At 40.5% G+C, this 121,896-nt stretch overlaps 1 protein-coding gene across 3 annotated transcripts; it reads left to right on the forward strand.

Annotated features, from left to right (window-relative positions):
• The first annotated feature begins 28,306 nt into the window (after positions 1-28,306).
• LOC148024859 (helicase-like transcription factor CHR28) lies at positions 28,307-121,535 on the forward strand. 3 transcript variants are annotated; one of them, XM_087694528.1, is made up of 10 exons: positions 28,307-29,248; positions 29,373-29,450; positions 29,734-29,808; positions 30,870-31,204; positions 31,298-31,701; positions 69,624-69,754; positions 105,573-105,791; positions 107,904-108,425; positions 120,783-120,992; positions 121,112-121,535. In XM_087694528.1, the coding sequence occupies exons 1-10, from the start codon at positions 28,376-28,378 to the stop codon at positions 121,214-121,216; spliced, it is 2,952 nt and encodes a 983-aa protein (XP_087550654.1). In that variant the 5' UTR covers positions 28,307-28,375; the 3' UTR covers positions 121,217-121,535. The 3 variants fall into 3 exon arrangements, with proteins under 3 accessions (XP_087550654.1, XP_087550653.1, XP_087550655.1); XM_087694527.1 differs by having other exon boundaries at positions 30,870-31,701; positions 121,112-121,534; XM_087694529.1 differs by lacking the exons at positions 120,783-120,992; positions 121,112-121,535 and adding an exon at positions 108,622-109,390 and having other exon boundaries at positions 30,870-31,701.
• The last annotated feature ends 361 nt before the right edge of the window (positions 121,536-121,896 follow it).

A 121,896-nucleotide genomic window follows, 5' to 3' on the forward strand; every position in this document is an offset into this window, starting at 1 on the left:
GTATGGATGGGTCCTACAATCTCCACTTCATTCACAAGATGTACTACAAGGTGAGTTTTTTATCGTGAGTATGCTCATGGACAAGTATATCTCAAAGAGACAAACTGTCTCCACTACTCCCTGCCTTGAAAATTCAATAGAGGATGTCTTAATCTTCTTCTGTTAGATTCATTGTACTAAATTTGGCAACTTATAAGTTGCCAAACATATCTCTAGAGTGAGTTACCTCTCGCAATTGTGATTAGTAGTATGAACGGCCAAAAATTTAAAGCATTAAAAATATCAAATCGACACAAAATAGTAAAATACTAATTGTACTTACTATCAAGGCTAGGACAAACCTGGCATATCTTGTGCCAATCATGGGATTTTAGTCCTATTAATCACCCGCCTTTAGAAAAACCAGACTTGAGAGAACACATCATACCCATTGGGATCTTGATAGACGTGATAATTTTCTTCACCATGTGCACTTCTTTAGTGGATAGGACCCAAGGAGCATGAGGAAGTTGCATATGACCACCATCAGAGCTCGAAGCACCTCCATCTTGACTACCTTCTTCAAATCCATCCATGCCCCTACAATATCTCTCTTTCTTGTGATACGATCCCATAACAAGTCCACATTCTTGAAAATTTGCATGGGATCCAATAAATGGTTGATCTTAAGTGGGTCCAATATGGAAACTCGTAGAAAACTGAAAACCATCACATTCTTCCTGGAAGCAACTCCTCATGGACCATTTTTTGCTCATAGTAGCTTTGGGCATTCATTCATGCTAGAGGTTGTCCAAGAAAACTTGTCCTCAATTAATGGCCCTCCAACACAAAAAAGTGGCATGCCCCTACTATACCATCTTCTTCATGGTATGTGATCTTCGGGAGTCGAATCGTGGTCCACACAATGGACATGCAAGATAACCTAAGGTAACTAGACCTATCACAATATCCCTATCTAGTCAACACAAACATAAATGAGCCATGTTAGATATCAACAATGAGAACCAAAGCTCATTTACTTGAGCACTCCTTGAATCCCAAAAAGTCATACATGGTCTACATAAGAATGGCTCTAACGGACTTCCTACCAGTATGCTTGCTCATGTCTTCCATAGCAATCCCCTCTTCCCACAAAATCTTGAGCTGACGAAGATAGGCGTCTATGTTCTTGACTTTATACCACCCAAGAATGAGCAAGCTAAGGATTAGGTGTCCCTTCTTTGTAGAAAGTCATGGTGAGATATTGCAATTTACTAGAACCACTAGCCACACACTATAAAAAATTGAGCGCAGACCAATGGATTCATGCCATCCATAACAAGACTGAGCCAAATATTCCTTGGCTCTTGTGAAAATCCTAGAAAGGTAGAGTCAATGTGACTCCATGTTCATGAATCTGCTAGTGTTCATTAGACTCCATCTGTGGATCCATTTTGCGCATGCCAGGTTGTCAAGCTTGCCATGCTTGATGTGAGAAACATGTGGCATATACGTAATATAAGGGGACTCCATGCTAGTATTCATTGGACTCCATCTATGGATCCATTTTGCGAATGTCAGGTTGTCAAGCTTGCCATGCTTGATGTGAGAAACATGTGACATATACGTAATATAAGGGGAAAAAAGTGTCTGAGAACATTTTGACGAACAGTTTGTCCTTGCAAGTCATGTCGATACCTGTGAGTACCACACTTCGAGCATGTCTCCATAGTCTTATAGTCTCCTCACAATAGCACACAATCATTGACACATGCATGAATGTTGTTGTGGTCTCCATGCCAAGCTTCCATAACACCAATCGTGCATCATCACAAGACTTGGGTATTGTGTTTTACGTGGTAGTACGTGATATTTGAGCAATCTAAAAAAAAAACAAGCACCTTTGAAGAAAGAAAAAAACATTCTTATAATGGAGTGAAAGACAAAGGAGTGTAGTATGTATCTGAACAACTCAATCACACTCATATTGCTCCATCCATACTTTGCCTGTACACTTAGGAGTTCAAGTAGATTTTATATCATGAACTGCAATGATAAACTCTTATGTTGGACTATATATCAGTCTGAATGTGTATGCCACATGGATTTACCTGTTTTTATCCAATGCTTGAAAAAAGCATGTACCACAATAGGATATCTTGAAACATATTGATAAATTCATGTTCACATTGCAAAACACCACTACACAAACAACATGTGCTTATAGATATATATATATGGAAAATGTCATTGTATGAAAAACAAATGCAAATTTTTCAATAAACTCCCACTTATATTGGACTACAATGATAAACTATTATGTTGGACTACAATGATAAACTGTCATATTGGGTTGTATATGGAACATGTTAATTGTATGAATAATGGATATGAAATTTTCAATAAACTCTTGTTTCAAGATGTTATATCTTGAACTACAATGATAAACTTTTATGTTGTGCGATATATCATCATGAATGCTTATGCCACATGGATTTACTCGTTTTTATCCGATGCTTGAAAGCATGTGCCACAATAGAACGTCTATAAACATGTTAACAAATTCATGTTTACATTGCAAAAACAAAGCTAGATAAGCAACATGTTGCAAGGAATGTGCTTATAAGCATACATGTTGTTGGGTTAAAAGGCCCTTAGGCATGCCCATGTATAGTGACCACCCATATTCTTTATTCATATATATATGAAAGTGCAATAAGGCTGTCATAACATTGTTGACATCACCTACATTGTGTGTGGTCTTCTCTCCCGCGTCTCCTGCATCCCTTTCAACTAGTATCAGAGCCACTCCTTTGCGAGCTCTTCCCGGCATCTACACAAGGTATGAGAGCTTGCTTCTCACTCAGTTCTCAGCCATTCTTTGACATGAACAGCAGGGTTTCATGAAGAGGCAGCCATAGCTTCCATCATTGAAACTTGTTCTCTTCACCTCTTGCTTGGACTTGTCCTAGGCTTGTGTAGGCCTATTGTAGGTCTTCATTGGGCTCTTTCTTATCCCCTACCCACCCTGATTTGGTCCCTTAAGTACAGGAGCATGCTCACGTTTTATTTGCACCTGTTTGTAAAAATGGCTCAAAAATCACTCTTTTTGTTATATCTCGAGCATTCGGAACCCGATTCAGGCAAGGTAAGAGTCTAAGTTGGGGTTTTGGCACGCTTCGGATGCGATGGTGATGTCGAATTTGCCAAATTCTAATGATAGAATATTCTACAACAGATTTCAGGTCTGAGACAGTATGTATTTGTATGCATATGGCTTATGTGATGCTTCTACTGATGTCTATTGATACCGGATCACTTGTGGATGTTATGCCTCTTATGTGAGATGCATTTGGAGCTGATTTAGCTCAAACATTGACTGTTTTGAATAGTCCCAGATCTGTCCAAAATAGGGCAGCCACCTGTTACTTCAATTTTATGCTTACAAGTCTTGGCATTTGATGCCTGATTATTCTCGGTTGGTGCCTATACATACAGGAATGTATGCCTATTGTTTGCCTATGGATGTGAGCTTGGATTGAGCACTGATTTGCTCAATTTACAAAGGTTATATGCTGCTGGAAACTTCAAGGCTGAAGCTATTTAATGATTTGCCAAGTTATGCCTATTGCGTACGAGGTGCTCCCGGCTACTTGGTTGATGTATTCATGCATTTGGATGATGCCACATGGTTCTTCTATGCTCCGAAATTGTTTTGAGCTGAGATTAGAGCTCGATTTTATGGTTCACTGTCACTTCCTTGCAGTAGGCATTTCACTGTTATGACATGGTTTATGCCTAGGCTACCCAATACGGGTTATGATGTCTTGGTGAATGCTTTATGCTTTGGCTATGGATGGCAATTGTTTGAGCTCATCTCGACATTCATTTGAGTATTCCCTTGAGCAATTGGACATTGACTTTTTCCGTTACGACTTGGCTTTTTCTATTACGACTTGGCTTTTTCCATTATGACCTTGGATGCTATATGGGATTTGATGCTCTGATTATGGATCTTGGCTATTACTTGGATGCACTTACAGGTATTGAGAAGTGAACTGCTCCCTTGTTTTGGCAGTTGCCTATTGAGCTGTGATTGCTCATTTGCATTTGATATGCGTGATATTTACTGATCAGTGGACTTGGATAGTGCTTGGGATTTACAATTATGGCTGTCTTGCTTCTCTGTTGTATGGCATCTATGCTATTTGGGCTGCTATTGCCCGTGTATGTCAAGGAGCAATTGATCTTTATGGCCACCACTGTATGCACATGGTCTACTATTGTATACCTTATAGAGCCACTTATTTGGATGTTTTTGTATAGATGTTTGGGCTTCACTTGGAGCTTGACTCTTGTAGGATGCTTTGCCACTTGTCGGTCTTTACTTGACTTGGATGTTCCTTGGTGGCATGATGTACTGCAGAGCTATGCATATGCATACAGTTATGGGCTGATTTCATGGCTGAATATCATATGCTCTTATGATAGATGTCTTAATGCTTTATTGTATTGTGGTTGGTTATGTCATGCAGTTGGCTGCGACTCTTCTTCATGTGGGAGCTTTTGCATCCTTAATTGATGCCTTTATGTCCTCCCATCCATTGAGGTTTCATGAGCATTTGTAGCATGCTTCTACCACTGATGTACTAGCAGATGATCGTCTTTATGAGTAGGTTCCCTATTTTGGGACAACCCTCGACTGCTTGAGCTCCGTGGATGCTATGGATAGCACTATTCATGATGACTTGGATTCCTTGTCGTCTTCTACAAGTTCTTCTACTTCAAATGTTGTTCGCTTCCATTGTGGGAAGCTTGGGCATGTTCAAAGAAAATGATTTAGATGTATTAGAGAGCAGCAGAGACAAAGACGGACTCGACATGAGCAGAGAGTCAGAGATACAGCAAATGTAGCAGGTGTTACCACTCTTACTAGTGGTGAGGTACATGTTGTTACCCATGAGGATGCAGTTGAGCATGTACTCCTGTCATCTAGTTTCCCTACAGCTTTCATGCTGAGTGATACGGCCTACCCCTCTGATTGGCTATTGGATTCTATGGCATCTTGTCATGTTACTCCACATAGAGCATGGTTCTCTAATTACAGAGAGTTTAATGGATGCAATTCTCTAATTACAGGGAGTTTGATGGATGATATTCTTGGTATAGGGGACATACACCTAGCTTTTCCTAATGGGACTTCTCTTATGCTTAGGGATGTTTTACATGTTCCCATGCTCAATGAGTGCTTGATTTCTATCTGTTAGTTGCATAATGCAGGATATACTATTTCTCTTGAGGAAAGGTCATGGAAGATCTATCGTGGTTGCTTGGTTTTGGCCAGAGGTTTTAGAGTTGGTTCTCATTACCCAGTGCATGTCTCTCATGTGGGAGATTCTATGGTTGCCGTTATCCGGATACCATATGCATTGTTATGGCATTATCATCTAGGACATATGCACTACAAACAGATGGACATCTTGTCTCGTTCCGACTCATTGCTGCCTCCTATGTCACGTACAGATCTTGATGCTTGCCATGATTGTACTCTTGGTTCTTGCAAAGCCCCTTTGGCTTATGGCGATCATGTGAGGCATGCTCCTCTAGATCTAGTCCATGTTGCAGTATATGGACCTATGCCTTCCCAGACACTTGGTGGAGCGTCATATTTTGTGACCTTCATGGATCATGCTACCCACTGTGTTTTATGGATTGAGGATGTTGTTACTATGCTTGACAGGTTTATGGATTCTGCTGGTAGCAGGCCTAGATGCTTGTAGATGGATTATGAGAGTCATGCTATCTCTCCTAGCTTACGGATCTCTTGTTAGCAACATGGCATTGATTTCTTATGCCCACGGTATTATGGGATTGCTCATGGCATGTGCCTAACTTTACAGGCAAAGATTGCTTCTATGCTTACCATAGTTAGGTTGTCTTATGGCTTTTGGGTTGAGGCCCTTATGATGGCAGTCTACTTGGTTAATCGGGCATCATGTTTCTCTTTGGATGTTATTACTCCGCATGAGGCATGGAGTGGCATGAGACCCTCCTATGATCACTTGAGGATGTTTGGTTGCCAAGCATCTGTCAGTATGCCACATGAGCCTATGTCACGCAGATGCATACTCCTTGGTTATGGAGATGGTGACTTTATGGCTTACAAGTTTTGGGATTTAGATGTCCAACAAGTTCTACGCAGCCGTCATGCTGTCTTTTATGAGACTCAAACACCTCTCAGGCCTCTTGATGAGCGTTTAGTGTGCTTTATGACTGATTCTACAGCTGTATGTTAGTCTTTCACTTTGCTGAGGCCGCATACTATCTTGAGACCCCATCTCGGGATGCTAGCCCTCTTTTAGTGATTGACTCTGGAGATTTTGGATGCTCTCCATTGTCTTGTATGTGCCATGTTACTACTATGTGCTACTCTGATGATGATGATGATGATGATGATGATGATGTACAGCCTTGCACTCGTGAGGTCTACTGGATTGCTCCGTTGTATGGAACTGCGGGATCACTTGCCTCCTAGATGTCTTGGACTCAGAGATTCCCGACACTTATTGCACAACTCGCTTTCCGATTGGGCATTGGGTGAGATGTCATGATTCCTCACCTTATCTCTTTTCTTTTGTTTTGTTTTTTCACTCCCTGGCCCATTGGCCTTTTAGTGGGAGGTTGTTAGGGTAAAAGGCCCTTGGGCTTGCCCATGTATAGTGACCGCCCATATTCTTTATATATATATATATATATGTATATATATGAAAGTTCAATAAGGCTGTCATAACATTGTTGACTATATATATATATATATATATATATGAAAGTTCAATAAGGCTATATGAAAAGTGGATGCAAAATTTTCAATAAACTCCTATTTTAAAAAGTTATATCATAGATTGAAATGATAAAATTTTATGTTGGGTTGTATATCAATCTAAATGTGCATGCCAAATATAGCATCAAGTTTGATTATAACATCTAGAAGTGGCAACAAGTCAGTGTGCAAAACAATTTTAACTAGGCATGTGCAAATCCTGTAAGGTATGAGTAGCCAGTAGACAGAACTGAAATTGAGCTTATCAACTGTAGTGATAAAATATTATGCTAGACTATATATCATTCTGAATACATATGCCAAATATGGCATCAAGTTTGACTACAACATTCAAAAGTGGGAATAAATCACTATACAAAACAACTTTGACTATGCAGTTGCATGTGTTGTAAGGTCTGAGCATCAATGGACAGAACTAAAGCTAAGCTTGCAAAAATAAAAATTTACAGATCAAACATCAAGGTTCTCATTTCCATTAATGGATACATCTATAAGGATTACGTGCAAATGCTATCACATATCTTTGTTGCTTGAAACCTTGTCCAATTCCAATGAACTTACTAGACTTTGGTGGTTGACTTCATATGAGAATCTTTGGGATCCTTATGATGATGACGTTCATGATATTCAATCTGGTACCACACTGATACAACCCAAATCCTACTAAATGAGTGCCAATTTATGCCATCGTATATCTAGATTGAATCAGTAGTAGTATTGCCCATGGAACCCCTTTCAAGCATTGAAGCACCTTGTGTGGGAGTACTAATTTGTGCTACAATACATCCTTATTGCTTACTCTCCTCTCCTGTAGTTATTATCACTATTTTGTTGATAAGTAATGCTATTTCACTAGGATGAACAGTAGGTCCATCAGCCTTTGTTGACACTGGACCTCTTGAGCAATCTAAAGATGACACCTCGATGGCACATGGTTGAAAACTCTAGTTGCTTCACATTGGATGTGCTCTACATAATAGGTAGGGTTCTTTTGTTGTAGTATGTTGCATTCCAAATCTACTTGACCTTGCCTAGTGACCCCTTACTCTATTTTTGGTCCTTGCATCACTTCCTGATTTAAATATAATAATCATCATTCTATAGCATAGGCACTATGTGACATGAACACGCATCTCTCACTAGAACCATTCACACAGTTTATAGACACTTAGACCTGCTACAACGACATTCATAGCCTCCTCTTTGAATAATTTATAGAGGTTTGGAGCTATTACAACTTCAACCAACTTAGAAACTTGATTAGAAAGCTTTGTGATCAACCTGTCAAGTTAGTAGCTCCATTTGAGGTGCTTGAGTTTGTTTTTGTCTTCTAATAAGAGCTAGGTTGGAATTTTGATTAATAGCTAATCATGTAACATGGTTTTCTATACCTTTTGATTGATGGTTGTCAAACCTTCAATATCTAGATCATTGCACTATGCTTATCCATGGGCTATCATAGATATGTTGGTTTGAACTCTCTATTTCTCCGATTGTGTCTACATAATCATGAACAATAGGTCCATTAGCCTTTGTTGAGACAGTGCCTACTCAGGGATCTGACAATGGTGCATGCTTGTAGACTCTAACTGCTTCACATAAAATGTGTCTCCATAATAGACAATGTCATTTTTTGTGGTATGCTTGTTTCTAGATCCACTTCGCTTTGCTTGGAGGGTTCTTTCTCTATTTCTAGACCTTGCATCAATTCCTAATTTGAATATGATAGTATTCTTTATATGGCATAGGCAGCACTAGATAGCATGGACATGCATGTCTCACCAGGATCATTCATAATGTCTTTTATCGAGAGTCTATAGACATTTGTAGTTGCTACAACTCGATTCACGGCCTCTTGTTTAGAGGGTCTATAGAGATTTGAAACTACTGCAACTTAAGCCAACTAGAAAGATTGATACAAACCTGATTGGAAAGCTTTGTGATCAGCCTATGAAGCTAGCAACTCCATTTGAGGTGGTTGAGTTTGCTTGACTTTGTTTTCTCCTAATAGTTGTATTGGAATTGTAATTAATAGCTATTCCTATTAAACAGTTTGTCATACCTTCTGATTGATCAGTGTCAGATGATATGTAGATCACTGCACTCTGCTTATCCATGGGTTGTCATAGATATGTTGGTTTGAACTCTCTGTTTCTGCAATTGTGCCTACATAACGAGTTAATCTATTGTGGTGCCTACTTGTAGTTGGATATATCATAGAACTACTTACTTGTCCAATTCTTGAGCTAATGTTGTGCATGCGATAAGGGATGAGATTAAGGAAGATAATATTGCAACTCAACTCACATTAGTTCATTATTTAAAATGTTAATGTGGTTGTTATTAAGCTTAATCTCCTCCTCATTCTCACCAATTAGACAAATATTGCAAGCAGTTGTAGCAACTAGCAAGCCCATGATTTGACCTAAGTCACCAAGAATGAATTTAGAATGGGAGGAGCAAGTGAGGCTAGTTTCTTTTTGTACAGATGATCATGATTATAGTATTCCAATGATCTAATGCTATCCCATTATAAATAGAACTGTTGAAGCTCACTCTCTAGTTCTATTATGCCAACCTTTCAGTTTCCAAGCACAAGTTGCAGAATCAAGAGCTTCAATGTTGCATCCTTCCCATTGAGCATGAACCTTACATAGTGATCCACTAAATAGTTGTTGATGCTTGCTACATTATTCTTTGAGCATGCTCTATATCACATCACCTTGACTAGCAATGATAAGGACAAATGAGATGAAACTGATTTTCTTGCCACTGACTACAATCATAGTTGTGGCAGTAATAAGTAAATATTATTCAACAACAAGTCAACGGCATCTGTCTAAGTTTTCATTTCTATGTAAATATTGTTTAGCAACAACTTAATGCTATTTGTTTGAGTTTTTTCATCATTATTTGTTTTATTTTTTATATTTAATAGATTAATGCATAGTATTGAAAAATAATAGAATAGCATGCAATCTGCTTTTAAAAAAAATATCCACTTTTACTTATCTTAGAAAATAGATATCCACTTTTTACTTAACTTATAATATAATATTCACTTTTAATCAATCATTCGCCTATTTTAAACATGGTATTCGATTAATAAACTGTGATTTAAAAGTAATATGTTTATCTACATCGTTAAATTTGTATGGATATCATTTCAAAGCAAGTTGTATTTTAATAATATCATATAGCCAAGTGTTTTGATTTTTATTCTATTATTTATTTATCTTAAATACATTAATCAATCCCATTAAGCAAGATATAGTTACATATGCTCTTTCAGTGTAATTGATGTAAATGTTGTTGTGGATTCAACACAAGCAAATCCTTTTCTAGATGTATATTTGTTCTCTATCATAGATTCTAATTGTGCTTGAAACAAGGCAATAGTTGTTGACCAATATCAATAACAATATTGTCGTGCGCTTTGAACATGGTTTTGACACTCGATCCAATTCAAGAGAACATGTGTTAACAAAAGTCAATGCAAAAGTGATATTTGACTCCACAACATGAAAATTTTTTCATTTTTGGCCACACTTCTTTATACTTTATAGAAGTTCAAAACAAAAGAATGTTATTTTTAGCTATGTCTATTTGTTTGTTATCTAAAATATACGTGTTTAAAATTTCAAACTTAACGTAAAAATCAAAATTATTGCTCATTAGCAAAAGTAACAATTGATCATTTGTATTAGAAATTTTTTTAACTCAATCTAGTGTTTTTTAATGCATTATTCTTTAAATATATGCATTTTTGTATACACTACTCTATTAGATGCAAACACCTAACAAATAGTATTTGATAAATATCAAAAATAAGAATTGTTGTCGTTCTATCTTGCATGTTATAGATTTTTAAACTTAATCTAGCATTTGTTATTTGTGCATGGTAAAAATCAAAATTAAATTTGCATTGGAATTTTTTTTGAAATATTCTAGTGTTTGTTTAATGCATTGTTTTTTAAATGTATGTATTGTTGTATACACTAGTTTACTAGATGCAAACACCTAACAAATAGTATTTGATAAATATCAAAAAATAAAAATTGTTATTTTTTATCCATTATTCCATCCATATAAACTTTTTTTCAAGTTTATATAACTAAATTTGGTTCAAGTTTATGTTAAAGTAAAAATGGTATCGCTTTCTTAAACATATTAAATCATATAATTTTGTTCATAATTCATATTTTGTTACAAAACTTGACAAGCAAATTGAGCTTGTCAATATCTCAACTAATGAGAATCCTATAAATATGCTCATAAAAGTCTCCTAATGGAACATTATACCTTAGGAAAACAATAGGTGTAGGATGAGATAATGTATATTACTCATCCAATTGTACTTATATATACTCATTGTACTTTAACACTTTTTTCTTATTTTCTCCACACTTAGGTACATTCACCTTTAGGTGGGAGGTTCTTTAGGATTAAAGGTTCCATGTGCCTAGTCACCCACATGTACTTGTACCTACTATCTACACACTTGTGCACTACATGTGACGGTCACCCATCGCTCACTTTATTCTTTATTATTTCTATGACAATAGAATAAGGGAAGGCAGGTCACACATTGTGATTGTTAGAGTTTCCACATACCATCTTGCTTTCTCTAATTGCTTGAACATCCATGGCTTTTATTTCTCTCTTGCTCCACGTTTCAATGATATTGTTGCTCTATACTCAAAATATGTTGAGATCATATATACTCACTATCTTATTGCTTTTACTAGGTATATGATGCATGAACTTTCTTTTAATATACAACAAAAAATTGAGACTCTTGACCCTTCAATCTCCCATTAGAGATTGATGCAAACAGATTTGAACATTGGTTCAATGTAATTGATTTTGATACTTTAGAGCTAATTTTAATTCCATATCATGAAAAGTAAATAAATTGATATTTTTTCTAACTCTAAGAGAGTTTATTATACTAAATTATTGGTTTATGATTGTTTCTAGTTCTCATCGGAGATTCATTGCTATAGATTGTATTAAGAAGTGCGAAGATGTAAGTTAAATAATCCAAGGCTCCTTGTTTATTTGAACTTTTACTTATTGTTTGTAAGTACTCTAAATTTTATTATTCTTTGAAATAGAGGTGCAAAAAGATTGATTGAAGTGCTACAAAAAAGTCTCCTATGCCTTCTAGTCTACTTATATAAATGAATTACAGACAAGTTGTAAGTTTTTTATCACAATATATCAAGATAGTTAATTTCATAAACTATTATAAATAAGTTGCATAATTTTACTTTATGTTGTTGGTTGTAGATCCCTCATTAAGATGATAACGTTTCTTGTGGTTAGAGGGTAATTACAAATGTTAGAAGATCAGTTAAGTTTACATATATTGATGATAATAACTTATAAAAGCAATGTGAAAGATGTTTAACTTTAAGATAGAGTTTCACTCAAAAGATAGTTTATTACAAAATAACAGTGAACTTCACTCTTTTCTTTCAAATATGTGACAGTTTTTCAAGGATTATTACAATAGGAAGCATATTTGATATATAGAGCAAAGCTTTTCAAGTATATAATTGTCAATTGCATACGAGAAAAATAAGGAAACAAGGAGGGCATATAGTTAGTATAAACTATCATTTGAAATATTAATTACCAAATTTTTATTGAGTTATGTTAAATTGATTTCACATTTTCTTATCGAGCAAATTAGTTTGAATTGATATATTTGACTACAATGGTTGCTAATCAGAAATCTATAATTTGTTGCTAGATTATTTCATAAATTATTTGCTCAAATTTAAATCTACAAAGTATAACTACCTAGATGATATTAACAACTTCAAATCTCATCATTGATTATTTTTGAAAATTTACATATACTAATTTTGGATTACTTTGCAATTGCTTACTTTTTGCTCTTCAACCTTGTTAAAAAACTACTTACCACTCTGATAATCTATAATCAAATAAAACTTTATCAATCATTGTTTTTATATATAGACACTATGTAATATAGTTCAAAAATGATTTAACAGGTTTTGTAACCAATGGAATAGATAAAAGCTTTGTTAAACAAAATGTTACATGAAGGTTTTGCAATTTACTTAGATATAAAGGCTTCTACAACTGCATTATCCAATGATTTTATGCAATGGGGTTATGCCTACATGGTTGAACAAGCAATCCCCTATATCTTAGGCAACATACAAATCATGATTCCATACCAAACAATTAGTACAGTATAAATGACTACAAAATTCATTCAATATTTAGGAGAAAGATCAATTATATTAGTAAAGCAAATGAAATTTGCAACTACAAAGGAATTAGTCAAAATGTGGTCGATGGAACATTGTACAACAAAAAAGCTCTTAAAGTAGTCTTCTAATAAGAGAAAACTTGACAACATACAAAAAGTTACTAAACAAGCCAAATTCCCATATAATAATACTAATATTGTAACTTGTCTCTAAAACTTACAAATAATAAAACATTATGTTCAACAATCTATAGCCTAACAATTTACTATATCAAGAAAATTGACCAAAAACCTATATATGTCATGAAGATCTATTACATGCCAAATATTGATCCTAATGTTCCATATATGTTGATGGTGTATAAAAATACAAGAAAAAGATTCCAAAAAATGTGCCAAAACATATATTCCCAATTAAGACATTTTGGTTTTGTACCACTTCAACCGTTTTGGACCATTTCCAACTTGTGGAATGGTGAAACATTGCAAGGAATTCTTACACTAGAAAATTAGGGTGTGAAAATCACATTAGAATAAAGAGCATGTTTGGGAATAGTTTCAAAAAACATATAACATATTATTGGAGAAATTATGTTGTTGGCTTCATTTTAAGGCACCTTTCTTACACAATTAATAACATCTACACAAGACATTGACCGAATAAAGTATCGGATCACAAACTTAATAGCTAAAATTGCAAATGATAGATATACTATTGCACAAGTATATCTCTATGCTAGTCAAATGGATCAAAACAAACCAACTTGTTGTATATGCCCACTAGCAAAACATGGATGGATCCAATAAAATGACAATGTTGATTATCCATTAATTTGTTAGACAATGGTTACTTCAACAAAAACATCATCATTGATTACCTAATTTTGTTCTCATGAAATCTTGCATCTTGCATTTTCAACAATTATTATGTTGTAGAGCTATCTTACATTTTCAACAATTATTGTGTTGTAGAGCTCAAATTAATCAATAAATGAACTATTTGTCATGTTTTCTATAGCTTTAGTCATAGAAGTAAACTTGATCTTGTTGAATTTTATACTTATTAGTTTATTAGAGATTGTTACAAATATTTCAAAATACTTACATAAATAGCAAAACTAGATAATTTAACCAAAAGTCGTTTCTTAGATCTGTTTTGATTATAGTTATGAAATTTTGTATCTTGAATTTTGCACCAATTTTTTGTGTTTTGGAACTTGGTTAAATTAGTTGAAGAAATAATTGTTATCCATTTTATATTTTGAGTTATAAAACTAGCATTCATTTTGTACAATATATTAATTAGTATTTCTAATTCTAGTTACATTCTAGAATACTTGACTAAAAAGAGTACAATACTCAATAGTTTTTATTTTAGCTCTAGTTAAAATGCAGATATTGATATGAATTTTAAAATGCTTGGATAAATGGTGATTGTCCACAATATATGAATATGAGAGAATTAACAAAACATCATTGTAATAACTAATGCTTTACTTTGTATGTGCCTTAGTTCTAAGAACAAAATTTCTTGTAAAAGCATAAATATATAATTTATAATGTAATGTGCAATAGTATTACTTGTGCATTTTCTAAAACTAATGAAAGTAAAATGTTCATGACAATGCTCATTACACAAACCTTGTTACCAGAACAAAACATCATAACTTATGGCAAACTCCTTACAAACAAGCTCTAACAAGTAAGAATAATCTCAAACACGAAAATTGCAAATAGTTACAGTATTTGAGATACAACTATACATGAAAGGGATAGCTTTTCATGGGCTCGTCTTGAATTGATATGGAACATTTATATCAATGCCAAGAAGAAACTATCAAGTACTAAGATCTGAATAAATTGATTCAAAAGGACTCATTACTATAACCATGGAAGCTAGCAAATGAACTAGCAAAAAAACATGAAATATTCTTCACACCAAGAAAATTTGTACACATAGGAGGATTCACAATTACCAACAAAACATTGATTCAAGAGAAAGATAATGACAAGAAAGGAAGTCTTAAAAAGATGTACTATGAAAAAGGAGATGCATCTACATAATTGAAACTTATATTAGGCACTACTATTAAATTCATACCAACTTTCAATGTAGAATTGAAATTATTCCTTGATCAAACAATTTAAGAATTGATATTCTCAAAACAACAAGAAATGATGAAGGAACAATTGTTGCAACAATCATAGCGGATGGTGGATATACTAATGGTAAAAAACAACCATTCACACTTTGGATACTATTGATGGCTATATGGACTAAGATTACATTCCAGTATGCATACAAAACAAAACATGACTTCGATAATATTTTGCAAATTGCTAATACTTCAAACCTAACAAAAAATTATGTATGATGTAGCTACTGTTTTTTCAAGTGAAGGGAGAAGCCCAAGTGGAAGCATGAGCAAGCGGAAGCAAGAGAGGTGTGAGCTATGGCAAATGGAGCAAGAGAGCAAGAGAGAGAGACTCAAGACATGGGAACTCCAACAGTCACAATGTGTGACTGACCTTCCTTTTATTCAAATGTCACTGAAATGATAGTGATGGGCGCCCGTTGTTTGCAATGTGCAGGTGTGGGTACTGTCAGTGTAGTAATACATGGGCAACTAGGCATAGTACCTTTACCCCCCATAACCTCCCACTTAAAGGTGAATGTGCCTCGAGTGAAGAGGGAATAAGAAAAAAAAGTGACAAATTACAATGTGTACATAGAGGATGATAGGATGAGGAATAGAGGTCATCAACTTCCTAAGGAAGGCAAAACGCTCTACTAAGAGACTTTTCATGAGCAAATCTGCAAGATTTTGGTCAGTTGAGATCTTGACAAGGTCAATAGACTTGTCATCGATGACCTCTCTAATAAAGTGGTACCACACCTCAATGTTCTTTGTCTTCGCATGGAAGATCGAATTCTTGGCTAATTGGATAACACTCATAGAATCCGAATGTAGTATAGGAACCATGTCAGTCATACCAAGGTCTACCCACCACCAAACGGCCTCTAACCAAAGAGCCCCCTTGAAAGCCTCAATAGTGGCTACAACATACTTGGCCTCTATATAGAGAGTGCCATGCATTTCTGCACCCTCCTAGACATCTAAGAAACAACACCCCCCAAAAAAGGTAAACACGTAGCTAGAGGTGGATTTTCTATTGTCTGCATGTCCTACATAATCAAAGTCAATGCACCCCATGACTCCTATATCTTGGCCACCATAACATATGCACATATCTATTGTGCCCTTTAGGTACCTCATGATACCCTTGACGACATCCCAATGTCACCTACCAAGTGTAGCCATATAGCATGCCACAACTCCCACTGCAAAAGCTATGTCAGGAGACGAGTGGCTATCATGGCATACATCAAACTTCCCACCATGTATAAGGGATCTTGCCCATCTCAGTCTTCTGCTCATCAAACTATGGACAATTCGACTAGCTCACCTTCACATGAGAAGGCAAAGGACAACCAATAGGCTTAACATCATGCATATGAAACTGCACAAGAACCTTCTAGATATACTCCTTTTGTGACAAGTAAAGAAGCCCCTGAGAGCGGTCATGCGTAATGCGCATCCCAAGAATATGTGAGGCTTGTCCCATGTCTTTCATCTCAAAGCTCTCCTTGAGTTGACTTTTCAAAGCATCGAGCTCATTAGAAGCTCTCCTAGCAATCAACATGTCATCCACATAGAGTGCCCAAATCAAAAGGCTGCCATCACGAGTCTTCTTTGTGTATAAACACAGATCCATATCATTGCGTGTATAGCCCTGTGAATGCATAAAAGCATCAAACTTATGGTACCATTCCCTATGTCCCTGGTTAAGTCCATAAAGACTCTTTCTCAATCACTATGTGTATAGCCCTGTGAATGCATAAAAGCATCAAACTTATGGTACCATTCCCTAGGTGCTTGCTTAAGGCCATAAAGGCTCTTTCTCAATCTACACACTAGGTGTTTCCTACCTTTTTCCTCAAAACCCTTAGGCTATTGCATATAAATCTCTTCATGTAAGTCCCCATGTAAAAAAGCTATCTTAACATCCATTTGATAAAGGTTCAGATCTAATTGAGCAACCAATGCTAGTGCCAAGCGTAGGATAGTCGTCTTGACTACAGGAGAAAAGACTTCCTTGAAGTCAATACTATGCTTTTGTTTAAAACCCTTAGCAACCAATCTAGCTTCACACGCAGGCTTGGGGCGTCTAGGTATGCTTTTCAACTTGTACACCCACTTGCATAGCAATGCATGCTTTCCACCACGCAAAGGAACCAACTCCCACATATGATTTTTCTTTAAAGAGTCAAACTCTGACTACATGGCCCTCTCCCAAGAGTGACTATCACCACGGTGCATGGCATCATCATAAGTGAGAGGCTCGCCTTCATCTATCACCATCACATAATCAACGGAGGGCTCAAACAACTCAAGAGGATGTTTGTTGGGTGGCTCTAGTAGAGTGTCTCAAGGCACGCTGAGGAGCCTACACATTCTGTCTAACATCATGGTTATGGGCTATGGAGCATCAACTACTATTGCAAGCTGTCTAGCTGGCTATATGGGAGCAGGAGGCTCCTCCTAAAAGATAACCCTATGTATCTCGACTATCTGCTTAGGCTACTTATGCATCTTTTCCTCATGGAAAACTACATCATGGCTGTGGATGACTTTCCGAGCCTATGGATCCCATAGGTGATAGCCCATCTCACATGCATCCCCATAACCAAGAAAGATGCATTTCACAGACTTAGGATCCAATTTTGTGTGCTTGTCCTTGGGTACATGGTAGAAAGCCTCACAACCAAAGACACGCAAATGATTATATGAGGGAGGTTTTCTAGACCACACCTCCTCTAAACCTAAAAGTTAATAGAACTGCAAGGAGATCGATTAATCAAGTGTACAGTAGTATACTCACTGCCTTAGCCCAAAACTATTGTGGTAAGCCTACCTGGCTAAGCATATTGTGGACCCTTTCCTCTTTATCCTATTTATGTGCTGAGCCATAACATTCTGGGGTGGGATGTATAAAAGGAAGTCGACTTACACTTATTAAGACCCCTCTCATTGCAAAATTACTCAAAGGCTTTAGAGACATACTCACCCCCATTATCTGACCGTAGGCATTTCAGCTATACCCAAAATGGTTCTCAGCCAATGCAAGCCAACCTTGAAAGGTGGCCAAAACAACATATTTCAACTTTATGGGATATGCCGAAACCTTACGTGAGTAACCATCAATGAATGTGAGAAAGTACTTCTCACCTCCTAACAACTAACAGGGCATAGGTCCACAAACATCAAAATGAACAAGAGCCAAAGGCTCACCCATACATAGAGTCCTAGACTTTTTATGTGTACTACATGTCTACTTGGCATACAAACAATGATCACATGACTCAAAACACTTCTAGTCAAGGGGCGAAAGATATTGAAAACAAGTACGTATTTACATTCCCTTTAAGGACATGTGTCCAAGGTGATGATGCCAAAGAGATACATGTGGAACTATAGCCACAAACAAAACATGATCTACGGATCCAAATACAACCAAGGGATATAAAGTGCCAAAACAATGTTTCCACATGTGATCTACCAAGAAGAATCCACAAAGGAAACAAAGTAACCCTCACCATTCAGTGTGCCAGTAGAGATAAGACTCTTCGTGAAAGCATTATGCAAAGTAAATATACTACCGAAAGAAATTGCACCCGAATATCACCAATACCAACTATTTGTAATGCCAAGTCATTCCCCAAAGGGACGGATCCAGTCATACTACAATAGGAGTGGAACCACTCTCTATGAGGGATCACATGAAAGGAAGCCCCTAAATCCATCAACCAACACTAAGTAAAACCAACTGTGACTCATCCAAAGAAGAAGCTGCAAATATGTAATCATCATTAGAATCAGGTTTTTGCACTACATTGATCTCTTTGATCTTAAAACTAGACTTATCAAGGACAATGTTGCGATCATCAGACTTGTCCTACGCTTTTCCATTGCCATTTTCCTTGTGCTTGTCATTGTGCATTTTATGGCATTGCGGCCTGATATGTCCTCCTTTTCCACAATAATGGCATGTCAAATTAGACTTACGTCCCCATGGTACTTACTCTGAGACTGTCCATGGGACTTAGAATGAGACTTCTGGGAGCCTCTACCATGGTGGTCACTCTTGCTCTTGCCATCATGGCAACCCTGAATTGTCAAAGCATAAGAAGGACAAGAAGCATCCACAATCTTCCTATTGATCTCCTCTGTTAGGAGGGCACCCTCTACATAATATAATTTTAGCCTATTCTCAAGCATATTTGCACACATTGCAATATGGAATGTTTCCCAAGACTTAGGCAGTGTGCCCAACAAGAACAAAGGTGGAAGATTATCCTTAAAGTCAATACCATGCGATGATACCATGAAACTCGCTCAAATGCTAAGAAACACTAGTACCTTTCTTCATATGAAGGTCCATAAGCTAATTTAGCCAATACATATGAGAAGTAGGGCTCTACTTATCATAGAGATTATGGATTTTCTCCCAAAGATCCCGTGCAAACTGCCCATCTGTGATAGAAGAGAGTGAAGGAGGAGAAGAGGGAAGAAGGAGCAAATAGAGGTGGAGAAGAGAAGAATACAGAGAAGAAGAGGAGGAGATAGTGGGAGGAGAAGGAAGAGAAGAGGTAGAGGAAGAGAGAAAGGATGAGAGAGAGAGAGAGAGAGAGAGAGAGAGAGAGAGAGAGAGAGAGAGAGAGAGAGAGAGAGAGAGAGAGAGAGAGAGGAGTAGATTTAGGGGGAGAAGTAGAGTGAGAAAAATAGAAGAGAGAGATAGAGAGAAGAGGATGAGATAGATAGATAGATAGAGACAGAGAGAGAGAGAGAGAAGAGAGGAAGGGAGAAAGAGGAATCAAATAAGGATGCAAGAAGATTGGAAGTTGTGAAGACAACCTAAGAGCTATCCAAGGACTATCACAAGGAGTACTCAAGGAAGTGAAGGAGCCAAGAGTTGGAATCACACCCAAGAGGAGCATCTCGAATACAAAGCACTTGATTGTGTGACTACAATGTCTATTCCACCCACATTGCAAACTTTCTAGGTGCTATCTAACTCAGTAAAATATGTTGCCACATAAACAAGATAGTTGGATCATAAATATCATTAAATTCATGCTGGATTGGGGTTCATTACACTTAGATTGGAATGGGGGGTTAGAATTGGTAGGCCTACTAGTTTGACTTTATTTACCTAAGCTAGTTTGCTTTTGCATCATAATGATGGAATAATCATGCATTTAAATAAATATTATTCATGGAACTGGAACATAGAGAGTTATGTGTGGATTGTGCATGATAAAGCATGTATCATTTAGGGGAAAGGCTTGTGATGTAAAAAAAAATGCTAGAGATGTGTATCTTTTACATATAACTAGCATGTATCGTTTTGGGGATTACACTGAAAAAAGAACAAGTTGTTGTGGATTGCATCTTCTTTTGTGATATATTTAAAGGATTTTATTTTGGTCTAATGACTTGTCTTTTAAGATAAGGTTTGTTGAATTGAAAAGTGGTGGTTTCCTCACCTTGAAAAGTGGTCAATTTGTAAGGAATATTCAAAATGGTTGTTTAGATTGATGCTATGAAAAATGAATGTTTTCATGGCTAGTGATGATAGGCTGATTGCTTGATTATGTGTTTGCACAAAAGTTCTTGTGCCCTCATGAGTGGATTTATAGTTACACACTAAACCTCCCCCAAGGTTAGTAGAGCAAAAGCCCTTTATCAAGGGGTTGTTTGATCATGTTGGAGGTTAGAACCAACCCCAAATATGAGAGGCCTATCTATAGGAAGGGACGTTAGGCTAGGAGGCGACAAGGGTGCTAGGGGGACTCTAGCCATAAATCCCTTGGGTTTGCCTAATGCCTACTAACCCAATATGGGCTTCGTGGAAGGCCCTGATGCTAGATAAGGGTGGATTGGTGGATTGTATGTCTAAGATTGGATACAAGTCTCAGATTAAGGGATGGAATGTCGAGTTGGCATTGTACCTTAGAGAAGGTGTGGAATTTAAAAAATGCATTGTTTTATAAGTGCAAAGGGCTATTTGACATTATATTTGTGTTTGTGGCAATAAATTGTGCGAAAGAACTAGTGTTTAATGGTTAATTAATGAAGCTATCTTTGGGCTGTCTATGGATAGGTGGTCTCGGTAAGCCGAGAGCTTAAATATAGGCTGGAATAGGCATAGGTGCCTTTATCCCCAATAAGAACTAACCTTTCACTATAAGCAAAGTCATCGCCTTATCAAACTTGCAATTAAGTCCCATGCTGGACTGAGATTATACTTCAAGTAACTTGTTCAACTTGGAATCAAGATCAGGAAACTTGTCCATTTTGGAATCAAGGTTCATGGTATGGTAAAGAATGCTATTCTTTTTACCCTTGATATCAATAGACTTTGTTGATAATTGGTAGAGTTGAACGAAGCATGATTAGCATGTATCCCATCAACTTGATTCACATCTTGTGCCATTTGAACATTAACCTCCTATAATCTTTGACCATAATGGAATTATGAAAGAGCTAAATTTGTGGCTACCTATTATGTTGGAGAGGCAGGAGAGAGAGAGAGAGAGAGAGAGAGAGAGAGAGAGAGAGAGAGAGAGAGAGAGAGAGAGAGAGAGAGAGAGAGAGAGAGAGAGAGAGAGAGAGTAGAAGGAAATAAGAGTAAAAGAGAGAGGAGGAGAAGAAGAGAGAGAGAGAGAATATAAGAGGAGGAGAATAAGAAAGGAAGAAGAGAAGAAGAGGGAAGAAGGAAGAAGGAGGAAATAGAGGAGGGGAAAAGAATACATAGAAGAAGAAGAGGAGATAGTGGGGAGAAAAAGGAAGAGAAGAGGACATAAAAGAAGATAGGGGAGGAGAAGAAAAGAAGGGAAGAGAAGAAGGAGAAGATAATGGAGGAAGAAGAGGAGTAGATAGTAAAGATAGGGAGAGAAAGAATAGAGGAGGAGGAGAAAAGAGGGAAGAAGAGGAGGAGGAGAAGGGAAGGGAGAAGAGGAGATAAGGAAGGGAAGAAGAGAGAGAGAGAGAGAGAGAGAGAGAGAGAGAGAGAGAGAGAGAGAGAGAGAGAGGGGGGGGGGACAGGGAGAAAGAGGAGAAGAAGATTGGAAGTTATGAGGACAACCTAAGAGTTATCCAGGGGGGGGGGACAGGGAGAAAGAGGAGAAGAAGATTGGAAGTTATGAGGACAACCTAAGAGTTATCCAAGGACTATCACAAGGAGTAGTCAAGGAAGTGAAGGAGCTAGGAGTCAGAATCACAACCAAGAGGAGCATCTTGATCATGAAGCACTTGATCGTGACTAGATGTCTATTCCACCCGCATCACAAACTTTCCAAGTGCCATGTAACTCAGTAAATATGTTGCCACATAAACAAGATAGTTGGATCATAAATATCATTAGATTTAGGTTGGATTGGGGTTCATTACACTTGGATTGGATTGGGGGTTAGAATCAGCAAGCCTAGGTGCTAGTTTGACTTTCTTTACCTAAGCTAGTTTACTTTCACATAGCAATGATGGAACAATCACATGTTTGAATAAAGATTATTCATGTAACTGGAACATAGAGAGTTATGCATAGATTGCACATGATAAAGCGTGTATTATTTAGAGTAAAGGCTTGCAATGTATAAAAAATGGTAGAGATGTATATCTTTTACATATGACCAACATGTATCGTTTTGGGGATTGTACTGAAAAAATAAGTTATACTGGATTACATCTTCTTTTGTGATACATCCAGATGTCATTATTTTGGTTTGATGACTTGTTTTTTAATAAAAGGTATGTTGAATTGGAAAGAGGTGGTTTTCTTACCCAAGATAAGTTGAATCATTTGTAAGGAATATTCAAAATGGTTGTTTGGATTGATGCTATGAAAAAGGAATGTTTTCCTAGCTATCATGATAGGCTCATTGCTTGATTGTGTGTTTGCACAAAAGTTCTTGTGCCCACATGGGAAAATTTATAGTTACACACTAAATCTCCCCTAAGGTTAGTGGTGGGATCCCTTCAGCAAGGAGTTGTTTGACCACACTAGAGGTTAGGATCAACCCTAGATGTGAGAGGTCTCTCCATAGAGAGGACATTAGGCTTGGAGGCGACAAGGGTGCGAGGGAGGCTTTGGCCTCATAAATTCGTTGGTGGGTCGCGGCCCCAACCCCTATGAGCTAGGATGGACTTTTAAAAGGTCCTGATGCTAGATAAAGGGTGGATTAATGTGGATGATGTGCTTGTGATTGGACATGAGTCTCGAATTAAGGGATGAGTTAGCATTGTGCCTTAGAGAAGGTGCAAAATTTTAAAAATACATTGTTCTACAAAGGACAATTTGACATTGTCTTTGTGTCTGTGGCAATACATTACGTGAAGGGATCGATGCTTAATGGTTAATTAAAGAAGCCATCTCTACATGTTAAACATAAATGTGTTAAGATAATTAGATAACTAAAACACACCCTAAGGAAAGTGGGAGACTGCGATCCCCGATAGGTCCATTTTATGGATGGGTGGTCCAGTAAGTTGAGAGTTTTTCTTTAAGGCAATGAAATTAGGAAAGAGCCGAATGCGTGATTTCCTATTGTGTTGTCTTAGATCTCGATCAATGCCATTTTAGGGGAACAAAGTTGAGACTATACCCTACGGGTAGAGGGGTTGAAGTGTATCATTTTCCACTCACTATGAATCAAAGTGTGGCACTGATTTACTTTAGGTTGAGTTGACTTGCGAATGCAGTGGCTCAAGGACTAATGTTAGTTAAGCTATTAGGTTACGTGAGTATCAAAATTAGGAACCCAAATTCGGGCCAATCCTTACAGGTTATGGTTGGAACCTTCCATTGTAAAGTGGACTCAAGAGAGCCTAGGCAACAAATCCCATGTTATTGTAAGGAGTACTGAGCAATGTCACTTCAGAAAAGTCTCCCGATGGACCACTAAATCATATTGTTGAGGGGTCCTCAGTCCAACACATTACAACAACAATTCTATAATCTTGCAAACAATGTTATAACAAGTGCACCTTCAAATGGACAAATTCCACTATGATTTTTTCAAGATAATTTTTGTAAATAATTAAATTATCCAACATTGTTCAACGGTGCACCATGATACAATAATAACACACAAAAGATTTCATATGTAATAAAAGCAAAGTAAGAGCTTATGAATACAGAGTGCAAATTCGCAAAACACACAACTGAATTAATTTTCAAGGCAATGAAATTCATGGTATTGAAAGTTTTAGAAGCAAAAACAATAAGAATTAAAAAAGTCAAACTTAAAAATCAAATGTTGTATACACGTATATAAAAGAACAAGTTAATTTGGATAAAATTTTACACTCTGATATAAGCTAATGTGACTTGCAACACTTATGTACATCACCAAACTATCATGGACACTTACAAAAAAAACTTATATGCAATGATTAGTGAACTAGGACTACTAGCTTTTTTCATAACATTTACTAGTACCGAATAGTAACATATGCTAGATATTATACACATCAAACAGCTGCAACACGAACACTGCTAAAAAGAACACAAACTTAACAAGGCTTTTCAAGATTTCTTCTTTATAAAAAAATTCCAATCTAGAGCTAGCATACATGATCATGGTCTTATATGGATTAAAGATGCACCACAACAAGCAAAAAATAGTTGAGCTAAAATTTGTAACTTTATTGAAAAATACATATCATGTGATAAATAATTGTTAGAAATATAAATACAAATACAAACACATATCCATTCCCATACTTGTAAAAAACAAGCATCACGATTTAATTTCCCTCGTTTTCTATATAATAAGATAATAATACTTGATCCAATCAAAGAACTAGACAATGACTCGAAAAAAATATATAGAAAAGATTACATAATACTTGCAAAAAATTACCAAATAATACGAAAAAAACCTTGAAACAATGCTTGACGAGCTTCGAATCTCAAAACATGAGCACAACATATAATCAACATTAACATGCCCCACAATCTTATTACAAAGAACATTATCCAACATAAATACAAATCTTTTTCCAAAAAAATTTATAAATCTATGTGAAGTGAATATATACATGCAATACATTTTAGACCCATATACTACCACCGCATATTGTACATCATATATAACAAAAGTAGATACAACTATAAAAAGAGCAATAAAATAATGATTGAACTTTGTAAAAGAGAACAAAATGATGCAGCAAAGAACTAGGAAACACATTCTTGAGCATGCAACAAATGTCCATTCAACAAGCTATATACATGATTCTTGCACTTCCTTTCACTCACTCAAGTAGAACATACCATTTCATTAATACAAACAATCTCGAGGAACAGACTTTCATTCTTAAAAAACAAGAAGACTTGAAAAAACTTGATGATACATCAACTATAATAGTGAAGCCATCACTTATATACCACTATATTAATTGACCTCCAAGACTAGAAAATATCTCATTAGTAGATATATTTGCATCTTACAACTATAGCCATACATTCAAAAAATAGAAAAAAGAAAGAATAATATGTTACATATACTATAACAAACACAAAGATCCAAGTAACTACTATAGTGAACAACTTTTATTTTATGTACCTTTCCATGGTAACTAGGATACATGACTAGGAGCCTATGAAAGCTGGCAAGATGCATACAATGTAAATATCAATATTATTGAATAAAAAGCAAAAAGCTACACTTACATTAGAACACAAAAAGAACAAACAAAATGGTTAGATTTGGAGGATATTACTTTAGACTTAGCAAGCAAACAACAACAAGAAAACATCGAACATATATCAAAACCAACTACAACTACAATAGGAATTTAAAAATATACAATAACATTAGAAGATAAAACACATAAACCATATACAAATAATAATATAACAACTACAAACCTCTTTGGCACAATACTGTCAAGAGTTATTCAAACAACAAATAATAAATACTACAATAAAATTTGCTCTCTGAACCAAGCACAAAGAGCTTTATTTGATGACATAGCATATATAATCCAATACACACATACATGTATTCATCTATTTGTTACTATGGGAGTAGGAATAGGAACAACAACATTGCTTAAAATTCTACTTGAATTGTTGTCACAAAAACTTTCAACATCAACCTTTGATCCATTGAAACCTAAAGTTCTAAAACTCGCATACACATGAAAAGCAACTTATTATATAGATGGTTTAACACTCTGCTCGGCTTTTGCAATACCAATAAATCAACAATAATACACTAACATATCCAATGTCAAGCTCAATTCACGAACAAAAGTACAGTCGGCTTTTGCAATGCCAATAAATCAACAATAATACACTAACATATCCAATGACAAGCTCAATTCACGAACAAAAGTACGTATCAACGTTGAAGCATTAGTAATTGATGAAGTTTCACTTCTAGGAGCACTCATGCTATCTATTATCAATAGAAGAATGCAATCAATAAAACATGCACACCACTTACCATTCGAAGGTGTTCATGTTCTAATTTTTGGAGACATATACCAAATACCACTTGCTCATGATAAATGGGTGTTTTTTGAAAACCATCCAAGAGTCCCAAGTTTTTGGAAAGAACATGCAACTTGTTACCAACTTTAATCAACAATGCGACAAAAAGATCCAATATTTGTTTCCATTTCAAGAAAAATATGTTTGAATTAATGTATTGTACAAGATATACAAATAATAAACAACAATTGCCTCAAAAAGCCTTCATTTGTTCTTACAATACCACACTTGATTTACACTCAAAGAAGAAGAATACAACACAAGAACTTCGTGTTTGATAATACAACTGGAAAAATATTCTCAACTATTGCTCTTGATATATGGTTAGATACTTGTCCATAATTAGTTTGTCTTGTTTGAAAACCTAAATGACAAGACAAGACCACACCAAATTATCAAACTAAAACTAGAAATGATTGTTGAACTTTGTGCAAGAAACTATGATACTAACGATGGGCTTGTAAATGGAGTAGATGGTTTGTTCAAGACAATAACTATCTCCAACAACCACACCATAATACGGATCGATTTCTTTAATAAACAAATAGGAACTACAACATGAGAAAGACTTAAACATTTATGAGAAACTCAAATTAGGACTCCAATACTACTAATAACTAAATAAATTAAAAAATGAAAAAATATATTTCATAAAATTACAAGAATTCAATTTCCAATACAATTAGCTTTTGCACAAACAATACATCGATTACATTGACTAACAATGGATAAGCTTGCTTTTAGTCCTCATAGAGATAAAAAGGACGGACTATCAAGAGTTTGTACCATGTAAACACTATATATTATCACCTATTCATAAAGATAACATACACTTGGACCAAAAAATCTAAAAAGAAATGCAAAGATTACAAACCACAACAAAATTACAAATATCTACTTCAAAAATACAAGAAAAACAACAAAACATAGTTACAATGATGACATTCAACATAAGAACATTACTACAAAACATCTTCAACATACCAAATCTAGAACACATAGACTTCATAATTGTTACTAAAATACATATTAATGACATTGAACCAAACTTGCTACTATAAACAAAGTTTAAAGCAATACAAACAAAAATAGAACACGATACTATACTCTTGTATAATGAAACTAACAAACTTTTGCACAAATTCATGATTATGCAAGAATAAGAGACAATCACAACCCAACATATCCAATCAAATAATATACCAAAACATATAGTATCTACATATTGAAGACCTAACACAAACCCAATTGACTTTCTCTTCCACATAAAAGGCAAAACAAGAACATACACACCAGATAAAGGTTGGCGTCCACAGTCCTTTACACACTGGAGAGGACATGACCTGTTGTTTACCTGCTAAACAGGTGAACTCCCCGCCCACTTTTGGACGAGGAGTCTCCCTTACCCACTTTGTAAAGTGGCGGACAAGGGTGTACTTTTTGCATTTGCAACCAATCAAAAGATTTATAAATTTATTCTTTTTTATTTTTTACAAACTGTGTCCCTTTGATGTGTAAAGGTATGACGCCCATGTTCGTGCCCAATTTCGAAAAGTGCATGCCCACACTCGGGGCGGGGGTTGGCCGTCCATTACTTGGTGTGTAACCAGCCTCACTACACGTGTAGGTGTCGATCCTTCACGCAGACTCCTGACTCCCGAGAGAGCGAGCGAGCTTAGAGCCCTTTCATGGCGCTTCCAAGCACGGGGCCTAACAACAAGAGGAAGCTTCCCAGTTGGGTGGAAGCCATTAGAAAGCCCGAGCAAGTTGTATCATTATCAAACAGCAGAGGTAAAAGAAGAAGGACCGTTTTTTCGAAGGCTAAAGTTGGCGATGATAATATGCTACCACCCCCAAAACGGAATTCTGCACGTCGTACTCCAAGCACCCACTCCCGCAGCGACATTGCTGCTGTGGAGGCAACTCTAATACCACCTCGCGAAGAAGACAATGAATATTCGTCAGGTGAACCCATGGGAGTCCCCCTCTCTCCCTTGGAGGATTCACTACCATCGTCTGAAGTCAGGGGCAAGAGGAAGACTCCCCATTGGCTACGCTCAGAGGATGATGCCAAACCAGCGACAAAAGGCCAAGACAGGGTTAAAATGCCCAATCGGCTACAGTCAGAAGAAGCCAACCCATCAGTAACAGCCAAGGCGCTTGTTGAGCTTGATCATCATTCGCCTAAGGTACACAGCTCCAGTTATCTACCATTCAAGTCACGGACATCTTCAGCATCCACATCTGAGCTCTCCTCAAGAGAGCTGGGTCAAAATTCATCTAGAATGTTGCCGCCATCATGCCAAGATCACAGCGAGACAAAGATCCCCTGCTGGATAAGAGTAAAACCAACACAGAAGGGCATTGAATGGATTTTGCCATCGCAAGCACATGAGCCTACGGGACTCGCATTCCACACCTCAGCCCTTCCAATAGCAAGTTCCATATCTGATTATAGACCAAAGAGAGTTCTCCCATCCACCCTTTTACCAAATAGTGGTACAGCTATTGATTATGTTGAGGGGCATCACAGAACGTTTCCCTCCTGGAACATGTTAGAGGTCTGTTGCTCCTGACACATTTTTTCTGTCTTGAAATATTGCTGGCACACTCGGGTAGTTGTAGGAACAAGATGGAAATCAGCAAGGTTCTGGGATCCAGTTTTAAATGACATGTGATGCTCAGGTTCTTGACAGCACAAAATTCAGGGAAGAATCTTGCCCGAGAGAGGGCCTTATGACCGTTTCACTTCTGAAGCACCAGGTATGCTTTTCAGGCGATTAGATTCAAATTCAGCTATTTGAAAACATCTGAGTAGCTTTTGCCAATGCTTCATATCGTGAAGATGGAAAATATCCAGGTACAATAGTTGAGTTGTGGGAAGTTGTTAGTGCATAGTAAATACATGATTGAATTGTTGCATGTGTTGTAGCTTTTCTGCATTGATTCCGTCATTGAGGGTAGAGAAGGCTTTCAAGTTCAAGCAGTGTGGAATATACTGGGCTGCTGGGCTTTTGTGATGCTGAGAAAGTTGGTGCTTTTGCAGAGGGTAGCACTTGCATGGATGGAGGAGAGAGAGGAGGGGTCTGAATGCTCTGGAGGGATTCTTGCAGATGATCAGGTCTATGATCTATACAATTTTACATTTGCAATTATGATTGTTAAGGCATTTTCAGGTCTAGTGGTGAGCATTTGGGCTCATAATCATGAGGTTGTGTTTTCAAGTCTTGTTTGGTGCATCACTTGGTTGGACACCTATAGTTCACATGGTGTGTTAGTGTACGTCCTGACTCTTACCTGATTGAACAGTCATTTGGTCCTCCCTGTTTATTCAGCTTGCCAGCTATCCTATTTGTGCACACTGCATAGGAAAAAGGCCAGTGTGGCACCTTTCCACTCTCTTGGCTAATGTTTGGAGGGAAGATGCCTCCTCTTTTGGGTGTTTGAATGTGTGGGTCTAATCTTAAAAGTAAGAAGGGCATTGCTGGGTTGTGTTTTCAAGTCTTGTTTGGTGCATCACTTGGTTGGACACCTATAGTTCACATGGTGTGCTAGTGTACGTCCTGACTCTTACCTGATTGAACAGTCATTTGGTCCTCCCTGTTTATTCAGCTTGCCAGCTATCCTATTTGTGCACACTGCATAGGAAAAAGGCCAGTGTGGCACCTTTCCACTCTCTTGGCTAATGTTTGGAGGGAAGATGCCTCCTCTTTTGGGTGTTTGAATGTGTGGGTCTAATCTTAAAAGTAAGAAGGGCATTGCTGGGTTGTGTTTTCAAGTCTTGTTTGGTGCATCACTTGGTTGGACACCTATAGTTCACATGGTGTGCTAGTGTACGTCCTGACTCTTACCTGATTGAACAGTCATTTGGTCCTCCCTGTTTATTCAGCTTGCCAGCTATCCTATTTGTGCACACTGCATAGGAAAAAGGCCAGTGTGGCACCTTTCCACTCTCTTGGCTAATGTTTGGAGGGAAGATGCCTCCTCTTTTGGGTGTTTGAATGTGTGGGTCTAATCTTAAAAGTAAGAAGGGCATTGCTGGGTTCATTTCTTATGATGTATCCCCCCATAGAAGTTAACAGGAGTTCAAATCTACAGCATCATAGATTTCCCTTTTGAATTCATTCAGCAAAGCAATGGCTCTTCTGCTCATCTTTCTTATCTGTTTTGCTTTGCGTTCAGGGCCTTGGCAAGACTGTTACCACCATTGCCTTAATTTTAAAGAGTAAAGCTCCAGCACAAGATGGCCTTGGGCAGATAACTTCTAGAGGTGCCTCCCAAAGTCTTCACACTGTTGACAATAATGCACAGAGTCGTGATTCGGAACGCTTGGCAAGTGCAAAGATGAAAAGGACAATGAGGGATTATACCTCAGCTGGTACTTTGATTGTTTGTCCAACAAGTGTTCTCCACCAATGGGGACAGGAGTTCAGAGAGAAGCTGACAGAAGCTGCTGGGTTGTCTGTGTTGTTATATCATGGAAGTAGTAGAATGAAGGATCCAGCAGAATTAGCCAGGCACGATGTTGTTTTAACAACCTATTCAATTGTGAGTATTGAGGTTCCACAGCAGGTATCTGTTATAATTGATGGAGATGAACCATTTTTCAGATCTGGGAAGAAAAAGAAAAGAGCCCGAAGTAGGAGAAAGAAGAGGACAAGAGCCAAATCAAGTACTGCTGTTCCAGTTAGTAGTAATGAGTCAGGAGCTTTGGCGCATGTAACTTGGTTCAGAGTTGTGTTAGATGAAGCACAGACAATTAAAAATCACAGAGCACAGATTGCACTAGCATGCATGGGTTTGAGGTCTGAGAGGAAGTGGTGCTTATCGGGGACACCAGTTCAAAATACAATTGATGATCTTTATAGCTACTTTAGGTTCTTGAAGTATGACCCACTTTCTGACTTAAAAACATTTGAGGTGGAAATTAAGTATCCATTGGCACAAGATCCAGCTTATGGCTTTAGAAAACTACAACATGTTCTGCAGAATGTCATGCTACGAAGGACAAAGAGTGAGTAAAGCTTTTGTGCATTTGATCTTTTAGTTCAAGGCTAAGATATTTCTTTCATACCAAAAGTATTGTATCTTGTCTGAGTTGGCTGGCGTTCATGAGTAAGATATGTGGAGTGTATTTTGTTTACATTGAAGCTGGTTCCATGCATCCTTTGGTGATGTTATGGAACCCTGCAAGTGTATAACTGCATAACCTATGATATAATGTCATCGCAAGAAGTTACTATATTATACCATCTTTCAAAGCTTGTTTAATCTAGTTGGTGCAAGGGTAGAGAGACAAGCACATGTAAGTTGTTGGTGTTTATATTGGTGGCAGGACAATGACAAAATATTTGCATATCTAAGACAAACACATATTTACACCAAGTGGAGAAGGCTGCAACTCAAGATTCATGCATTGGGGGGGGGGGGGGGGGGAAGTGACACTGGTGTAGAACTTCAAATTGTTAGTTTGTGTATCAAATTTTGATCTGGATATAGGTGAATGATTAAAGAACTTAACAATTCAAGGGATGTGGGTTAAGTCCGATGAAGATTCTTGCATTGGGCGGGAAAAAGTGACACTGGTGTAGAACTTCAAATTGTTACTTTGTGTATCAAATTTTAATCTTGATAGAGGTGAAAGATTAAAGAACTTAACAATTCAAGGGATGTGGGTTAAGTCCACTGAAGAAAGTATTGACTGTATGGAAGCTAAAAGTACCACTGAGCTGGAGTAGCCAAGGTAGCCCGAGGCTGGTTAAACTAGTCTCCAAAAAGGTATAACTTAGAGATAAGAGAACCAAAAAGTGAAAAGGATCCTCCTACTCATATATTACAGCAGTAATAATGATGTATACATGTGAGAGGAGGTTGCAAGTAGCGAGATGGAACCATGAAACTAGCCTTCCTTCTTGAATAGGGAGGTAAATAACCTGATTAAGCACTAATTACAGCAATTAACAAATGCACAAAACTGAAATGCACACTTCACCATACAATCTTGGACATTGGACAGCTTGTTTGGAGCCCTTCGCTACATTTCTTTAACTTTTATTGCAAATGACAAAGATCCTTTGATCTCCGCTAATCCAAGTGCCTTTTGCTATCAAAACTGACGAGCAAGTCTTCAAACCAATTTGCCCCTTGGTTTGCTTAGGGATTGGCCTTCACCTTGCTCCTTAAAAGATAAATTCAGCTCCAAATCTGATATTGGTTGGTTGGTCTCTTGAATTTTCTTGAAATTCCTCAATTTCAGCTGTTGGAATTTCAGTCCTAGGTCCTCAATTTTGAGTACACATCTTGAGGCAGTTGTCCAAACCCTAATTTTTGCTGTAAATTAGGGTTTACAATAGAGATTGAGTGAAATCTCTTACTCTGATGGCTCAAACTATTGGAAAATACTGAGATAACTTGAGAGATGACTGGGGGATGAGAGAGTATTGTAGAGAGAGAAATTTCAAAATTTCATTGTGAGAAATACTGAAAAATTGATGTTGCTCTGCTCAAACAACTATGCAAGCTATCACCTACAACTTAGGATCACTAGAAAGACTATTGTCCTTTCCTGTATGCTATCATCTGCACTAGAAGGACCTTGGGTTGTTGTTACTTACTCTTGGAGGGCTCCAAATTGTTGTCACATGTTGTAGAACTTATCCCTGGTGGTTGTAAAGCACATCAGCAGCCTCTTCTTGGTCTCTAACAGTCTTATTCTCTCATAATGGTTGGAGTAGACTTCCACTAGGTCCTGAAAACGTTTTTTTCACTTACATGGGTAAGTTTTGCCAAGTTGCAGCCTTCTAATCTCATTTTCTAGCATTATTCAACATATTAAATTACTTATCAAAATATCAATTCTAAGAATTAATTTAATAATTATTCTAGTGCTCAAAAAATTAATTTTTCTAGCCAATAATTAAATTGGCCAATTTGTCTTTCAATTATCATTGAGCAGTTATTAGCCCTTAGACTAGCATTAATTAATTAATTAATGTCTAGTCTCTAATGCCACCACTGACATTAGTAGCCAATAAATTAGTCTAGACTTAAATTTGACATCGGGTACCATCTAGTATCTATCAAGCATAACTTATTATATCTTTTGCCTTTGACGCTCACTGCATTCTCGGGGTCCTTGGCATGTTACTATGAAATAATTGCCATGTGTATCACATGTCCTAAACAACCTTGCATATTTGATGAATATTTTAATGAAATGTTATTTGTAAGATTAGAACATCTCAAAATTTCATGTCCGTGTGGTGACAATCCTCCCTCTTAAAATCCCTGTTGTCGTTTTCGATCTCATTGCATTGTGCCAAAAGAAAAGAATACTGCATTGAAATTTTCATAAGGCATCATAATCACAACATTGGCCATTGTTGTCTAACCATGCCATATGCCCCAAACCTTGCTGAAAAATTTCAGCTAGCATAAACATCAAATAATGTTGAGAATTAACCTAAAACTATTGCTAGAAACCCATTGGATGCATTATAACTCATGTTTCTCAACTGTTTTGACTTCACAACCATAGCAAAGCATATTCTTAGCATTAAACATGACTGAAACTATCAATGGCATTTACTAACATGTTGTTGTCTATGGAACCAGCTGTAAACCTTTGAAAACTGAGCATAGTTTGATCATAAACTGATCATTTGTTGATCTGAGAACTGATCACAAACTGTTGTAAATGTGACCCCAAACTAATCACAAACCGATTACAAAAATTGACGAGTAACTAATGCAAAAATGGATACAAAACTAATCCCAAAAGTGATTATAAACGGTTCTCAAACTGATAAAAAACTAAGTTGCGTTGAGAGATAGGCATGTGAATCCTATGTATGCAAGGGTGGATAAGGGTAGTTGGGTGTGAATGAACTAGAGGACAGGGGGAAACCCTAACCCTAGCCATCCAAAGACTATTTTAATAGCCTAGAGGTCACTCTTAATGTAGAGGAGAGTGTACTAGTTGTACTTGCGAACAACTTATTAAGCATGATCTTCTTCTTGTACTTGAGCTCTCTCTCTCTCTCTCCCTCTTGTACACACTCTCTTGCTCTCACTTTGATATTTCAACATGGTATTAGAGCCATCTCTGATCCCTTCAGGTTCCCTAAAGCTCAGCTCAACCTAAGTGCAGAAGAAAAGCTTCATTTTCCCATCTTGGTCTTTCAACCTCCATAGCCAGCCAACACCTACCTTCATTTTGGAGAAGCTCTTGTGAGAAAAAGAGGGCATATTAGCCTCTGATTTCTTCAGGACAAACCTTTCTCAACATCAATGCTCCTTCCTAGCACCATAAACTCCAACATTGGCCATGTAGTAGGACGCCATTGTCACACACATAGGTAGATGCAGTCTGTGGCAGCGTGTAGATCCGTATAGTTGTGTGCTCAGCAGAGGGCGAATTAATGGCGGCTACCTTAAGGCTTTGATAGCCTCCCTAGTGGGCTATCCTCCCACAAGAGTGCTTCTCAAATCTCTGTCTATAGGAAGAGATCTCTGTCAAACCCTAGTTGTGGGTTTTCTAGCAGGCATAGCTCGGAAGCTTCAAGCTCTCCTATTTTCATTTTTTTTCACTCAGGGAATCATTAACAGTGATACTAATCACTGAAGCATATTCTTTGAAGCTTGTTCCAGATGTGGGAACAACTCCAACAATCGGGGGACATTAATGAGCTTACCGGGAAGCCAACTTTCAACTAGTCTTCACTCAAGTATCACACTAAGCTTGACATTAGTGTTTTTAAACACTATTGATTAAACTTCTAATCATTTTCTTGCTAGATATTTGTTAGATCTAGTATAAACACATTGACCATTGTAACATCTCATCTTGTAATACATTAAATTTAAGCATGCTATACATTAATAATCTCTTTTTACTTTTGCACTTATTGACCATTGTGTAAAGGACTAGACACTGTCATTGCTTAGAGCAATCAGTAAGAGCTTTCTATCATGGCCATTGCTTGTACCGATGTTAGACCTCAAATTCGTAAGTTTGATGGAAAAGACTTTCATCCATGGCAGGTACTAGTGAAGTATAAAATGATGGAATGGGGCTACTCGCCCTTCATCAAAGGGACCAAGGTTATTGATCCATCAAATCCACTTGATGTAGAAGATGATGAAAGAGCCCAAGCCATGATCATGCTTCATCTAGATGAATTCCTAATCCATCACATTGACCAACTCTCCACCGCCAAGGAGAAATGGGTTGAGCTTGAAAAGCTTTATGGTGCTACAGGAAAGAACTCTAAAATTTTCCTTAAGATCACATTTTTTAGTTTGGAGTATAAGCAAGGAGAAGACCTAGGTAAGTTCATTTCACATGAAGGGGCTCATGGCACAGTTGTCCTTAGTTCAAGCTCCAATTTATGATGAAGATGCCATTGCAATTCTCTTAAAAGCTGTAAAGAAGGTATTCCCAATCCTTGTAACTACTCTTACAAATATCCCAAATCCAACCTTGAAAAGCACTATCCAATCTTGTTTAAATGAGGAGAAAAGAAATTAGAAAGAAGGCAACACCAGTTTGGGATCTACTTTAAGAGCTTGTGAGGCTTGAGCAACGCTTGGTTCGTACTGTTTCCACCAAATGCTCCTTTTGCAATAGGAAGGGACATCTTATTAGTAACTATTGAAAAAAATATACTGACTAAATGAAGTGCAACAAATGTAAGAAGACAAGGCATATTACCAATAAATGTCCTACCACCCCTGAAGTACCAAAAGAATTGGAGGCCAACTTTGTCTCCAAAACACCTGATGGTCGACTTTTCTAAATCTATAAATCTTCTACTTATAAGCACTCTTGTAGCCTGATTTATAAAGGCATCCCATTTTGTTTGAGGGGGGCATTAACATGTCTTGTACTCCAATGCCACTTTGGAATTTAGGGGGGGTGTTGAGAGATAGGCATGTGAATAAGGGTAGTTGGGTGTGAATGAACTGGAGGGCAGGGGGAAACCCTAACCCTAGCCATCCAGTGGCTATTTAAACAGCCTAGAGGTCACTCTCAATTTAGAGGAGAGTGTACCAGTTGTACTTGTGAACAACTCATTAAGCAAGATCTGCTTCTTGTACTTGAGCTATCTCTCTTCCTCTTGTGCACACTCTTGCTTTCACTCTGATATTTCAACAAGCTGAAACTGATCAGAATTTGTGTCTCAAAACAGAGGCAAAAACTCATGCCAAATTGATCATAAACTGATGCAAAAATATAGTTTTAGTAGTTGGGTGAAACTCATACTCATTTGTATATATCTCACAATGACTAGTACATTGAATAGACATATTGTGAGCCCCGTACCTTGGATGCATGCTGAATATATTTGAGATTCACTATATACGAGAGGTGACCACAATTGGAGTAGAAGTGCCACCTTTCCCTTGAGCATTAGGCAATACTTTGGACCCTTGCTTTACTGAACCTGGGACCGAAGTTGGCTCTAACTGAAAGGCATCTCAGTAAAGTTGCAACAACTGAGGATGGTCTGCCAAGTCATCCTCTTCCATCCACTTTGTATCTATTGGTGAAACAATGCTGAAGCTTTGAAACCGGCCTGTTCACTGGGAAGGGCGGTAGTGTACAACCAAAATATATAAATGCTTTCACCCAATTAACAGTCGCCCACTTTACCTGAACTTAAAGACACAGAATCAAGAAGAAAAACAGGAAGCTAAAATGCTCCTGTTGCCACACAGACACCCTATTGGCCCCTAAGTTAGGCGCCCCTTGCGGTATTTCTTTATTTTTAAAAAGAGAGAGAGTACAATGGGCTGTCTTTCACCTATTCTGGGTGAAATTTGGTAGCATAATAGTACAATTACTAACCCAAATCAAGTTGACCAGGAGGGGAAACTCTGCCCAAGTCTGAATCTTCTGGTTGGAGTGCAGAATTGACCATTTCAACCTGCTGTATTTACTGGTTCAGACCTGTTCTGAAACCTGTTTACAACTCATACTGTTCCCTGTACTGTTCAGCCCACTGTAATTACTGGTTCAGACCTGTTGTGAAACCTGTTTTCAGCTCATACTGCTCCCTGCACTGTCCTGCATCATCTGGGCCAAGTGCCCCTTGACTCTGACATCAATTGGGCTCTGAATTAACCTCTGAACAGTCCAAAAACAGTACTGATTTAGTGCTGTTTCAGACACTTACTTGGTGAGGTTACCATCCTCACCTGTCCCTGCTGGGACAGCATACAACTGCTCCTGTTCCTAGAGAAAGGAGGCTCTTGCCTCATGCAAAAACAACATATTCCACACAGTTGTACCTGAATCAGAAGAAAGGCCCTTGATTCTGCAGCATAACCATACTGTCAGGGAGAGAAAGAGAGAGAGTAGGAAGCAAGCTCAGCCCTCTGTGCATCATAGACAGGGTAGAGCAGCTCTCAAGAGCTCTCCATCTGCAGTTGTTCATCACAAATGAGCCCATTTCCATCAAAAAACTGCACGCCAGCCCTCTTTAAAGAGGTAAGTGCACCAATTTGTGCCAAGTGGCAGCACTGGAAGATATTTCCCGTTCCAGCCTTCCGGTCTAAAATTCTCCATGCTCGGTGCAGAATTTGACCTCGGCACAGACCAGAGGATTGATCCTCGTGCAAAAACGAAGATAATGACGTGAACAGATTCTTTAGGTCCAAAAATAGTAACTCCCTAAGATTTAGGAGTTGCTTCCATTGCATCCTACTAATTTTCTGACCATCTTTGCAGACTAAGGCTACATCCAAATCTGTAATGTAGCTCAACTGAAAGTGAATTTCCACTGATGACCCCACATGGACTAATCTCTTGCAGATTTGTCCATCTTCACTTTGAGCTAGTCTCTTCCAGGCCAGACTTGTACTGGACCTTAACTGTCCAGTCTTGACTCACTAGACATTCCTGTCCGTTTCACATACTGGCCATGCAACTCAGGCATTTAGATTTCAAGAGGGACCCTTCCAAAAAGAAAAACCAAATAAAATATGTAATAAAGAAATCAACAAAAAGGTAACAGTTGTCACAGTCTTGTGACATACCTCCCTCTCGAAATCGCAAACGTCCTCGTTTGCATGAATATCATACATGCTATCAGCTAACCCAGTGAACTTACACTTGGCAGCACATGTACAACACATACATGCTATCAGTCAACATTGTGAACTGAACACACTGTTAACACATGTATGTTCTAACTGTGAAACATGGCAGATTATCATCATGTGACTCCACATCACTGTTTCCAGATATAGTGGCCAGTACACCACAATGATATCCCATAGTGGCAGATTCTCATTTGATGACTCCACATCACCCTGACTAGAGATCTAGTGGCCGGTACATCAAAATGATATCCCCACTGAGTCAACTCACAAAATACATGCCCGATCGAGTAACCATTGTTACAACATGTATTCAATTTAATAGAAGTAAAAACTGTATTCTTGCAAGCAATACTTACTTCTTTAGCACTGAGAAAACTATATGGACACAATAAGTGTTAACCTGTACAAAATCAGTTTCTGTACATAATTTCTTTCTTGAGCAATTGTCACTTTGATAATCTATTTCAGTTTAGAGATACAAGGGGTCAAGGTAGGTTGCAAGCGAAATGCTTCAAGGTAGAGTTCCAACACATTAGGTGACTCTGCAAGTTCACCTTCGTCCATCCACTTAGCATCTATAGCTGGATAGTTCTTGAACTTAACCAAATACCTTCTAGCAACCTTGCCTTTCACTTTCCTTTCCTCGTGTGCCAGTACCTGTTCTGGAACAAGAATTTCATCAAGTTCCTCAACTTCAGGCTGTTCCTCAGCTGGCATATCTTCTGGCACATCACCCACATAAGGTCTAAGAAGACTTACATGGAAAGCATTATGAATCTTTCAATTGTCAGGCAATTTCAGCCTATAGTTGACATCACTAATCTTCTTTGTTACTTGAAAAGGCCCATAATATCGCATACTAAGCTTAGTGAAAAGACTTTCCTTGCCTTTCTGCTTCTTTAAGCGTGCCTTTTCAAACCGCAACAGTACCCAATCACCAAGTGAAAATATCAATTTACGACGGTGATGATCAGCAACTTTCTTTTGCTTTGCCTGAGTCCTTTCAAGGGCATGCTTAACTTTCTGATACATTTCCCCCATACTCTGCACATATTGATCTGCCTGAAAGATCTTATCCTTTGTATGCAAAATGGGAGGAACCTTTTTACCACCTTCAACGATTTCAAAAGTGGCTTTGCCTGTTGATGAATGCACAGTATTATTGTATGCATACTCGACCAAAGGCAAATACTGCTCCCACTTTGACCTGTGCTCTGATACATAGCACTTAAGCAGATCCAAGACAGTAGAATTTGCCTCTTCTGACTGTCCATTAGTCTGTGGATGAAATGATGATGAGAACTTAAGCGTTGTGCCCATGTTCTCGAATATGTCTCTCCAGAATTGTAAACGCCCCGAACAACATAGTATGCTTAACAATTATGAAATTCGCTTGTTTTCGAGACTTAATATAAAAGAGAATGAACACTTAAAGCTGAAAATGAAAATTACTCACAAAATTTCAGCCATGAAAATGTAAAAGTAATGGAGACAAGATTGAGGGTTGAAGATGGGCAACCCCTCCCCGAAGGAATGTATTTCTGCTCAACCCAAGTCCCTTAGGGAAGAGCTCAGTTACAATCAACCTGAGAGTGAGGAGAAGTAATTCTCACTCTCACAAGATCATGCAAAGATGTACAAACACACATGCATTATCTATTATGCAATGATAATAACTGATTTCTTTACAGTATGAGAGAAGAAAGAGGGGAAAACAGCCTTTCTCCATCGTTGATCAACAGTATATGGATAGGGCTTACTTCTTGTTGCTAAAATGGAAGAAAGAGCTCGAGAAGGAGGTGCTGTAATGAATTTACAGGCTTGCTGTCCTGTAAAACAGCAGTGATAGAAGAGGGAATATGGAGGAATTTGATAATGGAGAAGTGGGGGATGATGATGGGGATGGATGGGGCCAGTTTCTGGCTATCTGTGGGTGCTGTACATGAGTTTACAACAAAGAAAAATGATGCTGAATGAAGAAAAACGAGCTCTTATTTATAGGGAAGGGAAGAGCTAGTACAAAAGGGGAAAGTGGAGTAGCACAAGACAAGTGTCCAGCCACATGTCATGAGATGTGACAAGTGGTGGGACACTTGGAAACTTGTGTGACAAGTGTCTTGACACTTGTCTCTTCTCTATGGCCTTCCTTTTTGGGCTGAATACTGTCAAGAATAGAAACAACCAAATTTAGTAAGCATAGTCAGAGTATAGAATTTACTATTTTTAGAATGACATCCCTATTTTTTAGGACTAGCATTTTTAGGCTAATTCGAGGCTCCTAAAATTTAGGGACCCCCCAATATGGGTGTCATATGAAAGCTTTTTCCGTATACATCGCAAAAACGGTATCAGAATCTTCATGTGACTTTCCTATGCAAAGAAATGTGCATTTCAAGCTTTCAGCCCACACATGTACTTTGTACAAGCATTTCATGATCATGCCATCTTGTTGATTGTAACTGTTTGTTCTGGCAGATCTAACCCACACTTCAAGGCATCAATCCTTTCTGTGTGCGAGTCTAACCCTGATATGCGCAAGTTCTGGTCACAGGTGCCCAATCGGGCCATATAGGTGGAAGTGTGATCTATCTTTTCTCTAACCCACCGCGTGGGTCCACCATAACCTGTGACCCTCATCAGTGGCCAGCTCCAATGCAATTTTCTTTATATCTAATAATTAGTGCAAAGGAAACAAATTTAATAAATCATTATATAGACAAATTAATGAAAAAGGATACAAATTCTGTTTCTATAGAGTTGTGACAAGAATAGACTTGTCATTTGTGGATCACGGTCACTGACAATAGACTGTGGCATACCATGATACTTGAAAACATTGCACATAAACAAACGTGCCATCTGATCTGGTTTTATCTTCTTCCTGACAGGAATGAAATGAGCCTGTTTGCTAAACCTGCAAATAATAGTCTATATCCCATCATTTCCTGTCTGCATAGTCTTTTCTGGCCCTCGCAAGATTCTGCTTTCATAAGCCACTACCCGGCCATCTTGCATTAGCACTGCACCAATGCTATTGCCACAGGCATCACACTGGACAATAAATGACTTCCTAAGATCTGGCAGAATGATCACTGGACTAGAAGTCATCTTTTCCTTAAGAAGGTTAAAAGCTGAAATCTCTTTCTGTGTTCACTGGAAAGAGACTCCTTTCTTCTGTAAAGCATGTAAAGGTGAAGCAATCTCTGCAAAATTGCGAATGAACCTCCTGTAGTAAGAACACAAACCCAAGAAGCTTCTAACATCATGGACGGTCTTCAAATCTGGCCATGTTCTAATTGCTTCAACCTTAGCAGGATCCATTCGGACACCATCCTTTGACACTGTGCCCCAAAAACTAGATTTCTTCCAAGAAGAACTCACTCTTCTTGCCATTGATAAGCAACCTATTACTGCAAAGCTCATCAAAGACTGCTTTCAAGTGTTCTCTATGCTCCTGTTCATTCTTTGAAAAGACAATCATGTCATCAACGAATGTACCAACAAACTGCCTGTATGGACGAAAAATCCTGTCAATCATTCGATTAAACGTTGCAGGAGCATTAGTAAGTCCAAATGGCATTACCAAGAACTCATAGAGACCAAACGTGGTCCTAAATGCAGCCTTATGCACATCCTCTTGCTTAATCCTGATCTGGTGATATCCACTCTTCAAATCTATCCTGCTGAAAATTGACGCTCATTCCAAACGGTCAAGGATGTCCCTCTTCTGCACTAGGAGCACTGGTGAGCAAAAGGGAGATAAACTTGGCTGAATCAGCCCTTTTTCCAACAACTCATTCACCTGGCTCAATATCTCTTTCTGTTGGGCTGCACTAACCCTATACGGAGGTCTATTTGGTGGGCTACTGTCTGGCACCAAATCTATTGCATGATCCTCAGACCTCTCTGGTGGCAATTGTGATGGTAATGAGTCAGAAAAACAATCACTGAACTGAGACAAGAAAGCAGACCTGTCTCTATTTAACATAGAGAAATTTGACTCATCATTATCCTTGACATCACGTGCAAAAATCAAGTACGCAGAAAGATGATTCTTTATTATAGATTTAATGGCAGAAGCCGATACAACAGGTACAGACTCTCCTTTAAGCTTCACATCAAGCACATGAGTCTTTCCCCTATGTTCCAAAGTCAGTGTCTTGTTAAAGGCATCCATCACACCATGCTTTCTGAACATCCATGGCATTTCCAACAAGACATCACAGCCTTCAAGTGGCATGATATAAAATTCTTCTGCATTAACATAAGACTGTACATGAAGATGCAGCTTTCCAAGAATGGGTGTCACAGACTCTGAGTGGCCAAGACATGCCAACCTTGCCTCTGCTGTGTAGCCCATCTCATTTGCTCTAATGCCCAAAGTAGAAGCCAACTCTGGTGAGATAAAGTTTGCCTTAGCTCCAGGATCAAAGAAAATGAGTACATGTTGATCCCTAACTTTACCCCAAGCTCTGCAGAGCTCATTAGCATCCGACTGTGGCTTGTCTCCCAGCATATCTGGCACTAAACCTGCTGAAGGTTTGGGCTTCTTTCCTTTCCTGTCCTCTTTATCATCATCAGTTGATCTCTTATTCTTGTCCGGACAGTTAGACGCAATATGACAAGTCTGCTCACAGATAAAGCACTTTCTCTCAGCCATTAAAGCCTTTCTCTCTTCAAGAGACTTGCGCACAAAAGGTTTCTTCTGGTCCTTTGACTACTGTCCAAAGGACTTGGCTGGTTTTTTCTTGAACTGCCAAGGTTTACCTGTGCTTTGAGAATTCTGGTAAACTTGTTTACCAAATGGCTTCTTTGCTGAAAATTTTTCAGATTTGTCCTGTTTAATGCTGCCCCCAAAACCACTTGACTGTCCCAACAATAATGCATTTCCTGTAGTAGCATTCTCAATTAACCGAGTCAAAGTGGTGACCTTTGTCTTTGTACGATAATTCCGAAGTTCCTTGGGCAGCCCATAGCAAGACTGTGACAAGCTTCACCAAGAAGCATATGAAAACTTTACCTCGTAACTTTACTTGTGCCTCAAATCTCCACTAGGTTATAGGCCTTTATTACCCTTAAGCAATGCGATGCTTTATACTTCTAGTATCATTTGCTTATGCTCGCTACCCACATTTAGATCATGCTGCTGTATTGGCTCTTGCTTTGGTGCATCTTGTTGTCCCAAAGCTCTTGAAGACGATTTCCTCTTCTTGTGCTTGCTGCCCTCCTTTAAGGGTTCAAAAAGCACATAAACTGAGGATCATTTGTCAATTGCATAAACATTTCAGTTGCTGTCCTTACCCGATCTTTAAATTGGTCATCGAATTCCTCTTCCTCTTGCTGATCATCAGCTTTTAAAGGCCTAGAAGGACCCACATTTTGGTCTAAACCAACATTATCAGCTTGCTGTCCATGTTGTGTGCCTTGTCTAAAATCGGCGGGCATTGCATTTTCCCCAACACTTTGCGAATTCTCAGATCGAGAGGTATCATCCGTGCTTGATCCCATCACTATTTGAAGACATTCTTGCTGTAGTGCTCAGCTAAATACGATTTCAGCACTAGAGTAAAGCTTCTAATCTTCAATCAAGTGCCTCAAGCCCACCAAGGGAATTGATGGTATCTGTAATGAAGTAAATAAGGCTAATGACAAATAAATAAGGCCAATGACAGGCTAAAAGCCTTTGCAATAAGATTAGAGGACTAGGGCTCAGGGTTTGCTATAAATAGGCAGCCCTAGCCAAAGTTAGGGGCCTTTTGTCATTATGAACTTGGAAGTCATGTAAGTTTTCTTGGTAGTCTCATTAGTTCATGTCTTTTACCTACATGGACGTGAGTTTTCATGGCATGAGCTTGTTTCAAGTATTTCTTTCATGTTTCCTTAGGTTAATACATTTCAGCTTCTTTTCCATGTCAATTCCTTGTTGATTCCATTAGATTAGGCAAGTTTGATTCAGTTAGAAGATCCCTTTATTTCAATGGTATTAGAGCATTAGTTTAGATCTTGCCAGAAGTCATTTTCATGCATTAGATTTAGTTGCAGTGACTAGCGAGTGAAAACCGCAGTTCAAATTTAGTCACAAGAGTTAGTTTTTCCATAACCGTGGTCAGACATGGAGATCTATCACAAGCTGTGACCAAGATGGAGGTTCTTGGCATGAACCAGTGGATAATGGCAAGCTCCATCTATTTTAGCAGGTGGTCATTATATTTTGTCTTATTTTGAAGGACATTTGTTAAAAGAAGAGCTATGGGAGACTAAAGGGGACTAAAGTTACCTCTACTTTTTGAAAGTAGGGTTCATCTTCTTCTTCCTCATCTCTCTCAAGCTTTTCTGTGAGCTTCAATGGTCTTCCCTTTATTCATCTCATGGAGGGCAAAAGAGGTGCATAAAGTTGTAAGGTGTAGTTGTCAATGGTGGCAAGCGAGGAGCCAGTTTATCCAAAAGAATGTAGCATATGCATTGTAGTTGAATCAACCACTTCAACAAGAGAAGCACACTTCTATCGAGAGTGGACATACAATAGCGGGCTACACTTCAAACTAGTACGATGTAGCTCATCATGCTAAGAAGAATGTCCAGTGATCAAAAGCAACAAGCAATCAATGACTTTTGTACAATTGATCAGATCGAGAAGCAAATACAAAGACCCTGAACTCAATGTGCTGTCGCCTTGGTATGAAGTTTCTCCCTCCTCAGCATCAGGCTGCAACAAAGGCTCAGTTGAGCTGGAAGCGAGCTTAGTAAACATAGAGAGGACCCGCCCTCCTTCACCTTCATTTGAGCAAGTCAATCTTGTTCTCTGCAACTCATTTGTTAGTACTGGTGAAAGACTCCGAGAGCTTGTAGGCCAAATCCAGTTGGGGCTGCACGCCCTAGGGAGCAAGTTATAGCTGAAAGAGAAGGCAAGCAAGAAACATATGTGTTGAAACAGCAAGCAAAAAAGAAAAAGAAAAAGAATGGAAGCCTCAAATTGCATTGACGGAAGCACAACGGGAGGAGAAATCTAGCAGTCTAGTCCTTGGATGCTCATAGTCCTCATTTATGCCTAAAGACTCCGTGCCTGATGTGGATGATTGAATCTCAAACGGCAAGAGCATCAGACTTGCTTCCATTCAACGCAATTTGCGCTGATTAGGATTACAATCTTCATCGTTCCTATATCTCCAACGGCACCTTCAACGGCCTTCTAATTTCTCATTCCTGTTTCGTTTTGATCGTTCGGGTTGCCATCTTCTTTCGGTTTTCTGTAGATCAACATTTGTCTATCCATTTATCTCCATTGTCCTCCTCCTCTTCATACGACACTGAATTCCAGCAATTCAACGATCAGGAGCTTGGACTGTTTGTGATTTTCATCTTTTTGCAGGTAAAGCTGCAAGTGAGGCCAGAGCTAGGGCTGCGGGCTGCTGTGGAGAGGGCCAATGTAGAGGCTTGAGATCCATCTGTGTGACGATTTTGCCTGATCAGGCTATGTTTTATCATCTGTTCACACAGCAGCATTTCCCTTTCCTTTCTTCTCTGGTTAGCTGCACGTCCAGCGGCTCCTCCTTGGCTGGCCAAATTGAAGATCTAGTAAGGAATAAGAACGTGCAGAATCTTGTCATCATCTACTCCAAGACTTGGTCCCATATTGTTCTAGAGTGAAAGTGAGTTGGGAGTCCAATCTCTAATAGTTGAGCTCGATGAACTAACTAATGAAGTTCAAGTACAAGAAGCTTTACAAAACCTTACAGGACAATCCACTGTTTCAAATGTGTTTATAGGAAGCAAACACATCGGAGGATGTGAAGGATGTGATGATACTGTGGCCCTTTCAGAGCTTGTATTCTCTGCAGTATCTTAGGCTGCGAAGGATTCCCAGTCCGTTTTTGGAGATCAAGCAGTATGCATCAGAATTTGTTCTTTGGGCTTCAAATGACACGACAAACTTTGCTTCTCTAGTTAAGAGTCATGTCTTATTGTCTGCTGCAGTAGTTGGTGGCCTTCGTGCAGCGCAGAGCAGCAGAGTGTGTGCAAATTGCTTAGTGATACGCATTTGGAAAAAGAAGACTTGCGAAGAACAAGAAGTCACCAAAGTAGTAGGAGAAGATTCATTTATGCTGCACCTTCCTTCCTCTTCTTGGTAAGCTTTGTCTCTCCCTTCATCTTCTTTCTGCCAGGAGAATGATAACAGCAGATCAGGCCACTTTATCTTTGAAGATTGAAGTGAATGGTGATGGTGGATGAGTGGATTAGCGGCCGTTGCCAGGGCGTTGAATGAAGGATAGCTTGAAATTGACATTTGATTTCACGAGCAAGGGTCACATACTATTGCAGATGCACCACAACATGAGTGTAGTCTTGTGCAAAATGAATTGCAACTTATCGTTGATAAATTGAAAGATACAGAAAAAGCTTGGTATACTTGAGAGTGGTCTCTATATCAGCTTGTGGCAAGCTGCTTGAAACTTGGAGCTGTCAAAAGAATCAAAGAACAACATTCAAAACAAAGCATTCTAGCACATTGGTCCTTGGTATAGAGAGGCTGTTGATCAATAGGTAGACCATCTTCATCAATAAAATACTCTACGCACTCTTGATGACTTCTTTCATAAGTTAGACATCAAGGATTTGAATACCCTTAAGCACCTAAGAAGAAGCAGATATTCAGTCCAGTTTATAGCAGCCATTTGGAGAAGTACTTGAGGCAATAGAAGTGTGGATTTATGCAGTAGATTTCATGGACAAATGTGTTTTGCTCTGGGGTACTTCTGCTTGAGAATATGACATGCAAAATAGCACAAGATTGCAAGGCAGAATGTCATCATGCTACTGAAGATGGCATGAGTTGGTGATAGAGCTTCTATGAATACTTTTGGCTTCTTTACATTGGTGAGGGCTTGACAATGACCTTTGAGTGAGTTTTGAGCAAAGCAACATCCCATTTTGATGATGGTTCAATTGCAGTAGGTTGCATGGAGGTGGAGCTATTTGGACCTGCCTGGATGTAGGTAATACAATAGCTGAAGCATGGGAAATTCAGCTCAGGAAAAAGGGCAGAGGGGCTGCAGCCGAGGGAAAAAAAAAGCAACAGCACAGCAGCAACAAGAGAGCTGCAACAGAGAACAAAAAAACAGCAGCAGCAACAGAGAAAGGACACTGACTTCGATGCCTTCTTTTCATCAAATTCCAGGCTTGGAAGTGCATTAAGGTAGATGTCGCCAAGTTCAGATGCTTCTATACAGCGGAAGGCCTCCTCTGCAGTATTAAGTGTGAAGAAAGCTGCATCAGCAGCAACTATATCAGATGATTGGACATCCTTGTTCAATATTGCACTTGCTCCTATGGAAGAGAAAGGAAGAACCAAAGGAAGAGAGTGATGAAACCAGCACTCTCATTTGAAGCTAGACATCATAGGCTTCAAATAGAGCTATCATTTGTTCCATTCGGACTTGTATTCATCAAGTTATGGCCAAAACTGTGTCTATGGATAGTTGGGACATCATGCATGCAGAGAACAGGTTGGCAAGTGTGGCAAGTGATATTAGGGAAATGAAGATGGGCATTGGCAAACTCATTACTCTCTTTGATGTATGGCTACCACCTATAGCAGTTTCCAGTGTCTCAAGTGCTACCACCTATAGCAGTTTCCAGTGTCTCAAGTCTTTCCACTTGTGAGAACTATGGTCTGCAATGTCATGATACTTCAGTGAATGAGTATATATCTCATGGCAACTCAGCATATGAACCATATGGCACTTCTCCCTCATATGAGCAATATTTTGGCAGATGTTTTGAACAAAATGAATGCTATACTTCATGTCATGATGAGCAAAATGGGTATCATTCAAACCATTTTGGTGAGCAATAAGATGATGTTTCTTATGACAGATTTGATCAAGAATATCATGCATGTATTCCTTACCAAAGCAATGACTATCATGGCTACTTTGAGCAAGGATATAATACTTGTGAAGATTCTTTTGCTTATGATTAGCATGTACATACATTTGGACAGCAGTATGATGTATTTGATCAGCCTTCTCATCATGATTATCATGTTTCTCCTTCAAGGTTTCATCCACATGACTTTGGACAGCATGCCTATAAAGATGCTTATGGTAATGTCTACGAGAATGTCAGCCATCATGACATGGATGAATGTAGTAGTTATGATAATTTTTAAGGATAGCATTACGGGAATGAGAGCTATGACACTTACTATCAGCCCAACCATATGGGTTATGTACCACATGAGCCACCTAAAGCATTACAAGCTGAAGATTTCTATGAAGAAGAGCAAGTACATGCAGATGTGTGTTAGCAGAGTATTTGTCAGCTCATGTGTGAGTCTGAGCTTGATCTGGGCTGGGCATTTTTTATTAGGTATTTTAGGTATTTTCTGTTGTGGCATTTTATGCCAGTGGAGCATTTTTATGCACCAGTCGGCCAGCTTTAATGCTGTCCGACCAGCATTATTGCTCCCCACTTTTTCAGCCTATTTATACTTAGTGGCTCCTCCTCAGTCAGTCACTTCATCTTCACCATCTGCAGACTCTGTGGAGAGAGGAGCCAGTGCCAGTGCCCACGTAGCCAGTGACTCACTGTTGTATCCGACTGTCTCGTGTTCAGATATATGGATTCCATTTCCCGTGCATACATCTGAGTTCTCATCTGTATTGTGTTCTTTTCTTTTCTCTTTTTGTCTTGTGTTTCAGCAGTTTATTTCAGCACATGTTTATGCTTTCACCGCTGCTCCACTTCTGACATGGTATCAGTTTTCAGGATTTGTGTTTCTGCTGTGTTTTCTTGCTGATTTCAGGACTGTTTTGTACCCCTGCTGATCAGGCGACTGCTGTAGCAGCCAGGCGACCTGTTTTGGGGCTGTTTTCAGCCTGCGTTTTTTGCAGTTTTGCCATCGCCTGCTGCCTACGCACCCTCTGCTGCCTACGCACCCTCTGCTGCCTGCGTTTTTCATCTGCAGCTGCTGGCGACAGTTTTCTACCTGTTTTCTCCAGTTTACAGCCTGCGTTTTGCTGATTCAGCATCTCTCGTGGCTGGGTGACTGTTACTTCAGGCCGTTTTTGCTGTTTTTGGCAGTTTTTGACTGATTTTTTTGACTTTTTGCAGCAGATTTTGTCTTCTATTGATCAGATTTTGGGCTATATTGCATGTGAACTCTCATTTTCTGCAGTCTGTGCTTGTGTTTTGGCTGTGTTTCCTCTCTAAATTCCATCTCTTCTCTACTTCTCTTCTTATCCTCTCCATATGGCTTCTCCGTGCACTTCCACTGATGATAAGTTACATGGACTTGATTATCTCACATGGAGTGCTGTCATGAAAGCTTGGTTTGTGCATCTCGTTGGGATGGTCCTCTACAAGCTCCCCCCGGAGTTTGATGGAGTGGCCAATGCTTTGCGGGCGCAGACATCATCGACTCCTGTCAGTTTTACACATATGACCTCGATGCTTCTTGAGCATGAGGCATCCTTGAGATTACAGGGGCGGCTTCCGGCACATTATGGAGGTGAGGCTTATGTAGCTTCAGAGAGGGGTGACGGGAAGAAGAAGTCGAAGGCTCAGTGTTACCACTGTGGCAAGAAGGGACATTTGTGGAAGGACTGCAAGAAGTTAGCGGCTTCCAGGAAGGAGCAGAAGAAGAAGCGAGATGTTGACTCTACCGATGAGTCCTCTCCTTCATCAGACTCCGACTCCGATCCTCCGACCAAGGTGAAGTCCAAGGCGCGGAAGGGATCCTCTTCTTTGGATCGCGGGAAGGGCTTGGTGGCCCCTTCCTCGGCTGCTTTCTAGTGGTGGTGATGAGGTCATCCCTCACGACTCTCTTGTGCCAGAGAGGGAGTGTGAGCGGGTGTTCAGATGGGGCAGCCGCGCCTCATCTATATTTTTATACAGGTGCACAGGTTCCAGAGAGGGACGTCCCTGACGCATCGACTTCAGTCTGGCGGAATCAAATCCTAGAGCTGGGATTGACATCTAGGTTCATGCTGAGCTGGTTATCTGACAGAGAGCGGGAGGCTTTCGTCTGGAGCTCACATGAGGGGACACTTTGGCGGTCTGGCCAAAGGCGGGGACTCCATGGTCACCTATGTTCAGAGGCATTTTTGACAGGATGGTCTTGTATGCTACTGCGAGACATTGGTGATGGACACAGAGACATGCTATGATCTTCTCTATTTTCAGGTGTTTGGTACGATCGACATCGACATCAGGTTCTCTCCGAGGCACCTTGGTGGTGGCTTGATCACCCACTGCTTGGGTATCCATGGTTCTACTTGGTGGTTCTATGTTATATAGTTTCTGATCCCTTTTCATTGTACTATTGTATTGTATCAGATCACTCATGATCTGAGAGAGGGTGTTAGCAGAGTATTTGTCAGCTCATGTGTGAGTCTGAGCTTGATCTGGGCTGGGCATTTTTTATTAGGTATTTTAGGTATTTTCTGTTGTGGCATTTTATGCCAGTGGAGCATTTTTATGCACCAGTCGGCCAGCTTTAATGCTGTCCGACCAGCATTATTGCTCCCCACTTTTTCAGCCTATTTATACTCAGTGGCTCCTCCTCAGTCAGTCACTTCATCTTCACCATCTGCAGACTCTGTGGAGAGAGGAGCCAGTGCCAGTGCCCACGCAGCCAGTGACTCACTGTTGTATGCGACTGTCTCGTGTTCAGATATATGGATTCCATTTCCCGTGCATACATCTGAGTTCTCATCTGTATTGTGTTCTTTTCTTTTCTCTTTTTGTCTTGTGTTTCAGCAGTTTATTTCAGCACATGTTTATGCTTTCACCGCTGCTCCACTTCTGACAATGTGGACAGCATAGATGGTAATGACGATAACGAAGAAGAGCAAATGGAGAACAATGCTGAAAAATATGAGGACAATGAGGAGGACCTTCATGAGAACTTCACTAAGGGCAGCATGCAACATAAGGAGGACTTTCATGAGACCTCTATCCTTCAAGAGGGACATGATTATGCAAATTTTGGTTTCTATGGTGATTCTATTGATGCATATAAGCCCATAGGTGATTGGGATATGTACATGTTGGAAAATGAAAATCCTTTACATCCATTTGACCATGATGACTATGAGGCAGATTATGAGAATGTTCATTACCCTTTTGATCTGGGGGATCATTGGGATGATTCTTCTTTTCCATTTGACCCGGGCATAGTCATTGACAGTTTTGGCAGTTGTTTTCATGATGATGATCACTTTGATGGATTCCCATTTGATCCGGGAGGATTGCTATGGAAGAATGGTTGGACTATTTGATCGCTTGATCTGCAAATATGATTGACAGCTTGTCTTCATTGATTTTTATTTGGTTTATGGGAGAAAAAGTTGAAGAAGCATGAGTTCACTGTTTAATACAGCTTCCTGTCATAAAAATAAATGGTTTGACGTCATCAAAGTCAAGATTTTATGCTTGGATGTGATGCTCCTAGGTGTATTCTTCAAAATGACACCTCATTTGTTTGATTCGGAGCTATATTTCAGAAGTTATTGTTGAGAAACCCTTCACCCTTCACCTGCAATTTGCGTTTTTGCGTTTCTGCGTTTCTGCGTTTTGCGTTTAGGGTTTGCGTTTAGGGGTTGCAGCCCCAAAAAGAGGTGCCATCCTAGACTGACTGTGCCTATTTATAGGCTACTCTCTCATTCATTCCTCACGGCTGATTCATTTAGTCCATCACCTCTTCTCTCCAGCCTCTCCACTACCCTTACACCCCTTTAGGAGGACATTGCGGTTCGTGATTCATGGCTGTCTTTATCATCTTCCTTGTGCTACGGCACCCTTGTTCCCTTGTATCACATTCACTCTATGATTCAGAACTTCATCATTCCATTCATCAGAGTTTCTTCTCTCTTCTCTTCTCTTCTCCATATTTGCCAAGTTCACTCCATGTTCCTCCCCGCAAACCCTACTGTCTCGCTGGTATGTCATCTTTTGACATGGTATCAGAGCTGGTTCTGCTCAAACAATGGCAAAGATCCTCCACTCCAGTGAAGGGAAAGACCGGTGGTGGGTTCGGTATCTACTTCTCTTCTTCTTTCACTGCATCAAAATCTCATTTTTGCAGGTTTTAGGTGTTTTCAGCCTGCTGCCCACACCCCTTTCGCGGAGGACATCGTAGTCTCAGCTGTCCCTTGCTGTTATCTACAGTCTGGCGCTTGTTCCCAGCGTTTCACCCGCAATTTGCAGCTGTTTACAGCAGAATGATTGTTGCTGATCACTCTCCATTCAGAAAACAATCTCGTTTTTGCAGATTTCAGGTATTTCAGCTTGCTGCTCACACCCCAAACAAGGAGGACGTCGCGATCCAAGCTCGCCATTGCTGTCTACAGTAGTCTGACGCCTCTTTCTAGCCTATCACACACTGTTCGGAGCTGATTTTAGCATATTGACTGCTGCTGCTGTTTTTTCTGGCGTTTTTAGTCTTTCTCTCACCTGTTGCCTACGTTTTTAGTCTCTTTTTTTTGCAGGCTGTCCTGCTTGCGTTTTTAGTCTTTCTCTCTCCTCACCTGTGTTTTTCTATTGGTTGCAACCTCTTACTGCTGGTCACATCATCCTCCCATTGGCAGCTCACTTCCAGCCCTTCCACTACCCTACCAGCCCTTGAGGCGGACATTGCGGTTTGTGCTTCACACTGCCCTCACACCCCTTGAGGCGGACATTGCGGCTCGTGGTTCATGATGGTTGACCTCTTCCTTCTTCAGCAAGGCACACTGGTATCCATGGCTTCTTTACCAACAGATGACCAGACTACTGGGTGCTTCTACTGTGGCATCACCAGACACACCACCGATGCTTGCCGACTTCGACCTTTGCTCCCCACCTCTCCGGAGTATATGTGTCTTCCACCAGGCACTCCTCGTGCCACCTCTCCTTTCTGGGCCAAAGAGATCGTTCTACATTGGCTATCAGAGTACTAAGCTCAAGGCAATAAGACGCATCCAATGTGCACTAAGTCCTTTTGAGCACATGGAGGATCGATTGGCACTACGACCTCCTAGAGATTGTCGCAATGCCAGCGGCAGTCTTCTTCCACTTATTTTCAGGTATAGTGGCTTCCACAACCTACGGATCTACTGTCCGCTCTATCGAGAGACTGTGATTGTTTGATACCGTCTCCTCGTCAGTTTGCTCCTTGGAGAGATAGTGGTTGCTCGATTCCTTCATCTTCTTCGGCTACCTAGTCCGCTCCACTGAGAGACAACGACTGTTGCCCACCTCTTGCTCATTCTAAGCCCTACCCTTCCCCACCCTCGACTACTCAGGTTCGAGAGGCTACCTCTGGGAGCTCTTCGACACCCCGAATACCTTCTTCGGCACGACCGGTGGTACTTCCTTCGTCATCAGATCTTTTAGAGTCCGTGATCCATGAGTTTTTGGATTCCCTATCTACTTTAGAGGGGGATGTTATTTCTTTGCTCTCAAAGGGGGCATCTACTTCTTCGACTTCAGCGGGGGCTCCTCCACCTCCCACCTTAAAGGAGGAACCTACCCCACATGAAGTTCTTCACCCATCCTTTACTTTCTTGGGGTGGCTGTCTTCGACTAGTCATCTCTTCTACTGATACCCAGGATCTTCAGGTACCTCCTAGATCAGGACCTCAGAGGTTCTGCTGCGACTTGGTGATGAGGCCTTCATATTCCTTCCAGCATGGATGCACGGAGCCAGTGGCTTCTCTCCCAAGGTTGCGTTTCAGGTTCTCCAGTTTACTCTTTCTACTGTTCTTTACTGCAGGTTTCTTTCCGGAGGAAATCTTGGATCTTCTAGATCCTCTACATCTTCTTCCTCCTCTTCTTCTTGCCTTCGTCCCTTGGTTAGCATGGAGCCACCTCCCAAGATTGAGGTCGGGTATATCCTTATGGTTCTCAGCACCACACAAAGTCCAACATTCCTCCTATGCATTGCATGATTTCATCATCTATGTACTAGGGGGCTTGGGCAAGTGACCAATTTTCCCACAAGGGACATTGTCGAAGTGGCACCTGCTGTATGAGCATTCTTCAGCATGTAGCATTGCATCTCCACCTCACTCTTCTCTTGTTTCCCTTTTTGGGCCTAAGAGGGGGTGTTGAGAAACCCTTCACCCTTCATCCGCAGTTTGCATTTTTGTGTTTTTGCATTTTGTGTTTAGGGTTTGCGTTTAGGGTTTGTAGCCCCAAAAAGGGGCACCATCCTAGATTGACTGTGCCTATTTATAGGCCACTCTCTCATTCATTCCTCACAGCTGATTCATTCAGTTCATCACCTCTTCTCTCCAGCCTCTCCACTACCCTCACACCCCTTCAGGAGGACATTGCGGTTCGTGGTTCGTGGTTGTGTTCATCATCTTCCTTGTGCTATGACACCCTTGTTCCCTTATATCACATTCACTACATGATTCAGAACTTCATCATTCCATTCATCAGAGTTTCTTCTCTCTTCTCTTCTCTTCTCCATGTTTGCCGAGTTCACTCCATGTTCCTCTCCGCAAGTCCTATTGTCTCGCTGGTATGTCATCTTTTGAGAGTTATGACTCTTTTTCTATGACAACCCTTTCTTGGACAGCATGAGCAGCATGAAGACAATCATGAACTTCTTGGACCATGGATTCTTCTTTAACTTGTGTCTTTGAACTTTTATGCTACATCCATTGTAGTATCTTCCCATTTGCAGCTTTGAGAGCAAAGCTAATTGAAGCAGGGAGGGTTTGTAATGAAGTAAATAAGGCCAATGACAAATAACTAAGGCCAATGATAGGCTGAAAGCCTTTGTAATAAGATTAGAGGAATAGGGCTTAGGGTTTGCTATAAATAGGCAGCCCTAGCTAAATTTAGGGGTCTTTTGTCATTATGAACTTGGAAGTCATGTAAGTTTTCTTGGTAGTCTCATTAGTTTATGTCTTTCACCTACATGGAGCTGAGTTTCCATGGCACTAGCTTGTTTCAAGCATTTCTTTCATGTTTTCTTAGGTTAATACATTTTAGCTTCTTTTCCATGTCAATTCCTTGTTGATTCCATTAGATTAGGCAAGTTTGATTCAATTAGAAGATCCCTTCATTTCAGTATCCCAGCGGTGGAATCATGAAACTAGCCTTCCTTCTTGGATAGGATGGTAAATAACTTGATTAAGCACTAATTACAACAATTAACAAATTCACAAAATTGAAATACACACTTTACCATACAATCTTGGACATTGGACAGCTTGTTGGCCCCAAAACTGGTATCCTTCGTGGTGTTTTCTTAACCTTTATTGCAAATGGATGGAGTACAACAGAGATCCTCTAACCTTCTCCACTAATCCAAGTGTCTCTTGTTGTTAAAATTCACTAGCAAGCCTCTAAACCAATTTGCCCCTTGGTTTGCTCAAGGATTGGCCTTCATCCATTGCGTTCTTAGGGTTGCTGGTGTGTTACCATGAAGTAATTGCCATGTGCATCACACGTGCTAAACAACCTTGCATATTTGATTAATATCTTAATCAAATGTTATCGGTAAGATTAGAGCATCTCAAAATTTTACGTCCCCGTGGCCGTGACATGAACTCATGCTGCACTCCAGTTCACATGCAGTCTCATGCAGTCTTCACTCTTTTGCCAGTTGTTTTCAAAAAGTAACTTCTTGTATAGTCCTTGATTTTTCGCCTGTCAATCTCCCCTAGTCGTTAACCACAAACCTCTACAAAACCTTCAGTCACGAACTACAATCTTAGTAGTGTCCAATACTAATAGTGTGTATGCTTGCCAAGGAAGTTGATGAAGCTTGATGATCCCAAAGCTTAGGAGCTTGCCTTCACAAGCACTTGCAAGAGTTTAATAAGGGCGTTGCTTTGTTCAACCGGTTTGATAGTTTGATTGAGTAGTTGGCAATCACATGGCTTGCGGCTCTAGGGATTCTTGTTGTTTCTACTTGCCATGTGCTTGATGTGTCCTTGGTCCCTAGCAATGGATGACCTCTTTAATATGGGTGGTGCCCAGGTCCATGACATTCTCCAACAATAGATTTGTGCTACCCTCAATTTTGCTTCAACCATTTGAATCCAAAAATTAACATATAGTCTCTTGAAGATATATATTCAAAGGAGTTATATTCTCTACTAAGAAAGGATAATTTTCACTAGCAAAATATCCATACTTTGGACATCCAAAACATAAAAAAACTAATTAGCAATCTTCCCCCATTAAGATTGCCCTCTGGCCATCCACTCATTCTCTATACCGATGCGTCCAACTTAGGTTGGGGAGGATGTCTTTGTGAAGAAGAAAAAGAATCTACAGCACTGTACCCCTGTAGATATGCATCCAGGATTTTCTCAACCATTCAGAAGAATTATCCCTCCTATCAAAGGGAAATTCTTGCCATGATTAAGGCTATCAAAGCCTTTCACTTTTTCATAGAATTTGTTACTTTCACAATCAGAACTGATTTGAAACATGTATCGGGCTACTTGACAAAAAAGGCACCAAATGAAATAGGGAACAAAAGATTATTCCGATGGTCATTGTTCTTTGATGCTCTGGATATCACATTCGAGCATGTGCTGGGAATCCAAAATACTGTAGCTGATTTACTTTCTCGAAAACCACCTTGAAAAAGCAAATTATGCTTGATGTACAATATTTCTCTCTCTCCTTTATCAAAACTTAATTTTTGTTCTCGCCAAAAGTCATGAATGTAACTTTACAAGATTCCCTCCCACTACAATCTTTCGCGGGAAAGGTTTTTGCCTCTCATAGTTTGCCTATATAAGGCTCGCATTGTAAACCATTGTAACATAACAAATAACAAGAGAACAAGTTTACAGCAAGTCTTCTCATTTGCCTTGACTCCTTATTTCCATATCCACATTGTTCAGCACCGTATCTCATTGCACCGTGCTATCGTCTTTCATCCGTCTTTCCGCTTTCCGCTGTGTACTCTGTGAGTTGGTATCAGAGCAGAGTTTTTCATTCATCTACTTGAGTGAAGTGAGGTTGTAAGTGACATTATGAGGCTTAGCTCATCTTTAGGCATTGAGGCTTTGGATTGCCGTGTTGCCGCTTCGAGCACCTCCGTTCTCTTACGTCCAATAAATTTCTCATGGCTTCCAAGCAAGTTGGGAATGCTTTCTCCTCTGCATTCAAGCGTCTCTCAGAGAGATACAAATCGCTTGGCTATTCTACCATCATTGTTGATGAAGCTCAACCAAGTTCTAAATGGATCTTGCCGGAGATTGGTGCATCTCAAATTTATGGAGAAAACAGAATATTCAAGTTCAAAGCTTCTACCATGTTCATAAAAAATCAAGGTATTTTAACTGTCAGAGATTCTCTCAGAAGATCAGCATGTAAACCTACTGTCTTTAGTTTATCCAAAAATACAAAAGCAACAAAACAGAAAGGAATACCCTTATATACACCTAGGATATATTGCTATAGGTATTATTCCCCCCTTTAGAAAAGGCTTAAATGCATCCTGTATGGCAGCAGCCTTAGATACACACCATTTAAATTGGCATGATATGATAGTTGGAGCTGCAGTATCACCACTGCCAAATGGCCCCATTTTTTTAAAACTAAGACCAAATTATGTTATAGTAGTTGATGATCCGTATCTTCCAGAACTTCTTATGTTACATATCAGAACTATAGGTTTGCAAATGAAAGCATGCTCTGCACATCTTGCAATTCAATATAGAATGGTTTTCCGTTGTATGTCTTTAGCTATCCCAGAGTGATAGAAGGGGTTAACTCTTTTAACGACAAAGGCCAAACCATCATCATGAAGTCAGATGAGGTTACACAAAGGTTTTTACTTGATTGTGTAAATTGGTCGGAGATAGAGTTGCCTACTGAATGGCAACTGGATATTAGCTCTATTAGAAAGAAAGAATTACTTTCTTAAAAAATTATAAAGGTTCAGAATATAAAAGGGAAAACATTATTACTTCCGCAAAAACAGATGCTTACAAATGCCCCTCCAAACCAATCATCTTCAAAAGCAGTAATACAACCACAGCTGAGAGTTTCTCCCTCTTAGAGAGCAAACACTTTAAAGTTTCACATTCAACAGTGCTTACATGACTAAGTTATTCATGGATCTGCCAACATTGTAAGAAGCTCATTGAAAAGGCTACATCTTCTGTAATCAATGCTCTTCAGACTTTTGAGTATGAAGAAAATCATTATAAGGCAGCGCCTTATTTGCGACCCTAGGATAATAATTCTTGGACAGCAGAATTGCAAGCAGTCAATTGGACACATCTGGCATTAACAGGACTCATTGAGAAAATGGAATCCTTACAGCAGATCATAGATCAATTACTTGTCCTCTGCCAGCAAATACAAAAAAATACTATTGCAAAACCAGCCACAGCCAATGTTTCTTCAGCAATAGTTCCAACACCAAGCAATTCAACAGACTGGTCTACTTTCTCAAACAAACGGCTAGATAAAGGCTGGACATCACATTTCTCCTCTCCATCAACCGGTACATTGAATATGCATTTTTCTCTCAAGGGTAAAGAGAAAGAAATCATACCCACAGGAAAAGGTACCTCCAAGTCTACTCAAGGCCCTACTACACCCATACTTCCTAAAAATGATTTATTATGCTATAAAAATCTGCAGGACACAGATTACCCCGAAGATAACTTACAACAGATTCAAGACATTTACTGTCAACCTACAGGATCATGGTTACACACATCACAAGAAACACAAGAACCACCACTGTTCCAAAGTCCGATCCAGCCAGGATCAATAGGACTTAATTTATTAGAATATCTGGAATTTATGTTTCCAGATTGGTCAGAATTTGATTATAAAATGGCTTTTGATGACATTGATCTTGACTTGGAAAAAATCAAAAGGTTAAGAGAAGAAAACAAAGTTCTTGATCAAACGCCCTTGTGCATTGACCCAGAAGAACAAGACAATGAAGATTTTACCAGATATGTACATAACAAGATTAACTCTAGATATTTGGGTGAAAGTATACAACAAACTCCACCAAATCTACCACTTGTGGAAACACCTGCATGGTATTACAAGGATCAAGCATATTTTGAGGAAAGAATGGCTTATGCCATCACATCTTCAGATGAAGATGATGAGAGTGTAATAGAAGAAGAATTTACACCTATTAATCCTCACAGATCCAAATCCCCTTCAAGCATTCTTAAGCCCAAATGAATGCTCACCAACATCAGCGTTTTGTTACTCCAACTGTTCCATTAAATGCTACTACTTCCAGTCCTGCATCCAAAACCTCTCACAATGATTTCTATAAGAAAATTGGAGTTCCTGAGAAAGTTGGCTCATTTCCTATTTGGTCTATTGATAGGAAAACACCAAAAGAGAAAATTACTGATTTACATTATGTATGCATATGCAGGCCAGAAGATAGTTGACAAGTTGCAAACTAGCAGGATTGATATCCTGAATGCCATTACCCATGGTTTTGTGGGAGGCATCAAGCACTGGTGGACATCTATACATTCACAGGTAAAACTGGCCATTGCACAAAACCTTGACCCCGTACAAATATTTTTTGAATTATTACTGGGTGAGTTAGTGGCAAATAAGCTTGATGACGTTTTGGAAGCTCGAGAAGCTTTCTTCAAGTCAAAGCTTTGTGACCCCCGCATGTACAAAGAATATTTGATCTACATGAGAGACCTATTATATGAGGGTTTGGGAGCACATGACAATACTATGAAAGAACACTTAGTTTGTTTTTTTCCGGAGCCAATCCCATTTTATTGCAAACAAAAAATGAAAGCAGAAAACAGAGATTTCACAGACATTGTGGGACAAATCATTTAGACAATTGAACAAACAGTAAAAGAGGTTTGCCACCATAAAAAAATGACCCATTTGAATCAAAAGTTTCCTCAGTCAATCTGCAAGCAAGCTTATAAGTTTAATATGGATTTTGGATGAGAAAAATGTAACTGTGATAATTTCTCCAAATACAGCCACCAGCATCATCGATATCGCCACTCCTCCAGGTATCACAGAAAGTAATCTCATTCTAAATCATTTTTCAACAAACAGGATTACACTGGCCACAGACACTCCAAGCATTTGAGAAAGTCGTACAAACAGTCAAAAGGCAAATCATCATACGAAGATTACACACAAAAATGATTCAAAGAAGAAGGATCTAAAATGCTTCATTTGTGGAAGTCCTTCACATTTGGCGAACAAATGTTTAAAAAAAGTGAAGAAGCAGAACAATTCTGCCAAAGTCAATATGCATATCTATGATTCAAATTCATTAGATGATTCATCAGAGTACTCTACATCAGATTATTCTACAGATGGTTACTCATATGATGATATGATTGAAACTAAAGAAGAATCCAGTACTTCAGAAGAAAGTGAGTCAACCACTGATTCTTTTGATGCAACAGAAGTCACAGACGAAGACACAATTGTTTCTTCAAGTTTTATCCTGTCAATGCTCATAAGTCTTATTTTCGAGGAGACAAGAAGCAAAAGTTTATGGCTTCAGCTTTCAGTTCTTATCCCAAATTTGGTTTTCCAAAAGACTTAAAAGGGAAACAAAAGAAAGTTGATTCCTTTGAATCAACAGAAGATTCTGATATAGATACATCTTTCTCCAAGGATAAGAAACATAAGGATAAGCTTAGATAAGAATTTTTTGCTAACCCTTATGACTTGCCTAAACTAGGTATATTGGGACGAGACACAAAGAACCAGGCCAATATGTTTGTGCCACATAAGTTGGAAAGCATGTATCAACCCATAACTGCATTACAATTATTTCAATCTCTAACACCCACAACAAATGCTACTCAGCAAATCGGTGAAGAAATAGTAAAGGCATTTACCCAAATGCAACAAGAAGTACATTCACTATGCAAGGTATATAGAAGAATTCTCTCTACCAGAAAGAACTAGCAGAAGGAACAACAGCTATTCTAAGAGATCTTCAAGATATATCTTCTACCTCCCAGGTAAAAGCTGCTCCTAGCACTTCAATACCAACAGCCCCAGTCAATCAAATTAGGGTAAGCAAAGAACAAACATTCAAGGTCAACGCCTTGGATACTGGCGGTCCTATCCCCATGGTATGTGTTCAACTAAAAAACATGCCACAGTTTTCCTTGTATGTGAATGCCCTGCTCGAAATAGATTCAAGCTTAACCATTGCCCCTTTTGAGCTTTTTCCATGAAAATACATCAAAGCTACCACTCCAATCATAGTGGAGCTATCAAATAATAAGAAAATCACTCTTATTCATGTGACTTAGGCCTATCTCCATTTTGGCAAAATAAAAGTGCCAATTGAAATTCAGCTCATGTGCCAGATGCGGTACGATCTTTTGATCGATACTCATATTCTTCAACATCTTGTCCCATATACTTTTTGGTCAAATCGTTTTGGTATCACTTACCAGTACAAGAAGGCAGAACTATCCCTACTCTCCAAGATTGGTAGATCAGTTTACTCAATCACTGAAACTACTGGCCCTGACAAACTAGCAGCAAGGGAATATTGGATAAAGCAGGAAATGAAGAAATTTGAGGATCAGATAAAAAGCATGGAATCAAGGGTTCAACAGTTCATGCATGAAGATCCTTTGGTCTATAAGGAGAAGAGAGAAAAGTTTGCTATCTCTTTGCCAATCCTGCCAAATGCTGTATCTACAAAGGCTGTCCATCAAGGAATGAAAGAAAAAGACTTAGTACTCTGTAAAGAGGAAATAAAGTCTCTATTAGAAAAATGATTGATTGAACCTACAAATTTTCCGTGGGCTTGTCAGGCATTCTATGTCAATAAGCACTCGGAGCAAAAGCGAGGTAAAAAGAGAATGGTGATAAATTACAAGCCTCAATAAATATCTCATAGGGCATGGACACCCTATCCCTTTGAAGGATTTGCTTCTAAAAAGAATAAAAAAAGCCAATTTTTTTAGTAAGTTTGATCTAAATTTGGTTTTTGGCAATTGCCGCAAAAAAAAACAGATAGTTACAAAACCGCTTTCTGCGTTCCCCATGGCCATTATCAGTGGACAGTTCTTTCTTTTGGCATCAAGGTTGCTCCAACGAAATTTCAAGAATGGACAGATTCTGTTTTCGGCAAATTTGTTTTTTGCCTAACATACATAGATGACATCTTGGTTTTTCCAAATACCATCCAAGATCACTTGGATCATCTTTCTCAGGTTGCTACTGCTGTAGAAGAAGCTGGAATAGTTTTATCACCTACAAAGTCCCTAATGTTTCAAACTTCTATTGACTTTCTTGGAATTGAAATAACCCAGGGGCAGATCAAACTACAAGACCATGTTCTGAAGAAAATTTTGGACATGCCAGACAGCTTAACCTCCATTAAACAACTACAACAATTTTTAGGTTGTTTAAATTGGGTAAATTCATCCACTCCTAATATTGCCATATATTCAAAGGAGTTATATCTTTTACCAAGAAAGTATAATTTTCACTGGCAAAATATCCATACTTTGGCCATCCCAAACATAAAAAAACTAATTAGCAATCTTCCCCCATTAAGATTGCCCTTTGGCCATCCGCTCATTCTCTGTACCGATGCGTTCGACTCAGGTTGGGGAGGATGTCTTTGTGAAGAAAAAAAGAATCTACAGCACTGTACCCTTGTAGATATGCATTCGGGATTTGATCAAGAACTTTGTTTTCTTCTCTTAACCTTTTGATTTTTTCTAGGTCAAGATCAATGCCATCAAAAGCCATTTTATAATCAGTTTCTGATCAATCTGGAAACATAAATTCCAGATATTCTGATAAATCAAGTGCTGTTGATCCTGGCTGGATCGGACTTTGGAATAGTGGTGGTTCTTGTGTTTCGTGCGATGTGTGTAACCATGATCCTGTAGGTTGACAGTAAATGTCTTGAATCTGTTGTAAGTTATCTTCGGGGTAATCTGTGTCCTGCAGATTTTTATAGCATAATAAATCATTTTTAGGAAGTATGGGTGTAGTAGGGCCTTGAGTAGACTTGGAGGTACCTTTTCCTGTGGGTATGATTTCTTTCTCTTTACCCTTGAGAGAAAAATGCATATTCAATGTACCGGTTGATGGAGAGGAGAAATGTGATGTCCAGCCTTTATCTAGCCGTTTGTTTGAGAAAGTAGACCAGTTTGTTGAATTGCTTGGTGTTGGAACTATTGCTGAAGAAACATTGGCTGTGGCTGGTTTTGCAATAGTATTTTTTTGTATTTGCTGGTAGAGGACAAGTAATTGATTTGTGATCTGCTGTAAAAATTTCATTTTCTCAATGAGTCCTATTAATGCCAGATGTGTCCAATTGACTGCTTGCAGTTCTGCTGTCCAAGGATTATTATCCTGGGGTCGCAGATAAGGCACTGCCTTATAATGATTTTCTTCATACTCAAAAGTCTGAAGAGCATTGATTACAGAAGATGTAGCCTTTTCAATGAGCTTTTTACAATGTTGGCAGATCCACGAATAACTTGGTCATGTGAGCACTGTTAAGTGTGAAACTTTAAAGTGTTTGCTCTCTGAGAGGGAGAAACCCTCAGCTATGGTTGTATTATTGCTTTTGAAGATGATTGGTTTGGAGGGGCATTTGTAAGCATCTGTTTTTGCGGAAGCAATAATGTTTTCCCTTTTATATTTTGAACCTTTATAAATTTTTAAGAAAGTAATTCTTTCTTTCTAATAGAGCTAATATCCAGTTGCCATTCAGTAGGCAACTCTATCTCCGACCAATTTACACAATCAAGTAAAAACCTTTGTGTAACCTCATCTGACTTCATGATGATGGTTTGGCCTTTGTCGTTAGAAGAGTTAACCCCTTCTATCACTCTGGGATAGCTAAAGACATACAATGGAAAACCATTCTATATTGAATTGCAAGATGTGCAAAGGATGCTTTCATTTGCAAACCTATAGTTCTGATATGTAACATAAGAAGTTCTGGAAGATAAGGATCATCAACTGCTATAACATAATTTGGTTTTAGTTCAAAAAAGATGGGGCCATTTGATAGTGGTGATACTGTAGCTCCAACTATCATATCATGCAAATTTAAATGGCGCGTGTCTAAGACTGTCGCCATACAAGATGCATTTAAGCCTTTTCTAAAGAGGGGGATAATACCTATAGCAATATATCCTAGGTGTATGTAAGGGTATTCCTTTCTGTTTTGTTGCTTTTGTATTTTTGGATAAACTAAAGACAGTAAACACATGCTGATCTTCTGACAGAGAATCTCCGACAGTTAAAATACCTTGATCTTCTATGAATATGGTAGAAGCTTTGAACTTAACTCCACTTTGTTGGTCCCCCTCAACTTGGGGGGCTGTTAAGCTGGAAAATTAATTAAGAACAACATTATTGGCCAATTGAGCAATGGAAAATCTAATAATTAATTTTGGTAGGATAAAATACCACTCGTGGGTGCTATTAAGCATTGAAAAATCTACTAATTACAACATTATAGGCTAATTTATTTGGCCCTAGAAGAGCTGTCAAAACCAGAATAACAGAATTAAATATCCATTTTTGAGCTTTGGTGGGACAAGAGTCCGACAAAACTCTATAAAAGGGGCCAAGGGGGGATGGCCACAATCCAACTTTTGTGACATCCCTATTCTACTTGTCTCAGTACCGTCATTCATTATCATCAGCACCCAGCCTCCTCCTATTGGCCATTTCATGGGCTACCCGTTGATGCTCTCTCTCCCGTGGCTTGGGCTTCCTAGCTAGTCTCAAGTCACTTAGGATACTTAGTACACCTAGCACAGCTGGTGCTAGGGTTTACTAGGACACTTAGTACAATTAGCCCTAGGGTTTTCTATTTAAAGACATTTTGTGCATTTTAGCACATTTATTGTGATACTGTTCATTGTACTTTGATTTATTCAGTTGAGAACAATCCTTCATTGTTGTGATTGAGTTTCTGCACTCCATCTCTCTTTCTCTCTCTACCGAACTATCATGATTGGACACATGCTGGCCAAGATATATGGCTCTATCGTGGAACAAGCATTGAGTGAATGGGCCAAGATGCATGGCCTGAGGTCAAAAGGCCAGGCTGGCTTCAAGAGGGGATATACAACTCTAGACCATATCTTTACGTTGAGGGCAATCATTGAAGAAGGCAAGGCATTCAAGAAAAAGATCTATTGCTGTTTTGTGGACTTTTGCAAGGCCTTTGACACAGTGCCACGTGCTAGACTCATGAGAAGAATGCAAAACATTGATGTGCCCGCAGAGATATAGTGGAGTATCTATGCCCTGTATGAGACAGTGACAGGCAGAGTACGAACACCTGAGGGCATCTCAGATACAGTCAATAGCACCATTGGGATGAAACAAGGCTGTCCACTTTCACCGACACTTTTTGGGCTGTATATAGATGAAATTTCAGAATATGTGGATAGGACTGGTGGGGCCGGAGCTGGCTGGAGTGCTGATACCATTCCTGCTTTATGCCGATGATATTGTACTTATATTTGACTCACCCGAGGGACTAAATAGACACTTGGATGCATTATCAGCTTTTTGCAGAGATAGAGATCTTAAGGTGAACCTTGGGAAAACTAAAGTTATGGTATTTAACACTTCAGCTGCTTGGGTGACAAGAGCTGAGCACCAGTTTACTTTTGATGGAGAGCCAGTGGAGATGGTTAGTCAGTATGTCTATTTGGGGGTCACATTGAAGGGACCACAGTTCTCTTGGAGAGAGACATCAGAGGCTCGTTTGGCAAAAGCATATGCAGCCTTAGGTGCATTGGAGAGGCAATGTGCTCACATACAATTTCATGAGCCGTGCACCAAACTGTGGCTTTTTGACACCCTGGTTACACCCACACTTCTATATGGGGCAGCTATTTGGGGTCCGAGTCTCTTTCACACGAGGAGACAGCCTTTGGGAGACCATGATGGACCAGAGAAGGAATACTATGATGGATGGGAGCATATGGAAAGACCACTGGTCATGATGATCTCACGCATGATATGAGCGAAGAGCTCGAACCCACATGAGATTATCAGAGCTGAGTTGGGAGCATCACCCATGGTGGCTAAGGCCTTGGTCCAAGCAGTGACTTTCATACATAGACTATGGGAGCTCCCCCAAGATAGATATCCACGGCTAGCCCTGGCCTCTTCTAGACAACTAGCAGCAGACGGTGACAGACACTGTTGGTATGCTCAGATGAGTACATGGATGAGTCTACATGGGTTGTAGATTGATAGACTACCCCCCTTTGACTATAGCCTGGATTGCCCTACACTTGACCTAAGCCGATCAGAGCTAAACCATGTGATCAGAGCAGACATATTGAAGTTAGATACGGAGAAGACCTGGATCCCCTCCCCCCCTCCCCCCATGGCACGAGGATGGCACACTACCAGACCCACTTCCTTCAGGTATCTGAGGATGGTTTCATCACCTGACCCAATTACATGGACACACAGCTGCCTCATGGACTACGCACAGTTATTGGTCAGATCCGCACCTCATCCCACCACCTGAGGATTGAGATAGGCAGATGGGAGGGTATACAAACAGAAGAACGCATATGCCCACTATGCGACAGAGAGCCAGAGACAGAGGAACACTACATTTGCCGATGCACTGTATATTATGACATACGAGGTAGATACCACTGTCTGTTTCGAGAGGGTTTTGGACCCCTGAGACGGATCTTGCAGTTTGAGGATCAGAGATGCTTGGGATTTTTCCTCTTGGAGCTCTAGAGGCGCAGAGCAACAATTCTACAGAGTAGGAGGCCCCCACAGCTCGGCTCACATAGACAGAGAGCAGTTACTGACTTTTTCACTGATACACGACAGAGTATGGCAGATACCACTACTACTGCCACACAGCCTACAGGAGTACATCATCATTGGACCTCATCTTCTATAGGTGTCCCTTTGGATAGAGCAGTGGCACTTAGCCGGTCTAGGCGCCCACGTCCACCCGGACGAAGGCCTAGACATCCACACCACAGACAAATTAAAGCCATCATTGAGCGCCACAGGAGACAGATGCCGATATGCCTCAGCCATGCAGAGATACACCTCCCTAGAGAACAGACATATCATTGATGGAGAGTTTTCCTTTCTCTACTCTCACTTTCAAATCACTGACATGTTTCGCTTTTATAGGACACTATTTCATTCTTTTTCAGTCTTATAGGCATGTTTTTCATCTTTTTCTCGTTCCAGATGAGAAACACACCATCATTGTATGTACTGCTTTGGTCTCATAGGCCACATTGGCCTTTTAGAGACGTTAATATACTCTCTCTCTCTCTCTCTCTCTCTCTCTCTCTCTCTCTCACAATTACTTGGGCTAATTGTGGTATCAGAGCCCTCCATTGCTAGCTACCACCCACCCTTGCATCCATTGCTATTGAGCTCCACGCTCGGCAGGCTGCTGTTCGAGCCATTGCCCTTGAGGCAGCTCTCATCTAAACTTGGTGATGGTTGTACAATTGAGCCCTTGGTAGTCATACAATGGCTGCTGCTTCCTTCCTAGCCATTTGGCAACAATTTCGTTCAATCCACACGGCTGCTGCCTTTGCAGCATCATGTGATGGTCCTGCAGAAACTCCCTCTGCTGTAGCCACCCAGCCAACAGGAGAACCATCTTCAGCTTCTGCTGCTACCTCTGTAATGCAGCAGGCCCAACTTCTGCAGGCTCTTCCCTTCAGGTGCTACTCTGTCCTGCTCCCTACTGCCTTACTTGGCTGGTTGTTGCCCTTGTAGGTAACCCTTGGAGCGCCGTCCACACATCTGCCTCTGCAGTAGGCCACCTTAAGCGAACCAGGGCTGCCCACTGGCTCCTGTCTGATGGCTGACCAGCAGATCCAGCCATTTGGCATTCTCGGCCTGTTTCATTACCTTCTCCTGCAGCACTGCCTCTCCACCTGCTGTTGCCATCTGGTCGCCTCCATTGATCCCCAGCAGCACCACCTTGATGCTGCCCTGCAGCTTGAAGCTGCTGCCTGCTCAATTCCTGTGCTGCCTTCTCCAGTTCTGCCAGCTGACACCGAGTACTGCCACATTTTTCTTCCACCTCTTGAGGTGCTTCCCCAGCTTCTGACAGAGTTGAAGCGTCACCAGTGCTGTCTGCTCCTCCCGTCCCTGCAGAACCACCTCTGCTGCTTGTGTACTTTGCCCATTAGCCTCAGTGACTCCCTTGCCTCTGCTGCTGGTGCTGCCGTCATCTCAGGCTCAATGCCACCCCTCTGTCCAGCTGTCGGTTGCTGCCCTGCAGTACTTACAGCAGCACGACTCACTTTTACAGCAGTGTCAGCAATATTCGGTAGGGGAGAAAAACATAGGATGGACTTTTTGTATACATTGTGTACAAGTGAACATGCACTACACTATATTATATATAGGCAATTCTAGGAAGCTAATCAATTTGTGTCAATGTGCATGAGTGAGTAAAATAGTGTGGCCCTTGGGACAAAATATTGGCATGCTGAAAATGGAGCTGGACATTGTCTCAAGACTTTAGTTATTGGGCACTCACTATTGCAAATGGTCAAGTCACCGTGTTTGTGGCTATTTGGCAACTCACTATTGTGAATGTTACATTAAGACCTTTGGAAGTGTGGTGTAAAGTCAAATCTGCTGGGTGATCAATATGCATCTTCTAGGAGAAGGATGTGGCCTAATTGAGGCATTTAAAAAAGTGGAATATGAAGAAGAGATCTGCAGCTTAATGATGTTATTTAATTGCTTTGGTTTTTCAAATTTCTATTTTGTGTTTTGTATTTTCAAATGATGGTTTATCTTTCTTTTGTTGTGGGGTTGCTTGTCTCAGATCATATGAAGTCTGACGTTTGATACATAAATTTGCAGCCACTTGTATTGATGGCAAGCCCATTATAAAGTTACCAAAAAAATCAGTGAGCTTGAAGCACATTGAGTTCAACTTTGCAGAACAGGCTTTTTACACACAGCTTGAAGTTCAGTTTCGTAAAACATATCAGGTAGATAAAATATATGCAGACATGGGTCATATCAAATCCCTTGTGTTTCAGCTGCCTAGATTTACAGAAGTTGAAGTTGCTGTAAGCACACAATTACTTGGCAGATTCAGATTGCCTCTAGGGAAATTTGAAAGGCTCAAAGAGAGACTATAAGTGGTAGCTCATTTGGTTAGTTTGAGAGTGACATGCTTGACATAGGGTGTGGATGCAGCCGACATTGATCTGAGAAGAGCATAGTCAATTAAGTGACCAGTTTGGTGATGAGTGATAAACAATGATTTTTTTTTCAGACCCCTCTCTCAAAAAATTGATCATGATTTAGTGATAAAATCCTCGACTTGAGAGGTACCTTATTGCATGTTGCTATATATTGTTATATGGATGTCTTTAGATACCCATACTTTTACTCTATAGAAATAGCAATTTAAGACAATCAAATCTCAAGTTTTGGTTGTTGTTTTATAGAAATAGCAGTTCTAGGCAATCAAAAGTCAAATTTTGTACCAAAAATTTCAATATTAGGTGTTCAATATGATTTTGAGGGCTGAAACACATAGAGATGATAAAATAACTAACAATAGTATGGTTTATAGACATTCGTCTTAGTCAATGCCTTTCATGACGCTTGAAGGCATGGCTGATTGGCCTTGTGGACCTTATCGTATAGTTCTTAAGTCCATTTGGTAACTCTTACGGGGACACATGATGCATCAATAGTCCTTGTGGCTTCACCCACTTGACCAAATTTCCCTTGGTAGAGACTTGCCAAAGAACGTATGTGATGGTGGCCCTACCCTTGGGCTAGATTGCTCTAGGCCCTCTAAGGTAAGTTAGGCTAGCCACTAGTCTACCTCTTTTCTTTCCACTTAGCTCTTTAGGCTAATTGAGTCAAGTACATAGGATAATTCTCCTCAAGCTAAGCAATGCTTTTGGTCTTCATCTCTTTTCTCTTCGGTTGCATTCTCTCTTTTGGGTTATCTTTGCATATTTACTTTAGTAGCAAAGTATCTCAATATGAAGCACTGGTATGTAGGTTGTTCTAATCCCTCTTTTGGTGTTTTACATGATGGTTTGTATTCTAGCTAAGGACTAACATTGTAGGAATCCATTGGTCTTGACTAGGTTAGAGGCATGGTCTTTCGACATTCCCTTGGTGTCTCCTTGTTCTCTCTTGGTTGAGTCCTACTTCGACTAGTAGGTAGGCTTCCTCTGTTGAGACCGAGCTTTACGCACCATTGAAGTTACAATGGCAAATGCTTCTCCAACATTGATTGTTCTAGTCGAGGTGCTTCATCTTCTTCTACCTCGAGTATGAAAGTTCAGCATGTCAACTACCACCATCTCTGCCTCTCCTTTAGTATCAGCATTATTGTTTAAAAGGGGTGCTTTTCCCACATTCTACATTCAAGTTTGGGATGTCTTCTTTGTACGTGGTAGTCAAGGTGACTTGGTCAGCAGCCATCTAGAGCAGACCATTGGCTAGGTGATGATAAGGGAGTGATGAAAATAGTGAAATGCATCTTGTATGATTGATGGCAAAAGGTAGTAGTGAAGGGCAGTAGGCTGGGTGACCTCATCTGATGAAAATCCAGCTGTGGAAGCTGATGCCAACAATGTGGATGACCTCCAGATGATGATCAGTAGTAGGGCGACCTGTTTTGATATAAATGCAGCAGTCCCCTAGATCATGATGAGCAAGGTGGCAGTTGGAAACTCTTTGATAAGGGCTGGAGTAGTCACAAAGGGAGCTTGAGTGATGGCATTGGAGCACTTGGTAATGATGGGCAGACTGGATGGTGAAAGGGATACAAGTGACCTTAGCACACACTCTATTTATAGATATGGAATCAACCAAAGTCTAGTGTTTTGTAGCAGGCTGGGCAGCCTGATTTGGTGAAAACATAGCTGTGGAAGGTGATGTCAACAATGTGGATGACCTCTAGATGTTGGTTAATAGTAGGGTAGCCTGTTTTGGTATAAACGGTCGACCAGATTGTGAGTAGGGTGGCAGCTGGAGACTTTGATAGGTGTTGGAGTGATGGCGACGATAATTGAACAAAATGCAAGTGTGGGAAGCCTTCACATGGTCATGGAGGCAGCTAATAATGATGGGCAGATATGTAAGGGTTTTGATGATAAAGTTAGGATGATGAGGTATGAAAAGACATGTAGGTGATTAGATCATAGGAGGAATCTGAAGTGAGCAGGGTACTCATGGGTGTTCTACACAATGAGATGCATAGAAGAATGCTACACAAGGCAAATGAGAATGCTCATGCAGCAAGGTGCCACTTGGATAGTGCCCCATCAGGAAATTATTGACTTCCTCAAATGCCCTTTTACAAAGATGATGTGAAGATTGTGCAATGCAAAGGGGGAGATACACAGGGAGGGATGCTGATTTTGAAGATAATGCTTGCCCAAACCTGTAGGTACCAAGTGAAGGGTATGAGCTCCATCTCATATGTGGATGTCGATATCGAAGGAGGAGGAGGAGGAGCTTGATGTGAGTTTGGTGCTGAGAACCATGTGAAGTCAAGAGGAGGATGAAGAAGCAGTTCATTAGGGAGAAGAAGCTGTTGTAACAGCATCAAGATATGCTTCAAGATCCACCTCGAGAGATGAAGCCTTCATGTAGCAAGGACAACTACTGCAAACCTGCCATGTTAGTCCTTAACGAAAATACAAAACCTAGGATGTAAGTATGAGAGAAGATTAGAACCCACATACTAGTTCTTCATATTGAGATGCTTTGATGCTAAGGAAAAAGAAAAAAAAAACAAAGCTAATGTAAGAGTAAGATGTTGTGGGAGAATGAAAATGAATGAATAATGGAGTAAATGAATGTGTGTAGCAAAAGATAAAAATCCTAAAGGTAAGGTAAGTAGTCTAAAGTACAATTAGCCCATGGACCCAACTCAATGGGCTAATGAACTAAGAGTACAAGTAATTCTAGACTAGCCTAGTGTATCCTAAGGGGCCTACAAGGTGCTAGCCTAATGGTGTGGGCACCATTGGTCATTGTGCATGTCCTTTAGCAGATCTTTACCAAGGAAAATCATGGTGGGGAGTAGAAATTGATCTAAATGCGGTTGCATCAAAAGACCTCGTAAGAGTGGCTATTTCGAGCGTTTGGTTTCAATTCTAACATGCTTGGTGCGCAAGATCAATCACCTAGATCTTCAGGTTTCTTAAAAGATGTGGGTGGAGGGGCTGTCTTGTGCAAGATCAATCACATAGACCTTTAGGTGTCTTGAAAGATGGGGGTGGAGGGGCTGTCCATATGCCACATGTCAAATGGTGTGCCATTGAGGTGGGTGGATAGTAGGAGGAAAATGAGTTCTAGGTGCAAGTTTTGGAGGACACCCTCTTGGCTGCCAAGGAGAGTAGTACCTATGCAATTGCGCTTGCTTTGGTGATGATTTAGGGACTAGGTGCAAGTTTTGGAGGATGCCCTCTTGGCTACCAAGGAGAGTACTAACTGTGTAATTGCAATTTGCTGTGGTGATGATTTAGGGGGAAGATCTTGGCCTTGTTATGACACTCGTCCACATGACCCAAGTGTTGGCAGTGAGTGCAAAACATGTTCTTTGTAGGGAGTTGTTGCTAGATAGGTCTAGATTCTTGTTCATTTGAAGAAGGGGTGTCACCCTTATTAGAACTTGCCTTCCCTTCTAGAGAGTTTTTGTCACCTTTGGATTTCCACTTTGAGGAAGAGGACACTGAAACCCCTTTTGAAGTGGACAATATGGGAGAGGTCTTAGTCATGCAACCTTGCACAACGCAAGAGTTGGTCATTTGAACTTGTAAAAGATGGAGAGTGGGACAATGAAATAACTTATTGCATGAAGTTGACATTTAGAAGTCAGCTTCTTTAAAAATAATGTGACTTGATCCTCATTTGACTTAGGTCAACAAGTGGTGGCGAACTCGATGAGTAAACACCAATCCTCGACCATCTTGACTTTCAGATCATCCCCTTCCTTAATGGGACTATTGCAACTCATGGTCGAGAGTGATGTGTTGGGTTTGATCTCTTGTTGCATTGTGGTCAATGAGATGACTCCAACAATTAGATGCTAGGGAAAAATGTTGTAACTATGAGTGAGACTCAAGAAGTAACCCCTATATCAAGTTGACATTTGTTGTAGCATTGTGAGCCATTCATTGATTGACATGAACCACTAGGCCCCAAAGGCCTTGAGACTCAAGAACTTCTTCCATTAAGTTCGACCAAGTTGTGAAATTTAACCCATTAAAACGAGACTTATCACTAAAAGCATTCTTGGCTGTAGCAATTGGAGTGAGAGTTGAGTGGTGAGTAGGGAGGGTAGGGTGGAGGATTGGAGTACACTTAAAGATGTGTCCTAAAGTGCCCACCATGCATTGAAGATGTGGGCATAGTGGACCCATATTTGTATATGGGCTGACTAGGCATAGGTATGGTTACAATATGAGTAGTCCAAGGAGGATGGGTAAGCGCATGATAAGCAGAGGATGAAAATCCTTGCGTTTGAATGGTTGTGAAGGCACATCGTAAGCAGAGCATGAATAATTTTTTGGTGGAGTGGCTGTGGATAGATGTCCAAGGGAGTGAGAGGAATGCCCAACACAACCATCCTAGGATAGACAAGTGCACTCACTTGTAGGTAGGTTTAGGGTAATGTGTGTATGGTTTGGCATTCTCAAAACCATAGTTGCTCAGAGTTTCGGAAATGGGGAAATGGAAACACTTTTTTGAGTTGTAGAACAAACTTTTGGTCTTGGTTTGAAATGGTGAAATGGGAACCGAAAAAGTATAAATATACTTAAATAAAAATTTAAAAATAAAAATCTAAATGTGTGTGTGTGACATGTATGTGAGAGTGTCTATCTAGTTGTTGTATATTGTATAAGCTACTACTTCCTTCGTATAATTAATGCTGATATTGCCATATATACATATTATAGTCACTATTTAGTAGTGCTAGCAAGAGTTAAGAGTTAGTACTACCTTCACAGTTACACAAATCTTTGTGTGACTCCATGGATCCTCTTAGTAAGATGGATTTAATGAGGGGAAATAGGCATGCAAACGCATGCAACAAAACTAGAATTTTGAAGGCTAGAAATAAAAGCTGAAAACAAAAGTATATTACCTATCAGCCAAAATGGACACATGGGTGGTAAAGTTCCAAGCCTTCATGCACCCACACCACTGCCACCACCATACCCACCACCGCGAACACACCACCACAACACACCCCATCCACACACATGACCTTCCTCTCAGGCAGAGTTACACATTTCTTTTTTATCAGGCTGGACAATTCTATGCAGTCTATAGGCGAGGACCAGCTTCACTGGGCAATCGAGTAGGTCCAGCAGGTTGCCATGTAGCAGCTGGCAGATTTCCGCAGCATTCTTCTCATTATTTTATTCAGTGATTGCAGTTTGGCAACAATTGGCCAGTTAAAAACTGGTCGACCTGATTACTTTATTGTATTCCTTTATGCCTATTTATAGGCAGCCTGCATATGTTACCACCCTTGTCATTTTTCAGACACAGATATACTTCGACAACCATTTGTATATCTTCCATCTTCATTTCAGCATTTGGTTACTGCATATTTCTACGTTCTACTATCTCTTTTCTCTCTCCTTCTCTCTATCCATTGTCTTTCAGTCTTGTCCATACACTTTCACATTTGTTGCACTCTGACATGTATCCAAGTAGGATTGAAGGGCTGCATTTTCAGCGTTTGGAGTTTGAGGTGAACATGTGAAGCGTGGGAGAGGAGCAAGTTGCTGTTTTTTGCATGTTTTTGCTATTCGTGAAGAAGAAAAGATTGTGTTTTTAGCCTTTTGGAGCAGGTTTTGAGGTTTCATTGCCTTCGAGGATCGAAACACATTTGGGACGAGTGGAGGAAGCCCTATTAGGCACCATTTGCAGAGTCAGAGGGGGCTGCCCTTGTTTTTGTGTAGGTTATTAAGGTGACAATGTCTTTCAAGTTCGATGCAAAGTTTAGGCTATTATGGACCGTAAGGTCCCCATGTTACCGGTTCTTTTGCAGGAAAGGAGCGAAATTGTTGTTTTTTGCAGATTTTTGTTGTGTGTGAAGAAGAAAAGAATGTGTTTTCAGCCTTTTGGAGCTGATTTTGAGGTTTCATTGCCTTTGAGGGTTGAAAAACATTTGGGATGAGTGGATGTACTAATTGTAGAGACCAGTTAGGCACGGAGATCGAGACAGATAGTCGTTACGCGCAGTGAGAGACAGAGAGAGTGAGATAGAGCAGAGTAGAGAGTGAGCACGTTTGTAGGTTCAATGACGAGAGAGAACCTTTAGGTTTTTTTAGATAGATATATATATGTAAGTACAAGTGCTAAGGGTGTGTTTGCACCCGAGCACATTTAAAACGCACGAGGCCTTTATTCCCAACAACCTCCCACCTAAAGGCGATGTGCCTGAAGAGGAGAAAAGAATCAGCTAAGTCTAGGTATGTACAAAGTTGAAATACATATATCTATCCAACTTCCATCATCTGTCGGCAATGAGCAAACCGCTCTGCTGGAAGGCCCTTCGTGAGAAGGTTTGTAGGGTTATCATCTATATGTACTTTGACAAGCTCAATGCTCTTGCTGTCAAGTACATCTCTAATGAAGTGGTACTTCACCTATATGTGCTTTGTCTTTGCATGAAAGACAAGATTCCATGCTAGCATGATAGCACTTTGACTATCACAATGGAGAATAGGTAACTTTGAGATGCCAAGCTCTCCCACCAGACGTGAAAGCCATAAAGCCTCCTTGCATGCCTCAGTGGCAGCCACATACTCTGCCTCTGTAGTAGACAATGCAACACACTTTTGTAGCCTGGAGATCCAAGAGTCTGCTTCTCCTGTGAAAGTAAACACATACCCAGAAGTGGACTTCCTGCAGTCCACATGACCAGCATAGTCTACATCTGTAAAGCCAACATCAGATGCCTTCTGGTTTCCAAAGCAGATGCACAACTCCTTTGTGCCTTTGAGGTATCTCATAATACCTTTCACTGCATCCCAATGCTTCTTGCCAGGGGTTGCCCCTTTGCAACTAATCTTGCTTTGTACTTTGGTGAGGAACCAAAAGTGACCTTCATCTTGTAAATCCATTTGCATGGAAGGGTTTTCTGCCCTTTAGGTAACTGCACCAAGTCCCAAGTGCCATTTTTTTCAAGAGATTCCATCTCTGACAACCTGGCTTTATACCATTTCTTACTGTCCCGTCTGTCCATTGCTTCCTTGAAGCAAGACGGTTCACCACAGTCTGTCAACATGACATAATCAGCCACATTGTTTGCACCAGAAACAAATTTGTCAGGTTTTCTAGTAGCCCTAGACGATCTCCTAACCCAATGGTCATTGTTTGCTGGCTGTTCCTGCAAATTTCCATTTTCAGCATGCTGTCTTGGCATTTCAGCCTACAAATCAGCATTAACAGCTTGCTGCCTGGCTGTTCCTGCACATGTAATGGCTCATTTTCATGGGCAATAGTTGGTTGATCATTTCCAGGATCATTTCCTGCATTTACAGGTTCATTTACAACAGGTATTTGTTGCTGTACAGTGGGCACATTTTGTTGTCCAAAAGGTATTTCTTCCCAGAATACAACCCTACGGACCTCCTCAGTCTTTTCGGGTTGTTTGTGCATGCAATCTTCCCAGAAGATAATGTCATTGCTGCGTACTACTTTCCTTTTATCGGGATCCCACAATTTATACCCCATTTCACCCTCGTCACCATATCCTAGGAAAATGCATTTACAGGACTTTGGCTCAAGTTTGCTGCGTTTTTCTTTACGAATGTGCACAAAAGCTTCGCAACCAAACACTTTCAAGTGAGCATATGAAGGTGGCTTGCCCGACCACGCTTCTTGGGAAACTCCCCCCCCCCCCCCAAATACCTGTTTGGTGACCGATTAATTAAGTGAACGGGTGTCATAATAGCCTCTGCCCAAAAACCATGGGATAATGCATTATGAGACAGCATCGTACGGACCTTATCCTGTACGGTCCGATTCATACGCTCTACAACTCCATTTTGGGGCGGATTATGAGGGATAGTGAGCTCCCTCTTTATCCCTTTGCTGTCACAAAATGCCTGAAAGGCCTTGGATATATATTCCCCACCATTGTCAAAGCGAAAATACTTAAGTATCTTATCTGTCTAATTTTTAGCCAATGCCAAGAATTTTTTAAACTTGTCAAGCTCTTCATCCTTGCTACGAATAGGGTAAACCCATACTTTCCGTGTAGCATCATCGACAAAGGTGACAAAATATTTCTTTCACCCTAAAGATAATCCTGGCATTTGACATATATCCGAATGTGCTAACTATAGAGGAGAAGATTTCAAAGAAAGAGACTTTTTGTGAGACGTTTGTGCATGTTTGCCATAAATGCAATGATCAGAATGCTCAAAATCAGCATAACGAAGACAAGGCAAGTAACCCAAACGAGAAAGCACTTTCATTCCTGTTTGACTCATGTGTCCCAACCGGCCATGTCACAAAGAAACACTTGGCTGCTCGGTCACGGCAACAACATGGTCACGCACACTAGATACATGAAGTGGATACAAAGTATCACTCTTGCAGTCTCTGGCAATCACTCTTGATCCCTTACAGATCTTCCATTTTCCATCACCAAAAGTGGTATGAAAACCATCATCATCTAGCTGCCCTGTGCTAATCAGGCTCTTCTTGAGTTGAGGTACATGCCGTACATGGTGAAGTATAAAGACAGAGCCATGCTGCAACTGTAACTGCACACTACCAATACCTGCAATCTCACATGCATAGTTGTCCCCAAGATGGAGAATACCATATCGACCCCGTGTATAGGCGGGAAACCAATCATGATGAGGGGTGACATGAAAGGAAGCACATGAATCAAGAATCCAGGTATGCATGTCATCATCTGTATCTGCAAGTAAAGCATGTGCACCAAAGTGTGAAGAGACAAAGAGTACATCACTCTTACTATCACTATTATGAGTGACTACATTCACCTCTTCAATTTTTACACTGCTCTTCTTAGGCTGATTGTCCTTCTTCTCTTCCTTACTATCATTTGTCTTTTTTCCTTTTCCTTTCTCTTTCTTCCATTTGTAGCAATCACGTTTAAAGTGACCCTTCTTGCCACAATGATGACATTCAACATCTTTGCCATGTGATTTACTGCGTCCCTTGCTATCATATTTGCCCTTTTGCTGTGATCTGCCCCTAGTATGCAAAGCACTAGAAGACTTACTAGATGCATTGTTCAGCCGATTCATTTCTTCCATAAGTAAAGCACTCTCTACATCAGCATACAAAAGGATAACATTAGAATTGCTCATAGCAGTCCTGAATGTATCCCAACTCTCTGGTAGAGTGCAAAGCAAGAAAGTAGCCTTAAATTCCTCATCAATCATGAACTTCAAGGCAACCAACTGGCTGAAAATGGAGTTAAACTCACTCAAGTGAGTAGACATTGCTGTACCCTCTTTCATACGCAAATCTTTAAGCTTTTTCAGCCAATATACTTTACTTGCAGTACTTTTTTGTGTATACAGTTATTTCAGTCTAGTCCATATAGCATATGCAGAATTCAAACCTTCAATGTTGAATAGCAAGGCATCAGAAATTGATAGCTCTATGGTTGAGCGTGCAAGCTCATTTAACTCATCCCAATCGTCCTGTTCCATGTCCGCGGGCTTTGCCCCTTTGGTTTTTATCGCCTTTGCTTGCTTCTTTTGCAACAGGATATTGTAGCACTGCTTTTGCCAAACTGCAAAGTTATGTGCGCCTTCAAGCTTCTTTATGTGCATCAGACTACTGCTGTCATTGCTGCCAGCCATGATTTTCAGCCCAAATGTGACCAAAAACAACAAATGCAAGCCCAAAACGGTCACCCAAGTGACCAAGGTACAAACAAGTACCAATTAGCAATAAAAGACCATGCAGAAGCACAGATTTCAGATCTGTAATTAAATTTTCAAAAGCACCAAATTATGTGCTACAACATTATCCAACTGATTACAGCTGTTCCAAGGGCATATGCATCACATTACATGAGAAATCCCAAAATTTCAGCTGCAATTTCTATTGTACATGTACCCACGGGCATAAAATTTGAAACAAACGGTCAAAACCCCCAAAATTTTTGTGCTTAAAGCATCAACCACACATCTGCATTTTCTTTGTCATGCATAGGACAGTCCAATTTTGCCAAAATAGAGCAATTTCAGCAAAACCCCCAAATTTTACCAAGTGTTGATGTCCAAATTGCATGGAATTCAACCTGCATGTACATAAAATGACCAAATGCTACACAAATATTTCCCAAACTGCAAAAGCCCCAAATTGCACGGGGTCCAATGTGCATCAATGTCGAGAAATTGGGTAAATTTCAGCCCAATTTGCGCTTGTACATGAAAAGCCTCAAATGTTGGAGGCAGAATGTCACAAATTCCTACAATTTCTGAGACAAATTGTCTTGCTCTGCATCACAATTCTCAAATTTGGAAAAAGCCCCAAATTTTCGGGCCAAAATATGCACAGGTCTGAATTTTGTGCTTATGCGTGCGAACCCCCGTCAGGCCAAGGAAAAAATTCAAGAAGAATTTTGAAGAATTTTTTTTTTTGGACCTTGTTGACCTGTGGGGTGGGTCATGTGACTTGCTAGCGTCACATCGCCTGCTCGACCACCGTTCCATGATCCACGCGCTGGCGCCGCCTGGTCGTTGGTGTGGCGTGTTTGGTGCCCGCGTGCCCTGTTGACATCAGCTCCTATTTGCCACAAGCCCTTCGTTGCGACTGTTGCTGGCCGTTACGTGCTGTTGCCTATTGGACTTGCTGTTGCCTATTGGACTTGCCAGTGACGTGATTGGAGCCTCGCTAGCTGGCCGTTGGTCTTCAGTGTGATGTTGGTTCCAGGTCCGTGAACTCGTCAACTATTCGTCAGGTGCCACGTTGCAACGCTTGCTTCTTGCGAGTCGCTCGCTGATCATTCGTCAGTTGCAATCGCTGTTAGCTGCTGCACCAGCTGACTGCCTCAGGCGTGCACACGTTCTTGCCTGCGACTCTCCTGCTCGCCTTTGAGCTGTCTCGTTACCACGATGGTCTTTTGCCTCAACCTGACGATCGTCTACAGCACCTTACGCTCTCATACCAGTTTGTAGAGACCGGTTAGGCACGGAGATTGAGACAGACAGTCGTTATGCGCAGTGAGAGACAAAGAGAGTGAGATAGAGTAGAGTAGAGAGTGAGCACGTTTGTAGGTACAATGACGAGAGAGAACCTTTAGATTTTTATAGATAGATATATATGTGTAAGTACAAGTGCTAAGGGTGTGTTCACACCCGTTGCACATTTAAAAGGCACGAGGCCTTTATTCCCGACACTAATAGGCACCATTTGTAGAGTCAGAGGGAGGCTAACCTTGTTTTTGTGCATGTTATTCAGGCGACAATGTCTCTCAAGGTCGATGCAAAGTTTCAAGCTATTATGGACCGTAAGGTCCCCATGTTACTAGCTATTCCTTCAAATCAAAAGCTCGATGGGGAGAATTGCTGCATTCGGGGGGTAATGATGCATGCCATTTTGGAGCTGTTTGATTTGGCAAGGCTTATAACTGATGCTATAAACTGTCCTATAGCTCATGATGCCTCCAAGCTTTCTATTGATGATAAAACTAAGTTGCTCAGGGTACATGCACATTGGGATAAATTGAATGCCCTGCGTGTGTCCTTTTCTCTTTTTCTCTTTTTCTCTAGTTGTTATTGCCCACATTGAGCACTTGATCGTGGCTCGGGAGATATAGTTGGAGTTGGATCAAATGTACAATTGGATGACCATTATGGAGTGGGTGTCTCTGGAGGTTCAGATAGGGACTTTGAATCCCAATAAGTCTTTTTCTATGTGGGAGCATGTCAATAAGCTTTAGCAATTTTGTAGATGCAAATCCAGAACATAGGGAAGGTCATTATCTTGTAGGACATGGAGATAACTCTTCTTTTGTAGTTACCATCCCGATTTAGTGCATTCTATTCTGCCTTGGTTGTTTTAGGGAGGACAGATACCCTTAAGTAGAAGGAGTTGGTTTCTATGGTCTTGGACCAAGAGGAACGACTCAAAGGTTAGAACGCTCCCAAGTTGAAGGCTTTGATAGGTCCATCTCTCCAAAAGAAGGGGAAGAAGAAGAAGAAGAAGGAGAAGGATGAGAAGACCAAGGAAGATAAAGCCAATGAGTCTACTTGTCATATCTGTGGCAAGAAGAGACATCGGAAGAAAGATTGCCCTGACAAAGACAAGGAGGATACCAAGGAGGAGGAAACTATGAAGGACTTAGGAGTGGTGGTTGCTCCTTCATCGGTCGCCTTCCTCCATTTGGAGATGATTGAGGATGTTCCTTCGATGGCCATTGATGCAGCGAGGTTGGTCCTCCTAGTCTCGTGAGTGGATTGTGGTGCTTCCTACCACATGACTCCTTCTTTAGATGGTATTGCTTGTATGCATCCAATGCATGGGAAAATTCTCATAGGTGACATGTCTTTGGTTCCTATCAAAGGCAAAGGTGATATGCAACGGATTCCAGATGGGCAAGGTGGTGCACATACATTAGAAGTTCTCCATGTGCCGGGCTTAGAATATCATCTTCTTTCAGTGAGCAAGATTTGTGCTGTTGGTCTTACAATCGAGTTTCATAAGGACTCTTTCTGAGTTCTTGATGGAGCTTCTCGACATGTTCTTTATGCAAGTTATGAGGAGAATGGAGTCTACAAGATGTGGACTTCATCAACCTTTATTTCTCTTCGTCTTTCTTCTCAAACTTAGACTGAGCTATTACACGCTTGGTTTGGCCACCTCAACTACAAGTACCTTCAGAAGGTAGCTCATGGCCTGGATTGCCAGAGATTGGGGTGAGCCATCTGCCATGTGTATCTTGTATTCATGGCAAGCAGTAGAAAGATGCTATTCCTAGCAAGGCTTCGTGTAGGGCTAAGGAGCCCTTGGAGCTTGTTTCAACGGACTTATGTGGACCGATGCGGATGGAATGCCTTAAGGGGAGTTTATACTTTATGCTAATTGATGATGATTTTAGCAAGATGACTTGGATGTACTTCTTGGAGCTAAAGTCAGAAGCATTCTCACACTTTAAGGATTGGTTGATCTTCGAGGAGAATAGGTCTGGCCGGAAAACTCAAGACCTTGTGTTTCGATAAGGGAAGGGAGTTTGTTTGCAAAGCATTGTTTTTCATACGTTCTCCATACGCATATGCATGTGGGTATGAAAGTATGAAAAAAGTATGTTTCGCCGGTAGTGTTTGAATCATATGTGACTTGAAATTTTAACACAGTTTTCTACTAGTATACTTTTCATTAATCACATTTTCCCATGACACATACACATTTCAAAACACACATTATAATGTAAAAAGTTGACAAAATTTGAACCATACATGATGTGAAAATTTAGCATACTTTTCTACCAGTATACATTTAATTAACCACGTTTTCTCATGACACATATACATTTTAAAACACACATTACAATGTGAAAACTTGACATCCTTGAACCACATTGTGTAGACATTGTGTAAGCCTGTAGACATTAGATCCAAAGAACAAAGAAAAAATTAACCTAAGACAGTCCAAAACAATATGCTGATCTAGAGAAATGGGCTGAAGTACTCAACAGAGTCTTTAAGTACACAAAAAGGGCTGCTAGAAAATGCAAGCTGCATAGTGCATAGTAATACAATACTAATGTATCATTATCATAGAAAATAATAAATACATGGATGATAGAACCTAGAAGAAGCTTCAAGCCTCAAGAGTCAAAAGTTGGGGATCAAAGCTCTACATCTTCCTCTTGCCCTTCTTCTTGAGAAGACTCGGAAAGCTCATTATCATCATCATAGGCATCAACATCGGCATCATCATCATCATCATCATCATCACCACCACCACCACCACCACCATCACCACCACCACCAATAGCCTAGGCCCTATAGAGTTAAATTGTAGCAGTTGTGGGGATGCTAGGATGTAATCATTAAATTTTGGGCACTTGGGATTGTTTAAAAAAAAAAAGACCGGACAATTATGTTATGCTTTCATACTTTTTATATGTTTGCAACGTATGTTATTTGAAACATACTTGACCGACATGACAAGTATGTTATGCACAACATACTTTGTTTTTTCAAATGTTTGCAAACATTTTTTTGCGCAAACATACAAGTATGAAAAAAACAATGCTCCAAAGAGCTAGCTAGGTTTTGTGCAGATCATGGCATACACTAGGAGTTTGCTAACATGAACACACCTTAGGAGAATGGCATATTAGAGTAGAAGAATTGTTGTGTGATTGAGATGGCGTTGACTATGATGGAGTGTCGGCAGACATGTCTATGGGTTGAAGCAATGGCCACCGCTATCCACATCCTTAATTGATCCCCTACATTGGCCATAGTAGATATGACATCTTTTGAGGCTTACTTTGATCAAAAGTTGGTTGTGTCTTATTTCAACATGTTCGGGTGTGATGCATATGTTCACTTCCCGAAGAAATAGAGGGATAAGTTTGAGCCGGCTTCCATAAGACAGGTGTTTGTGAGTTGTAGCTTGCAGTCCCAAGGGTAAAGGCTTTATGATCCTGTTTTGTAGGAGGTATACATGAGTCAAGATATTCGGTTCGTGGAGTTTCTAGCTATAGAGGTGAGTGTTGAGCATCCCATCCTTGGAGATCAAGGTGATAGTTGGGCACCTGCTCAAGTGCCTGTGGAGCCTTTGCCTATTGAGGCTCCACCATCATTGGAGGAGGAGATTGCTTCTGAAACCAGCCTTTCTTCTTGGAATGGGTGGTGATAACCTGATTTAAGAGTTAATTACAACAATAAATAAATGCACATAAAATGAAATACACACTTTACCATAACATTCTTGGACAATAGACACCTTGTTGGCCCCAAAACTGGTGCCCCTTGCGGTATTTCTTTAGCTTTCATTCAATTGGAAGGAGTACAACTTGAGATTCTTCAATCTCCTCCTGCTAACCAATTGCTCTTGCTGTCATAAATGTCCAGCAAGCCTTTTGGGTCATTTGCCCCTTGTTTCACCGAGGACTTCTTCTCCAATTTGACCCTTGGCTGGCAAAATGCTGCCCAAAATCAATTCAGGATGGGCTGGCTCCTGAAATCCCTTGATAATCTTCAATTATCAGCTGCCGATTTCAGTCCCTTGAGCCTTCAATCTTTGGTATGGATCCCAAAGTGACTGCTAAACCCTAATTTCTGCTGTGAATTAGGGTTTACTGCAGAAATTACAGATCAGCCCACCAAAAATGGCTGAGATCTCCTCTAAATGGCTGAGAATTGCTGAGAATGGTTGAGCATAGGCTGAAGGAGATGAGAGAATGCTGTAGAGAGAGAAAATTTTGAGATTTGTCGCGAAGAATTGATCAAAATCAGTTGCTGCCCTGCTGTACCAGCCCCAAACGGATGCACCAATAACAATAGGAGCATTAGAGACTGTGATGCTTCCCAAGGTCAAGAATATGCAATCTCCATCACCAAAATGGTCTCCAATGGCTGGGAATTGGCCCCAAAAGCTGGCAGCAACAGTCCAACATCTCTTTCCAACAGCTCCAAAATGAAAAAAACGAGATTTCCCTCTCCCTTCAGCCTTATTTAGCCTTTCCCCCACTTGCATGGGAAAGTTTTGCCAAGTGGCAGCTTTCTTAATCCATTTTCAGCAATTTTCAGCCATTTAATTAATTTTCAAAATTAATTAATTCTGAAAACTAATTCAGCCCTTAATCCATGCCCAGAAAATTGACCTTGCCCATCCAAAAATGAATTGGCTAGGCCATTTGCAACCCAAAGTGGTCCCATGCATTAATTGACCCTTGGACAAGCATTAATCCATTAATTAATGCCTAGTCTCTAGTGTCAGCACTGACACTTAATGGCCAATTAATGGTCCTAGGGGCAAACTGACACCAAAATTCACCTAGAATCTAACAAGTGTAACTTGTTACAACTTTTGCCTTTGACACCATCTTTTTCACAGGGTCCTTCGGTCTTCAACTGTGAGAAAGTAGCTTGCACCTCACATGTGCATCTTTTAATTGCACATTTGATTAATCCTTTAATCAAATGTCAATTAAACATAAGCAAAGCATTAAAATTTCATGTTCTCGTGATAGACCACCCCCTTGAAATCCTTGCAATTGTCCTTGATTGCACTGTAATATGTCAACTGCATTGGAATTTTCACAAGGCATCATAGTCAACACAACATTGGCCACTGCTGACTAACTATCTCATATGCCCACCATTTGGTGAAAATTTCCAGCCAGCATAAACATAGCATAAAGCTCAACAATAGTCCAGAACTGTTGCCAGAAACTCATCGGATGCATCCCAAACTCTTGTTTCTCAAGAGTGCTGACTACACAACCATAGTAAAGCATAAACCGAGCCGAAACTATGGCTGAATTGTCAATGATATTCGTTTACATGCGGCTGTCCATGGAATCAGCTGTAAACTATTAAAAACTGAGCATGACCTGATCATAAACTGATCATGGACTGATATGAGAACTGATCACAAATGGCTGCAAATGTGACTCCAAATTGATCACAAGTTGATGGTAAAAAAAATTGATTAGAAACTGATGCAAAAGCTGATGCAAAATTGATCCCAAAGTGATCATAAACAATTCTCAAACTAATCAAAAGCTGAGCTGATACTAATCAGAAATTGATCTCAAAACTGAGGCAAAAACTCATGCCAAACTCGTCCAAAAACTCATGCCAAACTGGTCCAAAAACTCATGCATAAGTATAGTCTCAGAGCCGCGGTGACAACCATACTCATATACATGTATCTCACAGTGACTAGTACACCGAGTAGTGACCTCATGGTAGACATATTGTCAGCACAGTACCTTGGATGCATGCTGAATACATCCGAGATCCACTACATACGAGAGCTATCCAAAACCGGTGGAGTGGAAGTGCTACCTCCCCCTTGAGCATCAAGCAATGCTCCGGATGCCCGCTTTGCTGAACCTGAGTAAGCCTGATTCAAAGTCGGCTCTAATTGAAAGGCATCGAGATAAAGTTACAACAACTGAGGATGGTCTGCCAAGTCATCCTCTTCCATCCATTTTGCATCCATTGGTGAATAATTTTGAAACTTCACCAAATATCTTCTGGAAACTTTACCTCTAACCTTCCTTTTCTTATGTGCCAAAATCTACTCGGGTACCAAAATCTCATCTAGTTCCTCAACCTTTGGCTGAATTTCAGCAGATACATCTTTTGGCACATTACCACGAAAAGGTCTCAACAAACTGACATGAAAGGCATTGTGTATCCGCCAATGTGGAGGTAATTTCAGCCGATATGCATCATCGCTGACCTTTTCTAACACTTGAAAGGGCCCATAGTATCTCATGCTTAACTTCGGATACAACCTCTCTTTTTTCATCTTTTTCAGCCTTGCCTTTTCGAAACGCAGCAATACATAATCGCCCTCTACAAACTGCAAAGCACATCTATGGCGATCAGCTGCCCGCTTTTGCTTGTCCTGTGATCTCTGAAGTGCATACTTTATCTTTGCATAGGCTACATCCAAGCTTTCCACAAAGCGATCAGCCTCAAAGATCTTATCCTTAGTGTGCAAAATAGGTGGAACCTTCTTGCTACCCTCAACCACCTCAAATGGAGCCTTGCCAGTGGAACTATGCACCGCATTATTGTATGCAAACTCAACCAATGGCAAAGACTGTTTCCATTGTGTCTTGTGGTCTGAAACATAGCATCTCAAAAGATCCAACACTGTGGAATTTGCTTCCTCAGACTGACCATCTGTTTGCAGATGGAAGGATGATGAGAATTTCAGCGTGGTACCCATATTCTCAAACAACCCCTTCCAGAATAGACTGGTCATCTGAGGGTCTCGATCACTGATGATTGACTCAGGCATACCATGATACTTGAAAATGTGCTGCATAAATAATCGTGCCATATGATCAGCCTTTATCTTCTTCCTCACCGGAATGAAATGGGCTTGTTTGCTAAACCTGCAAATAATAGTCCATATCCCATCATTCCCTGTAGGTGTCCTAGGAAGCTCAAAGATAAAGTCCATAGCAATGTTGTGCCAAGGCCTATCTGAAATAGGCAAGGGCTGCAACAAGCCCGACATCTTTTGCCTATCATGCTTTACCTTCTGACATATGATGCATGCCCTAACATACTGCTCTACATCATACCTCTAAGCTGGCCAATAAAAGAAATGCTCCACTGCCTTGACTGTGGCATCAATACCTCTATGTTTTGTATACAAAGGGGCATGACTTTCAATGATCACTCCAGGCCTCAACTGCTTTGTGACACATAGTCGTCTATGCATCAACAAAAATCCATCTCTTAGCATAAAATGCTCATGCCTTTGGCCATTGCAAAGCTGATCATAAACATTAGCAAAGTCCAAATCAGCAGCATATTGCTCTTTCATGGCATCCAACTCAGTGTGATAAACCATAGTAACGGCTGAAATTTGTGGCTTACGTGATAGTGCATCAGCCACAACATTCTTTTTACCATCAATGCCTTAAACAACTTTTTATTCGGCTTCTCCCCGCTCTCTTGGAAGCCCGAATCCTTTCCACGCAGCAAAGCATTAGCTGTAGTAGCAGTCTCTATGAGTTGAGACATGCTAGACACGGTGGATTTTATGCAAAAATCCCTGATTCCTTTGGGCAGCCCACATACATATTTTTCCACTTGCTCATGAAGGGATATGGCACGATAAGAAGTGACAGGCAGCAATGCATCCCAAAACTTCTTATTGTATTGCTCTAAATTCTTGCATTCCTTTGCATCAAGCTTGTTCCAAGCTGTCATGATGTCCACCTCAAAGGTATTAGTCAACCAATTCGATGCAAACATTTGCTTGAATTGTACCCATGTTGACGGTGCTCTACCTTGCATCAAGAGCGTGGACCACCACTGCAATGCATTCCCCTTCAGGAAAGTGGCTGCCTTTCGAATCTTAGAGGATTCGGTGAAGTTTTCCCCTGAATAGGTTGCATCAAACTGTTGAATGAAGGTCAAAGCTTTCAGCCTATCTTGTGCACCATTGAAGGACTCAAACTTCACTGCTTTTCCATCCTCATCACAATCTTTTGCTTCCCCTTTGGGAGTCAAGTTCTCATACACTGGCTGCTGCAAAAAGGGTGAATTTGCTGTATTTACATCATGACCAAGCCCAAATGAAGCATTTGGATGACCAGCAATCATTCCTTGAGCCCCATAACTATTCGGGGGTGCAGATGCATTGCCAAACATTCCACTTTGTGCCCCAGGCATCAAGCCAATGCTACCATACATAGGGTTTTGCACATTTCCAGCCATACCCGAATACAATGGGCCTTGCACACCATGCATTGGCTGCTGCATACCATAGGGATTTGTGCCATGCATTCCCGTATGCGGCCCTTGGCCAACCATTGCATGAAAAATCGTACTACCACCAAAGTATCCTGGCTGCCCCATCATAGCATGCATGCCCGACTGTCCAAAATCCATTGGATTGGCACTTCCATAATGGCCTTGCATTTGCATTCCTTGCCCCATAGGTACCAAGTGTTTAGCTTCATTGGCCTCTTTAGGAGCTTTAAGTGAAGGATTTGGCACTACCTTCGGTGTACCTTGCTGTCCTGAAGGTGTAGAAGTTGACTTCTTCTTCTTGTCCTTGCTATCCTTCTTCGGAGCATTCAAAAATCGGGTGAACTGAGAATCTTTTGCCAATTCAGCAAAGAGATTTGTTGCTGTCCTCATCCGATTCTTGAACTGGTCATCAAATTCCTCTTCACTTTGCTAGTCATCTACCTCATGATGGCTTGAAGGCCTTGCATCTTGCCCAATAGCAACATTTTCAGCTTGTTGTCCCTCATGAGAGCCTTGTCCAAGATTAGGCATTGCATTTCCTTCATTCCCATGAGAATGTCCATACTGAGAGGCATCATCACTACTTGATTCCATCTCACTGTATGAAGACATGTTGCTGTAATTTCTCAGCTGAGCACAAAAATTAGCACTAGCACAAAGCTTTGGCTTGCAATCAGGTGCATGGGGCCCACCAAATCAAGAGATTTGATGTATCCCAGTAATGGAACCATGAAACTAGCCTTCCTTCTTGGAATGGGTGGTGATAACCTGATTTAAGAGTTAATTACAACAATAAATAAATGCACATAAAATGAAATACACACTTTACCATAACATTCTTGGATAGTATACACCCTGTTGGCCCCAAAATTAGTGCCCCTTGCGGTATTTCTTTAGCTTTCATTCAATTGGAAGGAGTACAACTTGAGATTCTTCAATCTCCTTCTGCTAACCAATTGCTCTTGCTGTCATAAATGTCCAGCAAGTCTTTTGGGTCATTTGCCCCTTGTTTCACCCAGGACTTTTTTTCCAATTTGACCCTTGGCTGGCCAAATGCTGCCCCAAATCAATTCGGGATGGGTTGGCTCCTGAAATCCCTTGATAATCTTCAATTATCAGCTGCTGATTTCAGTCCCTTGAGCCTTCAATCTCTAGCATGGATCCCAAAGTGGCTGCTAAACCCTAATTTTTGCTGTGAATTAGGGTTTATTGCAGAAATTACAGATTAGCTCACCAAAAATGGCTGAGATCTCCTCTAAATGGTTGAGAATTGCTGAGAATGGTTGAGCATAGGCTGAAGGAGATGAGAGAATGCTGTAGAGAGAGAAAATTTTGAGATTTGTCGCGAAGAACTGATCGAAATCAGTTGTTGCTGCCTTGCTATACCAACCCCAAACAGATGCATCAATAACAATAGGAGCATCAGAGACTGTGATCTTCAGGAGAAAATGCATTAGCAGCAATTGTCAGCTTCCCAAGGTTAAGAATATGCAATCTCCATCACCAAAATAGTCTCCAATGGCTGGGAATTGGCCCCAAAAGCTGGCAGCAACAGTCCAATATCTCTTTCCAACAGCTCCAAAATGAAAAAATGAGATTTCCCTCTCCCTTCAGCCTTATTTAGCCTTTCCCCCACTTGCATGGGAAAGTTTTGCCAAGTAGCAGCTTTCTTAATTCATTTTCAGCAATTTTCAGCCATTTAATTAATTTTCAAAATTAATTAATTCTGAAAATTAATTCAGCCCTTAATCCATGCCCAGAAAATTGACCTTGCCCATCTGAAAATTAATTGGCTAGGCCATTTGCAACCCAACGTGGTCCCATGCATTAATTGACCATTGGACAAGCATTAATCAAGAAATTAATGCCTAGTACCTAGTGTCACAACTGACACTTAATGGCCAATTAATGGTCCTAGGGGCAAACTGACACCAAAATTCACCTAGAATTGTTACAACTTTTGCCTTTGACACCCATCTTTTTCACAGGGTCCTTCGGTCTTCAACTGTGAGAAAGTAGCTTGCACCTCACATGTGCAACAACACATGTGCATCTTTTTATTGCACATTTGATTAATCCTTTAATCAAATGTCAATTAAACATAAGCAAAGCATCAAATTTTCACGTTCTCATGACAGCTTCACCACTGGATTCATCCATTGAGCCGGCCTTGGCAGACATTCTAGAGACTTTAGCAAAGGCAGAGCGGCGAGGGGAGTATCGGCCTTTTCCTTGTTGGGTACGTGATACACTTCGTGATGTAGGGATTGAGGGAGTTCCTGAGGAGTGGCAGCCGTAGGATGGCCTCGCAATGATCTTGGAGGAACCGGACACACTCCACTGAGCTTTGTTTGTACTAACTATTGTTTGATGCCTTGTGCCATACATGATAGAGAGCCCACCTCCATGAAGGAGGCTTTATAGTCACAACATTGGAAGAAGGCTATGGAGTAGGAGTTGGATGCGATTGAGTGGAATGGCACTTGGGATCTTGTACCTCGGTCCTCTCATAAGCAAGTGATTGGAGTCAAATGGGTGTTTAAAGCCAAGTACCATAGTGATGACACTCTAGATAAGCACAAGACACAACTTTTGCAAAGGGCTTCACACAGCGGATAGGGGTGGATTTCCATGATAACTTTGCACCTACAGTTCAAATGGCTACCATTAGGAGATGGCCGGTTTATCATCTTGATGTGAAGTTTGTATTCCTTAATGGAGATTTGGAGGAGAACTATGTTGAGCAGTCTCCATCCAATGGCAAGGTGTACAAGTTGAAGAAGCCCCCTTATGGCCTTGAACACGCTTCATGTGCTCGGAAAGAGAAGATTGACTCCTTTCTCCAAAGAAAGTTAGGGTATTGGCATTTTGCTTTCGATCCACCCTAGTTGGAGGGCTCGTGTTGTTTGTGCTTTATGTTGATGATCTCATATTGAAAGATGACTATGCCTAGAAGGCCAAGTAGACAAAGGAGGTACCATACGAGATGCTTGAGATGATGGATATGGGCATTTTGTACTTCTTTCTAGGTCATAAAATTTGGCAGACTTCGAGGGGGGTTTTCATCTCCTAATAACGGTACGTGTAGGAGCTTTTGACTATGTTTCTTTCTTTATGCCAGCCTAATCTAGAAGCTTTTCTAACTTTTTCGGATTTTTACAATAAATAATATAAAAAATAGGCTAAAGTTATCCAAAAATATAGTATTTTTGGATAATCCATGTAACTCACACTAGTACTAATGACTTAGATTACATTGACTCTCTTGATCAATAAGAAAGTTGGATGATGATGCATTCCATGCTTTTTCACACTGTGTTCGCATAGCATCACGATAACGTGCAAGAGCTTTTAACTATGTTTGAGATGGAGGGATGTAAGGCCATTTCTACTCCTATGGATTCGAACTAGAAGGCTATGGCCCATGCAGGTTCGCCCACGGCAGATGCTACCCACTATAGGCAGTTGATTGGGTCATTGATATGGCTCCCTAACACTTGGATTAATTTGTGCTTTTGTATAGGTTTGCTTGCAGGGTTCATGAGTGAACCCAAGTTGGTTCATCAGAAGGTTGCTATGAGGATTTTGCGGTTCTTGAGGGGGACCCCTAACCTAGGTATTTATTATCCAGCAAGTATAGGAGACTCAGCTTGGGTTCTATAGGGTTGAAACCAATCTATCGTCTATTGAAACATAAGTGAAGATATCGTTTTGTCCATGAGCTGCCATGATAAATGTCACTTAATCAAATACAAAAAGAGCAATTACTAAAGCTCGTTGACTTGGGAATCTTCAAATTTCCAGAAATCACAGCAAATGCCGAGCTGTAATCGACCAAATTTAGTCAAAAGAACCACCAAATTGTGTCACACTTAAATAATCCTACCTAAAAAAATGTGCTGAAATTTTTCAGATTTCAGCAAACAACACGCTATCCAAGGCAATAAAAGTGCTCAGCAGCACTAAAAACACAAAACCCCAAAAATTTGATTGTCCAATGTGTGTAGCTTAATCAATTTCAGACTAAAAACACATTACATGTGCCAATGTTTGCCAAAAATACAAAAACCCCAAATTTTCTAACCCAAATATCTACAAATTTCTTCAATTTGTATATTGAAGTACTTGCTGAATCAAAAGTTGACCTCTTCTTGCAAAAGTCCTTTGCAGATCAGTTTTGAGCTGCATGGCTACTGATGTGGCAAGCTTGTTAGATATGCTTAATGCTCTACCCTCGTAAGGTGCAACCAATGATCCATGGTAACTCAAAGTTGTAAGGCCCCCATTATGAGGAGAAGCCATGTGTGAGCCTAGATATTGGTGGGTCTTGACTTATATGTTAGAGGAGGTCTATGTGATCCGATGGCCAAAAGGTGACTGTTGCAGGTCTAGCCTTTGGGTTAGACAGAGTAGTTAAAGCTGGTAGCAACTGGAGGCACACCGCATCAAGTTGTGGGGTAAGGAAGTTTAGTAGGGACCCCCTATTTTGGGTCCGAGGGCCGTGGAAGTAGCCCTTGTCTAGGGGTAGGAAATATTCCCTAGCCAACTAGTGGAGGTGCACATGGAAGGTCAACAGACACATGTGCATATGGAGGTCAACAGATACACGTGCATATGGAAGGTCAATAGACACATGTGCACATGAAAGGTCAACAGACAGGTGCATGTGGAAGGTCATCCATCATGACCCTCTTTATAGGTTATAAAAGGTAGACCCCTTCACAACTTTCATGATCCATCCTTTCATCCAATCAGAGTTTGTGTGTAGCTTAATCAATTTCAGACTAAAAACACATTACATGTGCCAATGTTTGCCAAAAATACAAAAACCCCAAATTTTCTAACCCAAATATCTACAAATTTCTTCAATTTGTATATTGAAGTACTTGCTGAATCAAAAGTTGACCTCTTCTTGCAAAAGTCCTTTGCAGATCAGTTTTGAGCTGCATGGCTACTGATGTGGCAAGCTTGTTAGATATGCTTAATGCTCTACCCTCGTAAGGTGCAACCAATGATCCATGGTAACTCAAAGTTGTAAGGCCCCCATTATGAGGAGAAGCCATGTGTGAGCCTAGATATTGGTGGGTCTTGACTTATATGTTAGAGGAGGTCTATGTGATCCGATGGCCAAAAGGTGACTGTTGCAGGTCTAGCCTTTGGGTTAGACAGAGTAGTTAAAGCTGGTAGCAACTGGAGGCACACCGCATCAAGTTGTGGGGTAAGGAAGTTTAGTAGGGACCCCCTATTTTGGGTCCGAGGGCCGTGGAAGTAGCCCTTGTCTAGGGGTAGGAAATATTCCCTAGCCAACTAGTGGAGGTGCACATGGAAGGTCAACAGACACATGTGCATATGGAGGTCAACAGATACACGTGCATATGGAAGGTCAATAGACACATGTGCACATGAAAGGTCAACAGACAGGTGCATGTGGAAAGTCATCCATCATGACCCTCTTTATAGGTTATAAAAGGTAGACCCCTTCACAACTTTCATGATCCATCCTTTCATCCAATCAGAGTTATTCCAGCTAGCCTTAAGCTCTTCATCTATCTTTTGTCTAGATCTCCATCTAAGCTTCACATTGGAAGCGCATGGGTGGACAGAGCTATCTTTGTTTAGCTTGTTTGGAGTTAAAATGAATTTTTTGTTCGCTTATCTGTTGTGTACTCTCTTTCTCTCTCTCTTGCTCAAATTCTATTCGTTGCGCCGTGTAATTTAAACATGGTATTAGAGCCCAGGTTGCTCTAGGAATTGAAGGAGTGATGTAGACTCCGCAAGCGGTTTTGGTGCATCAAGAAGTAGCTCTGGAGGCGGTGTTGTTGTACCGGCTATTCAAACACTAAGGATTCGTCCACTAACCTTTAGCGAAGACAAGTTAGATGGTACAAACTATACTTTGTGGAAGTTTAAAATCACTACAATCCTTGATTCTTATAAGCTCTTGGAGACGGTGCTAGGAATTGACCTAGAACCACAGTCAAACCCCGACCCATCAAATTTGAGTGTGATGATTTCTCCAAATGCAGATCTTCTATGAGCTTGGAAACGAAGGAACACAAATGCACTGTGCACCTCAGTTACAAGATGTCCTGATAGTGTTTTGGCTTTGATTTAGCATACAACCAAGGCATCAGAAGCGTGGATTGTACTGAGGAGTTAGTATGAAACACAAAATCAAAGAAGGATTCAAAACCTAGAGAATCAACTAGCAGTGGATAAGTTTTCTGAAGAAGAGATGGTTGAAGCATTCATCACTCGGATTGAGAATCTGCGCGACCGGATGGTTGGCGCTGGGATATAAAAGACTAGCTCGGAGGTAGCTTAGATGTGTCTTCGGATTTGTCTACCAAAGTTTGATGGATTGGTAACTGCCTTTAATACTTAGGTGAGACCTCAAGCTTTGACTTTTGAGGAGTTTTGTGCATTATTAATGGGGGAGTTGAGGCTGAAAGCTCGTGATGGATGAAATAGCTCTATGACCAAAATAATCCTATGCCCACATTTGTTGAGGAAAAGCCAGATGGATCAAGGAGGTCTCAGAGAATAGAGGAGCAAAGAAGGGCTTTTGCTCACATAGTCAATATAACCTTGATGATTGAGATTGTGAAAGAAGTAAAGGAGCTACTTGACTTGGAAGAAGCACTTGCAGATCTAGCATGGAAGGCAGCTATGCAAGCTGAGTATGACAGCATAATGAAGAATGAAACTTTGGGAGCTAGTGGATCGGCCACTAAAGAGAGAGATTATTGGCATCGAGTGGGTCTGGAAGGTTAATTACAAGGCTGATGGAACTCTAGAAAAGTACAAAGCTAGATTGGTTGCACAGGATTTTCACAGGTTAAAGTGTTTGATTTTCAAGATTCATTTGCTCCAACTTGCGAGAATGACCACTATTCGCACAGTACTTACAGTGGCCGCCCACAATAAGTGGCCAGTTTACCAAATGTATGTTAAATTAGCATTCTTGAATGGTGATCTCAAGGAGGAGGTGTACGTGGTTTAGTCACCAGGATTTGAGGCCCACTATTCTCAGAACAAAGTATGTAAGCTGAAGAAGGCTTCGTATGGGCTGAAACAAGTCCCTAGAGCATGGCACCAGAGGATAGATAAGTTCTTTTTAAGCTTAAACTTCAAAAGGTGTGCCTCAGATGCTAGTAACTATGAATATACGATCCTATATGTGGAAGGTCTACAAGGATGGTGAAAGTCTGTAGTTACTATCCTATATGTGGACGATCTTCTTATTATAGGTGACTATGAAGATACGATCAACCAAACACGAAAGGCTTTGAGCGCCGAGTTTGAAATGACAGACTTGGCTTGTTGTACTATTGTTTAGGGATTGAAGTTTGGCAAGAGCCAGGAAAGATCTTCATCTCTCAGAAGAAGTATGCATGGGAGATCTTGAAAGCATTTGGTATGACTGAGGACAAGGAGATAGCTACATCTATGGAGGTCAATGCAAAGTTATCTATTGAGGATACATCAACATTAGCAAACATTGGGAGGCATACGAGGTTGGTCGGCAGCTTGATCTACTTGTGCAATACTAGGCTAGATATTAGTTTTGTTGTTGGAGTTTTGAGCAGGTTCTCAAACCCACCCCATGAGAGTCATTGGAAGGCTGGGATGCGAGTGCTCAAATACTTGAAGGGAACTCTTGACTATGGTATCATATACAGTTTCGGTACTTCTCTTGTGGGGTATTGTGACTTAGATTGGGCAAGAGACTGTGATTCCAAAAAGTTAGTTTTTGGTTATTGTTTTTCTTTAGGTTCAGGAATTTTCTCTTGGATCAGTAAGAAGCAACCAACAATGGCATTGTCTTCTATTGAAGCAGCGTACAAGGCAGCTTGTTTTGTTGCATGTGAAGCAGTATGGTTAAGGAGGATCTTATGGCATATGGGAGTGCAGGATGAAGACCCGAATGTGCTATGGTGTGACAATCAAAGTTGCATCACCGTTGCTAAGAATCTAGTGTTTAATGCATGCACAAAACATATAGAGATCGAGTATCACGATGTGTGTGATTTGATGGAGGATGGGATAGTGGAGCTCGTCTACTGTCCAACAGATGAGAATTGAGTAGATATCTTCACCAAAGCACTCTCGAAGGATCTACTTCAAGTTCATCTTCAGAGACTTGGTATTGAGCCAAGGATTTAGTTCACTTGCAGGTGGACATTGAGGGGGGGTGTTAGATATGATCAATGCCCTACCCTCATAAGGTGCCGCCAATGATCCATGGTGCTCAAAGTTGTAAGGCTCCCATTATGAGGAGAAGCCATGTGTGAGCTTGGATATTGGTGGGTCTTGATTAGTATGTCAAATGAAGTCTATGTGATCGGATGGTCAAAAGGTGACCATTGTGGGTCTAGCCTTTGGGTTAGACAGAGTAGTTAATGCTAGTAGTAACTCGAGGCTCACTGCATCGAGTTACAGGGCAAGGAAGTTATCGGGGACCCTTATTTTGGGTTCGAGGGCCGTAGAAGTAGCCCTTGGCGCTTCAGGTGACATCATCTAGCTGCCCTCCATCTCCTCCACTTGGTGTCAGCTTCTCTTGGCTGCATTTGCAATTTGACACCTTCCTCTCCACTTGGCAATAGTATTCTCAACTTGGCACCAGCCTCATGTTGGGTATTTGACTCGCGCCTTACTTACGCCTACGCTCATATGGGAGTGTCGGTGATCAGTAGGACATTGGGGCACTTTTTACTCTCGGTAGGAGAGGTTTTTTCCCCCAGACTTATGGTCTTATTGTCGTATGTACTTATGTGCTTATGTTACACACATTTGGGCACTTAGTGTGTGTCGGGTATAAACACCCCCCTACAACCCTAAGGTTTAAGGGTTGTACTTTGTACTTTCAGATTACACTCATTCAGTCGATTCTCTTGGGTGTCGTGCTTCAACTCTGTCTCTCACTCTCACACTGTCTACTAAATCTCTGCTGTACCTTGATCCTCTGTTCTCACATTTGGTATCAAAGCGGTCCTCATTCAGCAGCCAGGAGTCCCCGCCAGTTTTGCCCCCAAGTCGCCAGCTCCAGACCTGCCCAGTCCTGCCTGCGCCTGTTAGCCCGTCAGCGCGCAGCACCAGACGACTCCTCTGCCCTGCGCCCAGCTCCAACAGTCAGCGCGCAACACTGCCCTGCCCAGACGCCACCTGTACCTGCACGCGCCCTGGCGCTGTTCCTCTGTGCGTGGCCTTTGCTCGAGTGTCTGTCTGCAGCCCGTCGCCTATCGTCCACGTTTGTGGCTGCGTCGCCTGTTGTCCACGTCAGCAGCCCTCGTTTTGACCACGCGCAGCCCGCCTGCCCGCCGTTTTAAAACGTCAGCGTCAGCAGCCCCAGTCCACGTCACTCAACGTGAACACTGCACGCGACTGTCCTGCGCCCGCCTGTCAACGTCCTGCCCACCGTTTTGACCACGCGCAGCCTGCTCGTCTGACGACCACGTCAGCCTGACCTGCGCCGCCAAACTGCCCTCCGACCAGCACACGCCAGTCTGCTCCACGTCAGGTAAAATTTTCAACAAAATTTTTTAATTTCAGCCCAGAACATAGTTCTGGAAGCGGAGGTTCACACGCGGCAAGCACAGAACAAGTGGGGGGATAAATTTCATGCAAATTTCTGGACTGGATCGTCAGAAATTTTGGGGCTTTTGTGTATTTGGAGGACAGTTGCATTTGAACTGCTGATACAGTCACAGAAAGACTGTTTTTGACAGAAATTTTGGCAAAAATTTTGGGGATTTTGAGATAACAGTGATGCAGTGCACTGTTTGCACCTTGGGAAGCGTGCATTAAAAGACAGTTTTCTAACAGAGTACGCCCTTGCACATTAATTGCAGAAACGCATTTGCTGCAATTTTTGGAAATTTGCAGATTTCCAGTTAATACTGCTTTGACATTGCTCATTTTGTCTTTGGAAATTTTGTCATCATGGCAAATCAGGGAGGTGATGTTTTTACGTATGTATCCAAGGAGGACAGACTAGACGGAAACAACTATTCCCTTTGGTCATTCATGATGAAGAATGTATTAGTGGCCAAGAATTTATGGGATTATGTCAGTGGAGAGGAAACTCGACCGGGAGTTGTAGCTCCCGTTACTCCTCCTCCCCATGGTGCACGTGGACAACGGGGACCTCAGCCCGCTCCACCTCAGCCACTTCCTCCAAGAACTGCAGCTCAAAAATCTTGGGATACCCGTGATGCACAGGCCTTGTCGCTGATTGCTCTGGCAGTTCAGCGGTCCATCATACCTCATATCCGTTCGGCATCTTCTTCACGGGATGCATGGTTGACTTTGGAGCATATGTTTGCAGGAAAGAATGAGACTCGGATCTCTTTCTTGAAGAAAGAGTTGGAAACTCTGAAGATGCATGAAGGTGATTCTATGCAGGATTACTTAAACAAGATTCAGGACTTGAGGGAGCAGCTCATGAATGTAGATGAGTATTTTTCGGATGCACAGTTGATATTCACCACCTTGAATTCCTTACCTCCTTCGTACTTGTCTTTTCATACTGCATTGAACCTCACCATGAGGATTGCTGAGCACCCACTCACTTTTATTCAGCTGGTTAGGTTGCTTCTAGAGGAGGAGCAAACACGGAAAAATAGTGGTGTGGATGCTATAGTCTCTGAGCAGGCTTTTATGGCAAGACAGAAAGGCAAGAACAGCAAGGTGAAAAATGCTCCACAAAGTTCTGGCACTTCGGGCACATCGCAGAATCAGTCACAAGGAGGGACGCAACCAAAGAAAGGAAAATGTCATTATTGTAAGAAGCCCGGCCACTATATCACTGAGTGCAGAAAGCGCATTGCCAAAGAGAAGAAGAAGGAGTCAGGAATGTCTGTTTCTACTACTCCTTCCACTGCTAGTGAGTCCGCGTCCTTTGTTGTGGACAGGGACTATTGTTTTTACACTTGCAGTTATGACATCTCTTGGGCCGATAGAGCACTTAGCTCTACAGAGGATGCTGACACTTGGTTCTTTGACAGTGGTGCTTCTAGACATATCACATCTTGCAGAGATTTGTTTGCTTCAGTTAGTGCACCTCCCGTTGGGAAATCGGTACAGTGTGCCAATAATGCATCATACCTTGTTCGTGGTATTGGGGAGATTCAGCTCACAGCCATTGATGGCTCTATACTCCGCCTGCAGGATGCTTTGTTTGTGCCTGGAATAAAGAAGAATTTGCTTTCTATTTCTTCTTTGGCACGTTGTGGTACCTTTGATGATGACCGTTGCATGGTTCGAGAAAAAGAATGCATGACTTTGGTCTTGACAGGATCTTTGTGTCATGGTTTATATGAGTTGGATGCTCTTTCAGTAGATCAGTCTTGACATCCACTCTTACTCCTGCTATGATACAGGCGGAGTTATGGCATGCTCGTCTAGGGCATGTAAACTTTGGCAGCTTGATGCTTTTACAGCGTACTCAGATGCTGGATGGCTTACCTCTCTTGGAGAGACCTCCTGAGCACTTATGCGAGGGATGCATTTTGGGGAAAATGCATCGGTTCTCATTTCCTCGTGATGTTGCTTTCAGGGCAACAACCAGATTGCAGTTGGTGCATTCAGATGTTTGTGGGCCTATGCAGACCATGTCATTGGGTGGTGGTTATTATTTTGTGACATTCATTGATGACTTCACACGTTTTTGCTGGGTCTATTGTTTGAAAAAGAAGTCAGAAGTGTATGATGCATTTTTGGCTTTCAGTGCACTTTATTGAAAACCAATCTGGATGCCACATTAAGACTCTCCGTTCGGACCGAGGGGGGGAATACATGTCCTCTATGCTGAATTCTTTTTTGCAGCAGAAGGGCATAGTACATCAGTATACTACAGCTTATACTCCACAGCAGAATGGGGTAGCAGAGAGGAAAAATCGGTCACTCATGGAGATGGCCAGATGTATGCTGAAGGCAAAGAGCTTGCCTCATAGTTTTTGGATGGAAGCAGTCATGTGTGCTTGCCATATTTTGAACAGATGCCCTATCAAAGCCTTGAAGACCATCACACCATTTGAGGCTTGGAACAGCCGTAAACCTTCTATTGGTCACTTTCGTACCTTTGGGTGTCTTGCCTATGCCCATATTCCACAGGTACTTAGAAGAAAATTGGACAACAAGGCTGTTAAGTGCATTTTTATGGGATATAGCAATGAGAGCAAAGGCTACAGACTCTATGATCCCGTTACGAAGAAGGTTTTTGTTAGCAGGGATGTTGTTTTTGATGAAAAATCAGAATTATCCTTGGCTGGTTTGGACACATATCAGGCTGCCCGTGATGTTTTTGAAGGGCTGCTGCCCATTACTTTTGGTGATTCAGCTGGAGGTTCACAAAATGAACCTAATGTTCAGTCAGCTGCTCCTATGGAAAGTGCAGAAATTCAGCCATTGGCTGATCGGAATATTCAGCATCATGCTGAAACAGAAATTCAGCAAGAGCTTGCACACAGCTAGGATGCTAGACAGCTACCTAGATGGTATTTGCAGACTATGCAAGATAGTCCTTTGGATGCACCCATGGCTGGTCGTACTAGACGGCAAACTCGCTTGCATGATTCAGCACATACCATGGAGTTTATTATGGCAGCAAGTACTTTTGATAATGAAGAGCCTGAATGTTATGAGGATGCACAACACAGTGTGCATTGGATGGCAGCCATGCAAGCTGAATTAGATTCTATTACTAAGAATCAAACTTGGGATTTGGTGTCCTTGCCATTTGGGAAGAAAGCCATTGGAACGAAATGGGTCTACAAATTGAAAAGAAAAGCAGATGGATCCATTGATAAATACAAGGCACGGCTGGTAGCTAAAGGCTACGCACAGAAAAAGGGCATTGATTATGAGGAGACATTTGCTCCTACTTCCCGTATGACGACCATCAGGTCTATGATTGCTTTGGCTGCACATTATGGTTGGACAGTACATCAGCTAGATATCAAGACTGCATTTTTACATGGGGAACTTCAGGAGGAAGTTTATGTACAGCAGCCCATTGGTTTTGCAGTTGAAGGCTCAAAACATTTGGTATGCAAGCTTAAAAAGGCACTATATGGTTTGAAATAAGCTCCTAGAGCTTGGTATGAAAAAATAGATGCTTTCTTGCTTGGTCAGGGGTTTCTAAACAGCTCATCTGAGTCTACCCTTTACGTATGTAACGAAGGGGGATCTATGCTGATTTTATGTCTTTATGTTGATGACCTTTTGCTCACTGGAACACATGCTGATCAGATTTCAGCATTCAAACAAAATTTGCAGCAAACTTTTGACATGTCTGACTTGGGAGTTTTGCATTACTACTTGGGCATCTAGTTCATACATACTGCTCGAGGTATTGGGTTATCACAGTCAAGGTATATTGGGCAGCTTCTTGAGAAATTTGGCTTACAGGATTACAAGCCAGTTAGTACTCCCATGGAACCTGGACTGAAACTGTCATTACATGATGACAGTGATTTGTTTGATATACATACATATGCTCCTGCAGTTGGATGTCTTATCTATCTATGCAATACTAGGCCGGACATACAGTTTGCAGTTTCAGCTTTGAGCAGGTATATGCATCAGCCACGTATGTCACATTGGCAAGCTATCAAGCGTGTTTTTCGCTACTTGCAGGGTACTCGTTCTCTTGGGTTGCTTTATGCCAAGGAGGGACCACTGCATTTACATGCTTACAGTGATTCTGATTGGGCTGGTGATTATGATACACGTCACTCTACTAGTGGCAATTGTTTCTTTCTTGGCACTTCTTGCATTTCTTGGCTTAGCAAGAAACAATCCACTCTTGCCACATCGTCATGTGAAGTTGAATACAAGGCAGCTTTCACTACCACAGTTGAATGCGTATGGCTTAGACGCTTGCTAGCTGATTTGGATGTATTTGTTACTGAGCCTACTCCATTGTTCACTGACAGTCAGAGTGCCATTGCAGTGGCACGGAACCCAGTGTTTCATGCTCGCACGAAACACATTGAGATTCACTATCACTTTGTCAGAGAGAGGCTACATGCAGGTGATATCAGCCATGTCTATTGTCCTACCACCAGTAATGTGGCAGACATCTTCACCAAAGCTCTTCCTCGTGACAAATTTGAAGCATTTCACGATGCTTTAAATTTGATATCCTTTGGTGGCGGATGATCCTTGTACTCTTGATCACTCTTCACTCCAGGGGGGTTTGTTGGGTATTTGACTCACGCCTTACTTACGCCTACGCTCATATGGGAGTGTCGGTGATCAGTAGGACACTGGGGCACTTTTTACTCTCGGTAGGAGAGGTTTTTTCCCCCAGCCTTATGGTCTTATTGTCGTATGTACTTATGTGCTTATGTTACACACATTTGGGCACTTAGTGTGTGTCGGGTATGAACACCCCCCTACAACCCTAAGGTTTAAGGGTTGTACTTTGTACTTTCAGATTACACTCATTCAGTCGATTCTCTTGGGTGTCGTGCTTCAACTCTGTCTCTCACTCTCACACTGTCTACTGAATCTCTGCTGTACCTTGATCCTCTGTTCTCACACCTCAAAGGCTGTGTTTTGTAGTTTGGACCCTCCCTAGTATCGAAGATGGCTCCGAAAGGCAGTTGCTACCCTTTGCTGGCTTCATTTTGCAGTCTGCCGCTTCTGTGGTTGCATTTCAACATCTAGTAGGCCGCCCTGTTGATCAACACTCTTCCGAGTTCGCTATTGTTGCCGGTGATCTTCCCTGACTTCGACGGCCCCTAAGGATTGTGTTTCGCTCCCTCTACCGCTGGCTGTCCTTTCCTTCACCATTTAGCATTACCTTCAATATCCTACTGCCTAGAGGACCATGTTTTACTCCCTTCATAGTGCAGGTTCCCTATAGATACTACTGCTTGATCAGCTAGGATAGTGCAGTCGTCTTTGAGCTTTTGCTCCATTGTATCAGCTTGATTCATTCAGCATGATTTAGTGATTCATCACTGACCATCTTCTTCACTCTTCTTTTGAGTTTCTGAGTTTTTTTTCTTTGAGTGTTTGCTGTACACTTTGTGTTTCTCCCCGCGAACCCCATTGTCTCTCTGATATGGTATGAGCACATACCATCCCATCACTTGTCTTGACAAGGACAACTAGCTTAGGAAGTTTTATAAATGAATTATTGCACATTGCCACTTTCTTCACTCATTCTCACTCTTCAGTGTCAAGCGTCCTATCCATCCTATCCTCTTTGCTGCCATTGCTCATTTGCCATCATCATCTCTTTCTGCTTCAAGTGCTGACAACTTTGCTCACCATAGCTACAACCCTGGCATCAGCCTTGTTGCCCAAGTTTGTCTGCTGCTGTGTTTCAACGTTCCCTCTCCTGCTGCCATTGTCAGCCCCTTCTGCCCTGCTGTACCAGCGATTGTCAGCTGTGGAAGTGCATGAGTTGGTGCCTCTTCTCTTTGCCTTGTGAAAATTCACTAAGAGTGGAGAGGACTTTGAAAAAAAAGTTGGAGAAGGTTGGCTTTGGATCTGTTGAAGAGGTGGAGTTTGTTTCAAAGTCGAATTTGGAAATTTCAAGGTTTTGTCGTTGGTGGAGGTAGGAGATCAATTTTGAAATTGCAAAAACCTTTATAGAGTGAACTAAAAAATTCAAACTCAAGACTTTCAGTTTGTTATCGTGGAAAAGCATACTCTATTGCTACCTGTTTTTGAAGCTACATGAGGTGTTGTTGTTGTTTGATTGGTTTGCTGGTGTTTTTTGTCAAGTATTCTCGTTGAATTAAGATATTTAGCAAATTCCTACATCGTTACCGGCACTCCGTTTCCTTTGTCTCTTCGGGTTGTGAGAGGTTCATCCTTTATCACCGCTCATGTGACAACTTCATCTCATCCTTTGCCCATATCTGCAGGGCCAGAAGTCAGCATGTCACGTCAGCTTTCTGCATCCAATGACAGTGTTCTTCCCCTCAGTCAGCCTGCTCCTTGTGGCTGCCATGATCACCAGCATTTTTGTGGTGTTGCAAGCCTGCCATCATTCTGTTTTGGCTGCCCGAGGACAATGTTCAGCAGTTTCACAAAGAATTTGGGAGTCCTCAAAATTTTGAAGAGTCTTGACAGTAGAGTTACTGTTAGATATAACCTTTATCACTAATAAAATTGAAGTTTACAATGTTTACATCCTACCTGAATTGGTGCAAGTGTATGCAGTACAATTTCAAGCTTTTGATTGTTAACTACTTCTATGCATTTGTGATATTAACCTTCAGAAGTCCCTTGGAGCTCAATACAGAGTTGCACTGGTGAAGTTCTCCTCAATGTATTTTGCAATTCTTGATTTCTGAAAGCAAGGACCTTGACAACGTGTTTCTGTATGTAGAAATATGCTGCAACTGGGAGTGTCCAGAAAAATTACGTGAACATTTTATCAATGCTTTTACGACTCCGGCAAGCATGTAACCATCCTCTCCTGGCGCAAGGCCTCCTTTTGAGGTGTTCACGAGAACCCAGCAAAACGAAATGCAATCTTTCAAGTGATATGAGGAACTCTTTTTTATCTATCCTTGAGGGCAACTTTCACACATGCAACATTTGTGATGTAAGTGCTATTTTTGATTTTTCCAATTACCAATACGTATTTTTATCAATCAGAATGAATAATAATATATTGTACACTGTACATGTTCAGCAAATTAGTAATGATATACTAGGTCTATTGTATGAAGTTAAATGAATATAATATTCTGCTCCAAATCTGGTCCTGAGAGTCAAGGTCAGTGCTTTTTAAAATGATAATATCTTTTCCAATCTTTTGACAAATTTTTCTGAGTTTTGACAAAATTTTAATGAATTTTTATTTAAAACCTTAAAAGTGTAACTATTTTGTGACTGAGATTAATAGTAGAATTGATGGCCCTGAAAAAGTGAAAAGTAACATTGATGTCACACAAGGATGCCCATAATCATCAACAGTTTACAAACTATTGGCTGATGAGCTTGGAGATTGATGGGGGATACAAATGCCAAGTGATCACTCTACGTGATGCTGTATTGCTACTTTCAAGGATGGAGAAGGGGTTGCAAAAATTATAAGCTCTTGGGAAGTTTTTGTAGGGCATCACAAGTGACAATGAACAAGTCTAAGATTAAAATTAGGATTGTGGATTGCAAAAAGCAAGTACAAAGGCAGTTTGTAGCAGAGATGTTAGAGGAATGTAAGTAGGATAGACTTGACTTCAACCTATAAGTAGAATGAGGGTTTACACCAGAAAATGTTGATAATTGACAAAGTGTTATATGGATTCATAGCTTGGGGAAAGGCCTCTTTCAAAGATCGGATTATATTCAAAGTAGTACCAAAAGGTTTCTTTTTGAGGAATGCTTTAACACCTACACTATTGTTAAAGATTGAGACTAGCAGTAGAGGCATCGTGTGACACTTTGACTATCTTAGTTAGGTGAGAAGATAGATGGCACATGATTGTCACATTGAGCCATGCTACACTTTTCAATTTTTTTGGACAACTAACTGAAGTAATTAGGCATGACAATGGGGCTGGATGTGGAGGATTTGCTAGAGAGAGAGAGGGAGGAAAAAAGAAAGAGAGAGAGAGAGAGAGCGAGCTAGCTAGCTAGTGGAGAAGATGTGGTGACACTTGGGAGTGAGGATGAAGTTCAACTGACAAAGTGAATCTGATGTTGGCCTATTCAGAAGAAGAAATTGTACAGGGCCTATTAGGAGAAGAAAAATATGACTTTCTCATGAGCACAGTTAAGCTTTCATAAGTTGGAGATGGTGCAATGCGGGCACTATAGAAGGTAAGGAGCTATTTCCAAGCTTGGTGGATGGGTCATGCCTTATGTAAGGGCCTCAGAAGGTGTAATGGTGTAATTCAAATATCAATTTTAACTTCGGATTAAGGCTTTGAAATTAGTAGAAGGCATCATTACAATACACTTCACAGTTAAAAAGAAAGCTTAAGCCGATTAAGAATAAGAAGAAACCACTGGAGAAGCAGCAGCTTAACTGCCTTTGTATGCACATGAAAGGACTAAGAAGAAAAGGAGACATTTGACATGTAAGCATGGAAAGGGGAGAAAACTGAACTTAATGCTCTTATTGTTTGGTACACAATCTTTTGATCAATAGTACAGATTACTAATGAGATTCTCGTGACTGATTTGAAATGGCTTGAAAAGAATTCTGGTCCTTAAGCTAGTTCACCAGGCTGATTGTTAGTGTTCTTTGGATGTTCTTGTATAACTTGCGAGTCCATGCATATAGATGAACGTTGCTTTACATTGAAAACCAAAGATATTGTGCAGAGAGCAGATGCTTGTGGAAACTTCTGCAATGTGCTGGGGACTGATAAGGCATGGATGATAGAATGGTTGTTTAACTGCTGGTAGCCTGTTAGGCATGCTCTATAATCTTCTTTAAATACAGATTTGAGAGCTAAAGTACATATTTGGGAGTTAGAAACATGTTTTGAGAGCTAGAAATGATCTACTATGAAACAATGTAGTACACATTTTTTGATTTGGAAATAATGTAGTACACAATTGAGAGTTCAAATAATTTAGTGAACATGAGTTCACTAATGTAGTAGGACCAGTGTATTATCATAATTTCTTGGATGTGCTAAAAAATGGAAATGGCCTATGTCGTGGTATCAAACCATTCATTGCTCTAGGTTGTTGATTTTAACAGGATATTCCAGAAGATGCAGTTATTACTATGTGCAGTCATGTCTTCTGCAGGCAATGCATTTCAGATAGAATGGGGGGTGATGATTTTGTGATTTGTCCAAATCCTGATTGCACTGCTTTGTTGAAGCCTTCTGAAGTCTTCTCAAAGTCTATGTTGAAGTCTTCAGATGGTTTGGATTTCAGCACTATGCCCTCAAACCCTGCCTTGAAGAGCACAACAATAGAATTTTCTTCAAAAATCAAGGCTGTAATTGAAGCCTTGAATGTTCTTCCACGGTTGAAAGATTCAAGCCTTGGTGATTTGGACAGCAGGAGTGCAGCTGAAACTCCTTTAAATGACTGCAACTTAGTTCCTAAAGACTGGTTTACCGAAAAGGCTATTGTGTTTTCACAATGGACGAGTATGTTGGACTTACTGGAAATTGCTCTTCAAAAAGAAGGTTTTTGTTATCGGAGACTTGATGGTAGCATGTCAACTCAATCGCGTGAGCGTGCCCTTTCAGACTTCAAGACCTTGCCCCAGGTATGATATGGCAGTGCTCATATTCTTGCATCAACCTTTTTTTTGAGACTTATTTGTAATAAACCATCACGAAAATAAAAGAGTTCTTTTTGAGTTTTTTGTAATAAACCATTGAGAAAATAAAAGAGTTCTTTTTGACTTTTTTGTCATAAACCATTGAGAAACTAAAATAGTTCTTTTTGACTTTGTTGGCCAGTTTTCTATTATACAACTTCAAAGCAGCATGTGCAATCTAGCATGTTCATACATGGCCAAAAGAAGTTTGTTGTGGGATGAGATTATAGTCAATATGCAACTCATATCTCCCATCAACATCAACCATGTAACATAACCAGTAGCAATAGTTCTCACATAGATGACCTTTTGCAAGGATCATCTTAATATTTCTGATGATGGCTTCCTTATTAGGCCAATATACACGGACATACATATGTTCTAACTCATTCAACATGAGATATACCATTGGTGAGACCTGCATCTCCTTACACCAATTTCAAGTTAAGTTAGGAAGATATTTTAGAGAGGTACAGGAGGACATACTATATTTGAGATGCTAGGTCCAAGAGGTGGAGAGAGAGGAGCATTTCATATGCAGATGCCTTGCCTACTATGAGATACAAGGTCACTGGGGAATATTTAGTCCATTGCATCACTTTAGGATATGTCTTGACCAAAGATAGCTAATATGGCTCCACCCAATAGAGGACACTTTGAGGTTATTATAGATAGAGCCATAAATTTGTGCAGAGGTAGGAGGACTCCCCCTCTAGTCAAATGGTATTCGTGAGATTGTCGGAGGATCCAATCTATATTGCTCACCACATCTAAACTTTTTGAGTGGATCTACTTCATTAAACTCTATCATAGAGGAGTCTATATCCTCCAACATAACCCTGTGATGGATCTTATTGATGTTAAGAGAGCCAGGAGCTCTTGTATACTCCAATGATATTACTATCTTAGTTTTTACATTAATTAATCTCATGGGATGAAACATGGAAGCTTTTGTGTAACCAACCTTTATTAAGATGTATTGGCTCAATGATTCAAATTAATTTGATGCTCATATAGCTTGAAAGGCGATTAGTATATTATTTGAGTATTTTAAAATTTCGTCTAAATGTTTATCGTTTCATACAAGGGTGGCCGATGGCCCAAATGCCCTGTAATTATATTTGGATCATCATTGACGAGATGTTTAAGAGGAATCAAAAAGTTTAGTCGGGCAGTTAGATTGACTAGAAAGCCTAGATAACTAAGAATTTTTTGATTTGGGGCGGTCACATTGACTTGAAGGCCGCATAATGAGTGGTTTTAGATAGCGAAACCAGATACTCATGATAAAATAAATAAACCATGAAAATCAATTTTGGCTGATGAATCAAATCCATTTCTCTGAAGGTTGGCTAAGAGAGTCGCAATGAGATCTTATGTTACGATTAATCTTTTTTAAATTCAACTTTGGTGACTCCTAAAATTTAGAAGATTGCTATTTTTGGAAGTTCTTTAAATGAAAGTTTTGTTTGTGTAAAAGGTTGCTGAATTTTTCAAGAAACAATTTTGTCCTTAGCAAGTATCTCAAATTCTTAACCACTTGAGAGATTTTTAGAGTAGAGTGTTTAGAAGCTTCTTTTTGTAGAAATGTGGCATGTGACATCTGGAATAGGACATGTGTTATTTTGAAGAGAGAAGCATTTCTATACTTGTCATTTTGCTGAATGCTTGTCATTTTCAGCAAATACTTGTCATTTGTAACCTTTGCTTTTCACTTTTGAGCATCCAATCCCCACATTTTTATATTGGAGGTCTCTCTCTTCATTTCCAGCAGGATCTAATACTGAAATTTCAGTCGTGTTCTTTGTATATGCTTATCTAGCATTCATTCAAGAAGCTCTTTCTACTTATCTTGATCAAATCCAAGCATTAACGAAGAAAATCAGCTTGCTACTTGGAGTATACAAAAAGAAATCCTAATTTTTAGAATTGCAGCAAATCATCCCATTGTATTTGGTTTAGGCACTTGGTGCCAATGGTTTTTTTCGATAAAATCTTGTAAAGGGGGAGGGGTTGGTGCCCCTCTCAACATGGTGTTGACTCTCTTCTCTCTCTCTCTCTCTCTCTTTTGTTAGAGATTAGTCATCCCCTAGATTAGCATTCTTAGGTTACAGTTGGTGTAGTTAGTTCTCTCGGGTGGAGTTACGTATTTTCTTGTCAGTTATTTGGGCATTTTCAGCAGTCACTATGTATGGGCACCTTATTACAATCAGGGGCAGTGCGAGATGGTAGCTAGGTGTGTGATTGCTGAACACCTTGGTTTTCTTGCAGCAATTGGTTGCATTTATGGTGGCTGCCTGCTGGTCGGCCAGTTTTGCTGGCTGCCCTTTATATTTTATTGCATTGTTTTGTGCTATATATGGCCACTAGGCAGCCTACCCTCCATCACTTGTCTTTTTTGGTGTTGGTGAGAGAGACCGGCTTGAGGAGATACTTCAACAACCCCTCGTACATCTGCCCTCTTCATTTCAGCATTCATTGATTGCAGATTTCTGTGTTCTTCTGTCTTTTTTCTCTCTCCCTCTTCTCTTGTATTCATTGTCTTTTAGTCTTGTCCATACGTGTCTCCATTCGTTGCACTCTAACATGGTATCATAGAAGTATAGAAGGGTTGATTAATCATGGACAGACATGATTAGGAGGATTCTTTGCAACAAAAGCTTGTGTTTACAGCCTACAGAGGCTCAAGTGGACAGGTGAAGCATGGAGGAGCGAAGTTGCTATTTTTTGTAGGTTCTTGCTGTTGATGAAGGAAAAAAGTCTACGTTTTCAGCCTTTTGGAGCAGATTTTGAATTCTTATTGCCTTCGACAGGTGAAACTCTTTGAGGACGAGTGGAGAAAGCCCTAATAGGCGTTGGCACTGTGCGTGGAGTCAGAGGGAGACTGTCCTTGTTTTCATGTAGGTCATTCCATTTACAATGTCGACCAAAATTGATGCGGAGTTTCAGGCTATTATAGACTATAAGGTTCGTGTGTCACTGGTTCTTTTTTCCAATCAAAAGCTTAATGGGGAGAATCACTGCATTTGGCACGTAATAATACTTGCTATGCTAGAGTCTTATGATTTGGTAGAGTCTGTGACCGAGACTATAGACCATACTATAGCCTGTGATGCCTCCAAGCCAAGGTTGTTATGTACGAAAGGTACAATACGGTACGGTACGATAAAATATGGTACTAATTGGTATCTTATGATTTTATAAGGTAGAGTATGATATTAGTACGAAAAAGAAAACAAAAACTTAGTTATTTTGGTTTATAGATAATAGAACACATGTTTAGAGCTAAAATAGCAATGTCACTTGAGTTAATAGGATGAATACACGAGGGTAACAAGGTAAAACCTCATGCACAACATGCGCAACACGCTACTAGAAGACAGATGGTAGTGTATATGTAATACATCATATAACAAAGCAAAGTGTAGGGTGGATGGATAAAGAGGCTCTTTATTCTTTTTTGTGTGAGAGAGAGAGAGAGAAGGGGGGGGGGGAGGGATGCTCTTGGAATTGCATTCTCATCTTGGAAGTTGTGGGAAAGAGAGAGAGTGAGAGAGGCTTGAAATTCTGATAAGAAACATAAGGCTTAGGAGTTAAAAGATATTGTGTGGTCTAGTCTTCATAGGCAAAAAATAGCTTGTTTTTTGGTACGAATTGGTATGGATATGTACTATACGGTATGGTACGAACCGTACGGAATGAACTAGTCCATATGTAGTACGAATGGAACTATGTTCCAAGTTTTTTGCATATGAGAAAGTCAAGTTAATGAAGGTATATGCACATTGGGACAAATTGAATGCTCGCATCCGTTCTTTTCTCTTTATCTCTTACACTCTAGTCGTCATTGCTCACATTGAGCACTTGACCGTGGCTTGGGAGATATAGCTAGAGCTAGATCAAATGTACAATTGGATGACCATGATGAGGCGGGTGTCACTGGAGATTCAGATGAGGACTTTTTGATCCTAACAAGTCTTCTTCCATCTGGGAGCATGTCAATAAGCTTCAACAATTGTAGATGCAGGTCCAGAATGTAGGGAAGGTGATTGCCTTGGAGAAGACGGCGATAAACTTTCTCTCAGTTATTACTGCTCCGATTTAGTGCATTCTACTCTGCCTTGATTGCTTCAGGGTGGACAGAGACCCTTAAGTGGGAGAAGTTGGTTCCTACGGTCTTGGACCGAGAGGAACAACTCAAAGGTTAGGACGGTCCTAAGTCGAAGGCTTTGATCGGGCAGTCTATTTCTTGATGGTGTATATCGAAAGGTTCTTTGTGCAGTTAATAAGGAGAATGGAGTTTTAAAGATACGGTCTTCTTATGCATTTTTTTCTCTTCTTCTTTCTTCACAAACTCGGACTGAGATTTGGCATGCTTGGTTTGGCCACCTCAACTATGAGAACCTTCGGAAGGCAGCTCGTGGTTAGATGGTACATGGTTTACCAGATATTGGGGTTAGCCAATTTTTCATGTGTATCTTGTATTTGTGGCAAGGAGCATAGAGATGCTATTCCCAACAAGGGTATACGACGGGCTAAGGAGTTGTTGGAGCTTATTTCAACAGACTTTTGTGGACCCATACGGATGTAGTTTCTTAAGGGGAGTTTGTATTTTGTGCTCATTGTTGATGATTTTAGTAGGATGACGTAGGTGTATTTATTGGCATTAAAGTTTGAAGCATTCTCACATTTTAAGGATTGGTTGATCTTTGAAGAGAACAGGTCTAGCAAGAAAATCAAGACCCTACGTTTCGACAAGGGAGGGGAGTTTGTCTCCCAAGAGCTAACTCTTTTTTATGTAGATCGTGGCATTTACTAGGAGTTTGCCAACATGAATACCCCTATTGAGAATGGCATGTTGGAGCGGAAGAATCAGCGTGATTGAGATGGCATGGACTACGATAGAGCATTGGCAGACATTTGTGTCTATGGGCCAAAGTAGTGGCTACTGCTATCCATATCCTTAATCGATCCCCTACCTCGACTGTGGTTGATATGGTCCTTTTGAGGCTTATTTTGGACAAAAGCCGGATGTCTCTCATTTCAGGATGTTTAAGTGTGATTCATTTGTTCACATCCTGAAGAAGAAGAGGGATAAGTTTGAGCTGGCTTCTCAGAAATAGGTGTTCATGGGATATAGCTTGCAGTCCCAAGGGTACAAGGTTTATGATCCCACTTCTCGGGAGGTGTACATGAGTCGAGATGTTTGGTTCGTGGAGTTTCCAATCGTAGGGGGGGTGTTGAGCTATGAGCATCCCGTTCTTGGAGATCCAATTGTCAATTGGGCACTTGCTTCAGTACCCCCACCTATTGAGGCTCCACTCTCAATGGAGGAGAAGATTGCTTCACCGTCAGATTCACCCATTGAGTCAGCCCCGGTGGATCTTCTAGAGACTTTGGTAGGAGAGTGGCAAGGGGAGTATCGGCCTCTCCTCGTTGGGTCCCTGATACACTCTATGATTCAAGGATTGAGGGAGTCCTTGAGGAGTGGCAGCCAGTGGCCCACGACATTCTCAGAGGAACCATGCACATTCCATCGAGCTTGTTTGTACTAACTATTGTTTGATGATTTGTGCCATGTAGGATAGGCAGTCCACCTCCATAAAGAAGACTTTGCAGTCAACACATTGGAAGAAGGCTATGGAGTAAGAGTTGGATGCTATTGAGCAGAATGGCACTTGGGATCTTGTGCCTAAGCCCGTTCATAGGAAGGTGATTGGTGTTAAATGGGTCTTTAAGACCGGATACATAGTGATGGCACTTTGGATAAGCACAAGGCGTGGCTTGTTGCAAAGGGTTTCACACAATGGCCAAGGTTGGATTTCCATGACACCTTTGCACCTATAGCTCGGATGGCTGCCATTAGGGCTGCTCTTCCCTTAACCAACCATAGGAGATGGCCGGTTTATTAGCTTGATGTGAAGTCTGCCGTAATTGTGATTTGAAGGAGGAGATCTATGTTGAGCAGCCTTCTAGCTTTTCCTCATCAAATGGACAGGTGTACAGGTTGAAGAAGGGCCTTTACGTCCTCAAATAGGCTCCATGTGCTTGGAACAAGAAGATAGTTTTCGTTCCTCCAAGGGAAGTTGGGGTATCGGCATTTCTCTTCCAATCCCTAGTTATATGTCCATACTTTAGCTAGAGGGCATGCGTTGTTTGTGCTTTATGTGAATGATCTTATTTTGACAGGTGACCATGTCCAAAAGGTCAAGCAGATGAAGGAGGCACTACACAAGGTGTTTGAGATAATGGATATGGGCCTTCTCCATTTCTTTTTAGGTCATGAGTTTTATTAGAGTTCGAGGGGGATTTTCACCTCCCAGCAGTAGTATGTGTAGGAGCTTTTGGCCACGTTTGAGATGGAGGGATGTGAGGCTATTTCTACTCTTATGGATCAGAACTGGAAGGCTACGGCCCATGTAGATTCACCAATGTGGCGGATGCTTCCCGCTACAGGCAATTGATTGGGTCCTTGATTTGGCTTCTTAACACTCGGGTTGATTTGTGCTTTCGTTTAGGTTTGTTGGTGGCACTGATGAGCGAATCCAAGGTGGTTCATTGGAAGGCTGCTATGAGGATTTTGCAGTTTCTGAGGGGGATCTCCGATCTTGGTATTCATTATCCAATTGGTATTGGAGATTCGGCTTTGGTTCTTACAAGCTAGATGGATTCAGATTGGGTCGGAGATATTGACCAATAGAGGTCAACAATAGGATATTACTTTACTTTGGGTGTAGGTGTTATCTTACGGAGTAGTAAGAAGCAGCCCACAATTGCCTTTCTTCCATAGATGTGGAGTGTAGAGCGGTTTCTTCTACCTCATGTAAGTTAGCGTGGCTTTGGCGGTTACTAGGAGAGCTTGGTTGCCCTTAGATAGGTCCTACAACTCTTGATTGCGACAATGAGAATTGCATTGCTTTGGCACGAAATCTTGTGTTTCATGTTAGGTTGAAGCACATTGATATACAATACCATTTCATTCGAGAGAAGATCTTGGAGAAGACTATTGATGTGGTGTACTGCAAGATAGAGGATAATTTGGTTGATTTGTTTTCAAAGGTGCTTCCTTAGGTTGTTCTTCGACAACACTCCAGATCACTTAGCCTTATGCCGTGCCCAAAATCTGAGAGGGGGCGTTACCAGAGATTAATCATTCTCCAGACTAGCATTCTCAGGCTACAATTGGTGCAGTCAGCTCTCTTGAGTGGAGTTACGCATTTTCCTATTAGTCATTTGGGCATTTTCAGCATTTGTTGTGTACGGGCACTTATTATGGGCATGGGCTGTGCCACATGGAAGGAGGTGTGAGATTGTTGATCACCTTGGTCTTCGTGTAGTTGGCTGCAATTATGGTGTCCGCCCTATATATTTTATTGCATTGTTTCGTGCTATATATTGTCACTAGGCAGCCTGCCCTCCATCACTTGTCTTTTCATGTTTTGGTGAGAGAGATCAGCTTGAGGAGATACTTCGACAGCCCCTTGTACATCCATGCTCTTTATTTCAGCATTGATTGACTGCAGATTTCTGCATTCTTCTGTCTCTTTTTTCTCTCCCTTTTCTCTTGTGTTCATTGTCTTTCAGTCTTGTCCATACACTTCTACATTCACTGCACTCTGACACCTCTATCTTGTAATTTTCACAGTGATAACTAATTAAGTTGGTTAAGTTCAAAGTATTGTCATTCTCATGTTCTTACATTGTGACCAAGGCTTCGTGAACAGATCCATTGCATTGTCATCGTAGGGCAGTAGGCAACCCTTAACTCGGAATCTGCGATCCACTCTCGAATAAAATGGGACTAAATATCAAGGGCAATAAATAGACTTACAATCAACCATATCAAACTCTAGAAGTAGCTGGAAGATGTACTTGTGTTGTGAAATGAAGATGCCTTGTGTCAAGTAATAAAACACAAGACCTAGGAAGAAGTGAAGAATCCTGAGATCACTTATGTCAAACTTGTGTCACAAAATTCCTCTAGTCCGATCCGCCTCTTGTGTATCACTTCTTGAAATGATTAGATCATCCACATAAAGAATGATGAGAACACATCTATGATCCTCAATTGTATGAAAAAGGTTGGGATCATGGTCTGGTCGATGGAAGCCACTTTGTAGAAAGAAGTGATCACAATTAGTTGGGGCTAACCTTTGGGAGCTTGCTTTATGCCTTAGAGGGCCTTTCGTAACGTGTAAACATGATTCTTCTTCCCCTTGTACATGAAAATCAAGAGGCTGATCAACATGAATCTCCTCAAGAACGTCGTTTAAGAAGGTGAGCTAAGCCTTGGGAGCTTGCTTTATGCCTTAGAGGGCCTTTTGTGACATGTAAAAATGATTCTCCTTCCCCTTGCACACGAAAACCAAGAGGCTGATTAGCATAAATCTCCTCTTGAAGAATGTTGTTTTAAAAGTTAGACTTTACATCCATTTGAAAAACAAGGCAACAATTATGGGCTGCAAGAGCCATGATAGTTCAGATAGTAGACATATGGGCCATTAGTGCCAAATTCTCTCAACGAATAATCCAAGCTTTCCCTTTGTACAAATTACTTGGCAACCAGCCTACCTTTGTGCTTGTCCAAGGTGCCATTAGCTAGGTATTTGGTCTTATAGGCCCACTTCACACCTATGACCTTCCACTTTCCGGAACTAACTCCCTAGTTTGATTTTTCTTGATAGAATCAAGATCCTTTGGCATAGCACATCACTAAACATCTTTTATAAGAGCCTTCTCAATAGTAGCATGCTCACAATCCTAGAGAATCCTAGATGTAGAGTGAACTATCCTTCTTGGCTTGTAGCTTGGCTGATTTGTGGGCACATTGGTGTCTTGGGAAAGTGAACTATCCTTCTTGGCTTGTAGCTTGGCTGATTTGTGGGCACATTGGTGTCTTGGGAAAGTGACTAACTCCGAATCATGCATAAGTTGACAAAACCATTGTGGAACAGTAATGGGCTGATCCTGTTGTGAATGAGGCTTAGAGGCCTCTTGTACTTGTGAAGCATTTGTTTGGATAAGGGACTCCCCCTCACTGGGTAAAGGTACATCCTCTTTATCAGAAGAAGATGTATGCCCCTTTAGTGGTCCAATATCCCTTAAAGAAACATGAGGGGATGGGGTAGGAATACGCAATAAAGGAGGAGTTGGCAATAGTGGAGGAGCAGGAGGAAAGGGAGGGGGAGGAGTCGAAGACGAAGGAGTGGTTCCAAGAAGTAACTTGGAAGGTAGGAGAGGTGTTGACAATGGGGGAGGAGATGTTAATCGATGACGAAGAACCACTTATAGAAGAATTACCATCAATGGGAATATCCTAAGTCATAGCCTCATCTTGACTTGCCTCTTTCTTTTTGTTGGGTTATATGTTGAGAAACACTTCACCCGCAGCTTGCGTTTTTGCATTTTGCGTTTAGGGTTTGCAGCCCCAAAAAGGGGCGCCATCCTAGACTGACTATGTCTATTTATAGGCCACTCTCTCATTCATTCCTTACGGCTGATTCATTCAGTCCGTCACCTCTTCTCTCCAGCCTCTCCACTGCCCTCACACCCCTTCAGGAGGACAAAGCGGTTTGTGATTCGTGGCTGTCTTCATCATCTTCCTTGTGCTACGGCACCCTTGTTCCCTTATATCACATTCACTCCACGATTCAGAACTTCATTATTCCATTAATCAGAGTTTCTTCTCTCTTCTCTTCTCTTCTCCATGTTTGCCGAGTTCACTCCGTGTTCCTCCCCGCAAACCCTACTGTCTCACTGGTACGTCATCTTTTGACATCATATATCTTGTAACCTTCAATGGTCATACTATAACCGATGAAGATGAATATCTTCGACTTCACATTGAGCTTGCCTCTTTTCTTATTGTCCACATGGATATATGCATCACACCCAAAGATGCGAAAGTGAGAGACAAAAGGCTTCTTACCAAAGAAAGCCCTATAGGGAGTCATATCCTTCAAAATCGATGTTGGAGACCTATTGTGGATATGAACCATTGTAGAAACTACCTCACTCCAAAGGGAATGGGGTAGACCATGATGCTTCAACATCAATTGGGCCATCTCAATTGTGCTCCACCACACCATTCTTTGATGGTGTATTTGGATTGGAGTACTTTATCCAAATGCTGTGCTTCTTGCAAAACCTGCCAAAGATTTCAGAGTAAAACTCGCTGCTAGGGTTGGCTTGTATACCTTGAACTTTGAAAGTTCTTTGCTTTTTAGCAAATGCCTTCCAGTTGTAGAAGTTGAAATATGCCTCGGTTTCGTATTCGAAGAAATAGGGCCAAACATACTTGCTAGAATGTTCAACAATAAGCATTAGATACTTGGTCTTTGTGAGAGAGATCGTACTCGTAGGTCTGTAGCACAAGTTAGTGTAAACCAACTTAAGCAAAGTAGAATTCCTCCATGAAGCAACCTATGGATGAGGTTGCTCGTGGTGCTTGCCCCAAATATAGCTAGGGTACAAATTGTTGATGGAAGGAAAATGTGGAAGCCCCTTCACTAACGTCTTTCGAGAAGCCCATCGAATGGAGTCAAAGTTTAGGTGCCCATAATGGGCATGCCAAAAGTAGCCCAAGCTGGTGGGAAGACTACAGTGCAAGGGTAATGAGCTTGTAGATCCCATCCTCCTATGTACCTATCCAAAGCATATCGCTTGTAGAAGTATCCTCAACAACAATGGCATCTTGGGTGAAGACCACCTATGTACCTAGCTGTGTCAAGCCATGAACAAATAAGAGATTAAAGGCCAAATGTGGAACATAAAGTAATTGGTGGTAGAATTTCAAATTGGAGTCCTCTCTTTTGGCAATGACACAATGTGCGAGGGCATAACTGAAGAATAACATGAACACGGAGAGAGAAGGGAAAAGAAAGATTGCAATGAGAGAAGAAAATGGAAGTGATAATATGCATTGAACCCTAAATGAATGCTGAATACAAGGTGGACTGATTAGTCCCTGCAGGCGACCCAAGGCATCAATAAGGGCACTGGATCAGGCTGATCACAAATCGCAACACTGGAAGATGGAGGAAGAGTCCCGAATGTTGGAGTGTGCTGAAAACCTGCAAAGATGAATGACCCAGCCAAGTGGAGGATGGCTATATATAGCCATAAATGCCAAAGACTGGCTGACTACTATCTAAGCATGTCAAAAAACTGGCCAACTGCATAAGATGAATAAAAAAATGCAGGTGCCTCCAGAAAAAACTGATCACCTCAAATCAGGTGTGAACACACCCTGAGGCTGAAAAAGAAATGCAAAAGGCTGGAAATAACCATCAGCCAGTGTGAACATGCAAAAGGACTCATTGAAAGTGTTATGTGTTGTAATGTAGACTCTAGAATGGGCAGAAAAATAGTCAGAGCTGCCATGTCTCCGTCGGACTCTGATGGAGCTCACAACCAGGAGATGACAGATTGAGATAGTGCATGCTAAAATACGGTCACACGAACATGAGGTCACACTGGAACAAAAATTATGATCATTCGCTTCTCTCTTTTTAACAGAAGTTCTAGTTGTGCCACGCTAGGGATTGCCACAAATGATTTAACATACAAATTTGCAGTGGAGATGTTTGGTGAGGGGTTTGATTTGTTCTAAGACAGTATTGGGAGATGCAACGAAGGTCTAGAAGGTTGTATCTGTACAATGGCAGAAAAAAACTTAGAAGGTAATATCTGTACAATGACTTAGACGTATTATCTGTACAATGAGAAAAAAAGGCAATGTTGTGCTTTTTCAGAGATAAGATTCACTCAAAGGTGCAGACTCTCTCAATCTTGTTTTCGAAGTCCTCTAGCAGCTTGGCAAGTTTGGCCTTCAGAGCAGTTTGTGAGTGGGGAGCACATGCACTGTGGAGCTGTCTAGTTTGATTTACAGATTGCAATGGATTCCTCATTGACAATTCATCTCTATCCCGATACTCCAAGGCTAATAGCTTAATAAATGGGTAATAACTTTCTTGATGGGAACTTTTACCCTTTTAGCTGGGCAGCCTTCTAAGCTTTTCACTAGTATGATGAGGTCTTTAAACTTTTGCTAAAGAAATGAGTTATAAAGGTGGTTGTTTAGTTTGCATGCGTTTGCAGTGTCAACTATATCTCTCTGTTAAGAGTAGGTAGTCATAGACAATTTTCACCAAGACTAGAAGCAGATGTGTGTACTCACAAGGTTTGATAGTGAGATGAACTGGGTTTTTGAACTTGGTTCAGGCTGCTTGTAAGCTGAGTTTCTTGTTAGAAATGTATAAATTCGGTTTGCTGCTCGTAATGCAAGTTGTCTGCTATGTTCAGGTTTCTGTAATGATTATGTCCTTGAAAGCAGCAAGCTTGGGTCTGAATCTGGTTGTGGCATCACACGTCCTACTCTTGGATGTCTGGTGGAACCCAACTGTTGAGGAACAGGCCATTGATCGTGCGCATAGAATTGGCCAGACTAAAGATGTCCACATCTCACGGTTTGCAGTGAAAAATACAATTGAGGACCGTATATTGGCTTTGCAGGTCTTAGTTGATTCATGGATGCATCATTCTTTACAGTGCCAAAATTTTAAGGGATAGACAAAAGTTCAAATTTCCATGGACTTTCTTGACCGATATGCACTGAATTTCTGATGTTACAGGATCGTAAACGGCAGATGGTGGCCTCTGCCTTTGGGGAGAAAGGTGGTGCAGAGCAAAACATGCATTTGACAGAAATGGATATGAATTACTTGTTTCATACATAATTTCGGTTGCTACCATTAGTATTCATCAGAGAAAGTGTGGATGCTTCTTGATCCACTGTATTTGACCATTTAGACTTCCTTTCATCATAGGTTACGGTGGTAGTGGCATTGCTTGTAAGGGCATAGGCTTTAGAGATGGTTAGAGGATCCTGTGAGTTTTGAAGAACATTTATATTAACTGATAAATGTGCCCATCTTTTTGGGGCAAAAAGTGATACAAATGTTCTCTTTTTTTGAAGTCATATTTATTGGCATGCTTTTTGGCAACATGAATTGATGAATGTGCCCATCTTTTTAGGGCAAAAAGTGATACAAATGTTCTCTCTTTTGGATTCATCTTTATTGGCATGCTTTTTGGCAATAATCTATAGTATTCTCAAATGTGCAATAGATTTCCTCTCCCATGGAAATGTCTTATATTTTTTTTTCCATTTTTGGTAATGAAGTGGCTATCCTCGTGGTAAGCCACTTATTTTGTTAATCCATTGACCTGCGTTCAAATCTCCCTTTTTCTATACCTCTACTAAATGAGTGTGTGGAATATAGGAGTTGAACCCAAGACCGTTTGGTCACCACACGTTCTACTTAACCAACTGAGCAACATCCTACCAAACTGTGTGTATGTGTTCCCCCTTGCCTACTATGAAGTACAAGGGTGTTATTACTACCTTTTCGACAAG

This window comes from Lygodium microphyllum, chromosome 15 (assembly GCF_053477565.2).
Source record: "Lygodium microphyllum isolate KBCC chromosome 15, Lygodium_microphyllum_v1.1.10, whole genome shotgun sequence".
NCBI classification, from domain to species: Eukaryota; Viridiplantae; Streptophyta; class Polypodiopsida; order Schizaeales; family Lygodiaceae; genus Lygodium; species Lygodium microphyllum.

What these genes read in the sequence shown, in the direction of transcription:
- LOC148024859 (XM_087694527.1), top strand. Translation starts at nt 28,376, where the DNA reads ATGGCGCTTCCAAGCACGGGGCCTAACAACAAGAGGAAGCTTCCCAGT. An exon ending in ACACATGCAACATTTGTGAT is followed by an intron (nt 105,792 to 107,903) that starts GTAAGTGCTATT and finishes TGATTTTAACAG; the next exon opens with GATATTCCAGAAGATGCAGT. An exon ending in ACTTCAAGACCTTGCCCCAG is followed by an intron (nt 108,426 to 120,782) that starts GTATGATATGGC and finishes TGCTATGTTCAG; the next exon opens with GTTTCTGTAATGATTATGTC.